Source organism: Carassius auratus, chromosome 46 (assembly GCF_003368295.1).
Source record: "Carassius auratus strain Wakin chromosome 46, ASM336829v1, whole genome shotgun sequence".
In the NCBI taxonomy this organism is placed as follows: domain Eukaryota; kingdom Metazoa; phylum Chordata; class Actinopteri; order Cypriniformes; family Cyprinidae; genus Carassius; species Carassius auratus.
The window spans coordinates 9,658,458-9,778,773 of NC_039288.1; the positions used below are offsets into that span (position 1 = coordinate 9,658,458).

The 120,316-nt window shown below is 36.2% G+C and overlaps 3 protein-coding genes across 4 annotated transcripts; 1 reads left to right on the forward strand and 2 right to left on the reverse strand.

Annotated features, from left to right (window-relative positions):
- Positions 1 to 17,063: 17,063 nt before the first annotated feature.
- On the reverse strand, positions 17,064 to 19,070 carry LOC113064106 (lectin-like). The gene is made up of 5 exons (XM_026234667.1): positions 18,993 to 19,070; positions 17,760 to 18,134; positions 17,568 to 17,576; positions 17,403 to 17,479; positions 17,064 to 17,311 (listed from the first exon to the last, which is right to left on the reverse strand). The coding sequence occupies exons 1-5, from the start codon at positions 19,057 to 19,059 to the stop codon at positions 17,231 to 17,233; spliced, it is 609 nt and encodes a 202-aa protein (XP_026090452.1). The 5' UTR covers positions 19,060 to 19,070; the 3' UTR covers positions 17,064 to 17,230.
- LOC113064105 (C-type mannose receptor 2-like) lies at positions 18,996 to 23,443 on the reverse strand. Its single transcript, XM_026234666.1, has 8 exons — positions 23,361 to 23,443; positions 22,760 to 23,143; positions 22,297 to 22,641; positions 21,847 to 22,221; positions 21,398 to 21,772; positions 20,672 to 21,046; positions 20,290 to 20,634; positions 18,996 to 19,353 (listed from the first exon to the last, which is right to left on the reverse strand). Exons 1-8 carry the CDS (start codon positions 23,383 to 23,385, stop codon positions 19,073 to 19,075), a joined length of 2,505 nt encoding a protein of 834 aa, XP_026090451.1. The 5' UTR covers positions 23,386 to 23,443; the 3' UTR covers positions 18,996 to 19,072.
- A 5,234-nt stretch (positions 23,444 to 28,677) lies between these two features.
- Positions 28,678 to 110,923, forward strand: LOC113064107 (splicing factor, suppressor of white-apricot homolog). 2 transcript variants are annotated; one of them, XM_026234668.1, is made up of 18 exons: positions 28,678 to 29,040; positions 30,711 to 30,874; positions 35,294 to 35,425; positions 40,392 to 40,471; positions 42,342 to 42,567; positions 43,239 to 43,354; positions 45,761 to 45,911; positions 51,413 to 51,686; positions 51,769 to 51,942; positions 52,069 to 52,162; positions 69,332 to 69,413; positions 69,756 to 69,992; positions 74,431 to 74,615; positions 92,769 to 93,073; positions 97,352 to 97,498; positions 103,786 to 103,944; positions 104,630 to 104,702; positions 109,579 to 110,923. In XM_026234668.1, exons 1-18 carry the CDS (start codon positions 28,847 to 28,849, stop codon positions 109,642 to 109,644), a joined length of 2,859 nt encoding a protein of 952 aa, XP_026090453.1. In that variant the 5' UTR covers positions 28,678 to 28,846; the 3' UTR covers positions 109,645 to 110,923. The 2 variants fall into 2 exon arrangements, with proteins under 2 accessions (XP_026090453.1, XP_026090455.1); XM_026234670.1 differs by having other exon boundaries at positions 28,816 to 30,232.
- The last annotated feature ends 9,393 nt before the right edge of the window (positions 110,924 to 120,316 follow it).

The following is a 120,316-nucleotide window of genomic DNA, read 5'->3' on the forward strand; positions in this document are numbered from 1 at the left end:
GGAGTTTATTTTTACAGAGCATCAACGGAGTTGTGCAAGTGTTTTTGTTTGTTCCCTGCATTTTGAAGATGCTTGTTCACCAGGCCCAGTTTGACGACGGATTTGCGTATCGTTTATTTCTTAAGGATGATGCAATCCCAATGAAAAAGGGTCACGATCGTGTGTTGGAACCGCAGGCGGTGAGTAAAACTGCTTCAAATATCTCTGCCTCCTTGTTAGTGCGTCCGCCTCCCATGCCGGAGACCCGGGTTCGAGCCCCGCTCAGAGCAAGTCGTTGCTGCTGCTGCTCTCGTTCAGTTTCAGCCTCAGGATCTGATTCTGGATCATAAATAAACGGCTGAATCTGACTGTTAGCCATGGTTTGTTTTGGATGATGTTTTTTTTCCTCACGGTAATGTCACAACTTCCAAACGCTCTCAATGCAAAAGCCTACTGGCGCTCGTGATTCTTTAGCTCCGCCCACACGTCACGCCTCCAGCCGGCCGTGTTTTTCCGGGAAAAATCGGTATAGACTATCTTTCTCTTATGAATATAATAAAACTAAAGACTTTTTTGATTTATGAAGGATGCAGTACTACTCTATATGTACTCAAGATTAACAGGATATTGAGTGAAAACGAGCATTTCACCCCCCCCCCCTTTAAACTGTGAAAGTCACAGTTACCTTATTATTTTCGTACATAAAAAAATACGATTTTTGTCATTTATCTATTGTATTAAAGTTACCCTTTGGTCTGTCTTGAATGTTGTGTATTGATTATTTTATTTGCTTTTATATTGTTTTATTAAACTTACTGTAGAGCACTTTGGTCAACTTAGTTGTTTTATTAGGATTCTCTATAAAAAAAGTTGTAGCGGAAGTTGTAGTATTACAATTTTTTTTATTTTATTTTATAATATTCTCTGAGGTTCTCTTATAATGTTAGAGTGATTTTACATCAAAAACATAATGTAGAAGTAATAGACTATGTTATATCCTGTTTTTGGAAAAGTAAAGCACGTTTACTTAAACTTCTGTGTTGCCTTACTGTTGGATATGGAAAAAGCAGTGCTGTAGAAGCAGGCGTTGATCTTCTCCTGTGACACTATTACGTCATAAAGTGGCACATTCCGAAATGAGTTGTTTTCTGAGCTTGGTTTCAATAAAAACAGTTTTTAAACTACCTATATGTTTTAAAACTTACATGATGTTTTTATAGTACAGTATAGTACATTGACCTGTTATATGGCAAAACTATCAAAGGAATTTCTCAGTTCATGACCCCTTTAAACAAAAAATAGCTTGTATCCTGTTCATTTATTTATTGTTATATATCTATATTCCAGAAACTGTGTGTAATGAAAGTCCTCTGGAGGCGAGTGTAGTGAGAACCTGAGTGCAGCTTAATTCCAATCATGAACAGATACAAAATAAACATGAACTTGACTTGACTTGCCTTTACTTGAAACATAAACTAGACCAAAAACTCACCAACAGTGGTTACAGGGAAAGTCTAGGCGTTCTGGTTAAAAAATAATTAATTAACATTTTCAATAATTATAAAGTTGGACAATTGCCTGGCAGCACAAAGAATGTTATTGAAAACTGAAACACTGCCCTCAAAAAGGCCCCAAAACTAGATCACTTCACCTGGTTTGATTCACTTAACCTGGTTTACCCTTGATACTGAATCTTTGTTCCAGACATACTGTAATGCTGATACAGTCATAAATAATGCAAATTTCAAACACTTTGTTCACATTTTTTCTATCAAGTTTCAGTCATTTTCGCAAATTGTAATTCTTTGCTTATAATCTTATCTTGTCTCATTTTTTATTAGGGTCCAACTGATTCCCAGGGAAAGTGGAAAATCCGGTGGATATGAAATAGGCATACGTTTGTGGAGCACATGCACATTGTTTAAAGAGAATGAAAAGCTAATCTTTTTTTTCTGCAAAAAAAAAAAAAGATTTGAAGTGAAAAGAATGCTATTTGCTAACTGATTCTGGTCTTTATCATGATTCCTGTCCAAATTAACCATAAATTGCATTCATATCAGATCCATTTGTTAATAGTCTTCTGACTTTAACCTTATTCACTTCAGTACCTGATAAGCAATTGATTTCAGAGTCTCCCCGAGGGTGAGAGATGTCCTCTCCCATCTCTCCTCTCCCATCCTCATCAGAAACGGATTTTATATTGAGGTAGCAAACAGAAAGTAGAATGGCCATTTCAATTTTTAATTTAAGGAAATACAATTTGATTTAGTTCTTATAATTGCTATATATACAGTACAGACCAAAAGTTTGGACACACCTTCTCATTCAAAGAGTTTTCTTTATTTTCATGACTATGAAGTCACACTGAAGGCATCAAAACTATGAATTAACAAATGTGGGATTATATATGGAATTATATACATAACAAAAAAGTGCGAAACAACTGAAAATATGTCATATTGTAGGTTCTTCAAAGTAGCCACCTTTTGCTTTATTTCCTGCTTTGCACACTCTTGGCATTCTCTTGATGAGCTTCAAGAGGTAGTCACCTGAAATAGTCTTCCAACAGTCTTGAAGGAGTTCCCAAAGAGATGCTTAGCACTTGTTGGCCCTTTTGCCTTCTGTCTGCGGTCCAGCTCACCCCTAAACCATCTCGATTGGGTTCAGGTCCGGTGACTGTGGACGCCAGGTCATCTGGCGCAGCACCCCATCACTCTCCTTCTTAGTCAAATAGCCCTTGATGCCTTCAGTGTGACTCTACAATTTTCATAGTCATCAAAATAAAGAAAACTCTTTGAATGAGAAGGTGTGTCCAAACTTTTGGTCTGTGCTGTATATATATATATATATATATATATATATATATATATATATATATATATATATATATATATATATATATATATGGATCAGTCAGTCAATAATGTTAATTGATATATGTAAGCAATATCATATGAGCAAGAATGTTATGGTTGTAAAAAAAAAAAATTTTTGATTTGGCAGGCATTCAGAAAATAATTGCATCAACATTTTCCTAAAATGAGAGTATAATTCAATGACTCACTCATAAACACAAAGTTTTGTTCCAGAATCAATCAGAATTTTTGAACGAATCGGTTGAATGAAAAGTAAAGTGACTCACTCGTGAATGTAACCTGCGATAAGACTCACTGTCGCAAAAAAAGATGTATTCATTAACTTAACAAACTGACATAACACTATTGATATATGTTATTTTAGACTGATATACAAAAGAATAAGAAAAATATTAACATTAACATATTTTGCTATTTTTTTTTACTAATATATTGCGTGACTGTGTGGAATTGCACTTTAGCCTTAAGCTCAAATTCCAACTCGTGAATTGAAAGCAGTTATTTTCTTAGAATTAGACTTATTCGCAGCTCTTCCTGGATGACATCAAAGGAGAAACATTGCACCTATACAGAACTGTGTCCCTATAGCCGAAGACAGCAGACTCACAAGGTGAATAATAATGATTTACTTCTCGCAGTCTCTAAATATGTGGCTAAAAAGTAGTTACACTTTGCCCTTCATAAAGTTTCTCTTCTATTGCATTCACCGTCTCATTGGGCTTCACATAAAAATGGACAGTCTACTTCTGTTAGCATCATTAGCACATCATCTCATCATTGCTATCAACTAAATTTAACCACAAGTTTTGATAGGACACTTCTTTGTGTCTTGATTTGTATTCACCCTAGTGACAGAATGGAAGAGATGTTGTTTTACTGACACTGCCTCTCCCAGCTACACACGTTCTCAGTTATGCTTTATAACAGACAGAAATACCTATTCTGAGTAAGTCAACGTGATAAATAAACTCCCTCAATAATAAAATGTGAACTGGTAGAGACACTGCTGTACTCAGTAATGTGCATTAGTCCTAAGTGGTTTTAGGCTTAATGAAATCATGGCAAATTTGGTTTTAATAGAACTCATTGACATCGGGTAAGAAAGATGATTGTTAGAATATATACAGTATATATATATGCAAAGCTTTTTCTTTTTTTTTTTTTGCATTGATCCAATGAAAAATATTGGATACAGCTGGGAAAGGATTCTCACATTTAATGCTTGCTAATCAATTATTTAGCTGTTCTCAAAGCAACTTTAAAAGCTTCATTTATTATCCAACAACCCATTCATTCACTTGTTGTTTTTTCAATCTCTCTGCGCACCCTTTATTATATTTCACAGAAACAAATGCCCTTTCCCTTTCAGATTACATGTAGAAATGTCATTTAAATACAATTCAATATATATGTACAGTGCCTTGCGAAAGATGATTTTTTCCACACACACACACACACACACACACACACACACACACACACACACACATATATATATATATATATATATATATATATATATATATATATATATATATATATATATATATATATATATATATATATATATATATTTATTTGCTTATCTATTTAATGATCTAGTAGTCTGATTCTTACTTCCTACTTGATGAATACATGTCCACTTGGTTAATATGAAACGAAACCAGAGTGCTCTCAGCCGACCCATTTTTTTTCACTTCAAGTTTTAATGAGTATCTTGCTGGTCACAGCATGATGTGGATGAAACTTCTTGGCTTCTCTTTTATTTGAATTTTGCCATGCTTATAATAAAAATAGCTGAATGTAAAGACCTATAGGTGTAAGTGCATTAGTTTGTAGGCAGCATATAGTGTCTTTTGACATGTCGGTTCATTATTGTTTATCTACCACTATATATTCATAGCCATCTCAACTGAGAAAAATTGTGCATCAACAAAACAACCACAGAAGGCCTCAGCCTTTGAAAAAGTCTTTGTTACTGTTTAGTTCTTCATGTCTGCATGTGTATCTTAGCTCATATTACTCCTCTCAGCTTATCTGATGTTTTTACTTCTCTGTTTTTGTCAGCTAAAGCAGAATTTCCATCATTATTATGGGCTGAACTGTCATAATACCTCTGTGCCTGGACATTACTGTTTCCCTCAGACATTTTCGAGTCAAGATTAAAATTTTATGTAGGCCTACAGCCGCTCATGCCCAAATTGAAAATCTGCTGTAGTGGAATTCCATTAAATTAGGATAAATAATTGCCTGCTGTTTTTCATGCGCACAATGGCAGCATTTAGCAACAGAGTGATTGCAAAGGGGAGAGACTTATTAAAGCTATCTTTCCTCACTCAGCTCATCTGAGGCTGTGAGATTTTTCTTTTTTTACCCTGATTAAGATCAAAATGACTGTGTTGACTCATAAGTCAGCAGTCTACAGCAGTCAAAATGTCACAAAGTGTGGATGAATCTGCATTTAACGTCATTACAGGCCAGCGGTTAGTCTCTCAAGGACATAATGTTCCAAACATTGTGAACACTGAATAGCAAAAGTTAAACCATTACGACAATCAATTAAATGCTTGATGACCCGCTGCGTTGGTGGTCCACAATAAATGTGTCACAAGATGCTGACAAATCTGTAATCGGGTCTATGAGGGAAGTTGTCACAAATCAAATTTTCAATCATAAAAGACTGTATCAGAAAGACTGTTTAAACAGCCATGAAAAAAGACAAATAAATAAATATATATACCTGTATTTATTAGATTTTGTGTGTGTGTGTGTGTGTGTGTGTGCGTGTGTGCGTGCGTGCGTGCGTGCGTGCGTGCGTGTGTGTGTGTATATGTAAATTGAGAGAAGAGAGAGAGAGAGAAAGAGAGAGAGAGAGGGGGAGATTATTTGAAAATAAAAAATATAAAAATATTAATTACATAAAATTACAGGTTTATTAATTAAAATTCTATTTACTCAGTACAATTGCTTTATTTAATATTTACATTTTTTTGCTGCTTTATAAAGTTTACATTTTGAAGAAAAGCCTATATAATATGTTGTGACAGGATTGTCAGGAGAGAAAGTAATGGACATTTAGCCTATAAAGTGTGATAACATATTATTGAGACCTGTTGTCACAAATAGTAATGTGGTTTCTCTATTACAGACTGCAATAGTGACAATGGTAACTATCTCAGCCTGACTCATGCAGTCCTACAGTACATGTGGATATTTTAGCAGTCTCAGTACAGCCCTAACATCATTGCTTTTGTGTTCCAGAAGAAATCAATGTCCAAAGAATCCCACACCTCAGGTCTATCTATGAACCTGTTGTTGGAACTATATAACTGCCAATATCCTTGAAGGCTCAGAAAGTTTTTCTCCTGTGTGACATTGTACATGGAGTGATTCTGTCAGGGCCAAAAAATAGATGTGTGCGGATAGAAGACAGAAAGAAGGGAGTATTTCAATATGAAATGGGCTCACACAACATAGAACAGTCAAGAACACTGTAATGTCGCAGTGCTGCTTTGTCCTCTTGGGCCATGATATGGTCTTTTTTGTTGTTCAGAATATATAGTTTATGCATAAATAAAACCAAGAAGTCAGGCAGTTTTATATTCCTAGAATATTTGATTTTGTAGATGAGTTGAAACAAAGTGTAGAGATAAACTGCTAATGCACTGATAAACTCAGCGTTGGTTTTGACCTGCTGGTGGTAAATGAGATCCATTATCTGTAATGCTTTTCAATACAATATTTTCACAAAGTTCAAAAAAGTAGTTTTTGTTGTTTACTGGTGTTACACAATATGCAAAAGAGAATAAATATCAACAGTTCATATAAAATATGAATTTGAAATTCAGATTATTCTTTAGCAGAGCCGTTGAGAAGGATAATGTCAGACCTGTCATTTTTATTTATTAATTTATTTTCCATCAGAATAATCCTAATGTACCGACCGTGTATCAAAGGGACATAAAAACAGCCGAAATGTCAAAAGCGAGCAGCAGAGACAGACACCACCAAGATGAAGAGTGGGCAGTCAGGTTACTAATGGATAATGTCAAAGACAGCAGTGCCTCATGGGAATAGACTGTCAGATCACCTAATCAGTGGGACAGATGAAGACTAGGATAGATGAAGGACAGAAGAGGAATCTGAGATCTGGGAAACACTCATTTACCCAGGCTGACATTTTGCTGTGCATCTATGTTGCTCCCTTCACTGTCATGAAAAAACTAAACTCCTTTGTTTTTTAATAATCCTGATTATTTCAGCACTGTAAGTAATTCGTAAGACAGTGATGACAGACAGCACAAGACCGCTGATAAACTGATGAAATAACGGAGCACACTCTCATACTCTCTAAATAAATTATCAATATTTTTTGTCTGTATCAGGAGAGAAATATGCATAGATCTATCACTGTTTACAAGTGAATTCTAAACACTGGTGGAAGTGTTAAAATGTACTGGGGCCTGGAATTTTGTCCAGAAGCGACATAAAGTTAAAACAACTTATTGATGCATTTGTTTCTAACAAATACACAGCTTTTCATGTCACAAGTTAATCAATGAACCGGGGTTGTGTGGATTGAATGTGGATTATTTTAAGGTTTTCATCAGCTGCTTGGACTCTCATTCTGATGGCACCCATTCACTGCAGAAGATTCATTGCTGAGTAAGAGATGCAATGCTAAATTTCTCCAAATCTGTTCTGTGGGGACCGTTGAAAAATGACACTAAATAATATTTTTATGAAAATCTAAAAGTGGTACAGGTAACCATTATGGTTAGTATTACTATTAGCTCAGCATAATAACAATTGAAGAATCTTCATAATTATAGTCCCAATTGCTTTCATGCAAATCCACAGGTGGCTTCCTTTCAATATGTCACTTGCAGTATGTAGCATGCTGTGTCTAAAAGAGTATTTCCTTAGAGGAGATGAATGTGGGGTGAAACATGAGTTTGGTTTTGCTTTTAAGTGGCTCTGTATGCTGAAATGACTCTTACTGACAACAGAACCATTCTGAGAAAAAAAAATGAGTAATCATTCTGGGAGCCAGCATCTGGCTACTGTGAATGTCGTGGGGTCCATAGAGTCATTATCTATAATAATGCATCTCATGAATGTAAAAATAACAACTGACTTTTGTTTATGCATGAAAAGACTAATGTTAGTATTATTTATGCAGTATTTATTGTAGTATTTTTTAACATTTTGTTATAGTTTTTTTTATATTTTCAGTTTCCATATGAAATTTAATAATTGTGCTAAGTTTATACTTTTTCATTTTTGTTAGTTTTTGTTTTTATATTTCTATTTAGTTAATTGCAAGGCAAAGTTAATAATTCTTTTTTAGTTTAATTATTATTTTCAAAAGTTTCTTCATCAAACATTTTTTTTATTTTTATAAATCTAAATGTGTATATTTATTTAATGTTGGAATACTTTAAAATGAATTTAAAATGCCATAAATATAATGTTTTATGGAGCAACACTGTAACAGCATTTTACCCTTACAACGCTCTTATGGCATGTAGCAGTGACAAACCCAAATTTCCTTTAAACAACATTAGAAAAAAGAAAGCATAATGCTAAAATATTGCACAGTGGAGCATTACATCGAGGGCAGAATTCAATAAAGGTTGAGAGAGATAGAGAGACCAATCACCTTATAGTGTGAGGCACCGATCCCCAAGGTTAAATGACCATACTTATGCGTGGTGTAAATCAGATATTAGCTATAATGCAAAGCCCTGAGGCATCTGCTCTTCACCCCTTCTGTATTAATGAGATTTTGTTCCTTGTTCAATTGAAAGATAAAAAAAGCTCATCAAGCTCAGCCTCCAGAGACTAATGTAATTTGGACAATCAACTCAATCGACTCAAATTTATTTCTTGGCTGGTTTGATAAGGTTTTGTCCAGAAGTAGCAAAATTCATGTTATGAAAGTCGTAAAATTGCCTTTGCTTCGGTGGGATGTTCTTTTCTCTGCCTTTATCTTTTTTCTTTTACACATAATCAGGAATTGTTTGTTAATTTAACGAATAATGTCCATGGCAGAAAATTACAAGTACCCTATCTATCTATCTATCTATCTATCTGTCTGTCTGTCTGTCTGTCTGTCTGTCTGTCTGTCTGTCTGTCTGTCTGTCTGTCTGTCTGTCTGTCTGTCTGTCTGTCTGTCTGTCAGTCAGTCAGTCAGTCTGTCTGTCTGTCTGTCTGTCTGTCTGTCTGTCTGTCTGTCTGTCTGTCTGTCTGAGTTAGGGTTAGGGTTAGGGTTAGACTTTAAACATGCAGATTTGTTGCATTATTCACACTCTGTAAATAATCATGTTAAGGCTTTGTTTGCACTGAGGGTTCATACCATACCACCATTTGAAAAACAGTAAGTGCATTTCTCACAACTCATACAAATAGCAAAACACCATGCATTACCTGCAAAAGCCAGGTCTTTTTAGAGTTTATCTCTAAAAACAAATATTTGTGTCAATGAACATGTCAATGCCATCAGTATGACCAGGCCTTTGTTTCATTGTGTACGGATAAGACAGTCAAATTGCTTAGTCATGTTGTCAATATAGTGTACTCTGGAAGGATGTTCTGCTGTAAACTATGGCTACAGTTTTGATAACAATTATAGTAAATTGTAGGTTACACCTTAGAGTATGTGGGAGTTTGATTGCAAGAGACTGGACAAGATTCACATTTACGCTTTTACTGTAATTTGTTGACAGACCATGTCATTGCGATACAGAAAGGAAAAGACAGCACTGCATAGCACAAAAAGAAAAAGAACAGTGGAAATGTGAAAATCTCATTACAGTATGCCTGATGATGTTGGAGCGATGGAAACTGACATGTCCCAAACAATCAAGTACTTTGGCAGGTCATCTCCAATCTGACCCCTCTCTAGTTCAGGGATGAGATCCCTGTAGAGAGTGTCTAAAAAGGTGACAAGACACTCTGTATTGTATGGCCCAATAATGGGAATATGCGTTAGCAAAGCATTCTAAGAGATACAGTAGCAGCGCCCATGATTTCAGGTGCAGGTGTGAAAAGGGGCCCTCTGCCATACCTGTCTACCAAAAATGTACCAAAGCGACTGAGAAAAACTGTTTCCCCTAAACTATCATGGATAAACATCATTTCCACAATTTTTTTTCTTAGATACATTTGAGCCATTAGAAACACCATTACACAGCAGATGCACAATCTCAACTGAAGTTCCTTAAGTTTCTCATTGATTTAAAATATCCTGTTTGAAAAAAATAAACAAGTTCCATTGCAAAGATGAAGAAGAAGACGAAAAAGATCTCTTTGTAGGCAGAGTGATCAAAACATTTACAGATGTTCCTTTCAGTAAAGAGATGCTCAAGGTCTCATTGAGAATACTGTTTGAGGACTAAAGTCATTCAGTGTTCTTCTTCTTCTTCTTTTTTTAGCTTACATGCTAACCTGTACAATCAAAGACTTGAGATCAGTAGCAGCCCAGAGAGCATGTCGATCTGTACAATCAGCCTCAGGAGAATCAGTGAGGGATTTGCTTTCAAACTGCCATGAAAAAGAAAATCAAAATGCTTTTAAAGGAACACATTAGATGCCTCCTCATTTCTCGGGAGCTCTGACAATTCATATGCTTTTTGTTTAAATGTTTTGTTTAAATAAATAATGGTAAAAATGGCCAGAAAAAACGATATGGACTCAGAGATTATCAAATATTTCTTTTTACAGTTTTTCTCAGTCACTTTGGTGCATTTTTCAAAACAGAAATGAAATTTTCAAAACTACTTGTACAACCTCCACATCATCTAGTCATTAATACACATCATAAAACCAGTTTCTCATTCTTTTGAACAAGTTGCGATTGCTATTGTACATTCATGCAATTGATTACGCACATTTATCTGCGGTTTCCTACATTATCAGTTGCTAATGTCATGTTGCTCAAAATGTATTATACAGTTTTCTGTGCAATAGTCTTACCCCCCAAAACATCTAGTCTTTAGTTCATCGTATAAGTCATTAAATGCAAAATGGTTAATCTAGTTGTCATAAACTGCCAAGCACACTTTTTATTTGTATTTTTACACACTATTATTAGATGTTTTGTCAATTTGGCATGAATTGTGCAAGTGAATCTTTACTAATGAAGAGAATGTAGATGATAAACCAATGATAAACCATTTCTCTGAAATAGCTCAAAGGTTCATCTCATGAATCTTCAGTAGGAAAGCTTATACTGTATAGACAAAGCACAACACAAGAGTTACAATTCTTTGTTCCCATATTTCCTTTTCTATATCACAATGGCATTGTAAAAGTATTTTTTATTTTTTTATTTTTTTGGTCAGACCACTAGTAAAAGTGTAACTGGGAATTCTATCCAGTCTCTTTCAATCAACATCCCACAAACAGTAATGTGTAAATGTGTAGTTTTGAAATGGATATATGGCATACATAAGCATATGGCATACTGTTCAATACAGTAGTTTACATCAGAACATCCCTCCACTGTTAAATTGACAACATGACTAAGCAATTTGACTGTCTTATCCGTAAACTATGACACAAGGACTTGTCATTCTGATGGCACTGACATGTTCATTGACACAGATATTTATTTTTGAGAGATGAACTAAGGATTTTGAGCAAGAGACTGGCTTTTGCAGGTCATCCATTGTGTTTTGATATTTGTACGAGTTGTTTTGAGAAATGCACTTACTGTTTTGCAAATCTCAAGAATGATTAGAGAAATGTACCAAAGCGACTGAGAAAAACTGTAATCAAGTTCCAACATCAATAATGAATTTAGAGCATAAAAATACCCAAAATACCAGTAAGGTTTTTTTTTTTTTTTAAGGAAAATAATTGTTTTGGCTCTAGAAAGGGGGTGTTATTTTGCTATTGTAAATTTAAATTAAAGCACCAGACCATTCAAGGAACACATTAAAGTTTGAAGCTTTTCCCATTCTCATGTTGAATGTTTTGTGAGGATTAAAATGTCTTATTGAATGGATGTTTGCTTTGAATAAAACAAAATCTTTGAATCACAAACATCCTTCCACTCTGTATTCCACTGTTTTGCACATGGATGGAAAAAAGATCTAAAATGCATTTGGACTGTTTTATTTGGTTTATGCTATTATACTGTTTTCTTATATATATATATATATATATATATATATATATATATATATATATATATATATATATATATATATATATATATATATATATATATATATATATATATATATATATATATATATTGTATACATAACTAGTTACATAAAACACACACACAGAAGATCAGATGACCCAAACGCGTCTTAATTGCATCTTGATCAGTTTACATAATATACCTATTACAAATTCAGTCCATGCATATACCATCAGTGCAAGCAGAAGGAAGTTGCAATATTGCAGAAGTTTAAAAAAAAATCCATGCCAACAAACCTTAAATGTTATTTTCTATATCGCTGATCATGGATAACACATGGAGACTTTATTAGGTATTTCCCTTACATATCAAAACCAAACAGTAAGTTTGGATCGCTGGCTGTGCAAAGTCTGATGTTGACAAATATGATTCATTTAAAATGCAACCTCAAGTTTAAGATATTTTTCCAGTGAAAATTAGAAGATGGTAATTTATAGGTCTCCTGGGATTTATATAAATCAAATATTGTTGGGAAATGCATCAATGTATGAATGTATAGTGGATGTCCATTTAAAAAAAATTGATCATGTTTTCGTTATATATGTGTAATATCACCAACTGTATGACAATCAATATTAATAGTAAATAAATGTGTGTTAAACATTTTTGTAAATTCCTTAAGACGAAAGTGCGTTTGTTATTATGGATATAATGACTAATACCAATTCACTGGAAGTGCTTTAGAAGCCTATTTGGATTTATATTTTTTACACAATCTCTAAATGAACTTTAAGTAATCAATGCACACTTTTTTTAGGAGTGATTGGCCTTTTCTTTCTGACCTTTAGTACAGCATTAATAGAGATTCCACACCAGCAGGATGAAATCACAGGTAAACAAACTCACCCAGCTGGAGAGGTCTCATAAAACACGAAACACCATCCACTCAGAAGTCAAACTGAGGGACCATTTATGGCATTTCAATCCTTATGGAGGGTCATTTCAGTTTGATCACTCGCCGTCTGGTCCAATGGTATTACATTTACAATGTGAGGGTTATTAGACTAAAATATAAACATTAAGACATGTCGGTAACACTTTAGAATAAGGTTCCATTAGTTAATGTTAGTTAATGTATTAATTAACATGAACAAACAATGAATAATACATTTATTACTGTATTTATTCATCTTCGTTAATGTTAGTTAATGAAAATACAGTTCTTCATTGTTAGTTCATGGTAATTCACAGTGCATTAACTGATGTTAACAAGCACAACTTTTGATTTAAATAATGCATTAGTAAATGTTGAAATTAACATGAACTAAGACTTATAAATGCTGTAGAAGGATTGTTCTTGCTTAGTTCATGTTAACGAAAGTAGTTAACTAACATTAACTAATGGAACCTTATTCTAAAGTGTTACCGACATGTCAAATAGCTTTCTATTTCTATTTCACTAGTTCATGTGGTTCATGGTGGTTCTTTTCAGTGCTCCAAAAAAAAAAAAAAAAAAAGGATTTGGCAAGCTTTTAAGTTATAATATTGTTTATTATTGATTTTTTTTTTTTTTTAAATCCATTTGAAAAAAAAGTAAAACAAAAAAAGTAGATTCTTTCTTATGAGAAGTATAGACATCCCACTATCACAAAATGATATTTGGCCCAATCTGGTCCAATGGTGGCAGTGTGGTCAGTATGTGGAGATGGATTCATTCATTGCTCCACAGCTCTGACAGGCTGAAAGAGACAGGCAGCAGCACACAATGACAAAAAGCCTGCCTGGAAGGCAGCACAGGAACTGTGAGTGTGAGACAGGAGAACCACACATTCTGAGCATACATTTGTACAGAAGGTACAAAGGATTAGCAAACAGAGATATGGTAACGCCTAAGGAATGGAAAAGAGTGAAAAGGAAATGGATAGAGCAGAAGACAGAAGAGAGGGTGAAATCAAGTTTAGCAAATATTATTTCAGCACAAAAATGGGGGGAAAGCCTCTGAAGGAATAGCTCAGACGAAAAGGAAAATTTGCTGAAAATGTATTCACCCTCAGGAGTCAGGCCATCCAAGATGTAGATGAGTTTGTTTCTTTATCGACAGACAGTTTGAAGTTAAAAATGTCTTGACAGATTTCTTACAAGACGTTACTTTATGGACTGGAGTCTTGTGAATCACTTGAAAATGAATTTTCAAAATTTCTCATTGGGTCTGCAGCACAATTAATTGAATTTCTAACTGTGATTAGAATTATGGGTGCCACAATTACATAATCATTTAAAACAGCAATGGATCATTCAAATTCCACTTAAGACATCCTTTTTCTTCTTGCTACATGTAATCTTAAGGAGTTTCCTTACTTATTAAGGCTAACAAGCATAGAAAAATTGTTAGTACATGATCCAATATACTGTTGCAGCATAGTTTCATTTCAGACAGATCACCTCCCGAATGCACGTTTTCTGTTGCACTAGTCATGATGTGTTGTGTCAGGTTGATCGACCATGAGTAACTTCATAAGTAAAGTAGATGAAGCCTGAGATATGTGCAGTAATGAGGGCCATTTGGCCCTTCCACATCCACCTGCTTACTTTAATAACATAAAAGTCATACTGCTGTCTCCTGCTGGCATTCAGCCATAGCAAAAACCTATGGAAATGAATATCATTATTCACAGAGCTGCCTACCCTCCCATTTGTTTCCATTAGTTCTTAACATATTTGAAAGTCAAATTCAATCAGTGGGGGACTGAGAAAAGGGAATGAGGACCTCAGAGACTGTAAAGCAGAAGTAATACAGCCAGACAGTGGCCTCCACATAAAACTTTTGATTTGAGATGAGTCAGGGGTAGAATGAAGGTTAGTGTAGTCATATGTAAAGTGTACATATTTAATGTTACGATAGACACTTTGTGTAGAACATTTTATGTGCCAAAAACAGAGCAGCTTTCTAAAAGTGTGACCATGTCTTGTTTTTGGTTGTGCTTTCATATATCAGTCAAACCACACAAGAGTACACTTGAAAGCAAACAGACTCTTTCTAAAACGTGTGTTACTAAACTGTTTGGAGCGAACACTTCACACTTATTAAAATAAACTGCACTAATGGAGCAATAACAACAGAGTTTGTTCTAATTTAACCAATCCTGCCTTAAAATGCCCTGAAATATTTTTTATATCCTTTTTTTTTTATTTAATTTATTTATGTTTTATAGTATTATTTATACATAATTAACCATTTAATTGATCAAATGCATTTGTATTTCAGAAGGGCATTGCAAAACACATTTAGTTTTATCTGAGGCTCAGTCAATATGACTTTTTACACAAGCAACGCTGTTCCCGTGAATATCAGAGAAAAGGTCAGTACTGTTAATGTTGTTATATTTGGCCCACATTATATAAAGCTGGTTATTAAAGTTCTCAGACTGCCAACTTTCTACATCGGCAGACTTTTTTTTTTTTTATGTGTACAGTATGCATATGTGGTTCAAACTAGTGTAAATGATCAGTTAAATAGCTTGTTTTTTCCACATTATTATATGATTTGCCCTCTGAGATTTGAGAAAAATATTGCCCCACAATTGAATTCGACAGCACTTTTTATGAATCTCACCAGCACAAAAGGCTCCTTTACCATGTGATTAGAGGTTTAACAATAAAACGCCTCTCCTGGTCTTTGTGTTGTGGTATTGAGAGGCGCCATGGTTCCTTTACAGGAACCATGTCATATTCTCTCAAAACCTTGTATTTGTCGCCATCCTTCTGTGTAACAGATTGGAGTCTGTCATTTTTAATTTCTCATCTGACACAGTCGGGTTTTGACATTGCTTTGGGTCGCCCAATCTATTGTGCAAATACTCTTTGTCAGTCTCAATAATGTCAACAAATGACTTGTCATGTGTTTCTCTTCTGTATTTCATCACATCATGTACTTCATTATACCTTACTGATGGCAACAGATGATATATAAAATCTATGTGAGAGTTTGTGGGTGTATCTCCAAATCTGTCTATCTCTCTAGGCTATGTGTACTGTACATCTTTCTGTCAGAGTATTTGTTACATTTTGGTTTCCTTGTTTCATCATAGCCTGAAAGTCTTCTTGAAAATCTCACTCATCCAAATAAGTCGATCCTCCACCAGATAAGTGGTAAAGAACAGCAGTGCGGGTCAAATTAATCAGCTGAAGTAAAATACAGTCTGCATTGTGTCTCCATTGCTCAAGATGACGCCTGAAAAACAATCAGGCAGCCATGATAAAGTACATTTGATTTGATGCTTCATAAGTTGATCAATAGGAAATAGGAATAGGATGAGGAAAAAAGGGGAAACCGATATTGTTGTACTAGTTTTTCTGTGTTCAGTCATCACAGCTGGTGATCACAAAAAACTAAGACTTAGTGTATTATCCTGACTGATTGAAAAAAATGGATCGAAGAGATTGAAAAGATTTTTAAAGAATGTGTTTGCCAGTGTGTACGTGTGTGTTGTAGTAGTTCAGCTTGGTACTGCACACATTTCCAATATGAATAATGATTGTGTTGGATACATATTCCTGTAGCTAAAATATGGAGATATATTGTTTGTGGGATATGTAATTGTCATCTGTTAGTGTTTGTACACAAAGTGACCCACAGAAGGCTTTGTTGTTCAAAATAATTGATTGTGAATGAAAAAAAGTAAATACAATTTATTTTATAAGTTAGAAGCTAGAAGGCTTTTTTAACGTAACATACTTAAAAAAGTTAAATGGCTATTTAAACTTTATTCCCCTTAATTCAAATTACTTTGAATGTAAATTAAGGGAAAATGTATTAATTGCTGTTTTTAAACATGCAGACAAGACATATATGTATTCAACAAACAATAACAAAAATACAATAATTAGAGAAAAAACCAAAACAACTTGTTTTAAACATTGTTTATTAGATTATGTACAACAAATCATTGCAATTTTTATTTTATTAAAGCACATTATGGCATAGTTCTAAACAATTACAGCAAAAAAAATATATATATGTATATATATTAAAATTGGATTGTTTCTATCTAAGATCTGTATATATTTATTAGAAATCTATAGATTTATTATCAGATTGAGATCAGAAGATCAGATTTATTATATTATTGCAAAACTATCAAACAGTGAAGTACAGTACTGTGATAGTTTGATAAAACATTTAAACAACTTTCCTTGCATGCTGGAATGCTGTCCTTGTCTCTCATGGACTGGTTTTACGATAGTTTCTCAAATGCATGGTGAAGTTGCTGGGAAGTCCTTGTCTGATCAATTCTTCCTGGAGCTGAAACATGATTTCTCTGTTTGTGAGATATTTCTGAGTTGTATTCATTATTTACGTTTATGATTGTTTCACATTATGACATTTTCTTTACCTGTATAATCACCAGCTCTTCAATCTGAGACTGTGATAAATATTCTACACTTGTGAGTTTCACTCTAAGTCCCATCACTGGAAAATACTTTAGTCAGTACTTGGAATTTGGGAATTTATTTTAATTAACCAAACAGAAAAGATCACGATATCTACACAAACCTACCATATTTATCTGAAATAGTGGGTCAGTTTGATGATCATCATGTCCACCACAAAGTAAACAGAAGACAGAGCATACAAGTTATTGACCATATTAAATTAAATTAAATTAATAATATAATTTATTTTACTATTTCCTGGCATTGTGTGTAACGTTATATTTATTTATTTCATTTCAGAAGGTATATTTGCTTACCGCTGTAACAGAAGAAAGGCAAACTGGAAAAGCAGCTCTCATCTGTCCACTGGCCAAAGTATTGTAAAGACACAGCTGTGCAGTGTTGAAATCCCCGCTGTCCTGGGACACTATAACCATTATCTGGTTGTGCAATGACTTCTTTAGTCAACGGAAGCCAATATGTGAAGGAAGAGTTGCTCTGATCTGACCACAGTCTGTTTCTGTGCAGACCAATCCATACAAGATTAAGTGTAACTTTCAGTATCTGTTGACGCTCTGTTTCATTCCTCACACTGGCCAGGTCTGTGTATTTCTCTCTGCAGTAGCTCTGAGCTCCAGTCCAGTTCCTATACTCATATATCCAAACATAATTCTGAGAGCTGTTTCCTCTACACTGTAAAAAATTTCTTGTTGTTTTTACAAAAACTTTTTGGCAGCTGTGGTTGCCAGAATAATTTTGTAAAAATACAGAAAACTGTAAACACATTTACGTCAAAAACTGTTAATTTTACAATATAAAGCTGTAATTTACAAACAAGAAAATGTGAATATAAACCAGTAAATTCAACAACACACAAAATTAAATCTGTTTTGTACCTTGAAAATACTGACAACCACCATAATAATAAAGATGGTACTGTATAAGAGAAAGCCACATGAAGTATCAAAGCTCATCACAAGTAGCTTCACCACAAGCAGAAGTATATATTAACATATAGAAGGTGCACATTTATGGAAACACAAAACACCATCATGGTAACACACGTGATACTTAAATAATGCAAAAAACTTTCATTAAGCAACAGAAGATGTAACATAAAGCTCAAATGTACATAACTGATAACAAGAACTATTTAAAAACATGATTATTTAAACAAAATACTTTCAAACGTGGAGTGTCACGCAGGGAATTCTGGGAATATCAGTTTACAGTTTTAGACTGTAAATTATACATTGATTTGTTCTTTTTTTACTTCTAAAAGCTGTATAATTAACAGAATTTTACTGTAAATTTACATTAAATGCTTTGTTAGATCTTTTACAGTTTTTCCCTGTATATAGTACGGGAACTTACTGTTAACCTATTATCAGTTTTTTTCCGTAGCGTTTTTACAAAATTTTACAGTTAAAATTACACTTATTTTTTACAGTGTACCTAAAATAAAACAAAATAATGGATGTGTATCAATCAATTTATTTATTTCTTATCTAACTTTATACATTGAAATTATTTTACTTGTAACGTCTTACCATCATAGCAAACAAATGACAGAGTGTTTTCACATGACAGATCATACCATTTTCCATTATTATCCATGTAAACACACAGTTCATTCCCAGCATTGTTCATGATAAAAGTTTCTGAAATCTCTCTCTCCTTCCTGATAGAAATCACTGTCTTCCAGTGACCATCTCCAGCTGTTCACATCATCATACTCTCCAATCCAGGCTGAACCGTTGTAACTCCCATTAACTGTGTTAATCAGTCTGTTCATTTCCTCCATGTTGTCAATGGTGGCCAGATCAGTGTAATTCTGTCTGCAGTATCTCTGAGCTTCAGTCCAGGTCTTAGACTCATTCACAAAGTGATACTGACGGGATGATGCTAATGCTGTCAAGGTGGGAAAAAAGTTAAAAAGATAAAAAGTTAAAAAGATAAAAGTTAACAAGGTGCATTTATTGCAACATAATGATTCCTTGTAATGGCATGTGCCATTCTGTGTAAAATGATAATTTACTTGTAAATGTTTACTAATTAACTTATTGAAGATTACGTAAAGATAAAATTACATTACATAATAATAACAAAACATTAGTTAACAAATGAAAATGCTTAATTACATTAAACATTAAATTCATAAATGATCATGCACTTTATAAAAATGTACAAATAATTTTATCAGATGTTGTGCACTGTTTAATAGCATGTTTATTATTGTGCATTTGAATACTTAGAAATACCATTAAATTAGTTGTTTAAACCACTTTACAGACTGTGGTTATGAGTTAATGATCCAACATGAATATTGTATGAATGAATAAGTGCTTGAAATTACTACATTTTTTTTACTAAATTGGTGATTGTAAATATAAACATGTATTAAAGAGGTTTAATGGCATTCAAAGCACTTAATGTGTTACACTTAATGTAACAGTGTATAACATCTGTTATATAAAGTATATAAAGGTCAGGGTCATATATGAATTGAGTTTGTAACAACATTTGTAACCATTTTCATTTGTTATGTTAACTAATGTTCTGTTAATCATTTTGTAACATTCAGTAAGTTCAACAGTAAACATTTACATCTCATATAGGCATTTGAATATATATAACTAATGATCTTTTAAGCATTATGTTATGTTTGCTCATGATTAAGGAAAGTTTTTATAAAGTATTGTCTTCTTTTTCTAAAATTCAGTAGCTAAATCTTCTAAACAAAGGTCAACATCATTAATTTTTTAACAGAGATACAGAAAATATCACAGACAGCTGAAAGTGTATGTTTCTGGCAAGACTCTGTTGGGGTCTAAATTATCTACTCACCACTGTAACAAATGAAAGGTAATGCAGTGTTGCAGTTTTCATCTGTCCAGTTCCCAGACTCACTAAATGACACTGCAGTGCAGTATTCACTGTTTCCAGCATTATCTGGCTGTCCTGTTCTCCAGTTACTGAATGAAGAGTTGCTCTGATCTGACCAAGATCTGGTTCTGTACAGTCCAATCCAAAAATTGTAATAATATGGAAATAATGATTGAAGTTTGAAGTTTTCAGTCTCATTCCTGATACTGATGAGGTCTGTGTGATGTTCTCTGCAGTAACTCTGCGCCTCAGTCCAGGTTTTGCCCTGGTTCACAAGCACATAACTTGTACTAGCGTTCGCTCTTCCTGTGTGGAATGCATATGTAGATGTGATATATCTCACCATCATAGCAAAAAAAAGGATATCTATAGGAGCAAAAGGCTTCCCTCCATATTCCCCGATAATATGATATGTAGACACACAAACTCTCTCCTCCTGAGTTCACTTGTTGCTGAACGAACCAGCTTTTAAATCCTCCATCAAACATTACATTATCTAGTGACCATCTCCAGCTGTTTATATCATCATAGAGACCAATCCAGGCTTTGCCATAGTAAGTTCTGTGTACTCTTTTAAAGAGCCTATTCATTTCCTCCATGTTGTCAATGGTGGCCAGATCAGTGTAATTCTGTCTGCAGTATCTCTGAGCTTCAGTCCAGGTCTTAGCCTCATTCACAAAGTGATACTGACGGGTGCATGAAGATTGTGTGCAGATTCCTTTAAGTTTAAAATACAAAACAGGGAAATATATTAGATTTTTCTCTGCAGAACTGCAATATATAATCAAACTATGAAAATGGGTTTGTAAAGACTTTTTTTGAGAAGTAATACATATTGAATAAAGAAGAAATTATTAAAACTGTTTATATAAACACCTGCTGTTTATATAAAATCTTGAAGAACAGCTTTTGCAATGTGCAAATTAAAATTTGTGATAAATGGTTTTAAAATCTAGAATAATAATAAAGAACATAAATATAACTGAAATCTATACATTGATAAGACATTACAAAAAGTGGTATTATAAAAACATTAGAGATAAAAAAAAGAGGGCAAAAATCTACTTACTGTCATAGCAGATAAAAGTCAAGCTAGATAAGCAGTTCTCATCAGTCCATCTACCTAAATGACTGAATGATACAGCAGTACAGTGCTGCAAGCCCCACTGGCCAGAAACATAATCCCCATTATCTGGTTGTTCAGGTGAATAGGGAACGGCTGGTCTCCAGTCTTCATAACTGGTATTCTGACCGTTGGACCAAATCCTGTTTCTGTACAGTCCTATCCAGACTCCTCCACCTGTTGTCTCAAAGATCCTCTGGTGCTCAGTCTGATTTCTCACATTGACCAGATCTGTGTAATGATCTCTGCAGTATCTACGAGCCTCTGACCAGGTTTTCCACTCATTGATTCTGATGAAACTTTCTGTTGCACTCCCTCTACCTGAGATATATATGCACACAGAAAAACTTAAACTGAAAAATAAATAAATTAAAATAATGATGAAATTTCCTTACCATCAAAGCAAATTAATGGCAGCGTGTTGTCACATGATATATCAAACCAGTTCCCCATATAATTCATGTAACCACACAATTCCTTTCCACCATAGTTGTCCGGTTCATGATACCAGTTCCTGAAATCTCTCTCTCCTTCCTGGTAGAAATCACTGTCTTCCAGTGACCATCTCCAGCTGTTCACATCATCATACTCTCCAATCCAGGCTGAACCGTTGTAATTCCCATTAACTGTGTTAATCAGTCTGTTCATTTCCTCCATGTTGTCAATGGTGGCCAGATCAGTGTAATTCTGTCTGCAGTATCTCTGAGCTTCAGTCCAGGTCTTAGACTCATTCACAAAGTGATACTGACGGGATGATGTCAAAGATGACACTGTGAAAAAATTAAAAAATGTAAACATTTAATAAAATTTTTACAGTCCTGACCACTACACAGACATCCACTCACCACTGTAGCAAATGAAAGGAAATCTATAATCGCAGTATTCATCAGTCCATCTCCCAGAGTCACTGAATGAGACTACAGTGCAGGGTCCAGAATTATCTGGCTGTCCTGTTCTCCAGTTACTGAATGAAGAGTTGCTCTGATCTGACCAAGATCTGGTTCTGTACAGTCCAATCCAAACATTATAATAATAATAATAATTATTTAATAAATGCTGGATCTTCTGGTTTTCAGTCTCATTCCTGATACTGATAAGGTCTGTGTGATGTTCTCTGCAGTATCTCTGCGCTTCAGTCCAGGTTACATATTGGTAGACAAACACATAACTAGCACTGGCATTCTGTCTTCCTGAAACATTTTAAATACAGTTTTGAACTTTAGTGAGAGCTGATTATTTCAGAATTTTAAATAAATCAAATTAATAGTTTTTCAGTGTCCTATACATATTATTAATGAAACTCCTTACCATCATAGCAGATAAAAGCACGATTATCGAAACAGTATGTCGCATACCATATTCCATTGTCCATATACACACACAGACTTCGTCCTCCATAATTGTATGGTCCTGGGTTATACCAGTTCCTAAAGTCTTTCTCTCCCACCTTGAAGAAATCAGTTTCCTCTAGAGTCCATTTCCAATTATGTACATCATCGTAGAGTCCAATCCAAGCCAAATCAATGGAAACATCATTCACTGTATCGATCAACTGGAGTGTCTGTTGTTCATTTTCAATGGTGGCCAGATCAGTGTATTTTTCTCTACAGTATCGCTGAGCTTCTGCCCAAGTCTTTGACTCATTTACAAAGACATACTCATGGGGGACACTCAAGGCGAAGGTGAGAAACCCTATTAGAGTTAAAGTTTAGATTTTCAATAAAACAATACTAAAATAAAATAATAATAATAATGAATTGTCCATTTAAATATTTATATTCATTTATATTCTCCAAATGATAAGAATTTAATTAGTGTAATTTTAGTAGCTAGATAAATTGTACACCATGCTCTTATACAGAATGTCAGTTTAATTGATGACAAAATGTTTTAGAAAAATATGTCTTACCCGATAACAGAAGCAATGGAATCATAGCTCTGGAAGATAGTATGCACGTGTAAAATCAATCAAATAATTGTATTTATTTTCATCATATCTTCATCATATTTATACTGTTTAACAAATGCGGGAGGGATCATTTTTATAAACACACCTGACATCAATAAACCTGTTGGTTCACAAAACCCACTAAACATAAAATATTCCACATTATGATTTCAACAAGAAACAAGAACTGATCAAAATGTATTTAAAAACTTTAAATGTGGAATTATTTGCATTAACTGTAAATTGTCTTATTTGTTAAATATTAAAAATATACATGCCAATAGTATAAAATATTAGTAATACCACTTAAAAGTCAACATTTCTGTAAACAATATCTTAGCCTTTATGAAAATTTACTCAAAAAAATAAATTAATAAATCAATTTAAAAAAAAGCACATGGTTACTATAGCTAAACCATGGTTACAACAAATTAGCCATGGTTTTGTTACAATAAACATAGTTTAAAATGGTATTTGAACAAATGGTAATCAATATGCCAAAAAAGAAAAAAAGAAAAAGAAAAACACATGGTTGCTACACTTTTACTATAATAAAACCATGGTTCATTTTCTTAAGGGACAGAACATTCAAAATGCAGGTCACTGATTTTTGAACCATTTGCTTGTGCAGGAATGCTGTCCTAATCTCTCAAAGACCAGTTTTACCATAGTTTCTCAAATGCATTATGAAGTTGTTGGGAAGTCCTCATCTGATAAATTCTTCCTGGAGCTGAAATGTGTGATTAGTTTTGAGATATTTCAGAGCTCTAACTATATGAAAAATAAATATAAATAAATTGCCCAGTACTGAACACACAGTGAATCAGTGATGTGTAACAAAAATAAAATAAATAACTAAAAACACCATTTAGGATTAAAGCTCCAATATGTAGGAATTTTGTAATAAAATTTCCGAAAATAACTTGCACAGTGTGATATATTTCCTCCAGTTGTGTACTTACAATATCTCAAAAGTCTCCAAAGATTATTTATTTCAGAGAAATTCTGATTTTAAATTAACTGGCCATTCCAGAAAAGAAATGTTGCCTCTCAGTGACGCAATGTCCGCTCTATACTTTTTTTCCGGTGTAGACCATGTGATGTTCCACCACAGCGGAATATCACATGGTCAACTGCGGAAGTGGTGGTTATGTTATAGCCGCGCATATGTTTTGGTTGTCGTTGTTATGGTTCATGATTACTCTTTGGCGAGTATTGAAGTGCCAGTAAAACGTAAGCGTCCATATTCGGATACATGCAGACTTTGTGACAAACGGAGGAATAAAACCAGGATAAATATCAGCCAGGTGTTTACGAGATGGAGAGAGCTGCGCGAAAATTTTGGACTTGACAGAGACTCTGCTCTTGCGACTGTATTGATAGACAGGTAAGCAAATCAATTATTTATTTTGTTATTGTACAAGTAATGTAACAGTTACAGTAAAGATGATTTTAATAGATATGAATTACACCACATGCCTGTACATTCTGTCACTGTAGCATTTTTTTTATCAATAAATTTACCTGTGAGAAAATAACATTACGTGGCAAATGGACTGTTTCAGTTTCAATAATAGCACTTTTAAACAAAGTTATATTGCTCTTTGTACTAAGGTAAGGATTTTATCACGCCTTTGTTATTGTTGGAAATGCGCCCTCTTGTGGTCAATTACAAAAGTCACATACTGGAGCTTTAAAACCAGCAAACCAGTACTTGCTTTTTACAATACACATTGCTGCCAAACAACTCACATATCTTTGTATAGTTAAAATCATGCAGTTAATCAATGACATGTATTTAAACAGAAACGGTGAATGTAATTAACACATTTTATATTGTGATTAAAACATTATAGTAGTTTAACAACTGTCTCAGGATGGCAACATCTCAAATCTTCATAAGAGGTCCAGAGTTTTGTGACATTAAGTGATGGAATGTAGCATGATAGAAGACACAGGAGCTAAACCATTTAGGGCCCTTATGAGTAAGCAGCAATATTTAAAACTTAGGTATAGGCAGTGGGGAGATTGTAAATTTCTTGACCTGGTAAGGTCACACACACACACACGTCTTTTTGCAGGTCCTTTGGCGGTCTGTGCAAATACGCTTCTCTATCAGCATCAACAACTAAATGGAACAAAAAGTGTTGAACTTGAAAACATTTTTTTTTTTTGCACACTTGCTAAATAAAGTCGGATTTTATAAAATAGATCAAACTAAAATATGTTGTTAATTAATGAGCTGCAGTTTTATTATATCATGCACTGACAACTGCATACTGAATCTGGTACATTATTTCTGAGTAACATTAATAATCTCTATATATTGTTGCACCACCAATACAACCAATATGATGGGGGTAATGCTTATAACAGTAGCTTGGTAAAGTAGTCTAATTTAGACCAGTATAGTAATTTGGTTTAAGCCAGGCTTTAGTTAAGCATGATTTAGCACCTGACTAAATTGTGTCGGGCACAGTTTAGTCAAGTATATCAAAACTATTATCTGTGATCATTTCATTTAGAATAATTTCTTTGGGTGTGAGTGATCTAATGTTTAGCAGACCAAGCTTAAAAAATGCTTTTGTTCATTTATTTTGCAGTTGTGTTGTTTCATCGCGATAATATTTTTTCTAGATCCTGCATTAAATGTATATTTTGACCTTACTATTCAGGGAGCACACAGTCTCAATAGAATAGATAAACTACACACTTCTGTCATTTTAAGGTGTTGTAAATTAGCTATTGTCAAAGGCTTGAATGTGTTTATGGGGTGCACTGTAACGTGTTCATGCTTCATATAAAAACAACAACAACAACAACAAAAACTTTAATCTACACCAGGGATATACAAATTTGGCTTGAGAGATCCACTTTCCTGCAGAGTTTAGCTCTAACCCTAATCAAACACACCTGAGCATGCTAATCAATGCCTCCAGGATCATTAGAAAATCACAGGTAGGGCGAGTCTGATCAGGGTTGCAGCTAAACTCTGCAGGAATGTGGATCTCGCGAGCCAGATTTGAGTATCCCTGATCTCCACCATTGTTTCTTTTCTCTTAAAAATGCTCTGTTGACTTGCTGGTTCTATGAAGCCCTTCCCTGAGAAATATGCAATGGGCTCAGATTGGTTAGCTGGCCCAGTGTGTTGTGATTCGCTAACCGTACCTTGTTTGTATTGTAAACAATTTTGCTGCCACCTCATCCATCGAGCAAGGGGATGGATCATCTGGCAATCTTGATAGGGCGTCCGCATTTTTGTTGGTGGACCCTGGCCTATACACTGTAAATGTACAAAAAATGTAGTCTTGACCATATGCCCACACCTAAACCTAACCTTAACCATGAGTGATCCTTAAAATCAGAGGAAATGATGAATGAATGACACTGATGTACAAGCACCTAACAGTGATTGTAAGCGTAAACTTCACAAAATCTAAAAACTTGTTCTTCAAATCTGATTGATTAATCACAATGTTGTTCCAGGGTCAACAAAGATGTTGTCCCAGGAACATGTCTCACTTGGTAAAATCAGGTTCTGCCCAGATGACCTGGCCTCCACAGTCACCGGACCTGAACCCAATCGAGATGGTTTAGGGGTGAGCTGGATCCGCAGACAGAAGGCAAAAGGGCCAACAAGTGCTAAGCATCTCTCGGGGAACTCCTTCAAGACTGTTGGAAGACCATTTCAGGTGACTACCTCTTGAAGCTCATCAAGAGAATGCCAAGAGTGTGCAAAGCAGTAATCAAAGCAAAAGGTGGCTACTTTGAAGAACCTAGAATATGACATATTTTCAGTTGTTTCACACTTTTTTGTTATGTATATAATTCCATATATAATTCCACATTTGTTAATTCATAGGTTTGATGCCATATAGTCATGAAAATAAAGAAAACTATTTGAATGAGAAGGTACACACACACATAAATGTATTGCAAAATGTGGATGTGACTATTTTCTTTAAAATTTCTAAGTCTGTTGGTTCACCTAACTAAGCTACCAGCATAAATATACAATAAATAAATAAATAAAAATAGGTAGGATATTAATGTTAACACAACTTGTTTATTAATAAAAGCATAAAGTATAATAGACATGCTGTATATAAAAAAATACATGAATACATTTATGTTCAGAAGTTTCAAGATTTGACAAAGCACATGACAAACAGCAATGGAATACAATACAGGTATTAAAAAAAAGAAAAGAAGAAAATAAATGACAAATCAAAGTATATCAAAGCAACATACCCACATGAACAATTTCAAGATAACCAAGACCAGTACAACTGGAAGTTAATTTCTTTTAAACCAGGCCGCTTCTACCATTATATAGTACAATAAATGTGTAAATACATACATAGAATAAATAAATAAATAATTAATAAAAATAATACAGATTCTACTCCACTGTAATGGGCAGCATTTATAGAGCTTTTGTCATAAATCATTATTATTTTCAGTACCCAACAAATTTTTTCCAGCTATGGATCCAGCTCTTAACTTTATGTGAACCCACAATGAAATGTGTGTTTAAAAAGGACAAATATAGCCAACGCTTCAGATGTTCTACATGATCTGTATGCTATGTCCGGGTAAGCATGTCCCCAGATGTCATGTCTGTATAGATAAATATAGACTCATTCAAAAATCATGTTATTGAAGGAATGCTGTAGTTTCAAATCAAATTAAGCTACTAACAGTATTTGCAACATGCTTTTGATTGCCACCTGAGAAATCTCATATGCCTCACAGTTTTAAAATGGAAGTTATGCATAATAATAGGTTTAAAAACACACACTTGTGTAAACCATCCTTTCTAAAAACTTATCATGAAGAAAATGTGACTGTTGTGACTGATGTGACTATTTTGTCCTCTTTCTCTGACTCTGACGCGTAGGTTTAACACAGTCAAATCTACACCAGTGGCGTCAATGCAGGCGCTTATATTAAACCCTAATTTCACACACCTGATCCAATTAAGTCGTTCAGGGTCATTTGAAAGCTACATTGTATGTGTGTTGAAGAAGGGTTGGAACAAAACTCTGCAGAGCCAAACTGCAGGGCTCAGACCCTCCAGGAATTGATTTACACTTTCACGTTGACGTTTTCGTCTTGCATAATAATAATGGTATCTATCTCTCCAGTCTAAGTGCATACCATAAATGTTCAAATACTATAAAAGCTCAAATATTATATTTAAATATTTTTTATACAAACTAAGACAGCAGCAACAAATTCAGTTTAACGAAACGCAATGCAACGAATCTGCGACTCTGAAACGGAACGTTCTTCAAAACGCCATATTTGATTCAGTGTGTGTTGATATGTTTTGCAGCGGTTGCTAGCCCACATATTTTATTTAACTTTTCCCACCTTTAAAGAAATGGTTACACATTTCTAGCAGTCTCTCGCTTGTTTCGTGTGTTTTGCGGATATTTTCTGGAATGTACCGGCGCGGTGGAAGCAAGGCGGACCATAATAAAGCGACTAAGGAGCAGAGCGACAGCAGCAAGTATGCGGAGCTGTTGGTGTTCGGCTACGCCTGCAAGCTGTTCCGGGACGATGAGAGGGCCATCTACCACGATCAGGGCAAACACCTTATCCCATGGATGGGGGACAAGAACATCATGATCGATAGGTCGGTTAAACAAACCTAATGGGAATCATTACTTAACCAACTTAATGTCTTCCAAAGGGACCTCGGATGTATTTGTTGTTTTGCAGCACACGAGGAGCTGATGGCATTGTGTTATGTTTACATGGCCAAACGCGAATAAAAGAAACCTGACATTGACAGATCTAAGATAACTTGCTTGGATTGTGATTATTTGTAAGCTCGTTGCATTGACAGCAATGACAAATGTTTCAAGAAGAAGTTTAAATCAGCCTAAAATGGCTAGCTGGTCTTAGCTGGTTTAAGCTAGCCCCGCAGCATTGCCAAGCTGGAATTCAGTTTGTCTTCCAGCCTGTGCCCAGGCCCCTCGAAAACCATTCACGAGACCAGCAAAACAGCTTAGGCTGATTTGAGATTTAATTTATTTATTCTTATTTTTATTTTTGTAAAGTTAGGAATGTTTAAAATGCAAAGCAGAGTCCTTGCTCACTTGGCCCTCGCTTATATAACTTAAAATCAAAATCAATAAAAATATGGCTGATCTATAAATAGAAATTACAGATTTATTGTACATTGTTACAATAAGTGAATAGGAGTCATAATATGGGCCTAATGTACTTGTCACGTGATGCCTCTGCTTCTTAGTACTGAATCTGCTGTGGTCACATCGGTGTTGCATTTATTCGCTTTAATGCAAACCACAGCAAATTCACTGTAAATTAGTCCGTGCATTAAGGTGGTTCACACATTAAGTGATATATGATTTGAATCCCATTATATGAATTATGTCTTTGTGCCTACTGTAGATCCCAAGTCTAACATTGTTCTTTTGCAGGAAGCACTTCCGACATATAGTCAGTCGAATATTGCATTCCTCATGTGTTTTCTCTCTTACTCCACACTTTTTCCAGTTCAGCTGCAGTCCTTCAAATTTGTTAAAATTGGTAACGAGCCAGGAGTGTGTTGAGGCAGCGGGTTGCATTGAGCCACCTTAATCTGCATGGATCTGTTTTCTTGTTTCCAATGTGTATGTGTGTGTCTCTCTATCACGTAATACAGAACTTATTTCCTCAGCAATTAAGGCTAAGGGGTCCCGACAGGCCCCGATTGCCACCTCATCGCCCACTTCTCTATTTTGCCGAAGAAACTGGAACTGAGAAGTGGAATACAGGAGCAAGCGCAGGAAAATTTCCTCCATATGGGTTCTTACGGATAGGTATTTATTTACTCGGGCTTGTGTGGATGTACTTCTTTTACAGTAAATGTAGGAATGATGGCAGTTGTCTCAAAAAGTTGGAATGGTTTGTTGAACCATTTAAGGTAAGAGGAGAGTTGTTGTTTGCGTTTTTTTTTTTTTTTTTAATCTTTACTCAGGCCTGTTGCGTCTTTTTATGGTTTTAGTGAAGAATTAGATGGATTTAGTAAGTATATCATGCAAGTACACTCACCTCTTGATACGTATACCATCTGGAGCGCACCACAAAGGCCGTCTGCTTTTTGCCACCCAGGCATGGTTCAGTTCTCACACCTCCTCATGCTAATCTTGTAAGCGAAATAGCATTTTGAAAGAAAAGCATATATGTTGTGAATATAAATTGGCTTTACTTTTAGGGTTCTCCAGTGTGGTGAGTATTTCTTGTATGTAATCCGATGTTAATTTCCTCTCGCCTTTAACCATGTGATTCGTCTTGCAGGTACGATGGCCGCGGTCATTTACATGATCTTTCGGAATATGACGCAGGCTCGTGGAATCACGATTACCAGCTGTCCGAGGAGGAGGCCAGGATAGAGGCTCTGTGTGATGAGGAGAGATACCTGGCCATGCACACGGATCTGATGGAAGAGGAGGCCAGGCAAGGTACAGCTCCGTAAATCTTCATACATCATTTAAACATTTGAAGGTCATGTCATCTCAAGTGCAATGCTGATTTTTACACATTTTTGAAGTCCTACATTGTGGCAATTTTTATTTATTTTTACTTATTATTATTTATTTTATTTTTTTACTCTTGACTCAAGTGGGTTGTGTTTTTTGTGTTTAGGATATGTCTGGGTGCAACATTAATTATTTACTGGCTTTATCATTTTTTTTTCCTTCACATTTCCAATTTATATATTTATACAATTATTTTAATTTTTCTTCTATATTTTTTAAACATAAAATGTTAATTGTAAACAGTGCATTTTAAATTTGAATTAAGTTTTCTTTTTTTTTTTGACATGATGCACATAAAAAAAAGTGTTCATTAAAAAACATTATTTGTCATTCATTAGGCAATTGTGAAATACTTTTTCTTCCATGTATAATTTCTTATAAATACTTTTTCATAAAAAAAAAAAAAAAAAAAAAAAATTATAAAATATGTAAGATGTACTGAAATGCACACAATGGCAAAAAAACCTAAATGCAAAATACACTTGCAGTTTCAGACTTTTGGACCCCACTTAAACTATTTAAAGTTCAGATGACTTCCTCCATATTCCATATTCAATATTTATTAATATATAAAATGAATGTGTAATGGTAAATATGTGGAATGGTGCACTGTGATTGGTTGAGCAGATTTATCGCATTTTGCAAAAAAAGGGAGACTGGCGTTTGTCATGGGGAAAAAAAGCAGAAAACATGACAGAATAACTGCGAATATCGCATTTTGTGTAAAATTTAAAATAGGCTTTTCAATAACAACCAGATATAGTAGTAATTATATATTTTTTTTACTTTGTTAACTTATTAGAAATAAAAATACAAAAAAAAAACTTTTTCATTAGCGACCTCATAAACTAATTTTTTTTTGTTTTGTTAATTTTCTGTTAACACAATATAAGCATTTTCACTAGTGGTTTTAGCCTTTTCAAATGATAAACTTCTTTTAAACATAGAAAACATATTCTGAAACCACGACATGTCTGTCTTGCCCCTGTGAGAGATTGTTTCATTGGGAGGCATATATATGACAAAGTAGAAAAGCATGAAGAGGCCCTTTCATAGTGGCAGTTGCAGGAAAATAAAACCTGACCTTTTCAGCTGGAAATAATTCATCTAGCTTGTTTCGCTTAGGTGGACAACCCAGAGCTCTTCAGTAAACTGCTTTTCATGGTTATCGACTTTAGACTGGTGCGGTCAGGCTTTAAGTGCTTTCCTCAAATATATTTTTGATTGTATTACATTCCCAGAATAGGGGAAGGTACTTGTGCTTTTTTTATACACTGTGAAGAGCGTAAAGCTGACATGGCTGAGTTTGTTTTGGTATAAATCAAATAGGTTAACTCCATTGAATGTTAAAAAGTGTTGTTGTCGGGTTATACAAGGTCTCCAAACTTATGTTCAAGAATGCTGTTCAGAATCAAGTTGTCCCTTGACTACACCCAGCAATTAAACCAGTTTAATTCAGTGAGGCACATTTACGTAACAACTGACCTGAAATTAACACAAGATATTATAAGATATGTCTTTAAGAAAGCAATGAGCGAGCTATTGCTTCAAATGAAGTGCAGGTGAGGTCACGCAGCATTGCGATTTCCACCACCATTTTTATTCAGATAATTCTCAAAATATCACCGTTATCGTGTCATGAAATGTAGTTTTAAAAGTATTTCAGGCGAGAATGTAGTTGTTGTAAACTCAAATATGGAGTTTATTTATAAAGACAGAGTATCCGGGTATCCACATACAGCGACGATGACTTTGTCCTCCATTGTTGTTTCGTCACGTCACTACTAAGAGCAAGCTCCTAATTGGTTAATGTGGCGCAAAATTTAGCCAAAGTTCAACTTGCATGTTTCACGTCAAAACAGCCGAAACGCTCAATTCGCACCGTGTCATTCGTGCTGCAGTGAAGGCACCATTAGTCTTTAAACTATTCTTATGAATCAAATGGGGCACAATATTGTAACTCTGTATACGCATCAACAGGTTCAAAAAGTCAAAAATGAGCTCCTCTGCTCAATTTGTGGTTTAACAATCTTTAAACGGAGGTGAGCAGTAAGTGGGAGTGAATTATGATGTCCTTTGCTGGTAGTGTGAGTACGCCATAGTCATTATCTCTGTAGTCATCATGTGGATTCGCCCTTGAGGGGGAGACCTATCCTCATTAAACTTTTATCAATCTGTCTACATTAACATCCTATAAACTGTATTAAAGTATTGTGATTGTTTAATATTGGACTGTCCTTGTGCTCTATTGCAGTTTTAGTAGCTGTGATACTGTAGTGAAATTGTTAAATATGAGAACACTGTGGCTGCTTGGATGTGCAGATTGCTATGAATATATGAGGGTCTGCAGCTTTGGCAAAGATAAACTCAAATTAGATCGTATTTGAAGTTTTAGATAATAAGGTTCAGGCTGTGTGAATAAATGAAATGCCATAACAGAGTTGCTTTGGTGATGTCGTCAGCACATACCCTGTTTTCATTTTTGTTATAGATAAGAAAGATGTAAGAAAGAGAAATCTAAGTAATTGTAGTGATGGCTTTTCAGCCAGGAATAAACACACACACACACACAGTTGCAATCAAAATTACTTAAAACCCTTCAGAGACTGCAGTACTTTACAAATTCAAGCTTTTCTGAAGATCCAGGATAAAATAAAAATTGCATCTATAACCGTTCACTGGCATTTTAAAAGTGATATTTTCAATATATAATGTAATACTTTTGAGTTATAAGATTTTTCTAATAATACTGCTTTGTCATAATTATTCAACCCCTATTCATTCAGATTTCCAAGACATTGAAAGTTCCTAGAGACACAGCTCTCAGCCTTATTCCTTAGCTTAAAGTGTGTTTTACCAGAAAACCTTTGAGGGTGTGGAAGAAAAAGCACAATATCATAAAATGTTTAATCAGAGCAACTGAGAAAAACCTGCAATATACAGCCAAATACTTGCAAGATGACCCGATGAAAGGAGGAAAACCATTTCAATGCAGTGTGTAAGAACACTAGACAAGTATGGCCTTCATTCTGACATCTTGCAGAATACCACTCTTAATCAAGAAGAACAAAAGGCAGACTTGAACTTGATAAAATTAATTTGTGTAGACCTGTGGAGCTCTGGATGAATTTTTTATGGAGTGATGTGACCAAACTGGAATTTTTTGGACCCATGGACCAGCGGTTTGTATGCTGCAAAAAAGGCAAAGCTCATAAGCAGAAGAACACCATCTCCATCGTCAAATTTGGAGGTGGATCAGTCCTGTTATGGGGTTTCTTAACTGTAGCAGGAAGTGGAAATCATGACTGTATGAAGGACATCATGGATTCTTTGAAGTATCAGGCCATGTTGACGAGAATTGTGATGCCTTTGGTGCAAAGACCGAAGCTGATGATCAATGGACTTTCCTGCAGGCCAGTCATCACAAAGTACACATCCAAATCTACTACTGCTTGGTTCAGGGATCAGTCATGGAATCTACTTGATCTACTTGATCTATTTTTCAGGCGAGGAATGGGCCAAGACTGTAGTAGAGTGGGGACAGAAGCTTCTAAATACTTGCAGACAGAGTTTATTAGTGATTTTAAAGAATAAAAGATTCTGCACAAAGGGGGTTGAATAATTTTGAACATGAATGTTTAAAGCCAATTAGAATTTGATCTTGATTCATCAATGTTCCATTCTCAGAATCGCTCAAGTGTATTAACAAACTTCCTCTAATACTTAACTGATGCCTTTGTTTAATTGATTTCATAAAATGTTGTTCTCTGCAGCAAAATGTCTTGCAGGTCAAGGGGGTTCAATAATTTTGATTGCAACTGTGTGTGTGTGTGCGTGTGTGTATGTGTATATATGTATATATGTGTGTGTGTGTATATATTACACACACAAACGGTTATTTCAAATATAAATAATAAATAAAACAATTGTATGTGTGTTTGTTCAATTAATGCAGCCCTAAGTGTAAGAGACTTTCAAAAACATAAACAATCTGACCAAAGTTTTGAACGGTGTATGTAAAACAAAAATAGAAACCTCACTTAAGGATAGAAAAACATTTTTAAAAATGTGGCATTTCTATTTGATTTGGCTAGTTTAGTAATATTTTGTTTAATCAGTTTTTTATTAGCCCTTTTAGTGTTAGTTTGTAGCAGTTTTAAATCAACCAATATATTTCTTAACATAAATCCATTAATCCAACAGCTAATTTGTGAATCAGCTGTAAAATTGTGGAGAAGAATAGAAAGAGAATGTTGGAGGACGATGAGCACAAGGTTTTTATTTTTTATGCTATGCTTTTTTCTGTAAATCTTTTTTTTTTTTTTTTTCTTCTGTTTGCAGAGGAGGAGTATAAAAGGCTGAGCGAAGCCTTGGCAGATGAAGGCACCTACAATGCAGTGGCCTTCCGTTACAGCGCTGACTACTATGATCCCTCCCAGCCCACTGAGGAAGATGAGGCCAACAAAGAAGCAGGTGGGATCTTTAAAAGTCAAGTAACCACACAACTTCAACCCCCACGTACTTACTTTGAAATGCTGCCTGTAAGTCTGCTTGAGGAGATTTGGGTTCTGAGGCAAGTTTCTGTGCGTGCTTTAGCCTACGAACTTCAAAATGCTCCGGGATGAAAAGAGGCCGTTTCCCTTAGGTCAAATAAGTATCATTTTTGAGCCTCAAGGCACTGAACAGCTCAAAGTTTTTTAAAGTCTGAGCGAAGCAGGCAGTGGATATGAAGAGACTATTAATGACCAGCAAGGTCCAGCGGTTCACCACTACAGGGTTTTGGCAAAAACATCACACTCCATGGCTGATTGCTTTATAAATACAGGAGCCTGAAATTAGTTGAGTCCTCAGACCTTGTCTCAAGCAGAAATGTAGTGCAAATGAGTTTCTAAAACAGACAGTAATCACCCTCAATGCTTTTGTACTCCTCATTCACACCTGGTCGCTCCAGCACTCTGCAGATAACAAGACTTGGCCCATGGTGCAAAGTCTTAATCCACTGATTTATTACACATACACACACACACAGAGTCAACAAGTAGCATTGCTGTGTTTTTCTTACTGTGACTGTGATGAAGTTATACATTTTGTAGGTGCTGAACTGGAAGCCAGTCATCTTTCTTTCCCCCTTAGCATAAGAGGAAGTGCATTCACAATCATCAGCCTCAGATGTCACACCCCAAAGTCCTTTCATCGACCATTCGACATTTATCACAAAATTGGAAAGTACTTTCTGGATGTGGCGAGCTCTGATTTGATTGTCTGGCTTTAGACAACTTTCAAGAATGATGGCATTAGTAATCAGTTTTACAGCCTTACTTCACAAGCTTTTCACCACTTAATGTCAGTAAACCTTCAGTTAAATACACACTGAAACTAAAAGATCTTTTGTTTCAAACCACCAAAATAACAGTATGATTTAACCTGAGGAAATTATGACCAAAATATACTACTTGCGTTTCCTAAAATGGACTTCTCAAAATAGCAATAGTAATAATAATAATAATAGTAAGTAGTGTTGTCACGGTACCAAAATTTCAGTATTCGGTACCGATACCAGTGAAAATCCACGGTTCTCGGTACCAATTTCGGTACCAAAGCAAAACACAAAAAAATAAAATTAAAAAAACTTTTTATCACTAAAAATAAAACCAATGCCATTCTTTATACTTATTTACAATTGTGTTTAAAGGTTTTCTACAAGTTATATAATTATGAAAAACAGTAAACAAGTTTCACACAAATTTAATTTGTCTTTTAATTTATGAAATTTAAACTTGTGTCTTTCATGTAAAGTTCCTTTGACTATTAAGCATATTTTGTTGAATTGTAATTTTTATGATGCTGCTAGAAAACGCTTTTATTCAGAAACATGCTTGCATGGAATATTTGAAAATGTACCACCTAAATTTATTTTAGATTTTCTATCTTATGTTAAGTTGAAATGTTTTATATAATGTAAATCTTATGGATGATACTGAACCTTTTTGCCATGATGCTAACATGGCGTAAAAAACTCAACAAACAAACATGAAATTTAAACACATTTTATTTTTGATAAATAAAGGGGATTTACTATTAAAATTAAAACATGGAAGAAATATTGTGATTTATTTCTTTAAAAAAATAAGTTTTATATATTTTTTTCAACAGTAGTAGCAGTATCACATACATTTTACTAAATAATAGTAATATTTCTAGCACAATGCCTTTATGTAAAAATTTACTTTTAGGCCTAATGAATGCATATTTGTAATTTTAACTGAACTTAAGACTGGTGTTGATGCTTAAGATATTTTTGGTCATTGAGGGTTTCAGTAAAAAAATTGTAATAGATCATATTAATTATCATTAAAAGATAATACTACTATTAACTACTACTACTGTCATACTAATGTATATACAATGCACTATGAATTGATGAGCTGCTGGATTCATGAATATTAATCACGTTGTCTGCGTTCGGTCAAATGAAATTTTCGTTTGCGCATTAGCTCCGCCCACTACCGGAGAAACCGGTATGTCTTCTGCTTGTTCGAAAATGAATGTGAATAATTCTAAATTAACTCCATTATTTTGACAGGAGAAGACAACAAAGAATAGTTTACATATAGCGTGTCGATTCAGCATGGTAAGACTCTCGCTCTCTCTCTCTTTGCATGTGTGAGAAACGCTATCAGTATAGCGAAGGTGAGTCGTGCGCCTTCACAAAGACTTTACAGAGCATCAAATACAGGTGCGCTGTGCATCCATTGAGATGAACTGAAAAGTTCAGATCGCTTGATGGAGAGAGAACTCTGAAGCTCAGATGCTGAAATTAATGCAAACGTCATGCGCTTCAGTCTATGTAGTAAACAAACCCGCATGTCTCTGCCATTCATTAATTCACACAGAGACGCGCAGAACACTGATTCATATTTCAAACAACTTTTGCGGCTTAACATTTACAGATACTGGTCCATAAGGAGATTGCTTTGATTAATTTATGCTAACTTTGACAAATTCTAGAGATGTTCCGATACCCTTTTTCTCTTCCCGATACCGATTCCGATACCTGGGCTCAGGGTATCGGCCGATACCGAGTACTGATCCGATACCTGGGTGTATATCTGTATATACAGCTGTATATACTACTAGCCCTGTGTAAATTGCTAGAATTTTTTTATGGTGTGCTTCAGACAGATCCCTCAATAAAACATGAACAAATACATGGTGAACTACTGTATTTATTACAGTATTTTTATTATCTAACATGAATTTGACAGTATTATTTATTTTCTTATGCAAAAAAGAACTTCAAATGCAGCCAAAAATCTAACACCGCAAACTAAAAAAGGTATTTAAGTTTTACAATATAACTGTATAAAAAAACTGCAACAAAAAAGATCTATTAATCAGATAATCTCTTTACAACAAAACAAGTAAAAAACAAGCAACCATCTAGGCATAATTATTATTATTATAGAGACGTATTATTATTTCTGTAGGCTACAACAGTAGCTTTATATATTGTCAATTTACTCATGTAAACCAAACATTTATTTTAATGGGCTGCCATGAAGATCTTTGAGTGTCTGTGTTTATGATATGACAGTATTCTCAAATGAAACGGTAAATTCTCATGAAGTGACGGTTTATGCGTTCGTGTCCTCATGACACACAGCAGAGACTACAAAACAGCGAGCTCTCGCGCATCTGTGCCAGTCACCCACAGAGATGTAGATTTTGCGGGAGTAATATTTAAATAGTATTTTGCAGTTTAATATTCACAGACACTAGTATATATTCGGCTACTGTCTGGAGCCCTGCGCTTTGACTTACACGGAAGCGACTGAACGCAGCTGCCGGTACTGAATATACTCGAGAGTCTGTAACTACCGGTACTACAGAGACATACTGCTAACCACTGATCTATAATATAGTAGCGGCTTCACTGTGTTTTGGCAGTTTAGAATGTGATGAGTGATCCAGTCATATATAGATAAGGGCTGCTAACGCGTTTTCATTTCTTCTTCGCTGCTCTAAACAGGGGTTGCTTGTGGCAACACAGCACAACTTCCTGTGTTTTCAATGCATTTTGAGCAGCGAAGAAGAACCGTGCAGCGGTTAGGCAAAGCTTGCGGTCATAACTAGGTCTTTTTTAAGAAAATGGTATCGGATCGGTATATGGGTTCATGTACTCGCCGATGCCGATGCCAGAATTTGTTGTGGTATCGGAGATATTTCTGATACTAGTATCGGAATCGGAACAACTCTAACAAATTCCATGACTGTCCATATTAAAATGTAAGCTTAATTTTCATGACTGGATTTTGAGATTCCGTCCTCGTTTTCTGCTTTGCGGAAATCATAGCGCTGAACCGGGTTTGAACGGGACCTCAGTACTACCGGTACTTAAAGAGACCTGGTAGCAACATATTTACATTTTTTTTAGTACCGACTTGGTACCGAAGTACCGGGTCTTTTGACAACACTAATAGTAAGGAATATCATATTACCAAGATGTTATGATTTGTTTTCATTTATACAGTTCTGCACCAGCAATGTTTCCATCTTCTGCCCCCATTTACATTCACACTGTATTCAGCATCAAATTTTAGTTAGCCTTTACAGTTCTATTGTGGACATTTTTATTTGACAAAAAATAAGTGACATTTTGTTGTAAATTTTTATATTACCACCAAATGCCATGTTTTATTGGCACTCTATTTTTGTTGTTGTATAAGCATAAACAAAACAAACCGTGGTTGGTCATTTAGATGCCATTCTGATGATCTCATTAAATCTAAGTGCGGCTCAAAGTGGGCCAAAATAGTCTGTAGTTAGTATCAGACCATATGCCATTTACTCGAAGCTTTCTGAGACTATGTGAGATGATTAGATTGCTAGGTTGTCTTTTGTAACAATCAATGTAAAAAAAATACAAATAAATAATAAATCACGTGACTTCTTACTATTTGCTGGATAGCTTTAGAAGTGCTGTTTGATTTAATAGAGCAACTAATGTGGCACTTTGTAACTACTAGATTTGATTATTTCCCAAGTATCATTGGACATTAATGCACCAGCAATGTGTTTCCATCTTCTGCCCCCATTTCCCTTCACACTGTATTCAGCATCAAATTTTAATTAGCTTGTCCCTGTCTTGACCAATTCGTGGAGGCAGAGGGTGGAAGGGTGCATAGAGGCAGCAGCAGTAGTAAACAGAGCTGACAGGGCTTGTGGTCTCCCGGAAAGTTGTAGTAACTTAAAATGAAAGCTAAAGTGCTTTTGGTTCTTTTAAAGTGCCCTTAGTTAAAAAGCTTCATAGTTGCATTGTTGTGTGTGTGTGTGTGTTTCTCTTCCTGCTCCAGAAACTCTGCTTCTTTCTGATTCTTTTGCCTTGCTGATCTGTTATTGTTTGCTCATTCTGTTTTTCCCACCTTTGCTCTTCTCTCAGATCAAGAGCAGCAGGAGGAAGAGAGTGAGGAGCCGTTCGTGGCGCCCCCTGGCCTCCTCATCCCTTCGGATGTAGAGCTGGTGAGCAGATTTTGAAGTATATCTTACACAGTTTCAATTGGGGATGCACCGGTAGTAAAATTCTGGTCGATACCCATAAAACAGTAATTATTTTCATTTTATGGCCTTTTAATGGATAAATGGCCTATGGATTCAGTACTATTTTGTCTAAATAAATTAAAACAATGCAGTAAAAATCAATCTTTTTTTAATACTACAAGTGAATTAGGCATCACAGCATTATAATGTACAGCATGAAAATGGATTTTCATTTGGAGATTTTTGGAAGATTAAATATAGCAGATTTTTTTAAAGATTAACTTTAAGTGAGTTAAAAGACTTAAGAATCTGGGAAATGAGCGCACACACACAATTAAATATCCAATACCGGTGATCTAGATCAATTAAAGGGGTGGTTCACTCAAAAATGAACATTTTGTCGTCATTAATTTTTTTTTTTTTCAACATTCAAAATAGCATATATTTTGTGTTCATCAGAAGAAAGAAATTCATAAAGGTTTGGAACAGCTTGAGGGTAAGTTAATGATGACAGATTTTTTTTTTTTTTTTTTTGGGTGAACCTTTTTATGTAAAATGAAAGTCTATAATATTTGCAGATAACTGATATGGAACCAAAGTATTGTGCATCCCTACTTGTAATCATCATTACCTGCATATTTTGATTGAATGTGTATTTGATTTGCATTTCTGTTGTTGGATGTCTCATAACTTTATCCGAAATGATTGTTGGTTTGCACTGCAAGTGTCCATTTATGACTGTGTGGCAAGTAAATACTCTATTCTGTTTTTTTTCCATTTAGAAGATTTCGAATGAGCTTTAAAGATCTTCCTTTTGTGTAACCAGAGTGCGCACGGTGGGATGTAAATGCCAATCTATACAAACCAGACATGGGCATTTATCTCCACTGGGTTCCTCGTTTGGGAGCCACATAACAATCGCTGATCATTTTTTACTGTTTTTGTAGCTGAAAGCACGTTGATCCCACCAAATTATACTTCTCTAAAAGCTCCGGAGTCTTGATGCTCCTCCTTTATGATCTTAAACCAAGGATTTGTCAGTGCTTTCCCTACTGGCCTACTAGAAACATAGCAACATAAATACTTGGCCATCCAGTGAGCCACTTGCCATGCACCCCAACCAGCCTTTTTTTTTTTTTTTTTTTTTTTTAGGAGGGGGTGATATTTGTCTCAAGGTTGGAGAATTAGTTGAAACCTTCAGTTTCTCAGGCTTGGAAACCCCAATTAGTTTCTAGTCTGAGAGGTTCTTTTGAAGGAGCCTTGTGAATTATTAATCTTCAGCTGCTCTGATTACCTTGCTTATTGTACAGCACATAGCTTGAAGCAATAAAATAATCCGATTTTGAAGACAAATGTAAGGTTGATTATCTTCAAATTAGCAAGTCATTATGGACATTGGAGCTAAGGTTCAGTCCTTCGAAAAGTTCTTCTCATACAATATTCATGCTTGCTTCTAATGAAGGATATGTGTCACTTGGAGCACTATTGGTGCCATTTGTCATTTAAAATAAGGCATTGCCATAAATCAGCTCAGCACATGAATATGATTTTGTCTGCAGCTTGAAAGATGTGTGACTATTTTAAATCTGCATGTGTAGCTTGAAATGAATAAATGACGTCCCTGGTTAGATTCATGGAGCACCAGCCCACACTCATACATAAATTGTTTGTGTGTGAACTACAATTGCTAGAAAATCCTGTACCCGGAGTCATTGACGATAAATATCCTATACCCATTTTTCCCTATACAAGTTTTCAAATTAATCTTTATTTTTTAAAATGGCATATTCTGTAATAAGCCTAAACAGAATTTCAGTCTTGTTTACCCAGTTTTCTTTGCCATCTATTTCAGCCTGCGACCACCAAGACGCACGCTATTATTGAGCGCACCGCTAACTTTGTATGCAAGCAGGGGGCTCAATTTGAAATTGTGCTGAAGGCAAAGCAGGCTGGGAACTCCCAGTTTGATTTCCTGCGGTTCGACCACTACCTGAACCCTTACTACAAACATATTTTACGAGCTATGAAGGAGGGGAGATACACACCGGCATCAGAGAGCAAGCAGGACAAGCAACAGGGTAATCTTTTCACGTGTTACAGTTCATTTATTTGACATTAAATTTTGGCCACCTTTATTTCCCCACAATTCATTTGTGCGCACCACTTCAAACCAATTTCTTTTCTATTTTGGGGCGAATGCTATTCTATAAAATCATAGGATGCTCTTCGGTTTGACTTCAATTGATCTTTGATTATTGTAAATTAATATATAAATTTGGTTTTGTTGTGGTATAGAATATCCACTTTTCATAATCTAGTTTGCTAGGTGAAATGAAATTAACAATTTTATTTAGCAAAGACTTTTTTGCATTCACTTCCCCCACCTACAATTCCTGGCAGTACCGAGACTCGAACCCATGACCTTTGGGTTACAACTGTTATGCCATGACTGCCCCCAAAGACAAAAAAAACAAAAACAAACAAATGCTGAAAAAAAATATCACAGTTTCTTCAGAGATATTATGCAAGCACAACCGTTTTCAACTTTGATAAGACGACGTGTTTTTGAGCACCAAATTAGAATGATTTCTGAAGAATTGTGTGACACTAAAGACTGGAGTAGTGGTATATATCATAATTTAACAAGTTGAATTGAATCAGTTGTTTTTAGAATATTGGAAGAAATCTGAACAAATGAGACATTTCTGAAGTCGGTCAACAATCCAATCAATTGCCCCTTTTGAAACAGAATCAAAGTCAGACGATTCTAATGACGACGATGATGATGATGATGGGGATGGAAACTACCTGCACCCAAGTTTGTTTGCATCCAAGAGGAGCTCTCGTCTGGAGGAAATAATGAAGGTATGGCTTCAAACATATACCCCATGCTGCTTAGGAATAATAATACTACACACTTGGTTTTCAGGCTGTGATTATGTACCGTGAACCCTGAATCATTTTTTTTTCCGTCCGCGTTAAAAACTAAAATAGCAATGACATGTAATTTACCCTCCAGGTATGCACATTGTGCTTAAGTATAAATTTTGTTGCAATCAGTTCATCCAACTAAATGGACTGTTACTGTTGTTTTCAAAGTAGATGGATAAGTGTTCAAAGCGATACATTTCAGAATCAATGTCAGACTGCTCTTAAGTAACTGGGCCTAATATGAAAGCATCTGACATCAAAGTATTCACTTTTTATATATCTGTTCAAATAAGAATATGAAGATATCATCAGATGTTTATATCGTGGATTTCGTCATCTAATATTCTTAATGTTTAATCTGAGTTGCTCTGTCATTTTTTTTTAAAGTGTCACAAAGACATTAGAGATAAAAGCTTGTAAGATAAACTAATTTTATCTGTTTTGGCTTCTTAATAGATGTATTGAGCTCTCGCCTTTTTATTTAAACTTTTGTTTTTTCTGCAAGATTCATCTAATTTATTTAAAGGAGCTTACTTGTGGTTATTACAGTCAAATACTGCCAGAATTGTCAGAAATTATTAAGTTTTCTGATGCTAAAGAAAGAGTTACTGTTTAACATTCGTCTCAGGTCTTACGCTTGAGATCCGTCTGCGTGTCATGTTTTTCTGTGGCTTAGTCAACCTGTGTGTTCTGGTTATTCCAGAAAACAGGATTTATGCCACCAGCATGTTATGGCGGATTGATAACTTTATAGCAGCTCAAATAACCAGTCATGTGTTCTTAATGACACAATCAGCTTTATCAAGTTTGCAGGGCATGTAAAAGTAATCTGAACCAATGTGTAAACATAAAAGATATGATTTAAAGTTTTTTTTTTATATATATATCGATCTCAAGTAATCTGAGCCAATGTGTAAACAAAAATAAAAACATATGTTTGATATAAATATATATTGAGATAAATATATTTTATACATAAATATTATGGCATATGGTCATTTGTTTATCATTTTCAACCAATTTAAAATTCGAAGACTATTGAAGACTATCACAAATCATTTTCGCAGTTTCCACAAGACTTCACTTATATTAGCCAGCTAAAGGACTTCCTAGACATATTTAAATAATCAGAGATTGCAATGAATGTTCAATATGTCCAGTATGTAAGAAAAGCAGAGGTTTAGGTTTGTAAGGCATACGTAAAAACACAAGATCAACACACTTTTGCTCTATTCCTTTTAGTGATTTAGAGCTTGGTCCTATACACATTTTCATATGAATACTTTTATCCTTTTTCATACATTTACTTTAGCCTCTATGAATGGAAATGTAAGGAATGAAACCAGATTCTTACCCATAAGGTAGACCTTTTTGCCCAAAGAGTTCATTCATTTATAAGATTGAAATATGAGCCCTTGATGAATGATTTCTGCTGATGTGATGAAGAACTCTTGAAATATTGCTCCTATGATGGTGAAAAGCAGTACTTCAGCTTCAGCTGCAAAAGCTTGTCACGCATAAATGAAAACTCCCTCATAATTTCCTCACTCTTATGTTGTATCCTAAAATAAAAGTTTATTTAGTTAGCAACAGGCCAGCAAATGGGATATTAAAGGCATGGTGTCATAATACCATGTAGACATTTGTAGAGACTAGACAGAAAATGCACCGGAAGACTGAAAAACTGTGTCTGGTGAACGGTACATTAAAGGTCACCTCCTTAGGGGACAGAAGGGAATCCAGTTAAGTGCATGTTTAGAACGCCATCGAAAACTAACTGGTCTCACAGGGAGGGAAATAAACCGTTCATGCAGGACGGCAAAAAGCAGAAGCAATGATGGCATGCAAAAGTCTATAAAGCATGGAGTGACATCCAGTGGCAGGAAGTACTGAGGAGAGATGAGTGCAAACTTGTAATCTTTGGTTCATATTGACGTCGCAATATGTCAGACATCAGATTCTTCCAGTGTTATACTGGCCACCTCACACACAATTGGAGCTCTGTCCAATCACATGGACAAGGGAAAGACCTAAACGCAGCCAAACACTCTGAGTGAAGCTTGGAAGGATCTGCCACAGAGCCATTTGGAAAAAAACTACAAAACCATGTGCTGCAATGAATTGCTTCCAAGGGGCTCACTCGAAGCTCTGTTTAGATTTAAAACCTGATTAATTGACTTATTTCTTTCATGTGGTGTTTTTACAAGCACATGAATCTTTTCTGTGTTTTTTAACCACATTTTGTGGGGGGTTTGTGTGTGTACATATATTATAAATATATAATATTTATACACACACTTATTGCACAGCCCATTGATCTTATGTTTTCATGTGTTATAGCCTCTGCAGGTCATTGATCCAGATCACCCGTTGGCTGCGCTCGTTCGAAAAGTCCAACAAGAGAATAACGGTGCTGCAGCAATGGCGACCAAAGCTGAGGAAGAGCAGCAGTTGCCGGCAGTAGCCACGAAGACAGAATATTCATCTGACCGTGAGTATGACAGCAAAGCAACATGTGATCTATATGGTTTAAAAGAAGGTTCTGGAGCAACATTATAGAAGTTAGAAGGGCTCAAATCTGCAAAATTGTTCAAATATAAAATGATTATGATGATTAAATTGTTTGTTTGTTTTTATTTATTAATAAAACAATAATCATGATAGTAATACTAATAATTATAATAATGCAGTTTAATAATTCAAATAGTATGCATATCATGATATTGATTGTATTTATTTTAATTACAGATCTTTGCACATTATTATTATTATTAATATTATGCTATTCATTAATAATAATAATAATAATCACAATAATAAAGCAGTTAAAAATTCCAAACCATGCATATTGTGCAGCCCTGTGCATTATAACAATAATAATTAAAGCGTTGACAATAATTAACATGACTTGTTTCTGAAATAATTAGTTTTTTTTTTTTTTCATTTTACTTCAATTTAATTATTCATGGGAATTTCTGTATGCATTTTTATGACGTGCTTTAAAATAATTCACCTGCGCTGTGCACTGTTAATCATTTTTGGCTGCTCTGCTGAAAGAACAGAATTGTGTTTTAACACATGGTGAGCATAAACGGGCTTGACATTTGCAGTGTGCTGAGACTTCAAATGCACCAGAAAGCTTGACACCATCTGAAACTGAAGCCTGATAGAGTTCTGTTTGTCTTTTTTGGATGAGGTCAGACGTTTTTGGCCCGTCTCATGCTGATGAATGAAGACATATGTCTTCTTGAGAAGAGCCTTTTAATGGAAGAGGGGGAGGACTACAATGCCAGCTCTTTAAAGACTGTGGCAAATCATCAACATCTTGAATTATTTTTAGGATGATTGATTTTTCAGGGCATCTTTGAGGTAACATGGCAATGAAGCTGACCATTCAATGCGGGGCAAGGTTCATTTAATTAAGTACTAAAGTGGGCAGACTGCTCATCGTGCCCTCTTTATCTTTAGTCTGTTCTAATTCAACATCTTTACAATATTAAAGCCAATTTTTCTTTCACCACTTGAACTGATTCTCACTGATTTTTGCAGCTTGTTAAACACCATAGCCAATCACAGACATGTTCGATGTATGCTTGAATTCAGTGGTGAACAACAAGTGTTCTGGTGAAATGAAGAATTTAGCACTCAGCTGGTGAAACACTCAAGCTGGGACTGCTGATTTGTCTCAATTAGCCTCACTGAAGGAACTCTACTGGTTTCTTGAGGGAAGTGCCACGATTACAATGCCCGAAGGCGCTTCAGTGGGCCAGTTTCACAAAAGAAAAGCTACTTTGATTGCGAATGTGTATTTTCTAGGATTAACAGCATGACAAAGAGGTTCTGTAGGCTTAACCACAGTCATCTTATAATCTCTGTCCAAATGTGAGGGTTATTTTTCCAAGGCATTGGTCTGTATCTGAGGTTTGCTGTGTATTTGTCTTCGAGGGACGCTTGGCACTAAATTTGAAGTATGGTTAAACATTGTTCCCTCTCTGCCCAAGTCAAGTTTGAATTAAGTCTCCTTATTGAAAAATTTAAACTGGTTACTATCAACCCCAGCCTGAGATCCAACCATGCAGTACATCGAAAGCACAATAATTCTTTATGAAAGCAGTTTTCTTTGGTTAACTGGCAGCAGGATGTCATGGGGCTCATGTAAGTGTACGCTCAGTGGGCTTGAGAGAGACACACGGCTGGCTGACCTCATGCCTTTTTGGATCTCCTCATTTACAGCCATAGCTTAAGCACACTCTAGATTTATTGCGTCACTCGCGCTGTTCTGCTCATTCATCCCAGAATGCTCTGCTCTTTGCCTTGAGTCACCCCGGGTTGCCTTGAGTCACCCCGGTACCTCACCACATGCCATGCCAACCTCTCCCTCCCCATTACTCCAGTAAAACATTGCTCTTCTGCGGAAAAGAGCAGTGCGTTCTGTCCGTTTCTCATCGCTAGAACACTTGCGATCTCATTTCATCAGGGTTCAGTAGACCTCGGTGATCCGCATCCGTTCCGCACACATGATTAATGCAGTTTATTTAATATGTTGACAGTGGGGAGGTGTGACCCTTGAGCTGCTCGGTTACTGGACTTAGCTGCTGCCAAAACTGCAATCCCAGTAGAATGAGATGTCTGTTTTTATGTGATGAGTCATGATGGTGGTTAGAACAGTGTCTGTAGGAACTGCATATTTGAGTTAATGTATTATTAGTGTTTACTGTACAGCGGCAGAAATATTTTTGGCTGGATAGATCTCATAGAACTGTAATAGATCTTACAGTTAAATGACTCTTCTGAGCCAGATCTTTTAAATGCAAATATCAAAGATAAATTCACTGGTCCAAAACGGATTACTCTCTAATTGAATCAGCTGAAATGGGTCTTGAAAGAAGTAAATCATTTCCATACTGTTTATATACAGTATTTCTACTTTAAAACATTTGGAGTCGGTAGAAGTGCCTTTTTTTTTATTTGGTCAAAAATAGTAGAAATCGTAATGTTTGAGAAATAATAACAGTACAATTAAGATGAACAGTTTCTTATCTGAATTTATTTCAAATGTAATTTATTCTTGTTAATTTCAGCAGCTATTATTCCAGTCTTCAGTGTCATGTGATCCTTCAGTATCATTGTTATATGCTGATTTGATGCTCATAAATGAATGTTATCAGTGTTTAACAGTGGTGCTGCTTAATATTTTTGTGGAAACTTATACTTTTTTCAGGATTCTTGAATAGAAGTTCATTAGAACAATGCATCTGAGATTGAGATTTTTTTTTTTGTATTGACTGTCACCTTTGATCAATTTAATGCATGAATTTTTACATTTGTTCTAGAACTAAAACTGGTTAATTTCTTACGACTTGGCATGCCATCAGCTCTTGTCCATTAACCTCTGTATGATATGCCATGCTTAGTTCTAGTCTCAGTATTGTGAGGTGTGTTGAGCGTTTCGTAATGGAATTCTTTGAAGAGAAGACACTCACAGACTTATTTGCGTGATTGAGCATACATTTGTTTATGTTTGAGATGTGTTCTCTGAGGAATTGAGGACTGTCTGTTGATTCGTCAGGCTAATCTTTCTTAAATCGCGCTCGAGTCAAATCCAGCAGTACATGCTCGACTTCCATAGCTTCTTCCACAGCTCTCTGCCTCTTCATCTCCACAGGGAGACCTCATAAACGATTAGATCCCATCATTGAAAATGAAGCCTGCTAAGCTGGAGGTGGAGTAAGGAGTAGGACCCATTTTTTTATGAGCTATATGAATTCTGCTGGGGGTTTTATTGAGCAGGGATGTCATTCCGCTATATGGTTTTGATGTGCTCTGATGTTAACAGGCCTGTCAAAATGATTTCATTATCATCCGTTCATCATTATTAGAACTAATTGCAGGTATTTGATGAAACTGTAACTTCCACTTCCAAACTTGAACATTAAAAAAGATTAACAGAGTAATACTATAACAAATGTAGTTTTTATTGTTGGTTGTTAATTTTATTTTATTTTTTTGTTAAGTGTCACCAATAAAATAGATATAAAATTAACACTATATGCATACATGCATAAATAACTGAAAATAAATATAAAATAATTTGCGATGTCCACCCAAAATAATGTACTACATGTATAAATAAATAGATAAAAACAGTTTGCTGCTGTTGTTTTAAATGACCTCATCATATTCTTTGTTTAATTGGAGTTGTTCAATTGGTTATGAACGCATAACATGAAACTTTATATAATTTTTTTTTATGTTCCTTTTGTTTAAATGAATGTTTATTTTGTGCTCGGGGTGTTTATTTAGCAGGAATGAGTGGCTGTGCATCATCCCACGTATTACAGGCTGCCATATAAATAAATCAATCGAGATGAAATATTGCTGCATAGTATTGATCTTTATGTAGTTTTATTCAAAATTTCATAAATGTGAGTCACAGTCCTAGTTCTGCCACATCTCTCATAAAATGTGGAGATGCATATGCCACACACATCTTTCATTCTCTCCTTCTTTCTATTCCTTTTCTCCCAGAATCTCTTTTTTGTTCTTTCCTTTTTTCTCATTTCTTTTTGGATCTCGCCCTCTTGCACTCAGGTTCTCTTTCTTTTTCTCCAAACACTCACATGTGCATTCACACATGCCAGTCAGTCGTGAAGTTAATGTGTCCAGATCCCCTCCGTTCCTTTTCTCTTTCAGCTCTCTCTGATGTGTGGCTGCAGTCAGACAGAATGCTAAACTTGCCTAAACGAGAAGGACTATTGGTCTCTTCTAGGTCCTGAACAGCTCTATTTTCAGGAGTACCCAGGAGATGGCATTGCATTAATTCCTCTAGCTTTTAAATTTCTTTGTTTCTTTTGTAGTGTTCCATCATTGTCAGAGTGCTGCAAGTTCATCTCTTTACCTTCTATGAAGTCTGAACACCTCTGTGCTCACTTAAAGGAATAGTTGACCTAAAAATTAGCATTTTGTCATTTACTCACTCTTATGTAGTTGTAAACCTGTGTGAGGGTGAGAATTCTTATTTTTCTTGAGTGAACTAAACATAAAAAAAAAATGCATGTAACTGCTATTGTCTGTATTTGCCTAATAGAACCGAGCTTGAACTCCCAGCTCTGTTTGCTTTGGTTTCCTAGTAAGCTGCTTTGTTTTATGCTGCTTTTAGCTATTGTAAAAGCTGACTGAAGGGAAGGAGCAGCGCTTGACTGTAATTAGGCTTTATTAAGTGTTTTTCAAGAACTGTATGTCTTTACATGCTTGCCATCTCAACATGAGGACAGTTTGATCCTAATTATTTGTGGTGGAGCAGAACAAACGGATGCGATTTTTCTCTTCCGCTGGCTTTTTATCTTCTACTTGAAAAGGAAATTTAATTATGCAGACAGTGATCCAAATGTAGATTATTTCACTTCTTAATTTGCGTCAACCGTTATTCAGTGCGTTTTCCCAGCTGTGTAACCAAAGCAGAAATGCTGTTGATGATGTTTAATGCAGAACTCGACAGATGTCACCAAAAATATTGGATATTTCATATTAAATATTGGGGGAGGGATCTATACTTTTCTAACATAAATATACATTAAACTGATCAAAAGTGACAGTAAAGATGTATAATGTTACAAAATATTTCAGTTTCAAACCCAGAGAAAAAAAAATATTTTATGTTTTCCACAAAAATTAAGCAGCACAATTTTTTTCAAATGGGTTTTATTTTTTTTTATTTATTTTTTTTAGTGATTTCTGAAGAATCATGTGACACTTTAAGCTGTACATTTTAAAATATATTAAAATAGAAATCAGTTAATTTTTTGCAGTATTTCACACAATATTTTTATGTATTTTCTTGGCAACAAAGATGGTGACATTTTTAAAAAACTTAATGGAAAAAAAAATATTATGCAGTTTCAAGTACCTGCATTGAATGTGCGTTTGATTTAGTAACTGTGTGTGTTTTTGTGTGTGTGTGTGTTTGTTTATTTCATATAACTAATGTGGCAGCAATGTACTATGGCTACTGTATGCTGCCTGACGGAACATACTGCCTTGCCCCGCCGCCTCCTGGGATTGATGCCAGCTCTTATTACACCTCGCTGCCCACTGGCATGATGACGGCTCCTCCTGCATCTGGTCCTCCTCCTCCGCCTGGCACTACACCTTTGTTGGATCCTGCGGCTGCAGTCCCATCAGCCCCTGCTGCAGGTCCAGTCACAGTGTCCGCTCCTGCGTCTGCTCCGCTCTCCCATTCCGCTCCTGCTGCCCCTCCAGCTTCCAGGTGTGTAACATATACTGTCTTTGCTTTCTGCAGGACTTATATCCTACATTTGGGTTTATTTTTCTTTCTTTTCGTCCATCAGTTCTCGACCTCCTCAAACCACCGTTGCACCGACGGTACCAGCGGCTGCTGCCCCTGTCGCAGCCATCATCCCTCCTCCTCCCGACATCCAGCCTGTCATTGACAAACTAGCAGAGTATGTGGCCAGAAATGGGGTGAAATTCGAGAGCAGTGTGCGTGCCAAGAATGACCCGCGGTAAGCAATTTGGCCTCGGCTCGTTACAGCCACCCTTCAGACACAGAGTTCTCACCACTCCTCTTAGATCACTGTAATATGTAATAACTATAATCCTCTCTCTTTGTGTATGTGTGCAACTTATAGGTTTGACTTCCTGCAGTCCTGGCATCAGTACAACTCCTATTACGAGTTCAAAAAGCACTACTTCATGCAGAAAGAAGGCCTGAGCATGCAGGAGGTAGTTTCATGCTTTGTTGTCTTTCTTTTTACTATCTCCTTTCTTCCCCTCTCGCACACTTTTTTTTTTTTTTTTTTTTTTTTTTAAATTCATTACTAATAACAATTATGTATATTCATTGAGCAGATGCTGTTGTCTGAGGTCCCTTAAAGGAATAGTTCACCCAAAGAAATTAAGTTAGCTGAAATGTTCTCATAATCAGGTAATCCAAGGTGTATTGGTTTCTTTATCTGAACAGATTTGGAGAAATGTAGCATTACATCACTTGATCCCCACAGTGTTTGCCACAGGATTTTTTTTAAGACTTGTAGCGACAGGTGTGATGTCACACATGAAATGGCGTATTTATGACATTATTGCATTGGGTTTGTCTTCAGACAAGTTTTGGAACTTCAGAGCTGTTCTAATCTCTGAACTGTCACATACTGTAAAACAACTGAATGCCCAATAAAGCGGTTCCAATTTACCCATTTTCTTTGGACATACATAAAACAATTATAAATACTTGTAAATACTAAACACAACCCATTGATACTACATTAACCAGGAGTCTCTCTCACTGTACTTTTTAAATCCTGATTTATAATTGCGGCATCGTATTATAAAACCAACATGCATATAAACTAAAGAGCGACTATATGCAGTGGTTTTGGCTATATCACTTTTTTGTCTCTGCATCTGAGAAACAAACTATGTGTATAGTAACAGACGGACTATGTTCAAATTTATAAGCCCAAACAGTCAGTAAGAATCTGTTTGGATAAAGAAAACACACATCTACAGTTTGGATGGCCTGAGGATCAAATGAATCAAATGCCAGCTAATTTACATTTTAAGGCAAACTATTCTTTTAAAGTACATTTATTACAGAAACAGCCTCGTCCTGTGTGAACAGCTTCTGAGTATGCATAAGACATTGTCTTTTGATACTGACAAATGGTTTTGCATGTTAATGAGATGCTGATAAAACAATGGCATATTAAGAATCTCATTAACTACTCATTTTGTTTGAGAAATTAATGTTCATCAACTTAAATAATCAGGTTTCATAATTTTCTAGGTTGTTAACACTTGGTGGCTCTTCTCCAAGGCCAGTTCTGCAGATTCTGCATTACTGATTCACCCCCGTGTATTTCTGTTCATAACTTTCGCACGTTTTCAGTGAGAGAGCCTTGATTCGAGATTGCTGCATGACTTGCATCAGTAAAAATGTTCAGGATCATCTGTATTCCAAATGCAGTTTATGAATTTTGAGAGAAATGGAGTGTTTTAGCAACCGTTCAAGATGGTAACTTCTTTGAATGATGGTTTCTTGTGTACTGGTAGGATAAAACAATTGTAATATGGATGCAAAGCCAAAAAACCCAGCTTAATGTAGACAAATTATAAGTCAGTGCAGTAGGCAGATAGTAGTGCCTTTTGGTCCTCTTTAGTAATGTAGAAACAGTGCAGTACAATACAATAATGCCATTCAGTTTAATGGTAATTCAATAAGGCAATTCAGAACAGTGTAAAGAGCGTAATATAAGGGCAATTAGTAAGCAGTAGAGGTATTATGCAGTCAGAAGCAGTTTATGATGATACTTGCTCTAGTTTAACACCATAGAGAGATTTGGAAGCTGTTTTTAGCAGATATAATATTGGATGCTTATCAGTTTAATTTGACTGAATTTTGAAGAATTTTCATAGTTGACTTTTTTGTTTTTGTTTGTTTATTCTGATCTTAATTAATTGAAATCAAATTAATATTAAATTGAGCTTGTTTATAAAATATTTCTCTATTCTTGATGAGGTTAATCAGTTAAATTAACATTGAATTAATCATTGATTAATCTTTAAAGCTTAAGTGTGTAAGCATCTCTCCTATCCCTGTACCTGTTAAATTTGATGGGATTTTTTCATAATGGTGATTAGTTTTTGATTATTATTACAGTAGTTAAAAATGTTAAAGAATTTATTAGTATTTTCCTCATAATTATTTCAGATTTGAATTAGCCTGTTCCATGTGCAACCATCTAAATTATACACTCCGCCAAAGGTTTGTGTTTACGGCAGGACTATTTGTTTGATGCTTAATGGAAAATTATTTACCAAATCATTTTTGGAAATCCATTCGGTAAAGCCATTTGCACACTTCAGCTTTAACATCGCTGTGTGTATTCAGGCTAATCCAAGTTTATTAGTGACCGGTTTCAGACTGTAAACAGCAAATGACGCCAATCTTGACCGCTGACTGCTAGAAAATGACATCTTGATATATTTACCAGTCAATTAGTCATGGTGGCTTAAAAAGATGTCAAGAAGGAAAAGAATAATTAGGGCTATTAATTCCTTTTTTTTGGTTGGGGGGGGGGGGGGGGGTCGTATTTTCTTTTCTTTTTAACTTTATTTGTTGTCATGTGTATTCTCTCTCTAATGGTGTGTGTGATGCTGTAAATCCATTATGCTATTTGTTTTGCCTATCATTACTGCTTATTAACTCACTGGTCATCCTTAATGGATTGAGAGGCAAGATCGACTTAACTGTGCAGCTGTGCGTTATTGAATATAAGGAGCGTTCCAGTGAATTGAATGAGAAATAAGAGGGTTTTTATGAATACATCTGCCTGTAAGTGCTCAGAGCTGCCTTGCTGTATTTCTCCCACGCATGCTGGAGGCGAATACAAATTTTGTAAGCATATGATAGATGATGTTTATGGTAGAAATAAGGCGGGATTCCTCATATTTTATCTGTTTGGTCGAATGCATGCATGCTTTAGGTGAGCGTTGACCTGTGATCTCCATTAAATCGATCTTATGCTAATGGACCCATCTAAGATTTAAATAGATATTGCATGTGTGTAGTTTAACGTTAAAGTGATCTTAAATTCGCAGTTGAAATAATCAGACTGTTTTCAGTTGAGTTAATGTGGCTTCATTTATATTGTAGTTCACCCAAAAATGAAAATTGTCATTAATTAATTGCCCTCACGTCATTACAAACCAAGTAAGACCTTTGTTCATCTTCGAAACACAAATTAAAATATTTTTTATAAAAATCTGAACTTGAATGCAATACAAGGTGCTTTAGATAAGTGTCTGCCAAATGCATAAATGTAAAGAGCACATAATTTTTTTTAAGACTTTAACAGTGATATGAAGACATTAAATGTGTTAATTAGCTGGTGAATTAAAAAATCATATTATAGTAAAGGTGTCTTTCATGAATATTTATTAGGTTACTTGACTGGACACCCATGGAAGGTTGCTAGGCAACTTCAGCATGACCAAATTAATATTCACTATACCTTGAATTTAATGGGCGTACATACATAATGAGGTTACATGTTCAGAAACCGCTAGATGAAGCATAACATAATAAAATAGAAAAAAAGCGGATCCATGGAAATGAAGACGTACTCCCATTAATTTTGTATAGAATGGCCGACTTAAACTCCTCTTGTTGGGTAGAAAGTAACAACAAGCAGCCAATCAAAGTGTGAAATTTAATTTGCGTAGGTTTATGAGATTTTATGATGGTATTGTAAGATTTGGTATCAGACAAGTTTATACACATTGAACGGAGTCTGTAGCTGCTGTTTCTTCCACAGTCTGTGATTATTATTAACAGTTCGACTGAAGATCCTCCTTTCCTTAATGAGACCGCCGGCTGCGAGCTTTGGCTGTGTGTCTCTGTCGGTGTGTATTTAGGTCAGAAATGTGTGGTTTTGTGTGAGCTGCAGTGCTTTCATCCAGGGCTAAGCAGAGTCTTTGGGAGCGTAGATGAAATCAGTTCTTTTTCCAGTTGCCATGGCATAGTCATCCCTGCAAACTCTGTCTGTTTGATGCCTCAATGTGTTTTTTTAGGGTAAAGCTTCTGGTTTGGCCAGTTCACTCATTGATCGAGGTCTTTCTTTTAATGTTCGTGCTAGCTAGGGATATCAGTGAACATGTTAATTTAGTGTGATTTAATTATTTAAAAAGTTACACGTTTAAAAAATGTAAGTCATTATCATGCCCTCTGATTTGCACTTAAATTATTTTAGTTTTATTTTTCTTTTGTTAGAATTGAAGTCTGGTTTGATGAATTAATAAATTAGGCCTATGTAATTACTTCCACTTTAAAACAGATTGACAGCCTTTTAATAAGCTTTATTTTTAGGAGCGTGTCAATTGGTCCAAAGAGATGTTAGAACTGCAGCCTACAGCTCTCTAAATATGGAGGTTGGAAGGAAGAAGGAATGAAAGGAAATAAGAGCTTACAACATTGAGGAAAAAGGAAGGAGAGTTTTTTTTTAAGAGTGAAAATTTGACTAAATGTTCCATTGTCACTAGGGTTGGGCCGATAGACGATTCCATCGCCAATAGCTAATAGATATCATGATGTTGAACTGGCGGCGGTACTTACCACACATTTTACACGATTATATGTGTGTCAATGGTACTGAACATCTGCAAATCATTCACCATTGTCCTCAGTCATCTCTCTGTGCACCAGCGGTTCTCAATTCCCTGCTCTGCACATATTGTATGTCTCTCTTTATTAACTGACCTGATTTAGATAATCAGAGGTGTAAAATACTTGAGTAATTTTCCTCAATTTCTGTACTTAAGTATTATTTTGGGGGATTTGTACTTTACTCAAGTACAATTTAAACTGACTACTTGTACTTTTACTTGATTACATCTCTTAAGTAAAAACAGTACTTTTTACTCCTTAATTTTATGTCATCTTGAAAAGTACATAATATTTTTATTTTATCTTATGCCCATTAAATATGGTAAACGGAAGCTAATGATCATGGTTTTCATGCATCAAACACACACATTTCTACTTAAGTCATGACTTTCATCGGGTAAATGTCTGGCTTCGAAAGTTCACCATCAAATCTGAGGAAGCATATTGAGGTAGCAAAGTTTAATCTTAATAATTGCATTATTTTCTTATTAATGTAATTAGTCACAAATAATTATTTATCAATATTTGCTAAGAAAAAAACTCTTATTGCCCCAAATAAACATTAAACATTAATTGTCCTTTTAGACCGTGACGTTGAATAGACAATGTGTTTCATTTTAATTGTTGTTGTTGTTGAACTTAATATACATGTTTGACCTGTGCCATTGCATTTTTTCGTTCTCTCCTTTTAACCATTCTTCTGTATGTCTGTCAGAAAAAAAGTAGTTCTACGTTTTTAATACTTGAGTACAATTTAAAGTTGTAAATTTTTACTTTTACTCAAGTATGTTTTTGAACAGAAACTTGTTAGTCTAATTTAGTACTTTTTACACCTCTGCAGATAATCAACCTTTAGAAGTGAGCTCCGTGCATGAGCTGCTGTCGGATTGACATGGCCTCTACCCAGTGTTCATTGCTCCCTACTCCCTGAGCAGGGGAAATTGGTTTAAGTTTACGTTACTTCACTACTAGGGCTGGGATAAACGATTATTTTTTAAACTATTAATCTAGCGATTATTTTTTCGATGCATCGATTAATCTAACGATTATTTTTTTCAGACCGATTCGATTTCGATTATCTCCCCATTAATTGACTACTAACAATTTATACATGTTGATTTAAATATCTGAATGAAAAAAAAACATGAATTCCTTAACATTACAATATATGTTTATTGCTCTTAAAATTACAACATAAAAGACTGACTAATAATGCATTACTTTGCACTTGTATAGAGATAGCATTCAATAAAACCTTGAAGCCTTGAAAACACATAGCTTACTGAACACATAGGGCCTAGCTTACTGAAAAAAAGTTCTTCTTTCAGATGAAAATAACAACAACTTGATGTCTAGCATTCAATAAAAAGGTCTTCCAAAATACTTGTTTAGAGCAATTGAAAGAATACAGTAACCAATGTAAACTTGAGGGCTTTAAGCTAATACAGAGAGTGCTTTTCCAAAAAAATAAATAAATAAAAATTAACAGTGGGAGCCAGCAAAAAAAAAAAAATCTCCGAATGCTCCACTTGAAACTTTGGCGTTCCGCCCTTTTTCTATCGTTTCTAATGATTTTGGTTAATATGAACGAGGGAGAGAGAGAGAGAGAGAGAGCAAGACAGCGCTAGTGTAGTTTGAAGACTGTGAATGCGCGAGCACGCATGAAACTTTGGTGTTTCGCCCTTTTTATATCATGTTTAATGATTTTGATTATGCACAAGGGAGAGAGAGAGCAAGAAGCGCTCGTGTTGTTTGAAGACTGTGGGTGTGCGCGCGCAGCCGGGGCTCTCTCTCGTACGCGCCCTGTCAGGCACAGCAGTCATTCTATTCTACATCACTCACCGATCAAATAAGGCTTTGACAGCCGCCAAAAAAAAAAATCAATGCAGAAAAACCCCTGGATTAGTTATATAACGTTGGCCATCGCGTATATTCAGCGCACATAAGGTAAACGTTTTACAAACGTTTTTTAGAGAAATAAAAACAGGTCGACGAATCTATGCGCATATTTTGCGTCTATGTATTTTTTTGCGTCGACGTAATCGATGACCTCGATGCGTTGTCCCAGCCCTATTCACTACGGAACATTCATTCATGGTTTTGTGCTGCACTATGTCTACACACGGACAAGTGTGACATCATATACCTCTGTAAATAAATACAAATTAAATTCATGTCTCGCACACTTCGAATGATCTTTGAATAGAACATATACTTTGCTTCGAACTGGAATCATCCTGAAATATCCTGTGATGTCCATTTCGCATTGGACTTGTTCGAATAGACCATTGTCTGAAGCAGTAAGAGTAACATAAAAAATGTACAGAGTAGGGTGGCGTGAGGACTGGAAATGAGATCCGCTACACACCGTATCTACACCAGACGCGACAGTTTTTGTTTGGCGCAACATCAGCTAAAGACTGTCTACACTGGATGCGACAAAACGACCATTGTAAATAAATAAAACTTTGTGTCAGCATGTCATAAATAGAATTTGACAGCAGTTTACATTTCGGGGGATTTCAGTGTAGACCGCATGTTAATATCAACCCCCCCCCACCCCTGCCGATCTCATTGTCCATTGTGATGCTACATTGTAGACCGTGTCTATTGCCAAATTTGTAGATCGTGCCCAACCCTAATTGTCGCAATCAACAAAACAACGCTGTGCTCACGGCATAATCTGATGTTAATTGCTTTCCCTGCCAGTAATATTGTGTCCAGAGACAGATTTGGGATTTGGCTTTAGTTAATTTCCTCAGTTGTTCAGAACATTTTGAATGAGTGGTGCAATTTTTGGTTGTTTATTCATTTTGAATGTACTTCCAACTGGGTGGCAATCATTCCAGCTGCCGGATGTGCTGACTGCTTCCCAAACTCTTAAAGCTTTGGCTTTGCCTTTGGGTGCATAACATTTCTACTTGCATTCCCCAAATTAACTGGGTAGAGAGTTCTGTAGATCCATTGAGCTCACTTTTGGACTGCTGCTAAGCATTGCCTGAAAGAGTGATCAAGTTATGCTCCCAAGACATTTTGGACTCACTTGAGTGCTTAAAGTATTTGCCAACATTTACTCACCCTCATGGCATTCCAAATGTTTGAGCTTCTTTCATGGAAGACGAGTATTTAAAAGTATTTTTTTTTAAAAACTGATTATGGGTAGTAAATTTCAACTGAATTTTTAAATCCGTTTTAAAATGTCTGAATATCATTACATAAGATCAAGCAAAGTATCAAATCAAGTGGCTTATGCAAGCAAATAGTGCTAAGAGTACTACACTTTTATAAAATTTGTAGTTATTTTTTAATATGTGGCTTAATGCTCCAGTTTCTTTTATGCAAAATACAATATTAGGCAAAAAACAGTTTCATGGCCAGTAATATTTATGGCCAGTAAAATTTCTCAATTTAAGGCTGGTGTTGCAGAACGTTTGCTTCCTGAATTATGCTTTATCTGCATGATTTAGTTTAATATCATCTTAAATTGCATGTTTTATCACGTCATCAGAGCAAACTGTTAGAAAAACTGAACCATGTCAAAGCGTTGTCAGATGAAGCGAGTTTGCAGTGCATCTGCATTCATGCACACTTCAGTGCTTTTTCATTTAAGTCGTTTTGGGGGACGATTATTTGCATGGTTAGGATAGAAATCCGGAGGAAGGACAGAGGAAATGTCAAGCCTGTGAAAATCTATTTATTCTTGTAACTTGTGTGCAAGGACATCATCCAACAACCTAGTGCTTTGAGCATCCTACTACACTATGGGAGTTCATGTGGTTAGTCATATTTCACTAACATGTGCTGCCTCATTAAAACCCGTGTCCCACCAAGTGCCTGGAAGCTTTTTTTTTCTGCTTATGGTTGAATAAAAGATGTGTCAAACCAATAGAAAGGGCAGAATATCCTAAATGCATGCACAGAAGAACCGCAATCTGATATCCCGGAAATCTTTTTTGCATTGCATGATGTTCCTTTATTCCTCCTCGCTTATTCAGCATCCACCAAGGATGCTTGACATGATTTGCAAAGTTCAGCATCCCTGTAAATTTGTCAGTCTCAGCCAGCGTTTAAACTTGATGTTCTGGGATCCTCTTCAAAGTGAGTGACATTTGTTTCAGATTTCTCCATCTCAGCAAATTCTGACTGCTTTAAATCAGCTATATTTAACCACATGTGCCACATATTTTTTTTTGACTTGTTGTAAAAAGCTTTTACAAGGCAGAATGGTGTCTGTAGACTCTCAGGGACTGCTGTTGCTTGACTTTTAGAGGGTAATGTATTTTTTCCTGGATGGTTTGGGTGCTTATAATTGTTTTTAAGGTTTAAGGTTCTTAAAATCACAATTTTTGTAATTGCGACCCAGTCTCATATTTAAAACTCTCTGCTTTGGCCATTATCACAGTTCTTGAAGGGTTCTCTTTGGAGAACATGTACTTATGTTTAATAAGGTCCTTTTAAACATGGTAATGGTTGTTCCGGAGCCCATTGCCCTGTTTTATTTCTCCTTATCAGACCTTTCTCAGACAAGCCTTATATGTCTTTCCATTAAAACAAGTATAGGATGGCACTTAATGTATTTATCAAAGAAAAACAGGGTCTGGTGAGTATGTCAGATGATAGCATGACGTTGTTTCTCTGTTTTCATCAGTAGTCTAATTATTTGATGAGGTTTTAGTCAAGATTCTCTAAGCTAATTTGAATGTTATTGACTAAGTTGTTATTTTGTGGCATTCTTCTAGAAACCTGAGTGGGGAGTATCTTTTTTGCTTTATTTGGTGAAGTCCTTGTTAATATTTCCCTGTGGAATAATCAAGGCTTTTGCAGTTTAACATTTTTCCATAAGACATAAATGCTGCTATGTTAAAGGTTTTGGAATGCACTCATATTTAAATGAAATGGTCAGCCTTTTAGCTGCTTTTAATAAAAAATGGAAACATTTCTCTGCAGTTCCAGACCTCCATATAACTGATCTTTTAATAAAATGTTTTTAGCTTTCTTATTGCACGTAATTGGAAAGAGCGGGTTGATATTTAATTTGTCTTGCATATCTTTGCCACCAGCAACTATAAATATACCCATTTCGTTTTCCTCACAAACATTATAACGTTATAAAAAATTTGATCAGAATGCTCTTCTATTCACAATACTACATTTCCATCCTCCACTCTTGAGCGACTACTTTTATGTATTAGAAGGATTTCTGAACTGCACAGAGCTTTCTTCTGGAATTCAATAGAGCATATCTTCTGCTTATTACACTGCTCTCTTGAATACTTGATTCTGATATTTTTGTAGAATGGCTACTGATTTATATATGTGAATTTTGTCCCTGGCAGCCAGTTTCCTAGATAGCTAGTTTCTTCTCTCTCGTAGCGCAGTGAATTATTTTTATTTAAAAATTATTTCAACTTGGATCAATATTTCATGTACTTTTTATTTATTTATTTGATTTTGTTTATTTATAAGTAGCCATGCAAGCAGCATGATAATGAACTGTCAATTGGTCATAATCACAAAGTAAACCCCCTTTAAGTTCTTACAGAACTGCTCCACTTTGCACTGACATCCAGATCAGCCTGTTGAGGTTTAAGATGCGATAATGAATGGCGTTATACCTTGCATATAATCTTTGATATTTTTTTTAATAAATGAAGTGACATTCATGTTTTATTAAATAGTAGGGAAAAAAAACAAGTTTTTGCCTCTGCCAATATTTCGTTTTCTAAAATTAAAGCTTGAATTTTTTAAAAGTTTTTTTTTTAAACCCTCTGGCATGGTTTCTGCATTTTCTTTCATATCCAACAGACTACTTTAATACATTAGAAAATTAAAAGACATTATCTTTGTTGTAGTTTTTGAGGGCGGTAGTAAGCGAAATACATTTGCATGTGTTCTGTAAATATTTCAAAATATATCTTCCAAAAGTATAATTCTGAAAATTGCATATATATATATATATATATATATATATATATATATATATATATATATATATATATATATATATATATATATATATATATATATATATATATATATAATAATAAATAAATTTTAGACTTATGTATACTTTTGATTAGTTGTGTTAACTGGATGCGGTTAAAAGAAATGGAGGGCTATTAGAATTGCTTGTTTTATTTTGGCAGATGGATGTGTGCTACTCATGTCAGTGACTTTGAGAAATGCCTTCAAGCTCCAGTATCTGTTACAACAGTGGCGCTTAAAGGCTGTCTGCACATTTCTAGCAGTTTGCCACTTTACAGCCCCCTTTAGGGCACTTTTTCCTCAGCTAAACCAATTTTGATCATGTGTCCCTCTCTCTTTATGTACATGCAAGGTTGCAGCTTTCTTTTGGTTTCTGGTTACTTAAATGCACGGAGAAGTGAATGAAATGAATACAGTGAATGAAAAGAATACAGACTACTTACAGCATGTGGAGGAGGAGACTGACCACTTGTAGAAAACTGAATAAAAAATTGCTGTGCTCAGTGTAGTGGGTGTAGGAAAGAATAATATTCTTTTTTTGTGTGTGTGTGGAAAGAAAGCATTCCTTTTAATGTAAAACAATCAATTAGCTTTTTTGTAAAGGCTTGTTCTGGTCTATTGCTCATGTATAAGTGCATTAGTTGGACTAGCTTGAAGAGTACCATATATTTGAATGCGGTAAAGAATTTAATTTTAATACCGTAGTTGTCAGATTTTGTGGTTATGACATGTTTCTGTCCTTTGGGATTAAAAACTTTGGAAAAAATTCGTTTTTTTTTTTTTTTTTTTTTTCTGTGATTTTTGCAAAGGTGATTTTCAGCAGTCGTTACTGCAGTCAGAAACCATTTGAATATGCGGAGTTGGTGCATAAGGGTTAGCTCACCCAATAATTAAAATTTGTCTATCTTCTACTCATCCTTGAAGTATTCTGCATGCTGAAGTTCTGGAATTCATGACAGCTTTCATTGGCCAAGGCCCATCCATGAGGCTGTTTGAAAGACATGTCCAACAACCAATCACAATCTTCTCCTGACTGTGGTGAACCGGAAGATGTGCAGATGGATGTTGTGCTGTGTGGTTAGTGTCGAGCGCGGAGAGAGAACAAAACTAATTGCTCATTACGAATTGGAAGCACAAAACAAGGATTTGTAAAGAAAAACATTGGAGGATTTCGAAATAAGCCAATTTTCCTTTGCTACAGTAAAGAAACTTTGTTTCCTTTTGATGTTAAGAAAAAAAGTGTTTATCACATTTGAAATCTGGATAGTTATCTTACAAAAACACATGGATTCGCTACATGGGGCCTTTATTCACCCCCCGGAGCTGTGTGAGGGACTTTTTATTACAGATGCGTGCACTTTATTTAATGTCTTCTGAACTGTTGACAACATACACCCTCTTACCCCGTTAAAAGGCTTGGAAGAGCAAGGACAATTTTTTTTTGAATAACGCAGATTGGATATTTCGGAAAGAAGAAAGTCACATACACCTGGGATGCTTCGAGGGTGAGTAGAACATGGACAAATAAAAATTTGGGGGTGAACTAACCCTTTAAGACATGTTTCTTGAAAGCATTTTGAAAGAAGTTAACTTGAATTTATTTATGCCCTGTCCACACGAACGTGGTTATTTTTAAAACTGCAGCTTTTTCTATGAAGTTTGGCATTTGTCCACACTTATACGCAGCACCAGGTCAATAAAACAATACATTTTTTTTAAAACGAGTTTTGGGCTTGTGATGTTGGAGCCTGCACTGTTATCTCCGCCTACTGGACACTTTTTCAGGCTTTTGATGAGCCAAAATGGCTTTACGGTTGAGATTTATATCACCACCTGTTGGCTTGGCATTCTCTTGACCGTGCTTCATAGCATGTTGGCGTTTTTATGTGGATGTTTGTTTTTTTTAATTGGAAGAAGAAAAAAACGTACTCCTGTAAGTGTCGACATGGCCTTAATTGTAAAGAATGTGAAGACTTGTCATGTGTATTCATATGCAAACACATATAATGTATGGTTGCATGGATGTTGTCATTTTCTGTATGTGCCCCTACTCGCACTCTCTTGCAATATGCTTGCTTCTCCTCTTGTCCTGTCTCACCTCTTACATAGTTCACTTAAGGACCAACTGAGGTGCTATGGTTTCTGTTTTCTGTCTACTCCCAAGACTTCCATATTCTCCTGTACCTTCTTTAAAAGCACAGTCTGTAATTACTGCAACTGGCAGGCCATTAGTGGCAGTGCGAGAACAAACAGCAGCTCTTCCTGTTCACTTCTGTGGTGATTAAGCAGGCATATTTGCAAACCCCAACCTCTGTTTTAAGCCTGTGAGCTGAGTCTTTGTCTTTGAGCATTTGTTTCATCAATTATAGATCGCATCTGCAATTAGTCTCTCAGTCAATCCTAGCATTTTGTACTCCGTAACCTCCTTTTATTATGTCTATCCTAATTGTAAAGAGAATTATCCAGTGTGTATAATCGAAGCCTTGATGATTACAGTCTTACAGTATGAGCGCCCCAGGGTTTCAGTGGTTATTTTCTTAGATTGTTTAGTTTCATCTTTCAGTTTGTAAAGGTGGGTCATAATGGATTTCTCTCTTCTTTTTTAAAATTCTTTAAAGCTCAACTTTCTTAAAGTTTTTACAGCTTTTTTTTTTTTAGATTAATGTTCATTTATAAATACACTCGTTCTTCTAATCCATATGTATTAATAATACGTTGTCAAATGTTGATTTAGACAACTTGAAATGCTACAGATGTATTACATTTAGAAATTAATGTTGGTTAACAAATGCTATAAAAGTATTGTTTGTTTCTAGTTTCCTTATACGCAATTCATCTTCTCATTTTAACAAATGTACTAATGGAAACTTATTGTAACATAACTATTTCGATTTTATTTATTTTCATTTTTTAGAGGCACTGCTCTATTAACATGCGTTAGCAGTACAGTTATCACTGTTACAGTTGTTCCTAAAGTTTATCCACCAAGCTATTTATTTTGTGTGTTAACTTCAGAGCAGTGCGAGTGCTAATATTATCTGTGCATATCTATTCTTTCAACTTTGTCCTGACCATCCGCCTACAACAGTAGTGCCAACTAAAAGCATGTTTTAAAAGACATGTAGCATTTTTTTTTTATTTGTGCAGAAGTGCTTTAACAAAAATATGAGCTTTGCGTTTCTGCCTCCCTTGGCCCATAGACATCCATTGAATATGTTTTGTCCCATATCTTCCATCGTAAATGCCTTACCCAGTAGATTTAAACAGCAAATGCCTTGTCCTGTAGATATCCATTGTTAAGGCCTTGCCCCATTGACTTCCACTGTAGGTGCCTTGCCCCATAGACTTCATTTAAAATTGCATGGCTGTAGAAATGTTTTATGTTTCACATACAAGTTGAGGAATGTGTCGTGTGCGTTTTTCTTTCTATCTCTTATCTCTCTGTCTTTCTTTTTATTGTCGTCCTTATCTACATGCATTTTATCTAACTTTATAGTCCAGTTAGCTCTGCGCTTACAGCTTGAAAGCCATTGTTCTTGATTTGTGCCTGTCTCTCTTCATTCGGTCCGCCTTTGAAGAGGTGGAAGAGCCAAAGAGCACTTCAGTAACCCGGAGTTCTTTGTTTGCCACCTTTCATTGTATTTTTCTCTGGGGAAGTGAATCTTGGTTGCACCTGTCCTCCTTCACAATTCCATCCCTTGTTATTCCAATTCGTTTTTTTTTATATATATATATATATATATATATATATATATATATATATATATAGTTGTAGTGCCCCACTTTTCTGTAAGCAGGAGGGGGAATGCTCCGACGTGATTTGTCAGATAACCTCAGGCCAGTGCATTGATGGATGGATTAGTTGAAAGAAGCTGTACACAAGGCCTCCAACAGCAAATTTAAACTGAATAATTAAATGAACAGAGGCTGCATCATTAAACAAGTCAACAGTTTCTTCAAAGCAGGTTTTTATTTTTTTTTTATTTTATTTTTTTTACAGGAATGTACTTTTCTGACTTTTTGGAATAGGAAACATACTTTTGTTGTCTAATATCATGTCATGCAGTTAGTTGAAATGTTGAAGCATCTTCAAATAAGATAAAATAAACAAGTATTGTTGCTTAAACACTTATTATCATTGTTTTCTTGCAATCGATGTTGCTTTGAATGGTGGTGTGTAACCTAATGTGACAGAAGGATGTTAAGCAATTTTATCTTTTGCTTGTTGTATTTATGCACCTCGTTTTTTAAAGCATCACCTTCTTTCTTTAATTGCAGTGATTAGTAAATAAACTAAAATTAAAACTTCTTATTACTTGCTTTTAAAGTATTTTTTCTCATTGCTATTTTTTTTTTTTTTTTAGTTCTTCACCTTAGATCACTTTTCACTGTGTACAAACGGTTTCCGTTGTTATTTAACATCAACTATATTTTAAGATAATGGAATTTCATGTCAACCTTCATCTGCTCTCTGTTCAGATTTTTAGGTTTCAGTCCTTCACCAAATGGAGAAAAACATCAGTTATATAGTGAATAATATACTCCATTTTTAATGCCTTCCCTTTGCATTTGTTACCTAGCTACAGATATAAACAGATGTCTGTTCAATTATTACATTGTGAAAAGGAATCTGTGGTGTCAGGGGACTGGGGCTGAAATGTGAACTCCGAAATGAAAATATATTATGATATGTACATTGTGTGATTTAAAAAAAAAAAAAAAATCACTGTGTATTTCATTATGGGTGGATCATTTTTTCTTAGAGATGATGGCAGAACCTTATTTTCCATGGCACCACATCTCTTCATATGCCTTGATGAATGACACCTACCATCACACTCTAAATTACAGCATGCTGACTCTCCCATAGTGACTATGCTCATTCTGATGACTTTATCCATGAACAGGATTAAGGGATTACCACTTCATATGAGAAGATGAAGACATTCTGTATGGCACCATCTCTACAGGGGAGAATGTGTATAATAAAACCCAAGGCTGAAGAAGTAATGTCCCTCACAGGGGGAGACGATGAAACAACCCTCGATTTGTTTTTAATGTTCATTTGATATTAATTCAGTGATGTGTAGACAGCAGAGGACTCACCAGAAACCAACACACACTGAAGTTCTCTGTTTTAAAGCAGAGTAAACAGGCGCAAACAAATGGACCACGCTTGTAATTCACAACAGTTTTCTTTTTTCTTTTCTTTTTTTTAACCTATTAATTAAAATGGGCTCCATTCTTTCATAATCTGGACACAATTTTCTTTTTCTAGTATTTCTTAAAATCTGAATAAGACTCGACAGTGAATCTGAATGAAAACCGGTTCTTAATTCTCAACACTAGGTTAGAGTATAGACTACACTGCAACATTCACTCTCCCCAGTCCCCACAGTGTCTCTCTTCAGTTTTTTATCGAGTGTCTGGTCACAGATCCAATCTCCTGCTTTAATTCCTTCATCTTGACTTTCATCTTTGGGCCAGAGATTTCTAACTGGGTTTAATGTCCTCCTGACCCTTCATCTTAACCAGGATCTACAGACACTTCTTTAATAGAGCTGTGAAATATTGAAAACTTCCATTAGCGACACTAAACTTTCAGAATCATTATCTTTCGTCCTCTCTCTGTTTTTTTTTTTCTTGTTACATAAAACCCTGGCAGTGATATTATGTGGGATTATCAGTGTGTGTGATTTGTTGTATTATTAGTGGCCACTGACTCGAACAAAATAATAAAACCCAAAGATTTGGGTCAATATAAGGAAAACATCACATTAGTGTGGAAGCCCTGAACCTCATTAATGACCACCCCACAGTCTTCAACATGTATTAAGGTGGAGTTAGACATTTATGACCATGTAATCTGATGCATGTAATCTCTCATGTAAGATGATTGATAAATGAGCATCAGGCCTGCATTGCTCTCAGGCTGTATGACCGTGAAGGATCTTGTTGCCATTTTCTCCGCTGCAGAACGTTCCTGAGATTATACTCGTCCATTAGTGTAGCTCCCAGAGTGATACTCAAAGCCTGCATCTCATCCTAACAGTGCTCGGACTGAAACGCTTATAGCAAGTGAGAAATGCTCTCTAAATTTTTATTTGTTTGAAATTGAAGTAATTTCTGTGGCATAAAAAATTATTGCAAAATAATAAGTTTCCAAACAAAGCTGATTTGTTTCTATAAATAGACAGGAATGTGAAATGGAAGGAAGTAATGTAAATGGAAGGAAGGAATGTTAAATGGAAGGAAAGAATGTTAAGTAGAAGGAAGGAGGGAAGGAATGTAAAATGGAATGAAAGTAAAAATGAATGAAGGAAGGAAGCATGGAAGGGGAAGACAGCGGGAAGGGAAAAAGCAGTAGGGAAGAAAGCTGAAGCAATCCGTAAAAAAGGGGAGAGAAAAAAAAAAGAAAGAAAGAGGACATAGAAAGAACTTGAACATCAAAATATTGCACATGTGGCTTTTTAAGGATGAGATGGATGAGAGGCCCTGCTTATAGACTGAACTCCTTCCATCTTTCCTTTTCTTCACCTGTGAACAGTATAGAGGAATTACTGACTCAGAATAACCATGTATTCAGTACAAAGAAAGTCCTTTAAAATACTGTCAAGCTCTTGAGAGAGCCTTTGTCTGAAAACTGAGAGCTCAGGGTTTTCATCCTTAACCTGTGTCTGCAAAGCAAAGTAACTTTGTGTCTCTCTTCCCTTTCTCTCTCTGTTCTTGTCGTCTCGGCCTCACAGGGTTCGCTTTACAACAGTGGGGGGGACAGCACAGCAAACTGCTCTTCTGACAAGCAGCAGAATGAGGGCAAGCTCATTAAAGGTAAGACAGCTCTGCACTCCATGATCGAGTCCTCAGAACATCCTTGTCAGCCATACTAACATTTCACAATGTCCTCATGCACCTACGTAGCAGCACCATGCCATGTCTCTCCATCTGTAATTGCTGTTGTTGTGCTCCGGTTGTGTCACTTAGAGTTTAAAAATGATGCGCTGACCCCTGTGTCTCCGCTGATGTAAATATAGATGAGCTGTTGGGCTTGACTGTAATAATCACATCTTTGACCATAATGACTGTACCTGTGCAGCAGATTTGTGCTAAGTGAGAAAGTGAGAGGTTATCGAGTCACCGGATAAAACGTGTCTGTTATCTCTCACTTTACAGCGTCCTTTGCACCCATCTGCTTCGCAATCAAGTCAAAAGAAAATGACCTTCTGCCTCTGGAGAAGAATCGTGTGCGACTGGACGATGACTCGGATGAGGATGGGATGAAGGGGGAGGTGCAAGAGGGAGCAGAGCTAGCGATCGGATTGGTCGAAGCAGCCAGAGAGCCTCCTCAACCTCCATTGGCCGAGGAGAAGAAACCAGTACTGTCCCAGGAAGAGCTAGAGGCCAAACAAGGTACGTCAATATCTTCACCAAAGAATTATTTCCTTCAGAAATAAACTTTCTGACAGCATGTACTCTCACCTGCTTGATCAAAACTGTGTGGAACTCAAAAATGTGAAATTGTGAATTTGCATCCTTCAATAGGTTTAATTTGAATAATGTGCTAAATCTGAAGCCATGTAATAGATTTAAATGACAAATTAGCTTAGATTTAAATCTGCAGAAGTCAAGAAGAAAGGAACGAGAGAATAAGGTAGGTAGATAAATGGAAGAAAAAAAGGAAGAAAAGAATGCAAGGAAGGAGATATGAAATATGAGTGAAGACCGATAGGATGGATTAAGGAAAAGAAGGAAGGATTATTTAAATGTAATGGTGCTATTTTGAATATTTTTGAGCTTCAAAGTCTCCACTCACTTTCATTATATGGAAAAGAGTGGCCAGAGTATTTCTCAAAATGAATAAGTCAAAGGGGTTTGGAAGATCATTTAAATCAGTTGTTCATTTTGAACTGTCCCTTTAAAGCCACTAGACTCTATTCATTGTCCATCTTTATAAATGCCAAGCATATTAGCAAGTTTTAGATTTGAATCACTATCTGTGGAGTTCAGAAGTTAAGTTTTGTAATTGAGTGTTTTCAAGGCTGTTCTTGGGTTATGTCCTGAAAAATTGTTGAAACAGAAAAGATGAGTTCGTTTGTGGAGTATTATGAAAATAACTCGTGCTGATTTCTCTCACCATAATTGTTACAGCCCAAATGTAATTTCTCACTGGCCAGAAGCTTAGAAGCTAGACCTCTTTTACTGTAACAAGATAAGTTTAAGAAATGATAGTTTATCAAGATCACATTAAGCCGAGAATTTGGCTTCACTTTTAGGACTTCTTCTTTGTTCTTTTGACCCTCAGAGACTTAAAATAGTGAGCTGATCTGATCGTTGTAACACCACGATGACTGGCAGCACATTAAATTACTCCAGCGAGGGCCAGTGATCTTATGTAATAGATCTGTCCATATGGACCACGCTCACTACTGGCAATAACTGTCCCCTGTATTTAAGAGGGAGTGCAATGGAAGTCAACAGAGAGCAGAAAATGTAAAACACTGATATACTATACTAAATAACACCAACCCTTAACTTTTAAATGGTGTTGTATATATCATGTTTTTGCTATAATGATACATTAGTATATTTTGGATAGTTTACCCAATGATGAAAGCCCTGCATCATTTATTCACCCTCCTGGCATTCCAAACTCATAGGACTTTCTTTCTGGTAACACAAAAGGATTTATTTTTTAAATGGATGAACTGGGTGCTGATTTCAGTATAAAATGACTGGAAAGGCAGGTCTGAAGGTATTATTTAATATGATGGATATGAGATTCAAATTAATCTAAAATCTAGCCTTTTGCTGTTGGCATCTATTCAATTATGACAGTTTTCAGATGTAAAACATCATAATTGGTTTCTGTGGTTTGCCATTGCTTAATTTTTTTGACCGTTTTTGGCCATATTGTTGAATTAATTGCACAGACACTATTTGGAGACGACTGAATGAAGTTGGATGATGACATCACTGAATCAACGATGACTTGAATTGAAAAATTGACTGTTTACTATTGTCCTCTTGAATTTTCACTTTTTTATTGTTTAACACTATAAAGTTGCTTTGACGATCTTACTTGTATAAAGCACTATATAAATAAAGGTAACGTGAATTGACATTGCACCATGACCAAACATCATTGTCACCTAGGGGAAAGACTAATTGTATAAGTGTACAAATATTGCATGGACCACTTTTATGGTAGTTTTTATGTTTGAGCTTGACAGCCCTAGTCTTCATTTACTTTCATTATATGCAAAAGAGTAGAGCCAGGATATTGTAAAATTTTTCATTTTCCAAGGAAGACAGAAAGTCATAGGAGTTTGGAACATCACAAGGGTGAGGAAATTATGACGGATGTTCACTTTGAGTGAAACTATTCTTTTAACAAGAGATGCATCTTTCGTTATAACATGCATGCTTTGCATTGGTTTTGTTGTTCCTCATTAGAAAGTAAGTTCGTTAAATCTCATCACTGACTTTGGACTGCACACGGCAGACACAGTAATGCTCTTGAAACAGAGGGGTAATTACAGTAATAAGACCAGATGCCCAGAAGAAGTTTACTGCATGAGGAAGTGAAATGAATGGCACTGCAGTCAAGAAGGCTTCACTCAGTGGCAAACTAGCTTAGATTGCATGACTATCGACCCGTCCGGAGGAACATAATCTGTATTGATGAGCTGTTAAAGAATCACAGATGCACAATTCAGCCAATGCTCTGTCTGTTTTCATGTGTTCATCCGTTACCTTTTAGTTTATTTACTGAATGGAGTGAGTTTGCGTGATTGTGAGTTTTATTGGGTCGACACTCTGCTGTTTCTTGTGGTTGTGAAAGCAGAGGCAAAGTATTCACACCCCTTGTGTATTTACCAGAGCTTGCCTGTTCATTGAAAATTGTAGTTTGAAAATGAAACCTCAAAAGGTAGCCTTATTGGATTTCGTCCTTATTTTATTTGCTGCCTCAATTGCAGATTGACTTCTGAAGTGTGTAGATGAGAAATTATGCATGAGAAAGCAATTTGCAGGAAAATGCAGAAAATTACTCGAGTTATTGCTTTTAGAAATGCAACAAGCAAATTACAGGTGTTAAGTGCTGTGGGATGCATTGAAAAGGCTTGTCAGGCATTTATTGCAACATTACTGAAGTCTACTGATCTAGGGATGCACACAGGAGCTTTAAAAAGTGCAGTCATTAGTAATGTAAAAAACAAATGATTTACACATGACACAGCTTCAATGCATTTTAGACTAATCTAGTTCTTGTAACTATATGAACATGCAAAAATCACTAATCATTTAAAAAAATTATTATAATTATTTGGGGGCATTTTAGATGAAATCTTGTGGAATAGAAGAAAACTGGTCATTTACTCACCTGTATGAATTCATTTCTTCAGTGGACAACAAAAAGTGATGTTATATACATCCTGTAAATGTGTTTTTATTTTTTTTATATGGAAGTTAATGTTGTCAGTACCATTATTTATAAAATACTATTATATTATTTAATTCTTTGAAAGATCTTTTCTTTTAGTTTGAGATTTAGTAGGAGTGTTACCCGTTTTTGACTATTGTATTGGTTTAAGTATTTATATTGTCTGTTTAGCTTCAATTTCTTTTTGGTAATTTAAGTACCTAAAGTTTTATCTGCTATTTATATTTTATTTCACTTGTTTGGATATCGAAATGGTGTTGTCCTTGGTGTCTGAACATAGAGAACTTTATGACCGTTTTAGAAATCGAATTATTTTCTGTATGTGTTTTGTATGAAGCTCATGGTATTTTTATAACAAAGAATGATAATGACATAACAAAGAGTCTGCCTATTATAATCCAAAATCAACTGTAGATAGTTATTGCAAGCAAGTTATTGCAAGCACTCAGTGATGGTTTAAACTAAAGTGACTCTTAAATAAATACATTAATAATTACATATATTTTCAAGTGTAGCTTGATGCTAATTGTACTTCTAATTGTGGGATATTCTTGATATTTGTGTTTCTGGTGTAGAACCAAACTTTATCAATCTTAATTTAATGCTGTATATTGAGCAGCGGATCATATACGAGATTGATATCTGAGGAAAAATACGTCAGTCGGCACCAGCTAGCGTGAAGGTGTGAATTAGCAGAAAGCTAACAGTCGTTTTGCACTCAGTGTGAAAGCATAGTTTGTCTGCGATTTTTTCCTCTCTTTGTCGCATTGCGTTCGGTGTGGAAAGGCCTTTACACACAGTATTATTTTACTCACAGTGACATAATAGAGAAGACTGTTCCCTCCAGTTGTTTTTTTTTGTTCCAGAGTTATACATGATTGTCCATGGCAGGGGGCCTATTTTTAGTGCGGACACTGACAGGGCCCTCTTCTTGTTCTTGTAGAATATAATGGCTTGTTTTTTTCTCCCGTTTTCCTTTTGTTATTTTTGTTCCTGTGAACAAAACCTGGAAAATTATACATGGGTACATTGCCTACTTGAGCTAGCTAAACTGAGACCCCATCAACCGTTATACAATCCATAACCAGGCAGCCTTAAACACCTAAGCAGAGAGTGAATGTCAGAAAGGATAATTCTATCACTGTAGATCTGAAACACTAAAATGCGATGCATCGTTATCTTGTAGCTTTTTAAGCTCTATGCAGTTTTTATGAGGCGCACTGGCTTACAAAACCAGGTAAGTCATGAGCAGCCTCGTCTAGAAACATTCTGCATTTGCTTAGTAGCAGGAACAGAATGCACTTGTGCACGCAAGCTCCCTTGCCTATGCTTTTAGTTGTCAGAGCATATGGTGTGTATCAAGACAAATGTCTGTGTGTCTGACCTTTCCTCCCCTTTGTCTTCCAGCCAAACAGAAGCTGGAGGACCGGTTAGCAGCTGCAGCGAGAGAGAAGCTCGCCCAGGCCTCCAAAGAGTCCAAAGAGAGGCAGCTACAGGCTGAGCGCAAGAGGAAAGCTGCCCTCTTCCTGCAGACTCTGCGAGGACCAGAGGCTGAGGTCAAGCATACCGAGGAAACTGCTGCTGCGTCTGAGGTTTGTTTGAGAGTGTGTTTGTGTGTGTGTGCATTTTTCAGCATCGTCCGTCTACTACCACATGTACCTAGGCTTTCTCTCAATTACTAGTACTAGTATGAACTGGATTTGAACGATGTTCAGATGTGTATTATATACTGTATCTCTGCCATATTGACATTGAACTTTGAATTTAACCACAAATAACAATTTCTTCCTACCTGTAGTGATTGCGCTTGAAAATAGCCCACTCTTCATTTCGCTTTTATTGCATTTCCTGACATGCTTGCCCGACAAAAAAAAATTATATGTTTGCTCTGCTCTTCAGAATCATGCACCGTGCCATCATGGTTATAGATTTGAGTGTTTTTATTTGATCGGTCAGCATCACGTCTGGATTCCTACTCAAACGCTGCTCTGGTTTCCTTGCGGTTTGTTTAGTCAAGTCCCCCTGTAAAGAAAAGCAACATATTTTATGGATCAATCAGAAATCTTTTGGAAATGCTCATTACTGCAAAATTATTCCTGACAACTGTTTTTCAGCAGTCTCTGGGGGTCAAGTGTGACTTTGTGTGCTGACAGATGAGATGACATTAAATGCGAACACATAGACGCTGTTCATTCTATCCCAGTTGTATTTTTATAGACTTGTAAGAGGAGTTGTTCCTAATTAGTTGTGCTGACAAAGCTGGTGTCTCCCAGGAAAAATGTCTGTTTGTACTTGAGTAGTGTTGTTTTTGGCGGCCTGTTTTAGTCTTGTATTTGTGTGAAGCTGTCATTTTAGTTTTATTCTTTTTAGTCAAATTCATATATATTTTTTTTTGTCTAGTCAAGTTTGTCAACTAAAAGTCTACTAAGAGCAATTTAGTATTATTTTAGTCAGAAATTTCCATGACGATTTTTGTCTAATTTTAGTCGACGAAAACTGATGACATTTAGTCTCTTTTTGCTAAAGCAATTCTATTTAACCCACTCAATATAGTACAAGTACCTAGCAGTATAGACAAACCCAAAATTATTTTAGCCAAATCCATTTCAAACCAGGGTATCTTATTATATTATTGTTACTTTATAGAATCGGAACAAAGATTTATAACATTTAGCTTAGTCTCATTTTGGTCAACGAAAATGAAGAGACATTTTAGCATAGTTTTTTTTTAATCCACATTTAGTTTTGTTTTTATTCGTCAACAATATTGCGTTATACATTTAATTATAGTCTTTGTCACATGACTAGCATTTACGTTGCGTCTCGTTTTCGTCACGTGATAAAGGTTCATTGACGACGATATTCAGTCATTTTTTGTTGATGAAAGCAACACTACTTGTGAATTTATTTGGATTTGTTTATCTTGTTTCAGTGTTTATAGACATCGAAGCAGCCCTGATGATTTCTAAATCCACTGAATCTTTGAATGAAAATGTCAAAATATCTCCAATTAATACCTCACCAATTTCATGCACTACAATTCAAATTTTTGGAAAAGACTTTGTTTTTTTGTTTTTTACAAATTGATAAAACAATAATTAATACATTTATTTAGCAATGATGAATTAAACTGATTGTTGAATTGTCAAAAGTGACAGTAAAGACATTTATAATGTCAAAGAAAATAAAAATCTCTTTCCATTTAAATGCTGTTATTCTGAACTAAATGCACTAAATTACTTCAGAAGTAAATGCATCATGGTTTCCACAAAAACAAACAAATGTACAAATATCAGCTTTTTAAACCTGTAATATTTCACAGTATTACTGTTTTACTGTGTTTTTGAGCAAATAAATGCAATGTTGATGAGCATAACAGACCTTTTCAAAAATATTAATAAAAAATCTTACAGACCCAAAACTTTTAAACAGAAGCCAAAATTTAAAATTGTCATTTACTTTACTAACATTAACATAATAGCACCATAAAACATAATTTTCAGTGAAAATTTGCTTCTCAAAGTCATATGGACCACTTTTATGGTACTTTTTTTCATCTTGATAGCTACCTAGCCAATATTTTAATAGTAAGCAGCATGAACACTTTTTTTATATATAATATATTTTCATCTACAGAAGAAAGTCATAGGAGTTTGTAGAGACACCCATTCCTTTAAGGACATAGTTTGGTTTTTAAAGGTTTTCTACATTTCTCTATGGCGTAATATTGTGTATGGTGTCTGCTTAGAGTGGTTTCTCAGCAGGTGTTTTTGAGATCGTATCCCTGATCTTCCTCCTACTCTCACTATAATGGCCAACTCTGCCTGTGTGCAGCTCATATTTCCCCTGATCTTCTCCGCAGGCTGCAAACACTGTTTCTTCTCCAGAATTTTTGCTCCATGGTGTTCATGGAGGGAGAGCGAGAAAGGCAGAAGTGTGAGATCGAGAGACACCATTAGGAAAAGTGAGAGAGAGTAGGAATAGGAGAGTAGTGGAGACTAATCTCGCCGTTTGTCTCCACTGGCGTGCGGTTCAGCTCCACATTAATGAGGCCAATGAAGCGTGAAATCAGAAGAAGCAGCTGGTGGATGCAGGACTGCTTCCTCTTGGCTTTTACCTGAGTCTCTCGCTCACATATACACAACACTACTCCTATACATTCCCAACCAACTAATCCATTATGAATGTCCTTCTGCTTCTTATTCTTGGACACCCAATTACTTGAGAGGGATGCCTTATTTAGTTTCCAACTTCTTACTTAACTTTACCCAAGGCCTGATTTCAGATGCACCTTCCAACAGCTTACGGCGGTTCAGTCATTTATCCTTGGGAAAGAAGCAAAGATAGTGTGGCTACACAAGTGATGTGCACTAAACTTTCTCTTGCGTATAAATCTTTTTTTGTCCCAACTAGCTCTGTCCACAGCGTTTAACAGGATTTTTTTTTTTTAATTATTCTGACTTTTTAAAAAATAATATTTTTTGCCAAAACTGTTTGAATCAATGTCGTTTTTTTTTTTTTTTTTTTTTTTTGCAGACCAATCAGGATATCGAACCACATAAAATGCTATTTTTATTTTGTAAATATTTTAATTCTGATTAGTATTTTGTGGAGGTATCTTAGTCTCAATCATTTATTAGTTTTTTTCAGAATTATTATTTTTTTGTTTGTTTGAGCATTACCTAATCTGCCGTTTGGTTTATCTGGCCAAAAGTATTTGTTGATCGCTTGGTTTTTATTTCTCGTAGCCCAGCTCATTATGAAATCTCATTGGTCTAAACTATTGCTCTTCACAACTGTTAAACCTGAATTATCTTCTGATTGGCTTGTGATTATTTCGTCTAGCACAAGAGTTTCACATTCAGTGTGAATAGGCAAATTATTTATTGCTGGGAACTTTGCATAGCTCTTGCTAGGGCTAGGTGATATGACAATACATATCGGATGGATTAAATTAAGTATTGTTTCATATTATGCTCTATCGTTTATTTCGTGGTGCCGCAAAATACATAGTTTACTGCAATAATTTCTTATCATTTGATTGACGGCAGTCTTACATGCATTACACGGTGTTACAGGCAGAAGCAAGAATTACAGCTGGTTATGAAAACTTCGTTTGCATACGTTTTTAAGCACTGCAGTTTAAAACCAACTTATTTTAGGCTGTTGAAACGCAAACAACAGAGCTATATGAACACTCTGTTTCTGTATTTTCTGTCTGTTTCCTTCGCCTTGCCTAGCCATTATCTTTTTCTGTCTTTTTCCGGTGACTCAGTAGTGGTAATGATTTCAGTCAATTTAAGCTTAATGCCAGCTGTGATCTCTGATGGAGCTGCCAGCATTGATCTTAGCTTCCTTTGCCTTTTTTTAGAAGTAGTGATGCACCCAAGTGAAAAGCTGAAACTGAAAATTCTATGCACTGGGTTGAAAATTGAAATTTAAAATTATAGTTTTTTTTTTTTGTTGAAAACATGTTTTTAAAACCACAAATGTGTCGCATCTGGATAATGTGAACTAGAACCAGTGTAGTGGTAAGTCTTCTTGTAAACTGAATAGACTATTAAAAAAAAGATTTATTCTGCAAAATATAAACACGTTTTCAGACCCTTATTTCCTTTCTAGAGCTCTATGCAGGTGAGAAAACGGCACAGCATTTTTTTTGTTTGCAGCTCCCTCCATCCAGATATGCAGCCTTTGGCGCTTTACTGATTGCTATGGCAACAAAAATCAAATCTAGCCAATTCAGCATGCATCAGGTCACGTTTCCTAGCTTTTACCAAACCCAGGATTGCTTCAATGTCTATAGATTCATTTAATAGCTGCAAATAGCTGTGTTTTACAGAGAACTCTTCAGAGTCCAGGGTGGTCGTACATTTTCGCCATGTTGAACCAATAGCCATCTCGTTCCATCACAGCCGGTCGTGACTGCAGCCCTGTTCGTTCAATAAGAGTTTTCCGTTTCTTCTGGAGATACTATAGAGTGCTTCTGGCAGAGCTCGTATTTGTAGGATTTCAGCTCTCGTTTGCTGGAGTGCATGATTGTGCCACAAGATCACAGGGAGAAAATAAAATAGCCTTGATCTGCACTGCTGTCGCAGGGCTTAGAAAGATAGATATGGTGTGACAGACAGGAGCGCTTTAAAGTGGAAATAAGACCCGGCTAATTGTTTGATGTTTAGCTACAACCTTCCGTCACGCTAAATGCTGTTTGGCAGGTCTCTCTCAGAAAAAGCCAAGCTTGAAATGGGAAATATGGACAGTCATCTGTGCAGCCAGGTGGCACTTTGCAGCGAAGCCCAGCAAAGTCTCTCTTTGCTTCCATCAGCAACTTCCATATTTCTCAATGGTTTTTAGCTCTTTTGCTTGAATTATTTGATCACATTGTTTTATGTCTTTTTTATGTATTTATGGAAAATTCACATTTTTTTTTATTGTTTTAGTGTCTTATCCAGCTTATTCCAATTTCTTTTATTATATAAATAAAATATAATATAATATAATATTTTTATTTTATTAAAATATATATTTTATTTTATTTTATATTTAATACACTTCCACCAGTTTCTGTGTCCCTTTTGGATCTTAAATTGAAAATAAAATAGTTTATTACACTACATCATAAAATAAGCAAGTATAATATATAACGTGAAGGAAAATTGATTAATTAAAAACAAATAAGTTAGACAAAGAACATTGCCAAAGTGCGGTTTATGCGACTGTCGTCTGTCCAATGCTTTTGTAGGATTTAGTGTAAATGTGTGTATCTGAATCAATAAAAGCTGATTTAGGGACACAGTTGTCCAGTTTCAGCATTTTCTGCAATTGGATTAAAGCATTAACAGCAGCAAATTTGAGAACGAAGCAGCCAAAGACACGTTTATTGATTGTGGGATGGGAGAATGAGAGGAAATTAGATCAGGACATGTGAAACGTGCATTTCCTTCATGAGTGCCACAAGCTCAACATCAGGGGAGGCTTTTGCGTATGGCACCCATTGCAGTTTCCATACCCTAGCATTCAGAGTCATCAGAACATCATGATGATGCTCCTTAAAGGTAATCCAGATATTTTTAGGAGAACAGACCTGAACATTTTGAGGTCGAGGCTTCTAATAGTGACAATTCATGCACTATTTCCAAGACCTATAACCAACCGCAGCTTTAAAAACAAGCCCAATGTTATTTGATTTATTACCAATTATTTACTAACAAAAAAAAAATTCCTACAACATATTAAACTGAAACAACTTATATTTGACAAGCACAAACTGAAGATATTTTACAAAAAATCCAGTGTTAATTTTGACACGAAATTTTAATTTAGTTTTAGTCTTAGTCTTTTGACTATAATTCTTTTTAGTTTTAGTCAAGTTTTAGTCATCTGATTTGTTTTAATTTTAGTCTTATTTTAGTCGACTAAAATTGCTTGGTATTTTAGTCGACTAAAATTGCTTGGTATTTTAGTCGACTAAAATAAGACTAAAATCAATAACAGATTTACTAGACAATTTTTTACAGCTGGTATAGGAAACAAACTTAACCAAAATATATAAAACACAAATTCAACTTTATTTCAACACAACTGTGTCTTTATTTCGATTCAAAAGCTTTTATGCAGCAACAAACACTGTCATGATAATGTAAACAATAACTAGCTGCCAATTGACCATCAATAAAAGAGAAATAACCTTAGGTCCAGGACCTTAAAGCTTACAGCTGAGCTGAACAATAAGTGCATACATTTAAAGTAAATATTTAATAAGTTGGCAGCTAGGTGGATAAAAAAAGTAACAAGATTTTATAAGGTATTCATTTGTCTAGCAATATTGTATGTTTTAAATACTACAATATTGCTAGATTTTTTATGTATAATGATAGGATGTGAACATTCATGTTTCACATGACTAATATAGAAATATTTGTGATATTGTCAACAAGTAGAACATTATAAAATATACTAAACATTAGTATTAATCAAATGTATTTATCATGATATTACGTATTAGTATTGTGCTCGCATCTAATTTGAAGAAGGGGCTATTTTACAGTACTTTTCAGTTCGTAATATTTAATGCTACAACATCTACGCACTGCACTATTCCAATTTTGCTTAGCTCAATAAACAAAAGAACATCGTTGTAAAATTACATTTGAGAAAATGTCCGGGTGGCTCGTCTGTAAATGTCTTTTCAAATTGGTTGTGTTCTTGCCACGAATGAGCGCTCTGCGTGCTTTACACTTTGTTTTGTTTTGTTCGTCGTCAAACGTGAAGTGAGCTGTGGACATTTTGTCGCTCTTTTAGACAGTAGGGACTTGAAGCAACAGCTGCGAATGGAACGGCTACAGCGACCGGAAGTTTGCCGTCACACCGCTGTAGCCAAGAACGTAAAAGTCACTAAGCGACGGTAAAACAGAACAGCACAACGCAGCATTAATTCATTTATTGAGATCCAAAAAAATATATAATTTAAAAAAGCAAGAGAAGGATTGCTTTTGGCGTTAAATGAAAATCTTTTGTCAGAAGAGGAGTTTTTAATATTGTATGATGTAAATAAGTCTAAAAACATAACATTTATTTACCTAACCTCTCACGTTGTAGCGACTCCGGCAAATCAGCTGTTCTACCGTAGTAGACCGTTAAATTAGAACGTCACAAAGTAGCAGTTAAATTCGCGCAGGCGCAATACAACGCCAGAATGGCGTTGCCGTTCCACCAGAGGCTGTTGCTTAAAGTCCCTATCACCTCTTCGAATGCCGACTTCCCGGGAGCTCATAAAAACTGAAAACCTTCGCTTCACGTCTCAATAAGTCAGGCTCTGATTGGTTCTCTTCTCTCATGCAGTCTGTTCTGTTTTGCCGGTTCTTTTGCTCATTCCTCGCATCTCTCCCGTCTGCTGATTTGATTTTCGTCACAGTCTATTTTCGTCTCGTCCTTTATTCGTTGACGATAATGTCAATCAATTTAGTCATAGTTTTAGTCTCCATCAGTGCCTTCTATTTTAGTTTTCGTTTCGTTTTCGTCGGCAAAAATATATTCGTGACGAAAATAATGACGAAAATATTTAGTCAACGAAATTAACACTGAAAAAATCAGCAAATGGCAATAAATCACGCACTATCCATTTATCGCCAATCCCCTGTGAGCAGAATAGGATTGGAGAGCTGGAAAAGGAGAAAAAGATGAGATTTAAGAGGAAGCTGTAACACATCCACATACTTGTATCCTAACTTGCTTCAATTATCACGCGTCTTTTTGATTAGCTCCCAGCAACTTATGCAGTAAAAACTGCACGAATAAGATAATTTTTTTTTATATTTAATGCTGTTCACTGTGAATTGTATTTATTGCATCATGCACTTTGGTTAGGTAATGTGGGTTTATTGTTCAGGAGTGTTGTCGTTGTATGTATGCCATACCATAGGTTTCCGTGAAATTCTTCCACTGCTCGACGTGCAGTTTTACTGTGACCAGCATAATGTTGTGATGGAAGTCAGTATTTATTCATGTTTGTTCATGGTCATTGTTATTTTGTTCACGGCTCAGACAAGCTGTGATTTGAAACACTCTTTTCTAATGATGCCATCAGTTTTGTCATCGTCTACTGTGTTTTTGCATCTGGTTGAGTGAAGTGTTAGATAATGTTTCAGCTTCTGTACAGCTGAATTGAAATGACGGACCACTTTTCGAAAAAGGGAGCTAGGATTCAATGGCAGTTCTCAAAGAATGCATTGATTAGTTCACTGAACTTTTTTTTTTTTTTTTTTTAACATGCAACTCGAGTTTGAATCTTCAAGCACTGCCATCATGAAAGAATTACGATATTAACAATTCTGTGTTCAAGATCTAAAATGAGATTTGCAGTATTATAGAAATGCACCTTCTGTGCGACAAGAAATTTTTTTTCCTGCTTTTTGTAAGTTTGCGCATCCAGAGGTTTTGAAAATTCAAACAAAGTGAGCTTGTCATGCGTCTAATTTGCTTTATTCCAATTTATTTTATTTTAATTGTTTAATTTCATAATATTAAGAAAGCATCTATATTACATAATGGAAATTAAAAATCGATTAATTGAAAATCAGTTACCTTAGTTGAAGAACATCTGCCAAAGTGCAGTTAATATGTGACTGTTTCTCAGTTTGTCCAAAGCTTTGGCGGGATTTAGTGAATTATTTTTTATTATTATTGTTATAATAATCCTATTCCAAAAGTTCCTGTGTGGTGGAGTCCAAAAATCTGTCTATTTGTGTCTTCCTTCGGACAAGAACAAAATACTCCAAATTAGCACTAAATCAGTGCAGTGCTTTTCTGTGCTTCGTTGCCATTGGATGTTCTGCCAATAGCAGTACAGCTTCGGGAGGACCAGCTTCCCAACACATGGTCTGAAGTAAGTTTCCTCTGACCACTGTTCCGCTGTAAGATATCGGCATGTTTACTGGTAAAACAAAGCAGCCGATCATGCACACCTCAAAACCGTATTGAATTTGTGCTTATGGATCCGTCTGTCACTGTGAGATGGTATCAGGACAGCTTATCCTGTACTCACTTTCTGTAGTATCCATGTGCATCCTCACGTCTCTGAGATTTTTCCTTCAAACAAAGTTTTCTCACAATGTAGTCCCCCACTTAACACCCACAGCCAAACGCACTCTTAGCATTGATTGATGGGCACAGACAGATTAGTTTTAATGCTATTCTGACTAGAACTTGACCAACATTCATCACAGCTCTACAGATTTAATCTGAAATAAAATCCTAACAGACTGTTGCCATACATCCATATGGATTATTTGAAAATCTAGTTTAAATAGCTGTGATTACTGTTGAACCTGTGGCTTAGTGTTTCACTTGTATAGCTGTGTTGGTTTGAGTTTGATATAATTATATATTTCTTATAACTATTCGGTTGTTAAGTGATGACGTAAGAAGCGCTGTTTCCGGGTCCAAGCCTCAACTCACTTCACTTGAGAATACTACCTCAGCAGCCGTTTATGAGCACTGTTTATTCATATTAATCATTTAAGCTAAACGCTTTCAAACTTACAGTTTACATTACAGTCTCCCTGCTCACAGCGTCCCAAACTCAAATAATGTTTTAATATTTTTTTTATATTTATATTTTCATTGTCTGGCTATCTGGGACTTCGGTATGGAGTTAAAGGTTAAGATTATAACTTTTTCGCTAATATTCTATCACATTGTGAGTTTATATTGGCACCTTTTGTTGTTTTCTCATGGTAACTGATAGAGCGTTTGGACACGGAAGCGCTGCTACGTGACGTCAGACTTAACAAGCGAATAGTTGCCTTGCAGCATACTTAAAACTAACTTTCTTGGCCTTTTTTGTTTTTGTGTTATGTGACACTTTTGAGAAGTCAACATTTATTATAGGCCGGCGATTGATGAGAACAAAAAAAAAAAAACATCAAATGAAGGGCCTGTTTTCGGTTAAGGCAATATTTTGCTGGAGCTGTCCTTTTTTTCCTTAAAGTCACCAGACAGAATTAAAAAGGGGAATGGAATCGATGGACCCTGAGGAAATGAGGCTATCTGAAACTGTTGATGCTCACTGCCACTGTGTCTGTGCTCACTCTAATTAGTTTATACATAAATCCATGCCAAAGATTTAAGAGCCCACTATAACTTTTATCCTGACCTAAAAGGAGTAAATTGGCTACGGATTAGCTCTCAGCGAAAATAATTTTTACCTCAACAAAGATTGCTTTTTCACTGTTGGACCATTTGTCACAAATCCCAAATGTCATTCAGAAGACAGAAACAGGTTCTTAAATGGGTTAGTTCACCCATAAATGAAAAGTCATGTATGCCCCCCTCATGTCTTTTTGAAACCTGTTTTGAAACGAGTTATACACTCTTAGAAATAAAACTCTCATTGGCATCAATGTCTACGTGAAGAACTTTGAACATCAACAGAATCTTTCCATTGCACAAAAGGTTCTTTATAGTGGAAAAAGATTAAATTATTCAAATGTTTTTACACTAAAAATACTGAAAACCCATGAAAACTTTTTTTAGGGAACTTTTTTTTTTAGGTCGCTGCAAAAACTCCCATTTTGGAACCTTAAATTTTATAGAGTATAGTACAATGTTTAATCTGCTTTTTTCCATAGAATAAAAGTGAATTGTGACCATGACTGTTTGAAGTACGATTTCCAATGAGTAAAAGTAAAGGTCATTGCACACCCAAAATCTTCGCATTTGTGATCCGAAAAATTTCCGATGTAATATTTTTTTGTCCTCTCTCTTTTTAAAAAGCGTATAAGAAAGAGGAAATACTGGGTCCATCCACTCCTGCGATTGTGTAGAGAGGAAGGAGAGTTCCACCTCCTTATCAAATAGCTGCGGGATTATCCAGACCGATTCAAAGTTTACGTACATTCGATTGTCAGTGGCTCAGTATGATGTTTTGCTAGCGATACTGGAGCCACATATTAAAAAGACCACCAATTTCCATGTATCAATTGATCCTGAACAGAGACCGGCAGTATGTCTAATAGCTGTATAATAATATTTGTAGTAATTTTGATACAATAATATTTGTATATATAATTGTAGGTATCTGAGCACTGTTGATTCATTCACCACCTTTGCCAGGAGTTTTACGGTGGCTCAGAGTTTTCAAAACGTCTCTCAAAATGAGTTTTTATACAGTCTATGGTTTTTACGGATGTGAAAAACGCAGAAAATCGAACCTGTTACAATAAACTTTTGATAGACGAATGTTTCGGAGGCAGTGTGCAAGCATGATTGACGTAATGTGAGGTCGAATTAAATTTTTGACGTGCGGAAATTTTGCTTCCAAATTTGGACTGAGTGTGCAATGGCCTTAACAATGTAAATCTGTTCTTTATACAAAGTCTTCTGAAGAGTCAGAATCCAAGACTAAATTTGCTATAATTTTGTGGTTCTCTTTTGACCTTTGGTCCACATCCACTTACATTGTATGTAAAAAAAAAAACAGCCCTTTGTTATTATTTTTTCAAATAATTTTACTATTTAATATTTAATATTAGTGTTATTGTCATGAAATGTAGTTTTTAAAGTATTTCAAGGGAGAATGTAGGTTAAAACTCAAATCTGCAGTTTATTAAGACAGCGCCTATTTAAAAGTTGTTTAGCTGATTTCTGAGACCAACCGCCCTACACGATCAGCGGGAGCTCAGTGCTTGACTCCTAGTCTTTATGACATTTTCCGCTGGCTCTGTGTCTTTAGTGAAATATACATAAAAGTACATAAAATGTGATCTTTGGTCTTCAATTAATCTATTAATATGTTGAAATGGGGAAAAAAGTTCCTGGTACAATTGTTCTGGGTAGTTTCGGTGGAAACGCGGGTTCTGACAGCAATATCTGAATGTCTGCATTTGTGTTTGCTGTCATTGCTTTTGTATGTGTTTGTCAGGAAAACTGTATGTATCTTCAAAATGGCAATTATTTGTATATTTCCACCTCATGGTTCACCAGCCAGGAAAATTAAGATGCATCTCGACATGTTGTCGAGAATTATTCTGGGTGCTAAATAAACAGGCGGCATGTAATCATTAAAGCCATATTTTTCACCTTGAGTGTATTCAGAATAATTAGCAAATGTTCCGGACTGCAGAAAATCTTTGTGCCAGCTGGTCGTTCTGCCGTCTTTCGTTTGATGAATGCACTGTAAATTGTTCACAGTGGACTGCCGACTCTCCAGCGATGTCTTGGATTGACTGCTTTATTGCTATGTCTTGTACTTTAAGCCTGTTTCTTAATATTGACCTTTCATTATTAAGTGGAACACACAGGAATAGTGGAGCTCACAAGACACCTACTCATTGCCGTTCTTTTGAATATCAGATGTTACAGTATGGTCACCTTGTTCTTCACTTTTGATTTCGTGTTTTTTCTTCGGACTGTGATCATTGTCGCAAACTGTCACTGTTTAAGAAAGAACAACACAACGGCTGAAACAGAAGCCAGGCCAGTTCCCACCTCCCTTATTCTTGTATTTCCTGTCTGTCTTTATTTTAAGCGTAAGATTTAACTTTTTATTTTATTTTCAGCATTGCTGCATTTTCTTTTTAAAGAGCCAATCATGTGCTTGATGCGAGTCTGTTGTTCTTAATAGAGACTGGTGGCCAAGTGGATAAAGTTAAAGCACTTTTCTCTGTTATTTAAGCAGTATTTATTAGACCGTGAGTATACAGGCAAGCAGACATCTGTTGCGAAGACTAAGGTCTCCCTTCACATCCTTTTGTGTGTGAGTTTTTATCATGGCTGTCGGGACCTGTTTGCTGTGCCCAAAGTGTGCTTATGTGTACTGGAGCGTGTTCATGCTCCCAGTTGCACACACTCTTGCCCCAGGGCTGTGGCATTTCTCTTCCTCTGATGTGTGATTTACCATTTAATTGATTTGGGCACTTTGTATGCGAGCGGCTCTTTTTAAAAGAAGATCCCATGAGAGCGGTGTTTCCAGCAGGTACTGCTTTAACAAGAAAGTCGGCTCACAGGAGGGAACACGCTCCTGATTAGTGACAAAAGCAGGGGTGTGGAGGTGAGACTCTGTGCCTTTGCACTTCTCTTTTGTCCGTGTTAAACGAGAATGCTGGGATTGGTGGTGTCGCTGAAGCGACTGGAGTGTATCATGACTGGGATGGAGGTTTCTGAAGCTGTTGTTGAACAGTCTGCTTATTTGACATGAAGAAATTGTGAAGGCTTCGAGTCAACCAATTGCGTGATTCTGGGGTGGGGCTAACTGTTTGTTTCTGACCAATGGCAGAAGATGAGGGATTGTTTATAAAAAATAAAAAAACATTTTTGGAACGACATGAGTCAATTAATATAATAAACACCACCAACTGTCCCTTTAAAAACTCATTATATGTTAGTTTGACTCATTTCAGAATGGCTGATCATTTTGTTTTCTTCCATTTATAATTTAATGTAATTACACTTAACAGTTTTTGAATCACAATAAATTGGCAGGTCACTTTTTTTTTTTCAAGCAAATTTGCTATTCAGTAAAGCCGTTGTTATATTAGTTCCCTTTATGATTGCCGGCAGTTAAACAATCAGTGCGTTTCTTTTATAGTTCACTTCCCTGGTTGGAACCTTCCAGAACGTTAGTAAGAACGCCTTGTGTTGCTGTTACTTTGCCAGGCACCTCCTGACAGATGTCCATTCATCATATTGGCATACTGCAGGAAAAACAAGCTAATTATTTTTGACTTAAAAGCATTCTTTCTACCCCCCTGAAGACGAGAGCTCCACCAGCATTGAAACATTCATGGATTGTTCATAATGAATAGCCAGTTTTTAGATTATTCATTGTTGGCTTGATTAATGTGAACACTTCCATCACTCACTGCTCATTCATCAGTACTAAGCAGAAGAGAAGACTGAATTCAGCCATGTTGACTGGTTGAACTTCAGCCATTTCCATTTAAACCACAAATTGAAAATATTCCTATTTGATGGGGATTAGTGGCTTGTAATAAATCAGTTTTAAGACTTTTTAATTAAAGGGTTTTATAGGATGAGGACTTGATGTCATACAGCTACTGGGGGGAAAGTATGTGCACCCTTTATATTTATCTTGATTTCTGCATGAATTCAATTTAAAAGACAAACACATTCTATATCTTTACTGAACATTTTACAAAGCAGGGTGGGAAAAATGCAAACATTTAGATTTAATAACTTCGAAGGAATTACCATTTTTTCCTTTAAGAGACTTTACGGTTTAAAATATTCTTAGAATATATTGTATAAATTAATCTCTTGAGGTCGTGCTAAAGCATCTCAATCAGTTTGAGGTCAGGACTCTTCTGTTGAAGTATTCCTGTTGTTGGTTTACTCTTGTGCTTTGTGTGACTGTCCTTCAGTTGACAGTCGGATGACCTTGCGTTCTCTTATGTCCTGATCAGGGCCGGATTTATGCATAGGCATTCTAGGCATGTTCCTATGCTTGCTCGTCCAGGGGGGCCAAAACACAATGAAGAGAAATGTATTTTTGTAATGCTATGGGCTACCTACAACAGCAAATGAGCTAAAACCCCTAAAAACAAACTTTTTCCATGTTTTCCAAAAAAATTTTGTCCTATATTACGATAAGAGGTAAAGACCTCCCTGGTCCTGAAAACTTTGGAATTCTCTTTTCCTTTGACGATAGCAAGGGATTCAGGCCCAGAGTCATAAAAGCAGCCCAAATCCATGATGGCCCCTCCTCTGCTGTTCTTTTTTTTTTTTTTTTATATAGTGTCCCTACAAGGCTTTTAGAGACCCCTTTCAGTTTTTGGCAGATCAACAGTTCTCAATCTCAGATGTTCAAAGAATTCTTTTGCTTGAGGTTTGGTACACATCAGGCAATGCTTTTTGTGATTTAGCAAACCCACAGTTTTAGGGCAGCGCTGACCAACACCACCAATTTCGCCTCACTGACTGAACTCAAGGTTAGTTGAACTCAAGATTACATGAGTTGTCATTAGCCTAGGTGTTCACATACGTTGTCCTCCCTGCAGTGCGAGTGTTTTCACACCGTGTTCATTAGACACAAGAAAATGTGTCTCTGTGTGTAATTTTTCAACAGACTGTTGAAGGTCAGATCAAAATTGATCAGAAATAGTTAAATTGAAAGGGTTCACATAATTTTGATGACTTAGATAATTGACAGAAAATTTGTGACCAGCTTGCATTGTTTGCATGGTCTTAGAGAATTTGCTCTAAACAAGTCTCTGTCAATTTGTTTTTTCCATAATCAGAGTCAGAGATCCTGTGGGAGAAAAGTGCCCTAATGTTCCATACGAATGTCGGGTGAGATTAAAGCTTCCCTGTGGTCCCCAAAACCACTACAGCGCTCCTTTTAATGCTTCGGACCATGATTTGGAGATCAAATGTGTGGTGGTGTATTTGTTTTTTTTAGAGGAACACATTTTTCTTTTGGCAAGTTGATATGAAGTCCATTCCTCTGTAATTACGAAGATAATAGCTTTTTAGACTCCCATTAGATGTGACACATATTGTGTGTGGAGAGAAATCGTAAATAAATTCAACTCCGGTTTCCCTGAAGTGCCTTTGGAACGATTGTCCTAAACTCCAGGCTCTCCAGATGCTCCTTCAGAATTAGGGAAACGATAGCCTTTCGTTAAGAGAAGCTAGAGAGAATCATAAATAATGGTTCGTTCCAGCAAAGCCCAAGCTAATTAGCACAGTGCTGAGTCTCGACTCGTAGGCTGTGCCAGAGTCGTTGCACCTCAGTCTCCCAGAATCCCAGGAGAGCGAGGTAAACTATGGTGAAGATCAAAGACTCATTCTAGGTGTCATCATTTGAATGAAAAAGGCAGTCTGTGCTTTTTCTGGCTATAGGAGAGACATTGACTATCCAGAGAGTTGTGCTGCTGCTCATGCATTTAAATGGCTCTCATAACACACTGAATCTGCCTTGTGCAGTCAGTGTTTGGGGAAAATCTGAGGAGATTGAGGTGATCGTGTCAAAAGCTGAGGAAGACTGATCTGCTGACTCACCTCTGATGCTTTCCCACCCTTTGTGACCTGGGGTGCGTATATACTGTGAAGAATATATACAAGGAAAAGGCTGCTGGCTGTAAATCACTTCCACCTAAGGCACCTCCACCATGACTTTTTTTTCCTCTAAACTGTCAGTCCAAACTCTTTCGATCCAGTTGAAATGGTTAAAAAAAAAAAAAAAACTACTGTAGTGAAAACTTATATGAAGAACAGATGGATTAAATATTAAATCACTGCAGATGGAGCTGATTAATTGTTTTGATGACTCCATACATTTGCTCTTCTGCTGTTCTAGGTGCTTAATTTGATTATTTATTCAGTTATTTAGAGACCGTTTTGCACTCATATCCCCCAGTGTCTCTTACTGAGAAAGTAAGGCTGTAATTAACCCTTAAAGTTGTCTACCATTTGAAGGCTGTTTCTTTAGTCAGGCTGATTTGCTTTAGTCACAGTCTGAGGCTGAACAAACACAATGTTTGACTTATTTATAGATCAATAGATGATAAATGCAATCCTCAATTTGCAATCTTTGCCGTGTGTGTAAGGACCAAATAAAAATGTTAGGGAAACAAGTGAAAGGTTAGACCTTGCCGTTTGTCTCCTACTAGCACTCCCACCTTTCACTCAACTCCATTTTCCTCGCTCTCTACCTTTCACTTGGACTTCTTAACAGAGTTCCAAGAGTGGAACAGCAGCGTGTTTTATACTGTGGGGATTTAGATGCAAACTTTCTCCTTATTAACATGTGCAAATGACTAAGCTCTTTAACTTTGCTGACCTGACATTCTCAGCTCCTCTCAATAATGGTGTACTTAGTAGTACTTAAAAGGGAAGGCATCACTATTGCTCATACATTGGTTTATGTATTTTTTACAAAGCCGTAACCCTAAGTATTAAACTTCTTAATTTGTCCTGCAAAGTTTATACTATGCAGTATGTGCTCAAATAGAGGCATGCTGTGCTATTACTTTAATAGATTTTAAGCATTTTATATGATAAAACTGTGAATTCATGTTAAAGGTGGCACCCAAGCCATATCTTGTAACCAAAACATCATAGACTTGAGGCTGTCCTCATTTGACTTGGACCTGTAAGAAACCCCATAGCAATGCTTGGTTTTTTTCAGAAAATGTAAAACTATAAACATGCTGATTACGTGGCTCTATCAGGCTTGACATTTTAGAGGGCACTTTGTTCCTATCTCTCTAAAACAGAAGCGCGAGACTGGACAGTCGTCCACACTCTCCTTTGGGGTTTATCTAGCCAAATGTTAACCCAAAGCCCCTGAAATCAAACTCAACCCTGCGTCCCATTATGTAACTCCAGCTACAGAGTTATCAAATTGAATACATTTGCTTATCTTCCATCTACAGCACCTTTCTTGCCTTGAGCAGCACTATCTTTTACATAAGAGACGTTCCCATGGTAGATAGAGAGAAAAAAACCACTTTCTAGATTAATTGGGACAAGGTTAAAAATACTTTAGGATGATATTGCGTCCTGGTTCAGTTTAAGCTCTCCAGAGCTGTATTACATGACCTATAGCCCTTAGATTTTGAGCCTGACTTTTGAGTCCGTCGCCTTTTCTGTCTAATGATAAAATAGACTTTTTTATTTCATTGAGTGTGATGAACTGAGGCCCGCAGATGTGGTTATAAAGGCGTGAGCTGCAACGTTGATTGACGAAATATCATTTCTGATGGCAATCCAACAGCAGAGGGGATCTCATTTAACAAGACAGACACATATTGAAGTGATTACGACAGAAGAGAATGGCCAATTATACTTCTGCCAGACCCATATTATGCTGCGAAACAACCAGCATTTTTAATTGCCGCTATTTCTGGGGTGGAAGGAGTGAAGAGGAGCTATTAGGACCAGGGATGGAAAAGACAAAGGCACTGCTCTGGGGTGCCGTCCACATACATCGTATCAGTGCTTCCTTTCACATGGAGACATAACACTGATGGCAAAAACCTTTCTAAATTGGATACGGTCCTTGAGACCATTCGAAGCCAGTTGCGGCTCTATTGATTGGAGCAGATGCGCAAATTTAGAAAGCCACCGGGACCAACTTTCATCTCAAATGTGTTGTAATTTTTTCTGAAGTAAGCAACCCGATTGAATTTTGCTTATTAAAAAGGCAGTTTTCTTTCATGTGCCCGTCCGAGTTGTGCTTCAGGTCTCACGTGTCTAATCCCTGTTCCTTTGTTGTGTCTCTACAGCTATTGGCGTCCACCCTTCCCATGAGCGGCATCCCTAAACACACGTCTCGTATACCAGGATTTGACTACCAGCCCTTTGAAAGTGCACTAACAAGGAGTGCAAATGCCCCTGCATCTCATGTGACCACTTCTTCCTCGTCTTCCTCCCGTGTGCCTGAAAGGGAACGGGATAGGGATCGGGATCGGGATCGAGACAAGAGGAAGAAGAAACACAAGAGGAGGTCTCGGTCCAGGTCCCGCTCCAGATCCAAATCCAAATCCAAGCACTCTTTGCCCAGTGCCTATCGCACCTTCAGGAGATCCAGGTAAAGGCTTGGGAGTTGTAACACATTTCCAGCAAGGCTGTTAAAAAGAGTTTGTTAATTGCTAATGGCATGTACCTAGGGCTACATTTACTGAAATGTAATTATGTTTTAAAAACTGCCTTTTCCACCTTTTTATCCATCCAAAAATGTGGTAATCTAAGTGGCCTTTTGAGTTAAATGTAAAATGTGGTTTTAGGGCTCAAAAGTTGGAATTAATCATTTGAACATTTCACTTCTTAAACTTAGAAATACAGTTGCAGGAAAAAGTATGTGAACCCTGGGGTTTACTTTGCATTTCTGTATAAATTGGCCAAAATGTGATCTGATCTTCAACTGTGCCACAGACGTGCTTACACAAATAAAACACAAACAGGAAGTAGTTTTTATTGAACACACAGTGTAAACATTCAGTGCAGGCTGGAAAGAGCATGTGAAACCTTCCATTTAAAGGGACAGTTCACTAAAAAAATAATTTCACACTTACTCCTCCCTCAAGTCTGTTTGACATTTTTCTTCTGCACAAAATATTTTTTGAACAATGTTGATAACCGAGCATTGACTTTCATTATATGGACAAAAAAATATCTACATATTATTTTAGGTTCCTCAGAAAAACTAAAATCATACAGGTTTGGAACAATGTTAGGGTTGGACAATTCATTTTCTGTGAACTCTTTAAATTTAGGGTCTGTGTGCACCAATTGATTCCTGTAATTGCAGCTCAGATTTTCAGATAGGAAAATCAGGAAGATTTTTGGAGTAGTAGTGATTTAGTTGAAGAAGAAAAGCTTTTAATGATTAGTATATGCAGAAATCATTAGCAGTAGTCCAAAGCTTAACTTACTTTCTCCTGCATCCTACTGTACATCTGGGGAGGGTAGCTTGTCAAAAGTTTTGTTTCCAGAAATTGAGGCAAAGATGCAATACCCCACCTCTAAACTTTTTGTTCACCCCTCCGCCTCCCTTGTTTTTTAATTGGTCCTCTTTATTGGAAATCAAGGATTATTTTTCATTATCCGCTGTTGAAGTACCAGCAATTACAGTCCCTTCATAATGCTCACCCTGACACACCCTAATATAATTTCTGGAGATTAAATCATTTGGCCGCAGCATTTAAATCACTCACAGCATGTAAAAGGTCTTCTCTCTCTCCCTCCCTCCCCCCACCCTCCCCCAATCCTTTAAAGGCTTTCGGTCTTTTCCTTGGTTATATTTCTATGCAAATTTTCCAAACAAGGGCAAAAAGTCTGGCTAGGTGAAATATCGGAAGGAGTAAAATTGCTTCTTCTAAAAAAAAAATAAAAAAAAAATAAAAAAAAAAAATATATATATATATATATATATATATATATATATATATATATATATATATATATATATATATATATATATATATATATATATATATATATATATATATATATAAAATATCTGACAAACTGTAGAATAATCTTATGTCTGTGCAAGAGAAAGATTGAGATGAGTTTTGGGTAGAAGCTCTTCTTAGACTACTAATCTAGTTTGACTGATACTCTGTAGATACCGCCTTGGCTTTAGCCATGTTCTCCATCTATCCCTGGTGGTTTTCTTATTCCTCTGTTATTGAGCTGCAGTTCATCCGCTTATTTCATAGGCTTTTTGCACTGCTGCGCAGACTGCAGCGTCTGCATTAAGATGACAATCCCATCTTCGTCTAAATCCAGATGTCTCACCTCCAAGTTAATTTCTCATCGGGTACAGCCCCATCATGGCCTTTCCAGTGTTGCCCTTTCCCATTAGTTCTCAGGTGACCTGAGTTAATGAGTGCCTGAAGTGGCACTACACCTTTGTTTACACACACCCTGTCTGTCTTCCCCTTCCACAACCATGCCCTTAGTAGACATGGACATGTACGTTTCTCTAGCCAGACATGTGCCTCTGTGGTTTTGACCTTGTTCCCTGATTGCTGTCAAGTGGAGGAGGGCCTTTAGACCACGAGTGTTTGTTTTCCAGCAGGTCAGAATCCTGGTCAAGTGTGTCTGAGGATTGCCACTTCAATAGAGGAAATGCATGTTAAAGTGTTCAGCTTTCACCTTTTGTACTCTCCCCTAGTAATTGCTGTTCTTAGCGAGCTGATTTTGAATTTGAGAGGAATTTAATAAACTATTTGTCATGTATTCTAAAGAAAATCGAGGTAAAGTACATGCCAAGTTTTCAAATACTAGGAAGCAGGATTTAGAGTTTTTAGATTTTAGATCTGATTTGTACTTATAAGCTTATAGGTATTATATTTTCAGCCACTGCAGGCCAAAGCACTTAATCTACAGACTCAATTCAAACTTTTTGACTTAACTTTGACTTGACTTAAATTGATCAAAAATTTAACATTTCAAATCTCACCAAAATAATTTGCATATATATATTCACCAAGGCTGAATTAAAAATACAGTTTCTATGTTGTTGCAGTGAAATCAGTAATATTACGATACTAAATCCGCTGTTTTCTTACTGAGTATGTTTTAAAATGTCTTCAGAGTAACACGGTTCTTCAGAAATCATTCTAATATGCTGATTTTGTGATCAAGAAACAACTAGGTAACTTTATAAAGGAACATTAGTAAGTTGTATTAAACTTCGCCACAATCCTGAGCCTGTTGGTTTTTATTATAGCCTTCATTAATAACAAGCCCATATCTCAGTCTGTGAGTCCGACAGTGAACATTAAATTAGTAATCCTAGGGCCAGCAGTGATTATAAAGCACCTACATTCTGACATCAAAGATGACCATTGTTGTGCCTGTAATTTTTGTTACCGCTAATAATGCCGGTGTCAGAATTTAAAGCTACTCGCTCATTTTTATTTGCTGTCTCCTGACACCTGACATCTCTTCGTCAACACCAGGGACCAAGCCACACATTTACTTTTAATGAGTATATCTGTCCAATGTAGCAGAATAAAATACCGAAAGAAAAAATGAAATTCACACTGGACACAATTATAATAAATGGATGCAAATGTATTATGGTGGGGAAAAAATACTTTCCTGTTCATCAAATAATAACTTTGACAACCCTGCAGCAGATTATTACTGATTAGATTTAATATCTATTTTTCTTTCTTCTTCCTGTCTGTATTAATATATATATTTTTCTATCTCTGCCTGTTCCTGACCCTCACCTTTTCACTCCTCTACTTGTTTGAAGTGTGTGCGTGTGTGTGTGTGTGTGTGTGCGCGAGATATTTTAATTCACATTATCCTTCTGTGTGGGTATATACACGTATGTATGATTACATTTCAACTCTTAATAACAGCCCATCCATTTTGTTACTGGAATGTTTTCATCAACATTACAAGCAATTTCCAGGCTTCACTGAGGCTCATATGTACTGTTATTGAACATTAAAAGTGTAATGTAGTCCTGGCCTGTATTAAATTAAACACATAACTCTTATTACAATGAAGTGTAAATTATATTAAAAAATAAAATTGTGCAGCACAAGATATGGTTTGGTTTTTTACTCAGAATTTTCGTATACTGCAGTGCTTGCTGTCAGAGAAACCTATAAATGTGCCAGTTGAAGCTTCATTTACAACTGTAAACTGTAACAACTGTCACTCTTGACATTTCTGATTGGCTGTTTGAGATCCACTCAGGTCTAGAGTCAGTCCCAGACGGCCTGCACTGGAGAACAGTGATCACCGATTCGCCCAAATTTTTCAGCTCCATGACATTTCTTCACTGTCTTTGCAATGTTTACAGTAATGTCTGCTGTGTGTGGCATATAAGTCTAGGACTATCAAAAAAAAAATATGATTCCTCATGACTGCTATTTCAGTGATTTATACCAGATACTGGCAGGATATTTTATGTGCTGTTTTTATTTACCACAAATTATTAAAACTTGCAGCGTGCAATTAATTATCATCAATTTAACAATAAAATAAAACTGAAGCGCAAAGCATTAACTAATATAATTTTTATTACATGGTATTAATGTCATTAACACTTTTCTAGTTATTTTTTTTTATTAAATGTAATTTAAAATGGTACTTTATGAAATAGTTTCTGTTTACAATTATGGCCTTTCTTCAAGGTTCAAGAGCTCAACTGCTTTTTTAGAGCTTTCTTTATCGGTCTAAAAAGTATTGAAGATGTAATAGAGAGCAAAGAGCAAAGAACCATCATCAGCTGACAGTTAATTTAACAGCATCAAGAAGTCTCCTGTGGGTTTAATTTCTAGTGCTAAGTTGACCATGTTTCTTTCTTTTCAATCTCTTTTTCTCTCTCCTCTCTCAGATCTGAGTCTCGTTCCCCCAGCCGCAGAGACAGACAAGCTCGCCCTTCAGACAGAAAGCGTGATGAGAGGGAGAAGGAGAGCTACGGTCCAAGCACCTACCGCTTTGGGAGCAACCCAGTGCTTGGCAGGAAGCGCTCCAGATCAAGGTGGGGTGGCACTTAGGCTATCAGGGCTTGTTGTTGATTTTTCTTTATTTGTGACAAAATATTGTAATAAAAATTTATTTTCAAAATTTATTTTATAAACTTTGTTTTAATAGTTTGGGTGTCATTAATTATTTTTTTTATTCAGTAAGAAATTAATACTTTAGCAAAGATGCATTTAATTAAAACGTTACATTAGATTATACTAGGTCTGCACGATAATGACAAAAATCATAATTGTCGTTTACTTGTTCTTTTCTATAGTATTAAGCCTCAAGTGTTAACTATACATCGGTTTGGTTTCTTCTTTAAATTATAACAAAGTAAAAATATAAATTGTATTATAATGTTATACTAAAATTAAAATAAGGGGAAAAACCCTTAAGAAAACATGTAGAAATTTAAAAAACACATCTTAAGCACACAGAATAACATAAGTGGGACTTTGAACGATTAATTCCTGCTTTGAACGATTGCGTAATTGTGGCATTTATAATTGTAATTGCAATTAGAAATTTGTTTATTTGTGCAGCCCTATTTTGTACTAATATTTAACAATACTCCTGTTTTTACTGTTTTTGATCAAATATAAGCAGCTTTTGTTAGCATAGGAGATTGAAATGCATTATTTTTTTTTAAAAATGTATCCGTCCCAAACCTTTGAACAGTAGTGTCCATAGACAAAAATGTGTCCAAAATATATATTTTTTTATATATACAGTGGGAATAGAAAAAAAAACACTACCCATTTTGTTGCTTTGCGGCCTGAAATGAAGATGGACACAGTTTAGGTTTTATTCAGCTGTATTTACTTTTGTGCAACTTATAACAGCCAAGTATAAGATAGAACACCAACATGTCAGAAAAAAAAAAAAAATGAATCACTGAGTTGGAAAAAGATCACCTCCTTGTGTCAGTGTTTTGTTGATCCACATTTGGCTTTAATTACAGCCTTTAGTCTGTTGGGATGTATATCTAGTAACTTTGCACGTCTAGACTTGATATTTGCCCACTCTTCTTTGCAAAATCAGTTAAATTTGATGGGTGAGCATTTGTAGACCGCAGTGGCAAGTCATTCCACAGATTTTCATTCGGGTTTAAGTCTGGGCTCTGATTAGGCCATGCAACCACTGCATGCTCAGTTTTGCTGTGGGCTTTGGGTCATTGTCATGTTGAGAGGCAAACCTTCTTCCCATTGACAACTTTCTGGCAGAGGGCAGCAGATTTCCCTCAAGAATTCCACTGTGTTTTGCCCCATTCATTGTTCCTTTTATTCTTAGAAGTGCTCCAGTCCCTGCTGCAGAGAAACAGCCCCATAACATGATATTACCACCTCCACGTTTTACTGGAGGAATGCTGTTACTGAGATGGAGAGCTGTATTGGATTTCCATTAGACATTGTTTGGTGTTGAGGCCAAATGATTCCATTTTAGTCTCATCTGCCTCAGAATCTTCAATGTTGGTTTTTGCAAAGCTCAGTTGTGGCCTTTCTTGAGGAGTGGCTTTTTTCTTCAACCCTCCCATACAGGTTACATTTGTGGAGGATTTGTGATAGTCACATGCACACAATGACCACTCTTTGTCATAAATTCCTGCAACTGCTTCCGAGTTGCTGTAGGCCTCTCGGGTAGCTTCTCTGACCAGTTTCCACCTGGCTCTTTCATCTAGTTTGGAGAAACGTCCTGATCCAGGGAGGTCTCTGTTGTACCAAATACCTTCCACTTCTTAATAATAGACTTCACTGTGATTCTATTGGCATTGATAAAGCCTTTTTGTATTCATGTCCTGACCTGTGCTAGAGGTCCTGGACATCTTGTTCAGATACATGGCACCTTGGATTCTATCAAATACCAACAGATAAAAAAATCAACACCTGACTGTCTCTGTTAGAAATCGTATATTTATAAGAACAATTTCAGACCTATCATCTTGGAAATTGGGTTGTAATAATGGGTGCCAATAATTGTGGCCAATGTGAACTAGATAAAAACATTTTTATAATGAGACCCCCCCCCCCCCCCCCAACACACTTTCAATTGCTGTACTTCAATGATTGGTTACAATCTTCTTTGCTCATATTTACCAAGGGTATTAGTGAAGGGCATATATATATATATATAATATGTATGTATGTTAAAGATTTACTATGAATATAATATAACGACAGCTGGGAGAACATGTGTTTGTATTACCAGCAGCTGTGATATGGCCTCATTTTAAACCCTCTAGCTGTATATCATCACAAGGAGCTGATTATCAGCATGCATGCTGTTGTTCACAGTGGGTAAAAAGTGTTTACCTGGTGTTTCCCCAGAGTCTGTACCAAGCATGATTTTTTTTCCTTCACTGTAATCCTTCTATTGAAGAGTCCTGTAAGACTCCAATCCATGGCACAGCTATCATCACCCTTCACTCTCTCTCATTTCCTCTACCTTCCCATTATTTTCTTACCAACACCTATAAGGTGCTAAAGTACCACAGAAAGAGGTGGTCATTGTGACTTCTCAGATCTCACCCACCTTTTATGTCATTAGTTTTTATCTGAGCGACCCATTCTCTCCAGTACTCTTTAAAGCTTTGCTGAGATGCGTCTCCATATTCTGCTGCAGAGGAGGTTGCAGAAAGCAAAGGCAAGCTTTTTACACATCTCCTACAAAAGAAAAAAAAAAGTTCAGCATCTTTCATTACACCCTCGACCCTTTCGGGTTTGAACCGAGGAAAGAATTGAGAGCGAGAGGTAGATGGTTAGATCACTTACAGGGTTTTAGTGCGGTTTGGTTTGCCAGAGTGATGATAGAAGCATCTCAGATGCAGAACCTTGCTTACATGCGAGCAGAGGAAGATTGAGTGCCTGTCTTGGACCAGGCAGCAGCTGTTGTCTTGGAAATATAGCATAAGAGTCAGGTTACGGAAGTAAAATATTTGTTCTCTCCATAGAAAAATGTTTTAACAATACGTGTAAATCTTTCAAGACAGAACAGCCATGAGCTCTGAGGTTAAGTGATGGTATGCTTCTGTAAAAACCATTCTGTAAGTCACAGTGAGTCACTGCTTTATATTTAAAAAAAAAAGAAATATTTGTATATTCTACTTTGTAAATAACTACACTATTATTCTGAAGAGAGATTTATTATTCAGAAAATTGTGATGTAATCATTTGTATTTGTATATTTATTTGAAATCATACTTTAAAATTCTTTAGTATTTGTAATTGTTATATTTTAAAAACTCGTAATTATATATATATATATATATATATATGTATGTATGTATATGTGTGTGTGTGTGTGTGTGTGTGTGTGTATATATATGTGTATGTATATAGTAGCGTCATTTGTAATCATTAGTAAAGTAATATATTTAATGAATAGAATACAACGATTAGAATAATATTATTAACATGTATAAAGTTTATCAAATAATTTATCAGTAATAATCTAAATACAATTAAATATATACAAATATTATTTAAAATATTATATTTTTATTTTAATAGGTATGATTGTCATTTGCAGTGGTTTATAAAATGAACCACTAATAAATAAATAGAAGTTCTAAGCATTGAACAAAGCCAATCAGATGAATCAAAACAGCAGAAACTTTGATTTTAAGCCAAAAATAAAAATCATAAAAAAGACAAGGTTTAAACCAGGGTTATTCAAATCTTGGGCCAATGCGGTGCAGAGTTTAGCTCGAAGTCAGACACACCTGAGCATGCTAATCAATGTTTTTGGGATCATTACAAAATCACAGTCAGGAGACTTTGACCAGGGTTTGAGCTAAACTCTGCACCGCATTGGCCCTTGCCTTTTTTAATGATTTTTATTTTTGGCTTAAAATCAAAGTTTCTGCCGTTTTGATTCATCTCAGAGCTGGTTGACTTTGTTCATTGCTTAGAACTTTTATTAAATCTATTTTTTAATATTAATGGGAGGAAAATACATTCGGAAGTCATTGTTTAACTCAATACTGCTTTCCTGTTCAATAAGCTATAAGAATCTTAATCATGCCAATCAGATAGGGTAGGTGACAGGCCTTATGTGTTTGTCTTTTTTCCATGAACTTAGCTTGATTGTTCCTGTACTGTTGTGGCCAAAAGTTTTGGCAGTGACATACATTTAGTGTTTTACAAAGTTTTGCTGCATCAGTGTTTGTAGATAATTTTTCCACATGTTTCTATGGTATACTAAAAAGTAATGGTAAGCATATAAGTTTTAAAGGATTTTATTTGCAAAAATTTAGTCAATATTTACAGTGTTGACCCTCGTTCTTCATAACCTCTGTAATTCACTCTGGCCAGCTGGATATTAGCTTCTGGGCCAAATCCTGACTGATGGCGATCCATTCTTGCCTTATTAGTTCTCGGAGTTGATCACAATTTGTGGGCTTATGCTTGTCCACTCGCCTTTTGAGCACTGACCACAGGTTCTCTATGGGACTGAGATCCGGGGAGTTTTCTGGCCACAGATCCAAAATTCAATGTAATGATCTTCGAGCCACTTCTTTTTGACTCTTGCTTATGGTGCTCTATAATGCAGGGATCATCACCAAATTGCTCATGGATCTTTGGAAGAAATCACCCTTACAGGAAGTTTTTATACCATTCTTTATTAATGGCTGTGTTTTGGGGCAGAATTATGAAAGAGCCCACTCCCTTGGTTGAAAAGCAACCCCACACATGGTTGGTTTCGGGATGCTTCACTGTTGGCACAACACAGGACTCCTTTTTTCCCCGAACAATTGATTTTCCAGATGTCCCGAACAGTCGGAAGGGAGCTTCATCAGAAAAAAAAAAACTTTGCACCAGTCTTCTGCTGTCCAATCCTTGTACTTCTTGCAGAATTTCAGTCTGTCCTTAATGTTTTTCTTGGAGACAAGTGGCTTCTTTACTGATTCCTGGCCTCACTGTGCGTGCAGATGCTCTCACACCGACCTGCTGCCATTCCTGAGCAAGCTCTGCACTGCTGGAGACACGATTCCTTAGCGTAGTCCTTAGGAGGAGACGGTCCTGGTGCTTGCTGGACACTCTGGGACGTCAAGGTTTGCAAAACACAAAATTTGTCACTGCCAAAACTTTTGGCCACAACTGTACTGATTCAATTAGCCACAATAGTTTATGCCTCAAGTGGAATTCTTGACATGTCTGCAGCAGCACATTTTTAACCTCATTGTGTCTCCTAGGACTGCTTTGATCCACTCTACAAACATGTCTTGTCATTTTGCTACAGTGCCACCGGTAATTAGAGGTCACTATGCCCATTAACTGAACTTGGGTGCTCCTTTAAAAATTTATTTTTCCAACTAGAGGACATGCCTAAGGTGTTCAAATAAAATATTCATAAAGGGCCGCCTGGGAGATAAAGGCCCCTTGATATGGACTGTGCGTGCTTTTTCTCTGGAGATTTTATATATAGACTTTTATATATGTGCGAATGGTCTATTCCAGTCCCCTCGCTGATGCAATGCTGGATCATGGGTCTTGCTGAAGGGTCGTGTCCACAGTGTTACCTCCTGTCAAACAGTAACTGTCTCTCCAATGTTTCGTCCACAGAGCCTCAAGAATGAAGGCTTTTCCAACTCCTCTGATAGTTCATGAAAAGTGACAATGCTTACATTTTGCATTATTTATATGTTGTTGTTCTAACCTTATGACTTTCCATTGTATATGGAGCAGAAAAGGAAGATTTTTGTTAATGTCAATGAACTTTTCCAATGCATCAAAAGCATAGTGACTTTAAACCATGTAGTGACCTTAAAACATGTAGTGACCAAAAAAAAGCATCAGAAAAGTGCAATGCTCCCAATATGTGTGCAATCCAAATCTATGCAACAACTTAGTGTGAGATACAAGTCAAGGACATTTTTTTTTTTTTTTTTTTTTTTTACATAGTACATTTTATACACAGTGGTAATTCAAAGTACTCCACTATATATGTGTGTGTGTATATATGTGTATATATATGTGTGTGTGTGTGTGTGTGTGTGTGTGTGTGTGTGTGTGTGTGTGTGTGTGTATATAATTTTTTTTTATCATAAACATAAAATGGTTCAAAGAAATAATTAAGAAATGCATAAGGTAATTGAAGAAATAATACATTAATTAAAAAATAAAAATAAACATGCTGTTATTAACCTAAAATGTTCCCCTCTAAAATCTTGTCTGATGCATAACACCAGATTTTATTTAAAAAAAAAAACGAATGGCATTGTTTATTGTACCCAAACATAATGCAACAGATTTTAAGCTGATCTATCTGATTAACTTTTTTTTTTTTTTTTTTTTTCTCCAGATCACCTCATGAAAAGAAGAAGGGTTCAAAGTCATCGCACCAGTTTAAGGGTTCCTCCTGTTCGCCCTCAGCATCGCCTGACAGAGGCATAGCCAACGCCAGAGTTTCTGCAAGCCCCTCCCCTGCTGCAAGCCCCGCCTCCAGCCTGGGGAGGTCCAGGTAAAGAGCATCTCGCTCTGGTCCCATTACTGAATGATCAGTGAGCATGAACCTCGCGAGAGCCACCCACCCTCTGTCTGAAGTTCAGTCTGCTTCAGTCAGAATCATAGATTTCAAGCATATTTTTCCCTTCTTTGTTGCAATATTAATTTAAGCTCTGCCAAGAGCACTGCCTGTGAGACACAAAGACAGTCTGCGCTGTAGCTTTTTAATTTGGAAGTTATAATGCTTTTAAGGTATGATTTGACAACTTCAGCAATGATGACATTTTGATAAAATGGTTTGACAGCATAATATGAATGAACTGTACAAGAAATTTAAGAAAAAAAGAAAGTTTATAGAGGTTTTGATTTAAAAACCTGCTAAAACACAACTGTTTTTTTTAAACAACTTTTTCAAGTTCCATCAAAGTTGCTTTTGTTACTGTTCTTTACCTCCCACCGTGTGCCTCTCTCTAGACTTTGTTTTTATTTGTGCAGTTGTTGTGTCTCTTCCGGCATTGGGTTAATATTTAATGACCTTCTTCTGGTCGCTCAGTTTTAGCCTGAGATGTCTGCGGTGATTACGCACTCACCAATCGTCATGAATACTGTATTAAGGTGTTTTTTCACAAGCCATGCCAATTGGCAGGCCTCTGTCTCTCTGTCACTGTCTCACTTTCTCTTTCCTCTCGTTTATTAAACAGGGATGGCTCTCAGGAGAAAGACAAGCAAGTGTCCTCCACGATTGTCTCTTCAGTGCAAAGCAAAATCACTCAGGTATGCCATCAAGAAATTAACTTCCATATAGCAACAAAGCTTTCACTAGATTAACATTTTGGACTTTTACTAGATTAAAATGTGTTAATGAATTATTTTCATTGTGCAGTTGAATTACATTTAAGCACAATTATATACATATATATATATATATTTGCAGAGAAAAGTCTCTAGAAAGTGTCTTGACACCCTGCATTCTTTTCCATTCTTTGGCGTTTTAATGCAACATTCTATGCGAGTGTGTTTTGTACATTATGCAGTTTCAGGCCAAATTAATATGTAAGGTTGAGGGTTTTACTATAGACCTCTAATCAGAATGCATCTGAAATATCAATACAGTGCTGCCTTGCAAAAACTGTAAGAAGCTAAAAAACACAACACTTTTCCTACCTCTCCTGTCTCAATTCAGTGCCTAATGGAAAAACAGACCAAAATTGTGTAGCAGAACTGATGAGACCCTTAGATGCTTAATAAGGCTTTAATATATGTCATTTAGAATCAGACGGTCTCAGTGGTTTGTGTTTGCCGAGCCTTACGTGCCGAAAATGAGAAATATAGTGATTTGGTTGCATGACCCTGTCGCCGGGGGTGGGTATGTAGGTGTGTGTATGTTTATGGGTAAACGGAAAGAAAGAGATGCTGATTCAATGCAGCTGTCAGTCCCTGCAGCTCTGTTATAATCTCTGGCCTTGTGCAGCGAAGATGAAATGCAGAGTGTGCTTGCTTTCCTTCCATTTGCTTATTGTTAGAGCAGACGAAAGGTAGATACTATGTTTATTTAAAAAAACAAATGCAGTTGTGTCAGAGGGAAGAGGATGTGAGTAATGCATAATGTAAGAAGATAAACAGTGTACACCATACTGTGTTTCATTTGCAGTCATCTGGTCTTCAACAAAAAGAGAAGTCAGCCGGATAACAGCCTTTTTATTCGCTCCCTCTGTACTAAAAAAGTCTACAGTCTTGACATGATTTCAGAACTTTTGGAAATCCTAATTCACTTCCCTTTTCTCCAGGTGCATGAAAGCAATTCTGACACCTCAGAACTGGGGCAGGACTTCCAGGGGGCAACATCTAGCAAAAACGTGTTGGCTCTTATTAAAACCAGCAACTGCTGCTTGAATCAATAGAAGCACGGTTCACCTTGACAAATAACTGCCGGCAGGAACTTCTGCAGGCCTGTGCATGCTTGCATTGCAGTTGCGTGAGGAAGTTCCTTTGTCCCAAGTTACCCCCTTTAGCCCAGGCAACGAAAGCTCTGGGCTACAACGGACCACCCGTAGATCCTGCCGGTAGAGAAGCAGGTTTCAGCTTGGCTCAGTTTGATCCTTTGCCCGTAGCTCTACATCGTGCAACTATATTGGATCCTCCAGAGGAGAGTGTTCCAGCGCAGACATGCACATCCCGACTATTGATAGAGGAAGAAGTGCTCTCATGAGGCGCTCCGGGTAGCGATTGACAGGGTTTTTTACAACTGGCAAATAAAAAAGGCTGGGGAATGTAACATTAAAGCCTGGGGAAGCGTGTTCTCGATCTTAACACTACTCCCCTGGGATTTAACGAACCTTCTATCTTCCTGTCAGACAAACAAGGGAGGCTGGTTTATGATTTTCCCTAAGGAACCCAATAGTCTCTTTTTCTTTTCTAGTGCACTGTGCTGTCCTCCCCATATTTAAAATGTCGGTGTTCCCTTCTTATTTGCTACTGTTTAGCTTGGGCTTTGTGTGAAGTGTGGTAGGTGACTGATGGTTTGATTAGGAGGGGTTTATGGGTTGCAAAATGCACCCTGGCAAGTTATGAGAGCATTACTGTTGTTGTGTGCAAGATAAGAAGCTGAAAAGCATTGCATTCTCAGGAACCCCTACTGTGATTTAGGGTGAAAAGAAATCTCTTGTACTAATTGATGTGATCAACATGTGGAGGTCTTCACGGTATAGTAACAATGCTAAAATGAGACCATATCGAAGATGCGTCTTTCCTACCTAACCTTAGAGCTCTGAATGTTGGAGCAACCTTACACTGAATCCAGTACAAGCTGAAAAAGTCTTACGTTATTAAATGCATCATGCAAAAAGTGCAGGGTGCATATGAATTAAAGCGCAATCTTACCAAACTGTAAGCTTTCCACACAAGGAAACTTTGAAGAATCCTGGAAATCTCCTAGCCCAAAACCATCTCTAACCAACAACTACTCATGCAGTGCTAGCAAGAAAGTATGAACACCATCGCCATCAGGTGATTGTAGACGAGAAGACATCACCTGGATTGGCCTTGTGTATTGAGCCAGATCAGCCTTAAAGATAATACATTTAATTACGATTCGGAAATTGAAAACTCAATTCATAAATACACAGATAAAAGCATAAATATTTCCCCAAATATGGATGTTACATTGAGCCAATCAAGGTAGGCTTTCAATCCACCAATCAGAGCGCTCCTTACTTTAAAGAATCAAGAAGCTAAACGCTGCGCTTGTACTGTGCATTTGTTCTTTGATGTAAAGGCATTTTAATGCTTATTTTCAATCTTTAATGTTATTAAATAAGTGTTAAATGTCCAGATATTTAATTTAACAACAATTATGTAATGTGTTCTGTTGTTGTTGTTGTTCTAGTAGTTGTATCAGATTTGCAACTTTTGAACTTCAGAACTTTTGATCAGGCATTAAAAACCCCTTCCACCACCTAAGGGAGATTTATAACAAACAGCGGAGAGATTTCAGCATGGAGGATGAAAAAAAAACGGATTCAATGAGTCAGTAAAGTAATTTTTTTTATCTGATGGTACCCATTAAAATGTCTTTACATCAAGGACCCAATCACGGAACAATTCACAGTTCAAGTGCAGCGTTGAGCTTCTCGAGTTGGTTTAGTAAGGAGCGTTTTGATTGGTGGATTAAAAGTGTTCAGCGATTGGCTGAACAGATCTTCCAATTAAAAAAAAAAAAATATCCGTCCGTCCGTCCCTCCCTCCCTCCCTCCCAGGAACGTCTCAAAAATACTGCACATAAATTCAAAGCAGTCAACGCACGTGTGATTATTTGCAAATGCAGGTTTGACGATCCATAAATACATGTAACATCATAAATGTAATTTTAAATGGAAATATTTATGCTTTTACTTGTGTCTTTATGAATTGTGTTATGAATTGTGAATTGTTCTGTGCTTTTGTGCTGTAAATTGTGAGGCTAATCTGGCTCCATATCTTTTGGACGCCAGAGGGAAAATCAAAGGGAGAAAGACCAAAAAAAAAACACCTGTCACTGAACAGTGGAAGCTGAATTGAAGACCCTAAACCACACCTGGAATACCATTCAGAAGCTGGCCTAAAACGGACAGGAGTAAAGGGTCATGAAGAAGATGACTAAATGACAGTCAGATTTTTTTTTAAACGTGGGGTTAGTTCAGAGTGATATTGGATGTGAGATTTCAAAAATGTTTTTAAGTGGCATGGGCCTATGATTGAAGTGCAACCACCTCGAACTGAAAGTGGGGTGATCCTCTGACCCCTGAAAATGTGGGTACAAATTACAAAAAGCAGTCCTCAGTCCCAATTACGACTAGCTCTTGTTTGGTCATTTGATGTCAGAAAGCAACACGTAGGTTTCAATCGAGCAAGAGTAGAGTTAGGTGGCCACATTTTCAGATGTCCTCAGACTTCAGCCAGCTGTGGTCTCATAATGAACTCTAAGCAGACTGAAGATATCCTCCTTTCATTACAGTAATCTGCTCAGGTCAGTTGGAAGCATAGAGAGCCCTTTATCCCAGTTTAGGGCTGCCACTCTAATGTACTGGATCAACACACTATGATCAGAGAGACATTCTCATTGGTTCTTCGTCTTTCAGCTGTGTTCGAGTGTTGTATGTGTGGGAATTTTTAATTGAATTAGTCACACAATACAGAAAGTTGATGTGGAATTTGAAGTGGATTGACAAGAATAGGAATTTTTTTTTCGATCCATCCATTTTTAGGTTTATTCTGGATGGCACACAAACCTGGTGGGAGGTGATGTGCAAGATTCCTCAACCCAGACCCTGATTTAGTCTGTTTTAGCCACAGTCTCTGTACACTATTTAATGCCATCCATGTCATTTTGTGGTTTCACTTCCCTAGAATGACTTTTATGATGATTTCACCCTAGTACACCAGCAGACCCTTCTCTCTAGAGGCACATTGGTCCTTGCCTGTGTTGTTTGTGCTTTTCTTGACCCCTTGTTTGTTTAGTGATTCATTCTGCAGGGGTTTTATTGGAAATTCAGGGTTAATAAATTTCCTTCGACTGGACGAGGGGGTGGAAAGCAGCGGTGACTTGAATTCTGCAAACGTCAATGAGCAAACCTTGCTCCTATGACAACCGTGCAATTCAGCCACCTGTTTCGAAAGATTATTTTACTGATTTGATATGTAATGCCAAGTTGAGCTGCTTTCAAATTTGAAAGCAGTAAAGAACCTTGAAGTGATTCTATGCTGGTGGCAAAGAAAGCCATTATAATAAGGGAACAGGCCGAAATGTATCTTAACCTGTAGCTTAACTGACATGTACATTGGCGTATTTTAAATATTATATATTTTAAGGTAATCTGAGCCACATAGAATGAGGGGAGGCATTTGAAGAGCAGGAATCCAACTATTTGCCGATGGTCTTCTCTTCTATAGGATGCCACTAGACATCCTTATGCATATTTAGCACGTTGGATTCTCATACATACAAGACCAGAAGCCAATCTGAATTTCAAATGGTTAAAGTTGTCTGCAAGCGTATGGTTTTGGTTTTCCTGTTGTGTTTATACTATGATTAGTATCTCACAAACTCTTCCAGCTCTGCTCCCTTACGAATACTGTAGTATATCACGTTTTCTCCATTTCTTCTCGTTTGTAGGACCTCATGGCGAAAGTGCGAGCAATGCTTGCTGCCTCCAAAGGCCTTCAGCCGAACGCCTCCTGAGAGAGTTCCACCACATCCAGACAGGATCAGTCTCCAGCTACATCTCGCAAGGCAGCAACAGGCTTCTGGCTAACTACTGGACCGCTGTTCATCCTGACAAGCTGCACAACGCTGGGCGCTTTTATCCCTTTATGAATGCCTGTTTGGATCTGCCATTAAATGTTTGTATTTTGCCTCCAGATTAGCATTAGGCATGGAGATCTGCTTTATTTCAAAGGTGCAGGTGAACCCCAAGCAGGTGTAGAAAGAACGAAACCAACAGCAGATGGTGGAGCCTGAGTCCTGCTGTGTGTTTTAGCTGTAGACCAATAAGAAGAAAGTATTAAAGGTGTAATTCCTTGGATGCAACTGAAAATGTTCTTTTCTTTTGTAATGTTGTCTACCAGAAGGACATGTTATATCCTTCTGTGAAGGATAATGCTGGTTATTTCTCTCCTGTCTCCTTTTTTCCCTCTGTCTCTGAGCTCTTTTTGACATGAAGTTGTCTGCTTTCTCGGTTGTTTGGGTTTTTTTTTTTTTTTTTTTGAATATGTGGCCTTCAGTTTTTGATTTCTAAGTTTGTACAGGCCTAATTTTGGAGCTACTTTGGGAAACTATCAATAAAGTTTGAATTATGGAACATGAGTGTGGTTGTCTTACTTTCCGCAAGTGAAATCTTGTCATCTTCGCCTCTTGCTAAGTCTGTTTTTCATTTCCTGCACCTGCGTGCTCTGGCCTTTCGACCGTCAGTGCATATACTCCATCCCAGCATGCACTCTGCATGATAATTAGGCCCCATGTTCTGCTGAAGGGTCCGTATGAGTGAGGTTCACAAGAGAGGGTTTGAGCGAGAGCGAACGGTGGGAATCATGGTCCATTTTAAGTTAGCCTTTAATCTTGTGGCCATTCAGCCCGCAGAAGCAATGCACGGACTCTCATTTGGTCCTGCAAGAGAGCAAAATGGACTGGTTTGAGATCCCTGGAGCAGGTCAGTCTCATCCAAACCCATATTTATACTCACTACACACTCTCTTGACATGGGGAACTTAACGCTTTCCCATGTTCGGATTATGTTAAGTCAATTCAAGTGGGGTTTTCCTGGAAGAGGGCACAAAGGAAGTGTTTTTTTTGCCAAAAAATGTACTTAGAATGTCCATCTGGCATGCTTTTTATTGACCCCCTGGGTTTTCATTGTTCACTCTGTCCTGTATGTTCAGCTGCACAATTTAATCAAGGCACTTAATTCACTGAAGTCATTTTTGATTTGCATTATATCAAAAAATAAATTCTTGTTTGTAAATTGATGCTTGATGTCCCGTTATTGCACCAATCACAATAATCATATTGCTATATGCTTTTGAAAAGGGCAGCTTTGAACTAGACTTAATAATAGACCTTGCATTTTTATTACTCTTACGTTTGAGTTGTAACAATTCTCATTGCAGAGTTGTTTGAATCTTATTTTTCTTTTTTTCTTTTTTTTTTTTTGGTCAGAAACATGAAGCACATTACCTGAAGAAGAAAAAAAAATCAATTATGATGTAGCAAAAATTATTTATTAATGTGTATTAAAAAATATATATATTAGTAGCAGTAGTAGTATATAATGTCTTCATTTCAATACATTTGAAAAAGCCGTGTTTCTAAAATGAAATTCAAGCTTTACGAAGGATTTGCTGTGAACTGAGCCTGTGTTAAGTGAGCCGTTCACTTTGAAACAGACCTGAATGTCTATTCCTAATGTCAAATTCACTACATACTGAGTCTTAGAAATAAAAGGCTTTGCTAGAGTTGCAGTTTTGTTTGTTGCGTACAATATTTCATTGCGAATCTGTTGGTTGTTGAGGGCCGTTTTCAGGCCAAGTCTTTATAGGCAATTAACTAATTATAATCATTAAATGGAACTGTATTAGCCGGATTGAAAATGAAGGGACCATCTCTGGGGGTTGTTTTTGGCATCAACATTGACCTGCTGTCAGAGCCAGTACACAGAAGATGGGTAGTGAATGAGGCTCCTTGCAGGCCAGGACATCCTTTTTTCTTTCTCATCCTAGAGTCTGTGTTCATCACTGCACACCAGCAATCTGCTCAGCCGAGGCGAGTAAACACATTCACTCATTCCAGGCTTGTAATAGCCGCAATATTCCCTCCAATAACTGGATTGCCTCGTATAGCATTAAATAATGGATTTATATGCAATTAAATGCACCTCATAACATCGATTTGATTCCGAAAGGCTGCATTCAAGGTTTCGCCCACTCGAGCTGTCTGAGTTTTTGTGTATTACAAAAAGAATGGCCGTGTGGTACCAAGAAGTCACTTACAGGGTAGAATGACAAGGCCAGTATGCTGATTTGCTAACTTTATGAGACTTGAAAACCACTGGCTTCAGTTTTATCCAGTCAAAATGCTGAAAGTAACAGCCTTCTGCAGGGGGAGAAGGTTTATGGATTTGTATTATTGATCTTTTGGTGACTTTGCCAATTTAAAGAACAGTACATGCAACATTTACTATCTAAAGTCAAATGACCTTAGGTTGGGTATAGACTGTTTCATGGCCTGTTATTAAGTTTTATTTCCCTTTGCTATAGGGTGAGATATAGACGTCCTGGCAACATAATAGGTTTGTGTCTATTCACTTCCAGGAAGTCTTTAATATGGATGAAGGCTAGGAAAATAATAACAGTAATAATAATGAAACCTGTCCATTAGACCAAAAATAATAATAATAAAAAGTGTTTGATATTTCTGTCCCCCTCACTTCTGAAATGAAGTCTACACCCCTGGGTCAGAGCTCAAAATGACCATTTGCCAGTCACTGCATGTCATGGGAGAAACGGTCAGTCACACATAGCTGCACAATTCTGGATAAATGGAGAATCGCTTTTTTTCTTTCTCTCTCTCAAATAGAACATGATTCTCCCATGATTCTGAACAGAAAACTAAATCGAATGTAATTTACTAGGTTCAGACAAAATGTTAATTGCTGCAGTCTATTTATTTATTTATTTATTTTCTTTGAATTATTTATTGCAAAATCTGCACCTCTTCTGTGGCTAATATAAATTTCATAATGATCCTTACTCCCGTGAAGTCAAGCAGCAGAAGTTAAGTGACAGTGTGCAAATACTGCTGGTCCCTTTTGGGGTGAACTGAATATGCAAGACTAGATTTACATGTCACTGTTTATAAAAACCTCCTTCGCCGGGCTGTCAGAATGAAAGGAGTCGTGCGGCGACATGTTGGAAATCCACGCTGGACCCAATCGAATATGTAAAATAAAAAATCCAGAAGCACGTTTTTGACAGCTTTTTGATTCTTTTGATGTAGTTGTTCAGCAGTGGGGTGTTGCGCTTTTCAAAGTTGTGGCCTGAACTCATTTAGCAGCTTTGCTGAAGGGGGGAAAAATCTCAGCCAGCTGTGATCTATCCTGAATATTATGAAATAGAAAGGCCTTTTTGGAAGTGCAGAAAATATTTTCAGAGCGGAAAAGAATATACATGAAAACGCTAACCCTCAAAGGCATTATTTTTATGTGTTGTAGATGTTTTATTACTTTTGTGACTTTAATGTGGTAACTGAGATGTTTTCTCTTCCTATATGCCTTCCTAGTAAATTGGAAGGAGGGATACGTGATGCACAGAGATGGCGATTTCTGTGTGCTGCATTTGTGAACCCAAATGAAATGCATAACATTAGAAAGAATAAAATGGACTATTGGTATAAACAGTTTGGAGGCTGACTGACCAAATCCTTATTTTCTTTCAGCTGAGCTTTAATTTAATCCAGCATGTTATTGTTAGTCTTCATCACTTCTGCTGTTTACCATATTCAAGTTGTCCTGATTATAATGTTGCAGACTGTCTTAAGTATCCTTCAAGGATCAATTCTATCCCACACAGCCTCAGGAAATGGGTTGTGTTATCTCTCCTGTGGCGATACCATGTGATCACTCTAGCTGGGCTGTCTGCTGGTTTATCCAGCAGATGTGAGCGATTTGTGTGATGATATCACCGCCTTCCAGTATAAGGTTACAATTTCATTTAGTTTTTGTTGCATTAATACAGACATTTGTTTTAGTATAACATCTTATCTGCCTTAGGTGGAAAACAATTAACTTGTTAACATGGATGCATTTAATTATTGAAAAAAATTATGCTTTCTCAGTCTCAAGCACTCGTATTAGTCAATATGATTATCGAAATTTATATATATAAAATTTTAATTATTATATTGATACAGACCTTAATCAGAATGGCTGCCATATTGAATTTACCATGAATGTAAACACTGAAAAAAGTTTCGTTCATCCCAAAAAAATTTAGGGTAATGATTCACATCTATATTTTTTTAACTTGAGCCAATGAAAAATAAATATATATAAAAAAGTAAAAAATTTAATTGGATGAATGAAACACTTTTTCAGTGAAGATGTGAATGTTGCTCGTTAAGTGTTCGATTATTAAATATGAATATTGAATATGCGTATCACTGTCTTTCTACATTATAGTGTTTTTTTTTTTTATCCTTAATAATGTCTCTTGAGATGCTGTTCACTGGTTTGATTCTGTAGTGTTCTCTCTTCTATGCTTTGAGTACCATCTCAATTTCTCTCTTTCTTGAGGTCATCTTGAGGGCTCCTTGCTCCCTACTAAGTCAAGCCAGCTTGTTTTTTTGTGGTGTCAAGACAGTGGTTTGTGGGGTCGAGAGAGAATAAAGGGAATATTTTATCAAAGCCGTTGACTGAAATATTTCTACTGACATTTGCAAGTCAAATAGTCTGTGGGATGGAGGGGCTTGACTAGAGCAGGACTCTTGAGAAATGTTTAAATGCTTTATTTGGATGCATTATACCTCTGGATCATGTTATATCAATGAGATTGCTTTGATGCATCAATTAAAAAGTATTTATAAAAAAATGAAGCCTTGATTCTCACACATGCAGAGACATGGCATTGTGTTTAAGTAAGTGTGTCCCCTAGGTCCTTTGCTTCACAAAGGGTTGATTCAAGTGGGGAGGATTCTTAAATCCTTGTAAATCCATTCCTGGCACTGAGACTTTCCGCTCTTTTTTTTTTTTTTTTTTTTTTTTTTTTTTTAAACACCTGAAACATTGTTGGATGAAGTAGCTCTCCTCTAAGTACTATATTTCTCTCTGTCTCTCCCTCACCCCTGTCTTGTTTATAGAAGTGCTATTAGTCTGTAGCTAGTCCAAGTCTGGAAAGCAACATTTGTCCAATGCTAATCTTGAGGAGGGAGATTTGTTGAGGAATTATGGACTTGTATACGAGTCATTTTATACAGCTCAAGGACTTTGGCTGTACACTGTCAACAGACGTGCCCAGTTAGCTGAGCTACACTCAAAAATATTTAGGCCTACATTTAAGATTTATGCATTTGAATTGCATATAAAATATCATCAGTTTATACACGTTTAACAATCTAATCAATTTAATGTCATGCATATTTGTCAGTCAAACATAAGACAGGTAAGATTTATGTACTCAATAAATCATGGCATATTATTATTTGCATCTATTTTATTTTTTATTTTTCAAATGCATTTTTTTTTTTGTTTAGAATAAGCATACACATGTTCATTGTCGGGGAAAAATAACATTTATGAAGTTGAAAAGTATAAACATGGTCAAAATATGTAGAATAGGCAGGATTAAATTAAGATATCTGAGATTGAAACAAATTTCTGTATCCCATCTATTTCAATCTATATTGATGGGAGTTTCATATGCAATTAAAATGTATAAAACTGTCTAAATTGTTTTGAGTGTACCTCACATCCATTAAAAGAACAAAAATAAAAATTGCCCATCATTTACCATTGCGTCTTTCCAAATCTGAATTATTTATTTTATCTCTGTAAAACACAAAATTAATTTAATTACATGAAGGCAAGCAATATTTTTTCTGTAAAATGCTTTAAACATCAGCGTGTTTTTTTTTTTTTTTTTTTCTTCTCTAAAACCAGTCAGAACACTTAAGATATAGATTGTAGCAATTGGTGCTTTATTAAGATATTAAATTTATGATGCATTGCCATTGTATTCAACTGAACTTGTTTTGGAACTATGTGAGGCTGGGTAAATGATGGCAGCTTTTTAGTTTTTGGGTGAACTGTCCCTTTAAACATGGACATCTGCTAGAGTGAAGGTTAATGATGGCTGCTGGCACTGCCCACCTCACTAGATTGAGGACCCCATCAAATGCCCCAATCCAAACGCCATCCTCATAAATTCTTCTACCCAATGTGCCCAGCGTGCTGCTAAATGTCATTTTAACTCATGACCTTGCGCTAGAGGACCATGTAACGTGAAGGGGGAGAATGTGAGGCTCCAGACGCCTGTGGAACAAGCCGTCTGGTCGCCCTGTGAAAAAATCCCAATCAAAACAAATCAGTTTGCACCTTTCTAATTATCCTCTTATGAATACGAACAAGTGTTTGCCTCCACGGGGTACGCAGAGTCGCAGCGAGGTGGCATATCTACTTGCTTTTCTGTTAATTTCTTCGTTTCTGTCATTAACTTCTCACAGCGTCCTGAGAGGATGTTTTCAATCTTGAATTCCTTGTGTTTCTTGGGTAATGAGAGAAAAGAGCATTTAACGGGGTTCGATCACATTCTTGAGCTTGAGCTGCTGCGCTCTGATTTCGCTCTCTTCAGCGCTGCATGTTCAGACTGATTGAACCCTGTGAGAGTAAGCGATTGCCTCCAGCTTTGTTTCGCCTTCTTTCACAGCTCTACAGACGGATGCTCACTGGAGAAGGTGACCCATGAGATTTCATAGGCTTTTTAAATTCTCTCAAATAGGGCTGACTGAGCAGGACTTTTAAAAAGTAATATCCCTCTCCATTTCTCACATGTCTTCCACTTTGGAGTTTGCAGTACAGTGTATGTAAAAAGGGAGGCCCTGTTCCAAATGGCATACTTAATGTGGGCTTGTTGTCTCATGGCTTTCTTGCAGGGTGATGTAAAATCAAGTCTCTGAGTCTTTGAGTTGAGTCAATGTCAAGTTTTAAGTCTTTCAAGGACAAGTTTAAAGTCAAGTCCCAAGTTTTTTTTTTTTCTTTTTAGAAGACATTTTTATAAAAGATGCACCAATATTACACCTATACTGATAAGCTGACAGCTGATTTTATGTTGGCTGATAACATTACAACATTACAATTACAAATATTTTTCTAAATAAATAAATAACATTTAACTAAAAAATAGAATAGAATAGTTGTTCCCTGGGTGAATTTAGACAATATAACTTTATAATTTACAGTATGAAGACATGGATATTATTTTTGAGATGTAATAATGATTGCTTTTATCAGTGATATTAAATTGTGATTGCTAACATTTTAAATAAGGTCTGATTTGTTCACATTACTTTAATGCATTTTTAACAGTAACTGACAATGAGCAATACAAGTGTTTAAAATTTGTTAATGTTTGATATACAAGTAACAGTAATTTCTTCATAGAAAAGTGTTTTCGAAGAATGTAAGGATAGAGATCACTCCTGCACAGAGGTGATCAGTTCGAGCTTCACTGAGAATGACACTGAAGGTGCAAAAACTTTATAAAATACAAATGATCTTGTTTTATTTCCCAGGACAGATTATTGCTTTTTTTTAAATGCTTAGCTTGCTAAGGTTTTGTATGTTGAGTAAAACTGATGTAAGATAGACATTGCTGAGGTCATGTAAGTGAACCCTTGACATTTTAACCTCAGAGCGTATAGTGATTTTGCAGCCGCCCTGTATTTTTACACAGTCTGACAAAAATCTCAGACTTGGATAACAACCACTCTCACCGGCCACTTTTTACGAATTATCTGGTGTTAAAAGACACCAAACCTGCTTATAAAAGGAAGAAAATCTGAAGTAAACCAGTTGATCATGGTCGGCAAAGTAATCTCTAGAGCGAGCTGCAGTTTTTGAGACGAGATGTGATAGCGACATGATTACAATGTGTCGAGGAGTGTAATTTACCTGCGGTGAGTACCATTGTGTTTGCCCTGTGGTAAACACCCACCCTTTATCAAGTAGAATTATGGCCTCATCAGTTCTCGTCTTTCTTGGCACTGCACAAGCATGAATATGTCTTGCTCTATGGAGCAGATAGCAGGGGAAGATGTGGCATCATTTCACTCAGAGAGGGGGCATGTGATGAGGCATGTTCGGCATCTCGAAATCATGCATCTCCCCCATTAGATTCCACTGAGCTCACCTTTGGGCACTGCCACTATCAAAAATCATTTTTCTTTATCTTCGTAACATAGGGAAGCTGATGGATCCATTCATGTTCCTAACTGAATATAACCGTTTTGTACTCCACCTAATTCCACATTTATGCTGAAGGGGGCTTAGATACATAATAATTTTCAAATAATGTTTCCCGTTATGTTTGCCCTTTCGTTTGCCCTTTCACTTACACCCTGTCAGATTTCTCCCCCATTATGTCTTGGTATCTTTTTCTCACTTGCACACAAATTAGCACAATTTCAGTCAGATTTCAGATGTTCCCAGTGTCCTCAACGGACTTTGGTGTCCTTATGGCCGTTGGAACTGAAGTGGTCAGTCTCCACTTTGTTTAATAGCTCACTGCGTTTTGTTTTGTAGTGTTCAAGTGTTTAAGAAGATATTCCCTGTAGGACTGCAGCTTTTTGTTTGAAACATTTTTTTTTTTTAATAGACCGTAAGGGCTTAGCCTGATTATGTGTTAGGGGTCGTATTTGATCCTACTTTTGCAGCTGTTTGCTAGCTGTGGAGAGAAAAGTGGCTTCAAAAGAGTATGTTTTCAGTAGGGAATCACATAATGCAGGTTTTGGCCTCCTTTGGCTCTGTAAACAGACACTGCTAAGCCCTTTGATTCTTTATACCGCATTTTTTTGTGCTCGAGACCATGACTTTCACCACTACAAATATGGTAGGTCTCATATGCATAAATGCAGCTTTCTTGTTTGAGTGTGGATTGATGGGAATGAAATGGAGGGATTTGTGGGGAAAGTTTGAGCTAAACGCGCTGCGAAGACAGATGAACAGAATCCAGCCACACTTAAGTGGATTACTGTGGCTGAATTTAATTGCGACATTAGTAAAGAAAGGACACTATCTGATCATTTTATGGTCTGTCTGAAGCTATATAGTCTAATTTTGTCTAATTACGTTGTAGACCTGACCTTATGGGTGTCTGTGACATGAAGTTATTATTGCTATTTGACCTTTTGAGTTTATAGTTTCTATTCATGTATAAGTGTTGCTCTGTGAGATTTCGTTTTAAAGGGATAGGCCACCCAAAAATGTTATGCAATTGTTTGTTCACCCTGCTATTGTACTGAAACAACATGAGTGAGTAAATGATGACAGAATTTTCATTTTTGGTTGAACTAATAGCATATCAATCCTGTCAGAAGACTACTCCAGCATACCAAAGCAAACCTCTATCTTTCATTTTGTTCTGATATTTCCTCTCGAGCCCAAGTCTTACTTTAATTAAATAAATACATATGAAGGGTCAGGACTTCCAGCTGACTGCCAGGGCTAATCAGCACCGCTGCCTCTCTGTCAGTCAACTCTGTATTGGGTTTGTAACAGCATAATCCTTTTACGCTAATGCAAAGGATAACGGGAAAAAATAGCAGCGTTGTGACATTGAAGCCAGACAGGCTCTTGTTTTCACAGTATTATTGGCATCGAGTTGAGGTTCCATTCATAATGCTTTATTGCGTGACTGCTGTTTTGGAATATGCATTCCTAGTGACAGTTAAAACAGTCACCAAGAGACATTTCAGAACCTGTTCATAAGTTACAGAGAGGAACCAGTGAAGCAAAGTGAATCTGAAATTAATGTTTCTCTGCAGAGGAGCCACCGAGGCCGTATCAGTGCAGGAAGGGCCTGTCATTTAATTAGAATCTGCCCCTCAACATTTGCTTGAATTTCTGGCCAAAGAGACAGCCGGTAGCTCTAACTTTTTATTAATTTTCATTTTAATAATATTGTGGTAAAATCTTAAGATTGATCCTGAATGGCATGCAGAAGCAAAGTTAAATCTGTTTAGTTCCTTTACATGTCAATCAGAATGGTCTGTTCAGTTAAGTAGGGGGATTTTGTCCTTACCTTAAAAGTTACCTTAGTATTTGGGTTTATGTTAGGGATGTTTTTTTAAAGAGATTTAGACATCAGCTCAGACACTTTTGGTTGTTTTTCATTTTTAAAGTTTGGCACATTGGACAGCATGGACTAGAGCAGACAGAGAAATTGATCTGCTTTTCTTTCTTCAAAAAGCGTCAGCTTTGAGATGCATTGGGACTCTGGGACTGTCCATTGTTTAACGCTTTTTCCTGAGCAGCTTTGAGGGGTGTGCTGCCCACCATCTCTCAGCGCCCAACGTCCCACAAAACTGCTCCATTGTTCAATGCATTTTAAACCTGTCCATCTCCCCAAACGAAATTACATTTGGCTTTGTGGATGAAGTATGTGTAGCCATTTGTGACTTTTTTTAAACCAGGCTTAGATGGATCAGCTCCCTCTATAAAAAGACCAGCTAACAGTAAATTACTCTCCAAAACACATGGACAAAAACTCATCTGAAGAGCTTGAAATGATCACAAATGTTTCCAGACTCTCAAACTTCTTGTTGTACTGAATGTGAGTTTTCAGTGAAAATACAATTTCATTCATCCTGG

Excerpts from the sequence above, each read along its gene's own strand:
- LOC113064107 (XM_026234668.1), top strand. The coding sequence starts at position 28,847 with ATGTACCGGCGCGGTGGAAGCAAGGCGGACCATAATAAAGCGACTAAG. Across the intron at positions 52,163-69,331 it reads AAGGCCTGAGCATGCAGGAG|GGTTCGCTTTACAACAGTGG; the intron begins GTAGTTTCATGC and ends TCGGCCTCACAG. Across the intron at positions 93,074-97,351 it reads CGCACCTTCAGGAGATCCAG|ATCTGAGTCTCGTTCCCCCA; the intron begins GTAAAGGCTTGG and ends CTCCTCTCTCAG.
- LOC113064106 (XM_026234667.1), bottom strand. The coding sequence starts at position 19,059 with ATGGATAATAATGGAAAATGGTATGATCTGTCATGTGAAAACACTCTG. Across the intron at positions 18,135-18,992 it reads GTCATTTGTTTGCTATGATG|GTAGAGGAAACAGCTCTCAG; the intron begins GTAAGACGTTAC and ends ATTTTTTACAGT. Across the intron at positions 17,312-17,402 it reads AAGAGCTGGTGATTATACAG|CTCCAGGAAGAATTGATCAG; the intron begins GTAAAGAAAATG and ends ATCATGTTTCAG.
- LOC113064105 (XM_026234666.1), bottom strand. The coding sequence starts at position 23,385 with ATGATTCCATTGCTTCTGTTATCGG. Across the intron at positions 22,222-22,296 it reads TCCTTTCATTTGCTACAGTG|TGTCATCTTTGACATCATCC; the intron begins GTGAGTGGATGT and ends ATTTTTTCACAG. Across the intron at positions 19,354-20,289 it reads ACCTTTCATTTGTTACAGTG|CATTAGCATCATCCCGTCAG; the intron begins GTGAGTAGATAA and ends CCACCTTGACAG.